The sequence below is a fragment of the Phalacrocorax carbo genome, chromosome 13 (assembly GCF_963921805.1).
Source record: "Phalacrocorax carbo chromosome 13, bPhaCar2.1, whole genome shotgun sequence".
Classification (NCBI taxonomy): domain Eukaryota; kingdom Metazoa; phylum Chordata; class Aves; order Suliformes; family Phalacrocoracidae; genus Phalacrocorax; species Phalacrocorax carbo.
This window is the reverse complement of record NC_087525.1, coordinates 9,746,107-9,890,285: the sequence shown is the minus strand read 5'-3', so window position 1 is coordinate 9,890,285 and position 144,179 is coordinate 9,746,107. Positions and strand designations below refer to the sequence as shown.

Below are 144,179 nucleotides of genomic sequence, written 5' to 3'. Positions count from 1 at the left end.
TTTTTAAAAGACACAATTACTGTGTCCCTAGAGCCTGGGTTTAAGTCTATGCCCTGCATTAATTTCCATTCTTTTCCATTTGAAATGTGTTTGGCTTTCCCAAGATGTAAGTTGGAGGTGTTTCCTAGTTATCCGAGACTTCATCATGAAGGAACTTGCAGTACATATTTCAGTGACATGTTTAAGTCCATCATTCCCACAACATTTGGCAGTAGCCAGCTTTCTGTGAGGCAGGCTTCTAACCCGCCCAAAATAAAGACCTTGTTTTCAGCATCTTAATTTACAGTTTGCAATATCAATGCATTTCACTTTGTCTCCAAAACTTTTCATTTGCAGGGTCATGTTGACAACCCTATGAATCTGTGGGCTGCAGGGCCTAAAGATGCTCCTGTGAACATCTAATCTTGTTTCCTATATAAGAATGTTATTAATTTCACCAAGTATCTACAAGTTCTTGTGTTCCTCAGAATATTTCTTGATTTCTGAACAGAAATGCAAACACGTATTTCAGCATGGAAACAGGTTTGAATCCAGCTACCTATACATTTTAACAAATGCAGGGGGAAATTAATGAGCTTTCATAGCCCTTTCACATTGCTCATGCAATGGAAGAAAGTGTTGAGTTTACGGGGGTGCTCTTGTTCTCAGGAATTGTACACCAAAAGGCAGGGAATGAGACGAGATGAAAAATCATCCAAAAACTATTAAAAATTAAAGAATGTAAATATCTATTTAACCACTGGCTAGAAAGCTTACAACGGGAAACAGTAGCTCCTGTCCAGATGTGCATGCAGCAACATCTGTGTGTCCAGTTCCTCTCTGCCCCGACGCAGCCTCGGTGCAGCCACCCGCTCAGCCACGACTGGCATGCTGTACCTCTGCTGCTCAACGCCCCGAAGGATGCTGAGTGAGGGGCGTGCACACTGTTTAACCTCAGGCATTCCCAGTTTGGTATCTCCCCTCCGTACACAGTTACTGAAGAGAGGCAGGTTCCTAAAATAGGTTCTCTGTGTCACCCTCCAGCAGCCTCATTTTCCTCCTGGGAGCCCAGGTTCTTAGGAACTACTCTAAAAACATCCTTTATTGTTTCACTTTTTCCGGCTTTTAGGTAGAATATGTAAAATTCTTTCACAGTGGATAATTTATTCAGGGGCATTTTCCAAGTCAGAGGAGCTACTCTCAGCCTCACTCACTCACTCACTCACTCACTCTCAGCCTCAGCTGAGCTTCTTGGTAAATTTGTCCTATGGAGAACAGCAAATACAAAGAGGACAAAGCTGAGAAGTGTTCAGCTGCAACAGCAGAGCACACTCTGGGGCTACACAAACTCCTCGGCCTCACTAGGACAAAATAAAGTTTAAATTTAGGGGAGAGGGAGTCTTTTCTAAATCTGGGAACAGATGGTTCCTGTGTGTACTGTACTTTCATCCATGATTTTCCCAAGGTCACAAAGGAGCCCAGACAGATGCTGATCTGGAGAAGTCCGGACCATTTCTGCCATTCATTAACAGGAACTGTGCTGAACGGGACAGCAACCACAGCTATGCTGTTTTCACCTCTGCTCACAGGGAAGGTGCACATAACACACCGAATGTAGATGCTGATGTATGGTCTACAGAAATAACAAGGTCATTCTCAGGAATCACTAGGAATCACGCTGGCAGTGTTACACACCTTCACAGCGAAAACTGCTTTGGGCCCAGGCAACACCACGGATCACAGCCAAGGGCAGCAGCGTTACGATACTTTCCCGTTTCCTACTCCAGTACACGGAAGTAACCAAAGTTTCTGAGAGACCTGCCCTTTCCAGGCGTTCTCAAGACACAACCAGAAATCAAAAATTTCCAGTTGCTGTTTAAGTCCTGGAGGTTAAACCTTGCTAGCGTATATCTGCATACTTCACTAAAAAGCTCCATTAAAGCTAAGTAAATTTATGTCAGATCAGCCTATGACACTGTTTCTTTCTTCCCCTTATGCATCCTTACCACAGACACTCCAAGCACTTTTTTGAGAAACTTGTGTTTTGCATAACAGTTATAAAGGCCATTACTAAAAAAGCAGTCTCCGTTATTCACAGAAGCCTAGATAAGTTACCAGGCTAGTCTCTCAGTTATCTAGTGTTATTTTCTGCAAAGGATATACAAGTTAATAAGACCTTTTACGGCATCTACCCTTAAGGTGCCTATAAACTATGATGGGATTACAAAATTTGAGGTTTGCTGGGGCAGATGAAACATTTCCTATTATAATCACCTGCAAAATACAGGGTATGCCCATGTATTCCCTCGAAAGTCTCATTCAGTGGCTTTCAGGTTCTTTTTCTCTCTGCTGATTTGCAAACCGTTAGCATTTCCCTTTGGATCCTCCAGCATCAGCATACTAGTAATATCCTTGCCTTCCTTAATGACCTTTCTCAGATCTCTCAGAAGCAGCTAATAGACCTCCAGGGACCCATAGGGCATAATCTGAAAATGATGAGTTAATAACCTTGTAAGGACAGACCCTTAAGTGATTGCCCTTCAAAGAAGGGCATACTTTAATAACATTGGATATATATTATATACTAGTTGCCTATTCTTCTATCACGCATAACAAATAACAACCGCAAGCTCCGTAATCCTTTGAAACTACATTTGTTTAAACTGTCACAAAACCTGCCCAAAGCACATTGGGGAAGTCAGGGTCAGCAGAATGGTGAATCCCAGGCTCCGTAATTACACACGGCTACAGTATGCAAAATATACCCGAGAGTAACATTTATTTTTACATGGCTTCCTCCACGAGGAGGGTTACAAAGTGCTTCATGCAGAGCCAATCATTCATAGTTCAAGCAACCAGGGAAGGTGCTGAATGAAACCTCATTTCCAAAGGAAAGTAATATAGGTTTTAGTACTGGAAGTTTTAATGGTAATGCACACTAGAGAGAAATAGCACTTAGAAAAATGTACTAATGATACTGTCGTTTCAATAGAGACATCAGAACAGTGATTTCTATGGCACTTTTGATCCCGGACTCTGAAGGTGAAATTTCCTGTCCAGGAGCTGATGCATAAGTTTTTACGAGGCTGTCATTAGCCTTAGCTTGAAACTTTCAGCGGTGCACACGCTTTTGCTAGACACTACGTAGAAGTAAATTTGAGCCACATGAAGTTTATCAAACAACAACAAAAAACTACAAAACCAACTCATCTACTCAGGAGTTTTTTTGTCTCAACTTTTGTTTGATGACTCACAACTGTTCTCAAACACAAAGGTACACTCACCTGGAACATCATCGTGTGGAAGATGTTGCAGATACACACAACTCCAGTTTGTAAAATCAAGTGTAGGCAACAGACTTGGCCAACAGGCAAATCCAGGGTAGCTTTCTACACGCTGGGACACTGACTTGTGAGAAATTAAAAAAGAGAATTCAAGACCACTTCCTAAGACTGTGCATAGAAACAGATTTTCAGGTGTTAATCCTCAACACCAGGTGCTGAATTCACAAGGCAATGGCCTGGTTGTGACTTTAGCACCTCAGCCAGCAGGAAAAACAGTATTTGTATTCTTTTAAGTCTTAGTCCTGCTTGTGGAGGCTGAAATCTTTGAAAAACCTGTGCCTCGCTGACTAAACAAATAAACTGTGTAATGTTGGCTATAATTTCAGAGCAGCTGAAATGCGTGTCTAAATTATACACAGAACAAATTCAAATGCCATCTATGCTTCAAATGGTTTGCAAGAAGATATTTAAAGATTTCTGTGAACAATTTGCAAAGTGAAAAAATTCAAACCTGTTTCAAAAGTCCTTTGACACAGGCACCAGCTTGGTTTATACTAAGTTTTCATACCTTGTCATGATTTAATCCCAGCCAGCATCCGAGCCCCACACAGCCACTCGCTCACCCCCTGGTGGGATGGGGGACAGATTCAGAAGGGTAAAAGTGAAAAAACTTACAAGGTGAGATAAAGACAGTTTAACGGGTAAAGCAAAAGCCGAGCACACAAGCAAAGCAAAGTGAGAAATTCACTCACCCCTTCCCACGGGCAGGCGGGTGCTCAGCCTTCCCCAGGACAGCAAGGCTCCATCATGTGTTATGGTTACTTGGGAAGACAAACGCCATCACTCCAAACGTCCCCCCAATTCCTTCTTCTTCCTCCAGCTCTATGTGCTGAGCATGCCATCATACGGTGTGGGACATCCCTGGGGTCAGTTGGGGTCAGCTGTATTGGCTCTTTCCCCTCCCAGCCCCTCGCTGGTGGGGTGGGGTGAGAAGCAGGAAAGGCCTTGGCTCTGTGCAAGCCCTGCTCAGCAGGAATGAAAACATTCCTGTGTTACCGACACTGTTTTGGTCACAAATCCAAACCATAACCCCATACTAGCTACGATGGAAAATATTAACTCTACCCCAGCTAAAACCAGCACATACCTCCACACACAGAGATGGAGAGCAGATGGCCAGTGCAGCCAGAGTTTTCAGTAGGGGTGTCTCAGTCTCTCAGTCATAGGGTTATCTGAGCAGCATGTGCCACTCCCTGTTTTACAGAAACATCCTAAGCCCAAAGATCAGGATTGCTTAACAATTTCACACAAAAGATGAGGAAGAAACACAGACAATACAGGAGTGAACTGAATGATGCTGTTACTCGGCAAGAGCCATCTGTCAGCCTACCACTGGGATGCCTGCTGAGAGTAACGCAAAAACTGCACGTCAGCGGCTGGATCTAAATGACAGTAGGAGGAAGTTTGGGTTTAGTCCTCCGTCAAACAAACCCAAAGTATTTAGACTTTTAGCACATACTTTCAAACCACTCACTGGCTCTTTTCCTTCACAGCAGAGACTGTGTGGCAGTAATGACGTAGCTTGTGATGTTTGATCAGCAAAAGGCTACTACCACCAAGTGCTCTTCCTCTAAACCAGCACAGCGGCTTCCCTCTTCATCTGGAGTCATGCAGTTGCTCTAGTAAAGCTGCATTAGCACGGATGGTGAGAGCAGGAGATGGAGTGGAAGCACTTTCATAGTAACTTTCAGCGTTCACATCTGTGCTACTGCACCAGGGGTAGTTGAACAGGGGAATAATTTCAGAAAGCTGTGAGTCTAGGCAAGGCTGTAACGAAGGGACATTCACTGTAGATGTTTCATTATGCAAGAGGTAGTTTATAATGGGTTGGCAGCCATCACTGTCATGGTGACAGACAGGAACACAGGGGACCTCAGCTGTAATCTGTTTTCCCTTGCACTGAACAATACCAGGCAGAGTAAAGAAACACCAACCGTCCTCTGCTCGGAGATATCTGCCGTCTACCATTAATTCATAGCAATAATGTTTTCCAAAGACATTCGTGATTATTATACTTGCCTTCGCTTCCCGTCCATCAACTCGCATTTCTATTAAGCTTAAACAACAAGGAAGGTGGAAAAGGGATAATAAAAGAGGGGAAGGAGAAATTTTGAGCTTGAAGGCTGAGCCGTTTTCCCCCAAATGACAGTCTCCTTTCAGAACACTGAATGCCTCTGTGAACACAACACACAAACAGTGTGTACATGCCATTTTGTGGGTGGCACAAAAAAATATGCCAAAAGCTTCAGCTCCATAAACAGAGATTGATATTTAAGAAGAAAAAAAGAAAAAAGGAAGGTTCATCTGAGGAGTGTTTCCCAGCAGGAAATATTTCCAATGGCTTCTTGGGCTATTCAGACACCTGCAAAAGACCTGTTTTCACAGCCCGTCTGTTAAAACCTGAACACCATTTGCTCTGTGCTGCACATCATGTTAGAGAACTTCTACAGCTAAAAATAACACTTCTGCCTTTCAAATTTTTCAACTGGCTAAATTCTGACTTCCCAAGCATCGCTTCTCTTTGCAAGTTTAACTTGGTATAATGTAGATGAAAATAGCATAGAATGCTTCAAGCTGCCTGGCTCTGAAGGGAGAGAAAGATCTTAATCTTGGAGGTGGGAAAGGAAGGAAAAAGAAACGCTTTGTTGTAACACACTCCTCCCTGTTCAAAAGTCTGGGCAACAGCTCCAACTTTTGACAACACAGCTGCATTTATAGCTCCTTGCGATGAGGGTTCCCATCAGCTCAAACCTGGCATTATGCCTGACTGGTAATTCATTACTTACTATAACGTAGAAGCACTTTTTAAATCATAGTAGTTCCTTTTAAATGTTACCTTTCCCCTCTACCCTGAACGTGCCAACTAGCCGACGTGCCTAAGTGGAGATGTGCACACTACTGAGCGCCAGGGCTGCATCCCCAGCTGGTGAAAAGAAACAGCGCCTTTATTCCAGACAGGAACCTGAGACAGGTGCTCTAAATTGTACTCTGAAGCAGCCTGTCTCCCCATCCACTACAGAGATAGCCAAGATGCAGAAAATGAATAATGAAGGAACAGAAGTGTAACGTAGGGCTCCATTCAAGAATTAATGTGCTCCTTTTAACTCAACAAGCTCAATCTTCCCTATTTACAGCCTGAATTAACTCCTTTAACACTGAAACAACAGAGGGAGAACAGTCATTGCTTTCTTCATGGTAAGCAGACAGGTGCATGCTGCTTGCTGGAGGAAAAAATGTCTCCTAATCGGATAATATAGTTTGGATTATATTAGTTACGGAAAAATTGAGATCAGAAAGCCTCAAGGGCATAATTATGAGGAGACACGGGGTTGATTACTACAAAGTGCTGAGCATCTGCGGTTCCAGATGAAGTTATTGGGTGTTACATGTGCTTTATAATCTGACCCCTACTGTCCTTTAAAAAGTAATGGACAAAAGATAGATTTTCCTACAGCTACACATCAAAGTTTCCTTTACCGCATTTTTTTTTAAATGTACATTTAAAAAATATTCAGTTCACAATTCTAGCCATTTAAACCTCTGTGAGTGCACAGAACAACAACAGTACAATTATTTATAATCCATATATAGAAGGCAGAAATTGTATAGCTCTCCATGAACATGCACTGCTGCATATTCATACAAAGCAACAGTATTATGGAGACATTTCTTGAATGAAGATCAATTCCCTTGACCAATATAATGGAAAGAAAATTAGGGCTAATGAAAAGATCAATCAAACAATTTCAAAGACTTCCAGGAATTTATCAAATTAGAGATCAGAGGAAAAGCGCTTTTATGTCACTGGGATTTTCCAGTGTATCTAAGGGACCAGAACACTCTGTACAATTTAGCAGGACCAGGGCTATATTCTGCTAATGGGGTAAACAAAGGGTCATGCAGTACTGGCTGCACCTACCGGTGTGCTTGGAAGCCTGTACTATTATCCTATAGAGAAAATAAAATTACTGCAGTGTAAAGGAACAAGACAAACTGTGGTGATCGAGAGCATTCTTGAAAAGCCTTTGTACCTGCGCCAAGGGAACATCTCCGATGGCATCATCCTAGATAGGAGCCCAGAGCAAACAGGATGAAGGGCAAAAGGCAGAAGTTCTAGCAGAAAGTCCATCAACGACACTGACTCAAACTGTGAGCCAAGAAATGAATAAATTATAACATAATCAAAGACTGCACTCATACAGGTGACAGGCTGCTAAATTAATACTTATTTTATGTTGGGGGGACCTCATTATCTACAGAGATGTTTATGTGTTCTTTAGCAAAAAAATGCACTTTCTTTTTTTAAATTACTGTTATTGGCATTTCTACTGATGGGGAAAAATACAGAACCATGCAAAACTGCCAAAATCATAACGTAACACTTCAATGTGTCCATCAACTAATGCTAATCTATAATTGAACACTATGCAGGACTCAGGAAATCCATTAATCTATATAGATTGTTCCTTCAGGATCAGTGCTTCAGGTTACTTTACAGAATGAAAGGCATTCAAGGTCTAGGACACCATTAAAAAACCCATGGATTTTCAGAAATACTCGCTAGGTATTTCAAGACAAACGTCTGACCAGTAGGATACTTGATAACTTCAGAAAGACTACACTCTCTGAGGATGTCCACTGTATGAAATGGCAGCAAAGACCTAAAAGGACTTGACTGATTTTGAAAATCAGTCAAAACTTGTTCAAAATTGTGATCCCAAGGTTTAATTCTAGCCATTTATTTTCTTTACACAGATGGCCCTTCTGTTTGACTGTGAAACAAATTTGGCAAGGAAGGAAAATATATTAAAACTCAGTATATGTTTTAAAAGTTTTTATTGTTATTTGCTGTCTCCACTTACCAAAATGAAGTTGTAGGGTAATAAAATTGAGACAAAACCAAGAAAATCACAACTGAAAACAAAAAGATCCTGTATCTCCAGTAGAGAGGTATTACTTTTACTTCCTCTGGGTCAAAATGCTTTGAGGTGAAGACCTACAACTCCCATCCGTTCTTGAAACAAAACTCCTAGCGTTCCCTGATGATAAGCAAAATGGCAGAAGGGGTTCAATAGTGTGCCCGAATGACAAGCTCAGAGGAATAGGGCACCACTGGTACAATTCAGAACAGATGGAAATGCTCTGCAACACAGTAGTAGTCCTTAAATTTACCAGGAAACACGTTTCTTTGCAATACTAAGCTGTAAGGTAATTGTTCTCTTTCCCAAAGATTCCTAATTTCACAAGTGCTAGTTTCCTCCGCTGGCCCCAGCTGTTCGTGTGGATTTCCGCACATACAATGCTCTGATTTGCACTTCTCTGTTTTGTAAGAAGTTGGAGATGAAAAACCTTTTGAAATCTTTTCACTGCCAGAAGAGACTAACTGATAAGAGCATGATCTTGGCAACATACCAGAGGAGAAAAACCTTGTTTTGGGCCAGAGAGAATCACGTGCATGTGTGACAGCAATCCAACAGAGACTTTGTTAATGGCAACATACAGATTTCTGTTCTCAGCTGCACAGCCGTACACACATGCTAGTTGACAAGTCTTCCCTAGTACATCAGTCAGCACTCTGTGAATTGTAGGTTGCTTGTTATGACGGATGGTTCAGGCTCACTAAGATAAGCACACCGGGTGGCCAACCCTACCTGGAGATTATCTAAACAACTATTCCAAGTAATATGGATACCGTCACGGAAAAGAACTAAAGCAACTGAACTTCTGCTGCCTCTCTTGGGTTAAGAATTCAAGAAAACTTCAGGAAAACAGTTTTCCACTGTAAGCAAAAAGATGACACCAAGTCACTGCTGCCTCACAGATCTGCTGAGAACTTGGGGATGAGGACTGAGAAGCAGACCGAGTTTATTTTCCTTATTAGTAGAAAGGGTATATATCAGGCAAGTTGGAAAGGTTATATGTCTTAAAATGGAAACACACTTAGAATGCCTTGAGTACAGGATCCATGAGAGCACTCAGAACTGGCACTCTGAGCTAAAGGAAACTGAAGTCATTAGTCTGTTCTGAAAACTAAAACTGATGTGCTTTAGCCTAAAAAAGCAAAAACCACACAGTCTGCAGGACAAAGCTGAAGTGAATCAGCAAATCTTTTACCTTCCTTGCAACTCTTAAGCATTTTAAGATCTTAAAAATTAACTACTGATCCCATGCTTTATTTGAAGGAGACATGCCATTTCATGAGACCTGTGCATATTCCTATATATGTCTAACTAGTAGGAGATCTCTAGAAAGTACTATTAGTAATAGTTAGGAATGCTGGTGTGCATCTCTTCCTTGTTCCTCTTCTGCTTTTCAGCGTTTTCAATAACAGACTATATCTGAACTTGATTTCCTGCTTCCACTGGTCTCCTTGGTACTCAGAGAGCCAAAGTCACCACCAAAATCTTGGCAGAGGCCAAGCTTTAAGGTGGAGTAATTAATCAGTAATGCAACCCATTAGAATTGCAGACAACCTGCTGAAGTGCTGGATACGTTTATGCAAGTTGTATACAAGAATTTGTTGATTTATCCTTTGCAAACCAGTTAAACCCTCTGGATCAAAACATGGACTTTCAAAAAGCTACTGTCATTCCATTCAGCAACACAACACCTGTGAGTGCGAGTAAATGCTAATTTTGCAGGCATTCTTCCTTATCCTGAAGTGGAAAGGAATATGTATTATTAGTATGGACAATTTATACTATTTATTTTATTTAATTTCTTGACTTCACAAAAGCATTAATTCATTGAATTTTAAAGCCAAAACCGCGGATGAAAGGGTATCACCCTTTACAGTACAGTAAAGTGCTGCCTGCTGCCCTCCAAAGGCATTGCTCCAAATTAAAAGATGATTAGACTCTCTAAGGTGACTTTGTGAAACAGCAATAATGTGTTTACTTTCTCTGACTTCCAAATCAACCTTGCTCAATTTAGAAGTAAAGAAAAGATGTTCTTCCTAATTGCCAGCCCTGAAAACTCAAACAGTTTTCTGAGACTCCAGCTGAGTCTTTCAGGCTTGTTCATCAGCAACAACAATAAAGATAGGGAAATAGTTAATGTTTCTCAATTAAGATAGCAAATAGTTAATGATTCTGGGAGCTACCTGCAAGCAGAATAGACTCCAGCTCACCCATCCACAGCTGTGCTGAATCTGCAAGGCTGACAAATAAAAAGCAGTAAAAGTTTATTTCTGTCACCAAAACGATCAGACATAATTCACAACGCACAGATATTTCAGAGCTGCTCTGCAAGAAAGTGACTTATCTGCAGCTTAATTTCATACAGCAATAAACCAAAGGTTTTATCTACCTTTTTCCTCAAACAGCACCCATTATAGGAGATATATGTTAGCGTGGGCAGTGGCTCAAGAAATCCTCCGTGGGATGTGAGGCCAGTTGGTTTTATTTTAATGGAGTTCAATATGATCCCTAACAGTCAGCTTCAGTCATGGCCAATGCAATTGGCTTCCTATACTTGGGAAAATCTTAAGTTCCCCTCAAGAGCAAAGGACTCACCTGCCTTCCCAGCAGGCTTACAAAAGATTACCAAGAATCAGCATTGTTCCACCTGAGAAAACAGAGCTGGAGGAACAGGGCACTGAGTCACTAGTTAACCTTCCACTGAGACAGGAACAGAACTAGTAGTTGTCAAATCTGCTTTTCTACCGTTGAGGCTCAATGCTTTGGCCATCAAAAAACTGGCCCTAAGAGAACTTGGGCGAAACTGGAAAGCTGAAAGTGCAGCACTGATTGGCTTGCACTCCCTAATGCTGCTAGCACTCCCTGGGGACTCAGCACTCGCTGCACAATGGTAGCTGCCATTGTCCAGAATAAAACATCTCTAAATTACAGCCATTTTCCATCTACACATCAAAAGTCGCAGGAGTATCTTTTCCATGACATCACTTATCTACCTTTGTCCCATGCTGCTCCTAGCAGCAGGAGACATGCTTCCCTTCACGGTTTAGAGATAGCCACTGGAGAAGTGTGCTGCTGACTGGAAATTAAAACTGTATCAGCCATTAAGCTGGGAAAAATACATTAATTTTAAGAGATAAATATGACAATGTTTATTCCACCTTTTTCTACACAACACTTATTTAGGTAGGCCCAACAAGATGCATGTTTCCTGTTCACGCACGTACCCTTCCACATTCAAATATAGCCCCAGCCTGACTCCAAACTGGTGCTCGCATCAGTGGGCTGTGGTGTATTTTGAGACTGGTCTTCTGTAACCCAGCCTACTCAAGAGGCAATACACTCTACATTACCATGGGCTGCATAGGTGGAAAAAAGCATTTCCAACAGAAGAAAACTCTTCTTTTGCTTTTGTTGCCAATGTCTGAAACAAAAGGCCACATGGAATGCACCATGAGGAGCAATAAGGTAGCAAATAAGGTAGGTCAGCTTTATTTTTTCATTTTGGTAACCAGAACAAAATTCACACACACACACACATCAGTAACAGTCTGCTCAATTTTAGAAAAGGCTACCAAACCAAACTAACTATAACACCACTGATTACTTTCACATGGCATCCTCTTAAGCCCAGGTGCAAGGCAGAAGCAGACCTGGACATTAATTTTCTCTTTATTTTCAGGCAAGCAGGCCTGTCTGCCTAACTTTGTTCACCACCCTTGGGAGGTGTTCCTGCTGCCTCAGTTTTAGGAGGCCAAAAGGTAGCCTCTGTGAAGAGATTAATTTCCATGCAGAAAAAGGAAAGAAAGAAGTTCTCCTGGAGGGTAGTTCAGAGCAGGACCTGTAACTAGGCCCTCCGAGTACCGCTTCTGATAAAGCCCTTTCCCCCCACTGAGTAATCAGGGAGAGTAGAAAGGATAACTTCTTAAATTATGTCCCTTAATTTAGGAAGTTTCAGTATCTTCTTACAGCTGAAATAGAACATTTTGGTTTTGAAGCTTTTCCTGACTTTTTATCCTTGAATTCAATCAAAACCAATCTATTTGCATAAAAAGCCCATTTGAAAATAACTAGCTAGAAGTGCCAAATTGTCAGCCCTGGAGGTGAAGCGTTTTTGATGAGCAGTACGGAGTTCTCATGAGCAGAGGCATGACATACAACACTTTCAGTACGCTTCATACATGCCTGGCATGTAAAGACCACCTAAAGTGATGGGAGGGAAGGATTAATTTCAATACTCTGAAATTGTACCATCTCTGCTAAAAATGGTAAGATAGGTGTCAATACATATCAGCATGGACTGTCCTTCATTAGGAAGTAGGAAAAAAATTTTTTATTCATTTTCCATAAAATTTTAACTGAAGAGTGAAGAATAAATACAGTAACTTAATGGGAAAATATAACAGCCATTATGTACTTCACAATAGCTCATGTGAAGTTTCAGACTTGAGAATATCCTCATCCAGCAAAAGCAACTAAATACACACTATAAGCAATCCCCCTGGAATCAACTACATCTAAAAAGTCAGCAGTAACCATGAAGCAAAATGTTACTCCTCATTCTGAAAGAATATTTCTGTAACTGAATGTCCTAAATGAGGTGAAGGAAGAATTTCATTGTGAATTTCTCGTTGTTTAAATTATTTGCCTAATCTTTGAACTATTAGTTTAAGTGAAGTGTATGTGTATGTATCTATGTGAAAGAGGATGAAAAATGCTTTGCTTTCATCCTGGAACCCGTTCCCTTACATGTTGAAAACCCTAGAGTTTCTGGAATGTGAAGCATTGATTACAAGAGACCTCTGAATGACAATAAAATTAGTGGCAAGAAAAGTATGTTGCAATTATCTTTCTCAGGTAGATTCCTAATTCGGATTCTAGGTCACTGAAGCCCATGCGCCCACACCCTTGGCTTTTCCTCATAGATAAACTCTTGCGAGAAACAGTTGTTTTGTCGCACCCTATCCTGTTCCGCTGCGGTTTGGTACAACCACTGCCTCTCCTCATACCGCAGCCAAGATAAACACCATGCATCTCTTCTGATTTTCTGTGATAGAACTACTGGATGAAGAACTGGGGACGGAGTGTATGGATGTCTTATTTAAATAATGGATGAGGGAAGATCCCCATGATGGATGAGGTGCTCAGTGGACTAGCTTCCCTAATAACTCACTAAACCCAAACAGCTCATGATTTTTTTCCTCACAGAGCTCAGAAAACCATGCATAATTCTTTCTGTTGCTTTGAGAATGAACCACTGAGGGGGTTGACAGAGGGTGGTAAATTGACATTTCTCTGATAGGAGTTTTCTGATAATAGCAAGTGTAGAGAATACCCAGGATTGCAGAAAGGTTTCTAGTCTGGGCTGTATGAGATGATTACAGTCTGCATTTTTTTATGCACGGAACAGATCATTTACCCAGGCAGTAAGGTTTGGTGGGAACTGAGGGAATCAAAGACCATTCTTTTGGCTGCTGCTTAGACACAGCTGAGGTCAGGCCTATGGCACAATGTCCACTTTGACGGCATAGTAACAACATCTATGTCCTTGTAAAACACATACCTTCCTCCCTGGTGCATCTGGGCAGCCAATGTTGCTGTCTGTAACCCGGTGACAGCAGGGAACAGGGTCAGCACCACCAGCAGCCTGAAACAAAGGACAACTTTGTCATTATTCAGATACTATATTTACAACAGAAAACTGAGAATCAGACTTGCATAGATTCTAATGAGTCATAAATCAGGTCCAGAGTGTCACAGTCAGGTGCGACCACGGTGGCTTGACCTTGCAGGTGGGCATAGCAAGTTTATGACCCTTGCTGCCTTCCCTATCTGTCCAGGCAACTGAAAACTCCTCTTTGAAAGAGGTGACACCTGTCTGATAAACTAGCTTAGGATTTTGAGTTACTAGGAATCACACATACTAAAAACAAAAAAGACACAGGGCAGCCACCTTAGACAAGGGTGCTTGGAGTTAAAGCCCCTCACATATGCCAGACCTGTTGTCCCGCTCCTGCTACAGCAGCACATGTCTGGGGCTTTCCCCCCTCCTCCCTTTATCATATTTTAAAAGGTACTGAGTCTGTTAGTGTCAAAGAAACCATGCAAACTAGCTGAAAGCAGCTTTTCTGCCACTGATCACCAACAAGCCATTAGGCCTGACATTTTTTTCAGCACAGTATTCCTTTGATTAATGCAGCTGCACAACTATTTTTTTCAAAATTTGTATAATACTCTCCCGTGACAGGAATTGGTTTATAAATATAGGGCACAGATTAAGAAGAGATGGACTTTCAGTACAGGGGAAAAGAGGTATAATGAGGTTCACAGTCACAGTTAGGGAGGCAGTTATATTGGCTGTGAATCTTGGAGAGTTTATTACTAAGGTAACAGCAAAGCTCGCTTAAAAGGCAGAGAAGGGTCAGCAGCACTTCCCTGCAATGGGGGCCTGTTGTTAAAAATGCTCAGAGAACAGAACAAACATTTCACTTGTGGCAAACCACACGCAGCAATTCTTCTTATCAACTGGACTATGAGAAATGGTAACTGGTATGGCAGATCTCTTGTGGGACTAAGACAGTGGGAAGGCAACAGGCAGTGCCGCACAGAATGCCTCAGGCTCACAACCTGATATTCACCTAATGCATCTTGAATCCCTCTCCCCTCCTGTGTGCTGCCATGTGTCTTTTCTCCCATCATTTTTTCTCCCACCCAAGCAAATGCTAGGGTCCTGTAGAGCAGAGCTCCCTCTTTTTCTGATAGTGAAAACAGGTCTTCAAAAATAGCCACAGCGCTCTCTAAAGCAAACTTCACATGATCCCTTAGAGCACTGCCACGCAAACCATGTCTTTATGAGCCATATATTCACAACCCATTTTGCCCTACTGCTGCTCTTCCAATGGCAAAGTAGGAGGAAAACAACTGCCCTACCCACTGCAGTCACGCTACAACTCACACCGCCATCGGGATTCTGCCTGCTTTCCCTCCCTGATGGAGTTCTTTTCTCTTTTTCTTTTGTCTGTCTGACTCAGGCTCAGAATGAAAAGGTGTACAAAGGCTGCCTCCTTGACTGATTCCTTGACCAATCTCCCAGCTCTCTCTCATGTGAGACCACCAACACTTCTTCAAAGGACTTCCAAAAAAATAAAGCTCTTCTTCAGAGTTTCAATCTGAATTATTGAAAATAAGTTGCTATTTTTTATTTATCTTGCTGTTCTCTGCCGAGTCAAGCTGCCTCCAGCTGTCTATCCCAAAGCTCAATGTATGCTCCAGCCTCCTTTAAACAAAACAGATTTTCTTGTCTTCATGCTTATATACATGAAGTGTAACAGAAACTTCACCGTTATTCTGCACTTCATATTTTTCAAGTCTGAATGAATTTGCCATATGAAACATATAACCACAGGGGTTTGGTCTGGATTTTTATTTTCAGCTTTTCTTTGGCAAAAAGCCACCACCCTCTCTCCATGTAAACATGATCCCTTGTCCAAAATCATCAACTGAAGATGTTGGGCTGAAAAGCAGAACATGTGGTTTGTTGCTGTCTCCAAGGTTTCCTGTATGGGTCATGGGTAAAAGCAAAACCCTCTGGTGACTCTGCCTGCGGTTCTTGAGGAAATATATCATACATGGCCTTACAGTATGTTTGTGTCCATCTATCCTTCGGCTCTTGTTCTTTTCTTTCCTCAAAGTGTATTTTAATCCATTAAGAAGTTTGACAGCGAAGCAGTTTCAAAAACTTGTATAAAAAAGGTGGCCACATAGAAGAGTCTCCTTAGTTGTAAAGTCTTAGACCCCAATAAATTGTTTTCTTCCCTACATACTGAAGACATGCAAGCTATAGAATCACTACTTAACACACAGAAAATCCAATCCACACCAAGGATCGATCATGGGACCCAATTTTAGAAGACCAAAACACTTCACTAGACCCACTGTTGACTGAGCCATCTGTCTGAGAATGGACACACTATGTCTGACAGGTGGGTGTGTCAAGCAACATCCTACATCTACGGACAGGGATATTCCCTTGAGAGACAGCTTCAAATTCATTTTCACTTCAGTCCTAAAAGTGAAACCTAGGTCTTCCCTGTCCACCAGGTACCCTTGCCACCAGGCATCTGGATACACTTTTGATACAGCATCTGTCATTTTTGTTTGCTTCTGGATCTGCGTAATTTCCTGGACACTAATGAATTTCCATGAAAGGTTTCAGTTTCAGTGAATCAGCCTTGTCTGATGAAAAATGACACTGACAGAAATTTCTCTGCCAGCTCTCACATTGGGTAACCTTCAGCAACTCAGTTCACCTCCTTGTTTCTCCAGCTTGAGACAGGGTAATAATACTGACCTCTTTCTTATAACCCTCTCTGAGATCTATGCACAAAAGCATTGTGTAAGAGCAAAGTATCGTTATTATTTATTATTCTAAGCGTCACAGAGATGATAAAGGAAAAGCAAAACACTATGATATTCACCAAGGTAACAAAATAAAGCCATTCCTCTGGTAACACTTTCTAACTGTTACAGCTCAGACTTCCTCCCCTTTGAGTAGCTAGATATCTAAAGGGTTGGTATAATTCCCCAATATAAAAAACTGAAATAAATACTTTATCCCTTAAAGTTGACAAAACAAACAGAAAAACCCCCAATTATTTTGTAAGCATACAAACAGCCACTGATACTTTTATCTCACAGCAAGATTTTTTGTTTCCAGCATTTTTCTGAGCACACAAAGAATCAGTCATGAAGAATACCTCCATGCTGCAAGCATCATATCCAGAATTTTACACTTTAGAGGTAAAATGCCTTGGTATCTCAGAATAAAACTTAAATTCTAGTCACAAAAGCAAATTAAGCACTCAGCATCCTGCCACTCATATGATCAGCAAAAAAATCCACCCGGAACAACGTTTTACGGAATAAATTTCCATATCAATAAACTATCTATGTATTTAAATATCATTCAGCAGAAATTACCCCCCAAAGTTATTTCTCCCCATAATTCAGTGAGATTGCAAAATTTTACAAGGCACAGAAATGTTCAGGACACAAAAAATATTCCACTCCCTTCTGCAGATAGCTCTGGAGGTATAAAAATGCTACCTAGGCTAGTAGTGACGGCACTTTCTAAATGCCAGTCCCGTCAGGCTAAAGGGCCTGTAGTCCCAGAAGATTGAGAGCTTCTCTGTAGCACCACTCTATAAATAAAGGGTTAAATGTCTTCATTACTTAAAAGGAAGTATTTTTCTAGTAATTTTTCATCTACTGTATTAAATCGTTTGGAAGATGAGCTCCGGCAAATGTTGTTGCAGTGGTTTAAGGGGGTCCCTCTTCTCGCTAAATGCACTCGTCCTCACAACCTGTGCTGGGACTGTAGTGTGACCCCAGAGATGCTCCTGTGTGAGAAACCTCAGCACCAGCCCCGGCTGCTCCACTTGAAATCCGAACTGTCACCTGAAATCACCAAGAAGGGCAGCTTTCGGTTCAACACCGAGCCTGTGAGGCCGGGCGGAGAAGGGGCACGTGCACGTCCCATCCTAGCCAACTTGGCTATAGGAACTGGGACCTCTGGAAGAAAGGCAGTAGCGAAGTCACAAGAGTGGGGCGACATCTGAAGCCCCCGCTGTTTGCTGACATCAAGATAGATCAAGTAGCTACGAATGAGGCTGAGTGCCGACAAGTCCGTCAGTTTGAGATACAAAAGAAAGCACATATCACCAAATCTCAAGAGAAAAAGCCTACTTTACTTGAGGCAACCCTGACTTCCTCTGGAAAAGGACAGAGGCTCCACCTTACATTACTACTTTATGTCATATTTCCTTGGTGTTTCATAATGATCAGGACTTAAATGCATGAATTCTTTCTTGTTATAAAACCTCCGCACACAGATGGTGCCAAAAAAAGGCACCAAGTTCCTGCAAAAAGACTAGGGAGCTACATGCATCAAAATACAGTTTGTAAGCACAAAGCTCCAGCTTAGATGCCAGTATAAACACAGAAAGCAAGAACACCTAGCAAGTAAGGAAAGAACAGTGTTATATCCACTTACAGCCAGGCTGCTGCAGTAGGTTTTGTCCTGATCATCATCTTCCCCACAGTTTCACTGTCTTCCAAGTACCAAAGTATAAAACCCCTTCTAGAATCAAGGGAAATAGGACAAATTATGCCTCCTTTGCTACCTACATCTTCCTTTGCTACATCTTCCATTTCCAGGGTCTTTTTCAATTAAGAGGCAATATAGCATGACCATAAAAATTATCACAAACTCCTAAAAGATCCACTTGGCTTTGGAAAGAGCCTTTAAAATGTTCAATAATTTCTGTCAGGGTGTTCAAAAGTCATTTAAAACCTTTGGAAAAGATTCAAACTCTGCCTGAGAGAGAATTATTTCTGTAATTGAAAGAAGAACAGCAAAACACAAGTTCTGTAATAGCACACGGACTCTTGGGAGATTAAATGATGAGCTACCTTGACAACTCAAAACATAAATTTGAGCTGCTTTTTCTGCATATGTTGGTTTCAAGGTGATAACTTATTATTTAATAAAATGCAACTAGAGCACTTTGCGTAGGAAGTTGCGGATGCCTAAAATACTGTGTGGACAACCTGGTTAATCTTCACACAGAGGTTAATTCATAGAGAGGGGAAAAAGCCTTCCTCCAGCCTGTAAGTAGTTTCAAACTATCTACAAAATAAATGCATCTACTTGTGCTATGCTGTGAGTTACTTGCATACCTCAGGCACAGAGCAGCTCATTTAAAGAGACTTATTTCTAGCTAGCTGTCCTTTCTCCCTAACACTGTAACGCAGCTGCTTCGTAGAGTAAAAAGCTTCGCAAAGGAAAAAAGGTATCTAAATGCAATGATCCTCGTAGGAAAAGACGTCAGTCACAGTAACAGAATAGGTCTCTGATGAGCGGCAGCGTTAAGATGACATTATTGGGGCATCTATTTGGTCTTTCAATACCTGCGAATACTTTACTGAATTTCATTTGGCAGAAAAGCCCTTTGCTTTCCAGCTCTCAAACACAAGTAACAACTATTTCCTTCTCTCAAGTGGGTTAGTGTGTTTCATCACCTGCATTCCACTCTGGGCAGCTAAATAAATGACAAATGAGAAACGGAACTTTTTCAAAGTTCAGAAATAATTCAGGGTCAGTTTCTATGCATTATAGGCACAGGACAGGGTTGTTCGTTTCCTTGTTTTATTGGGTTTTTTGGTGTGGTGTTTGTTGTTGGGCTTTTGTTTGGGTTTTTGTTGTTGTTTTGTTTGGGTGATTGTTGGGGGGGGGGATTGTTTGTTTGTTTTAAAATCTTGTTTGTTTATCCAGCCCTAAACAAATCACAAAGTTTGGTCTGTCTTTTCTGGGTGTCTTCCTAGTGAATGTTCTCACTTTCCTTGGTGACTTACTGCAGCCGTCAGTCTCTAATGAGGCATGCAATCTGTGGTTTTGCATGTATAAACAGTTTCCACTGCCATTAACTGGAGCCATATTTGCAGAATCAAAGATGAAATGCAACCATTAGTGGCTTGTCCGGTTTTGCTGGTTACGCTCATTCACTGCTCATTGTGTGCAAGGCTGCTCCTCAATGAGAGTGCTGATTCAAGGGATCAAAGCACTGCTTTTTTTTTTTTTTTTAATTCAAAGCTTGTCGAGTGTTCTTGCTCTATACAGCTTTTTATCGTGCAATATATCCGTGCAAGACAGACGCACAAATATTAGGAGGGTGTATAGAGCTGTATATGATTATACTTGTGTAACCAAATTCAGTGGGCTGTGAAGTTTGGTGCCTTTTCTTCATTAACCAGCAAAAATAGGGAGAGATTAGTTAGTACAAAGAGACAAGCACAGCAGAAGTAATTAAAACAAAGTGCCTCATGTTGAATTAAAGCTTATAGAAGTACAGAGGACAAAATTATAGCACAGTAAGTATAAACTACCACAAAGCTGTGAGAACCAGATACAGGGAAAAAAAAATCATGATCCAGACTTGCTTCTACCACAGGGATATGTACTTGAGGGAGCTCCTTAAAAGAGTGCTGCTGTCAACTACAGACACACTGACTTGCCTACATGTCTTTTATCATCACTTTCTGCATGGTGTTCTGTTTTTTCTCTCTTCCAAACTGGCAAGAAAAACTATTCAAAGCTAACCACTATTTTTTGGGGGTGGAGGGGAGTTCCACCACAGTTATGCTTTTAGGCATGTATAAACAGCATCTTCTCAACAGTTCTAAAGAGTGAAGTGACAGGATGTTCTCAGCCCTCACCTTACATTAAATCACAGACCCAGAGAATATTAAAAGGACTAACTCCATGGCCACAAAGTCACTACGAAAATGCAACTGTATTTCTGTTATAACCAGAAGACCCTGAAAGTCATTGTTTCTTCTGAACTCTGCACTGATTTGCTACCATTAAAATTCAAACACAGGTAGTTTCAGGTGCTTTATTTTTGTAGCCACCCAAGCACTCTCTGGCTGGTTTACTGTCCTCCCACAGGCTTCCCAACCTAATTTCACTTACATAAAAGCTCCATATCATCAGTATCCACCATTGCTCCATAACAGCAAGGCCTAGTGCCTCTCTTCATACTGTGGAAACGAACTGCACTTGTCAGGCTATCTGGATAGATGGGTTTCATATACCCAAATGCCTTGAGGGGGGTAAAAGAAGACTCGCTCTACCTCCCTCATTCCTACAGTGCAATGAACAAGTGCAAAGGTGATGAATAAGGAGAGATAAAAAGATGCCAGTGGTATACAGTCTCAAAAAGCAATCATGGAGCCACCTAATTTTTCCAAATATCAGAAGACATCCCAAGAAAGATGTATAGACCCATTGCCAGACAGTCTTAAATTATATACATATATGTACACATGTACATGTACACGTAATTTTCCCTACAAATTTGCCATCGTTTTATCCTTTGCCCACCATAGCTATTTTTACAGAAAATATAATCTAAATTTGTTGTTTCAAGATTGCATAATGTAAAAATAAGAAAAGAAGGCCAAACTGAAAAGCAATATCTACTCTGTACACATGAAACACCCCAGTTCCCAGGATACTTAGCATCTCTAACCCTTTGACGATCTCTCAAAACTTCAAGGACACTACGCAGTGTTGTAGGCAAATTTCAGGAAAGCTGAGAATCCCTCTCCTTAATCTACTCAAAGAACTCAAGTGAAATACCATAACAAGGCCCCAAACCATGTCCAAACACTATGCAACCCACTCTAAACTCCTACTGAAATAACCAAACCGCAGCCTCAGACACAGCTAATACGACTACTGCCACTCTGCCTGGGACTGACACTTGCCAGAATGAGAATCTCAATAATCTGTCATTTGGCTTTGAAGAATCTAGCTGATGGTTGTTGTAGCCTTGATAACCTGAAAATATAAAGGAGAAGCAGCACAGATAGAGCATCCTTTATTAACGAAATTGGCAGAGTGGTAGTGGCTGTGTTAGCTTCAGAATGCTTAATCGTTTACCTTGTCCTAGGGCTTTACAACATATATGACTCACAACACAGCGCTCGCAGAGCTGGTTCAGAATACTCAGGTCTCACGAGTGTGTTTTTAGTTATGTTACTGCTTTATGACAGTAATTCTCCGGACATTAACTTTTCTGGAAATGGCAATGTTCAGCTGCACTACTATAGTTGTCTTTCTCCAGCACTGATGGCCACTAAGATCCCAACCTCTGACAAGAGTTGTGAGGAGGGGTGGGGCGGGGAAAGGGGGCGGGGGGGGTAGGGGTGGAAATATCCACCAACATTTACAAGTGCTGCTTAGAGTAGCCTTTTGCCTTTGAGAAAAGAAACCACACCTTTGAGAGCACCGAGTGAACAGTGCTGTATTTTGAGATGCTCCCTATTACATAGAATAGGTTTTAAGGTTGCTTTGAAAAGAAAGGAAGGGGTCTAAAATGAAAAGGTAATATGAGAAGAATAAAAGGCATAACAGAAAACTAGATAGTGTCTAATAGGAGTACTAGAAATAGAAAATAGATAAATTAGAAATCTAATAATTAAACAAGAAAAGACCCTAAAGAGGAAGGAAAAGAGGAATACAGCAAAGGAAAGTAAGCTAAGAGACGGGCAGCTTAGGGTTAATAATATATTCAGAAAGGGTTCATTTTTATCATCAGGAAATGATGAGGAAATGCAAAGGAGGAAAAATAGAGAAATGATGGTAAACACATATGCAAGGTCCTGTCTTGTAAAATGCATACTGTTACGTAGCAGAAGCTGAGAGTGATGTAGCTCTTGCTCAACAAGTCCATGAACTACCCTACCTCTGTGTTACACCAGTACATTATATTTTAATCTGCTGCAGCCCAGGTAGAAACCTGCTACAAAGAAACCGTCCTGTTGGAATATTTTAGCAGTGAAATACGAGCCTTTGGGGGGCTTTTCACAGCATTCACATTCAAATCTTATTTTCAAATTTATTCTGGCTTTGATTCCAGTGCAGTGCCAGAGCACTTGCAAAACTATCACACATTAGCAACAGCACGGCTTCTGCCTACCAAAATCTCTGAGGGGGGAAGAATATTTATTTAATGGAATAAACCACAGGCTCCCCACAACCCCCTCTCATACTTAATTCTTCATGTGCAGGTGAAAGAAGGTGAGGCAGAGGATTATAAGGCCTGCTTTATCAGGAACATTTCTTTTGATTCCCTTCCTCAAAATTCTTACTGTAATAAATTATCTCAGTGAGATCCTGGCAAATTTTTTTTCCTCCTTCTTTGCAGAGACGTATGTGGTACACAGCTACAGGACCTGCATGTGTACATCAGCATCTGCCTGCTCTCTTTCTGTCTCTATGATATATGTGGTTGCACTGCTGTGGATGGTGACAGACCCCATGGCAAATGCCAAGTACTAGTCTCCAGAGCAGGAACAGTTACACCGATAGGCAGGACCTGGAGCTTCTTGAGCCCTTTTCTCTCTCACATGGCTCTGGTCTTCATCTTTCCAGGCACAAACAGCCTGGCTCCATCTTCTTTACAGCTTGCCTTCAGGTATTTGCACATATTTATGAGATCCCCTAAGCCTTCTCTTCTCCAGGCTGAACAGTCCCAGCTCCCTCAGCATTTCCTCGTCGGAGAGGTGCTCCAGTCCCTTCGCCATCTTCGCCTCCCGTTGCTGCCACTCTCTCCAGTAGGTCCGTGTCTGTCTCGCACTGCGGAGCCCAGAACTGGACACAGCACTCCAGGTATGGCCTCACCAGTGCCGAGCAGAGGGGAAGGATCACCTCCCTCCACCTGCCGACAGCACTCCTCCTAATGCAGCCCTGGACACCGTTAGCCGCCTTTGCCACGGGGCCTGTTCCTTGTTTGTGTTCAGCTTGTCCCACCGGGACCCCAGGGCCTTTTCTGCCAAGCTGCTTTCCAGCTGCCCACCCCCCAGCACATACTGGAACTGAAAGTATCACTTCCTGGGATTTGCCTTGTTGTTATTATTACTGTTTGACATTCAAGCCAATTTTCAGTGCTGAGTATTAGATCTAACAGGGAAGGTTTAATATTTTCAAAGCTTTTCTGTGCAAACCGAGTTTTCCATGTAAAACCAAGACCTTTTGTAGAGTGTCATAACGAGAGGAGCATGTGTACTGTAGAAGAGTTAGTAAGAACAGACTGTATGATTTAGGATGCACACGGAAGTCTCTCCAGTCCTTACCACAGACTTTCAACCTTTTGGATTTCTTACCGTCCACGTGAAAGCCCTGACCACAGGAGTCCTGATTGTTCGCCCTGACCTTTTCCCCCAACACAAGCACACACTTTCTCACAAACTATACCAAACACAAGGAACCCACTCAAAGGTACCTAAAACCCAACGCGTTCTTGTGGAAGCTCTCCTAACCCACTCTAATGAGCATCACCAAAGATCTTGTCTGACAGATAATCAGCATTATATTATTTACCATAACTATGCAGTGTAAATGACCCAATGAAGGGAAAAGAATCCCCAATTACAAATCACATTAAAACACAAAATCCCCTGTCAAAGTCATTATCTGAACCACTGATGCACTCAAGTGCAAGATGCATCTGATCTGTAACAGGAATTTGTTTATCCAGCAGGATTTCAAGCCTACAGGAAAACAGCATCAGCAGAAAAAGTCTCACAATTTAAATCCCAATGCAGAAGAATCTCGGATCCCAAGTAAACATTTTGCCAACGATTATTTAGATTCAAAGAGGCAGGAATACTTATTGTATAGAACTCTAACCATTTTTCTGCCTTTTAATAGCACAGAAGACTTTTCAAAGAATTTTTTCATTGCACTAAATTCGATCAAGTAATTTAATAGTTTAATTTTTGACAGGCCCCATAAATGTAGCTGTCATGAACGTACGGTTCCCATTCTCTCCTTTGCCATTCAAAGCACTGCCAGACTTCACTGGAGAGCTTTATGAAGCACTAAGATGTACAGAGGAAAATATACTCAGCTTAAAAAGATAAATGCTTGTCAAAAGGAACTGCGTTTCCTGACCATTGTTCCCATCTATTTATTAAGCTTTCCTCTCATTTTATCAAAATAGAAATTCTGTCACCGCAAACATAGTCCTAATGTCTACAGTTGCCAGACATGAAAATTTGTATTGTCAATATATTAAACCTGTGTGTACACAATGCATTAAGAAACCTCAGCCAAGCCACCAGGCTTTGTATTTCTTTACTTATTCTTTCTCTGCAAAAATGCGCTCTAGGAAATTAAAGTGTAAATAAGGACGTGCAACTACCAGCACCATTAGTGATTTACAATAAATAGCAAAAACAAGAGGTTCTCTCCACATTTGCATCCAGCAGACTTGACCACATAAGAAGAAATCCGTTGTGCTCCTAACAGATCAAGTGCGATCAGCTTTGCTTACAGGGTTCTTGCATCATAAAATTATAAAAAAATCCACTGAAAAGTACCTGGGTTTGGGGGTTTGATTAAAATGCAATGGAAAGCATCTTTCTAAGTAACTTTCCATTTTTAAATTAGGATCCCATACTCCTGCACCAAAGATGGGTGAATTTTCCAGAAGTCTGTGTTGCTTTCCGGGTAATCACTTATTTACCAGTACCAGAAGCATAGACAATATTGCATACATCTCCATGAAACCAATCATGGAAGTCTCTCCATTGGCTTCAGTTAACTAGGGCTTAAAACATAAACAACGTTAGATGCATTTCTGTGGAGAGCACAGGATTCCCTGCCTCTCTTGAAGCCCTGAAGATGAGCGTTTCAGCATCAGTTTTGCATGCTTTCCAATCCAGGGCTGCTGAAGCAAGCTAATACACTCACTTGGAAACTTTCAAAATAATTTTCAGCTTCAGATCGAAATATCTTGGTCTCATTTTTTTCAGCTAAAAATAATAATGGAAAGGTATTTGCCCAAGTGGTTCCTTTGCTCAGGGGGACAGAAATGGGAAATTATCTGCGCGGCAAGTTAAGAGGGGCGATGTTAGCACAGTTACGTGGAGGCCTGTGATTTGGCCAGGTTTCAGGCAAGGCTGTAAGTCAGGAAAGTCGACACAGCACCTGCCCCTTACAACAGAGTCATCTCCAGCGGCAGATGTGGTACCTCACTCTTCCAAGTTATAGCTTCACCCACACATTTTTCAAAGTGAGTAAACCCAAGTATTTTATTGATGTAATACATGAGATAATGGTCTGAGAAATCCAATATGCTATTGAAAGATGACTATTATTGAAGATCCCCACAGTTCAACTAGACACTTTTCAGAAATGAATCCTGAAACTGCTCGTTCCCTGTCCCTTTATTCTTTAAGTGCCCATTGATCAAGATCATGATGTGTATCCTCAAGCACAAAGGGTTAATTACCGTGTACCACTACTACTTAAAATAATTCAGTCGAAAAGGCAGCTGTGTACTTACTTTCAAGAAGTCTGAGCACATTTTCTTTAGAAACCATAGCAATTTTAATGTTCCTGGCAAACAAAGAAATAATTACCCCTGCAGTCATTGGAATCAATGATGTGCACACAATGAAGAAAACACTAGAAAAAAGATGTATCCATTTCAGCCTACTTAGATGGCAACAAATTCCCCAAACTTAAGGTATAGTCAATTTTAGCAACAAAACTTGACAATCCTTTCTCTTGCGCCCTCTCTTCCTTCCATTTTTTTAATTCTTTGGTAAAATAAGGCTAAAATTTCTGTGAAAAGGCAAAGCCTTTTAAGTATATACAGGCATTTTAAAAGCTACTTCTCCATATATTCTATGAATCAGAGACAGGTAAAGGAAAACACAAAAGGAAGCTAGAAAGCAGAGAAAATAGAGTAAAACTTAAAGAGTGAAATCTTCTGAAATAAGCCTCTCCACAGCACTTCCTATAAAGCTGTTCACTGTGGGTAGCTTGGAAAGCATTCCTGCTTGGTCACAGAACAAGAAACCCCTTAAACACGGGATTAATTCTGAGGAAATTCACAGATCCCACTAAGCAGTTCAGAGAAGACAGGGGCAGGCTGCCCCTGTGGTAGGACAAGTGTTTGCAGTCTGGAAAGCAATGGTAATAATAATAATAATAAATAATAATCATTCCCAGGTTTTATTCTCTTGCTGTGCAAATCTAAAAATGCTGGAGGAAACGAATGTTTAGCTCTTCATTAATTCATTTGCAGTGATTCCTCCAGCCAAATCACAAAATATAAAGTGAGGAGGTAGAGAATATAGTTGTCTCCCATAGAAATGCCAACAGCACAGAGCTATGAGCTCAGAGAGAACTTGATATGTACTACTGAAATTTAATGGAAAACTAGGCTTCTACCACTGCAAATCTTCTGCTGAGCCAATGCCTCTCTCTGATGAGTATTTTCCCCAGTTTTACCTCAGATGACCTTCTTTGCTGAGCATAAAGAGCAACAATTCTGCCATGTTAGCAAAAAGCACCCTGCTTGATAACGGTATGCAATAAGAAATAGCTCCTTGGCCCCGACAGGATCAGATGGCAGTGAGGGTCAAATATGCTTTGCTCATATACAAGGTCAGTGGTCAAGCAGACTGTTACCTCTGAAGTCACCGGTAAATTCAAATCCAACACATACACAAAGCTTTTTATACAAAGGAGAAATGGGTTTCAAGAAGTGAATGCCAGTAAGAATAGGAATAATTTCTTTTCTTGGGCAAAGCAATTGTGTGTAAATTATCTCCCTTTTACAACTAAACTTTTTTTAGCATGCAAATTCAAAAAAATGGACAACCTAACAAAACGGTTAGCAGAGGCAATAGGAAATAATACAGCTTATTGTATTTCAGATTAGTTATGCTTTCACAAAAAGACTGCTCCAGCATGCTGACCAGAGCACCAATCCCTTGTGGGTTAGATAGGAGAAATTACCTTTTCAGGTTTTGATTTTAAATGTGAATTTATGAAACACTAATCCACGCTCTATTAAAGATAGCATTTGCCAGTGGAGCCAGCAAAGCAGGAATGCTCACGAGCTTTCAGAAGTGTATTTTTTTAAAGGAGAAAAAAACCCAACCATTGGAGTCAGCCTTTTCCATTGTTCACATATTTCTCCATTTAGCAACACTCCACGAAGGAACTGGCATAAGAAACTGTACAATCTGCTCTCCTTAAATCAGCCACAGGTTTTTGGTTTTTTTTTCATGTTCTTCAGTACATAGGGACTTTTCACAAGGGGAAGGGACAAAGTAGAAGTCAGAGCACTTTGTTTCTTTTCCTTTTTTTTCCCCCTCCCTTTTTTTTATATATACACGTCCCGGTGTAACCATAGATCAGACCAAAGACTGACCATGTCCAGTAGCCTGGCCCAAGCTGGTTGATAGCAGAGCACATCACAGAAGAACAACACTACATTTGTCCTGCCTGTGCAGTTATTTACCAAAAATAGCCTTTCAATCCCCAGCAAATTGAAGGTCAGAGATTTCTAGAGCCAGAAGCATTGCCTTGATATTTACAAGTCCTTAGTGGATTTGCCCCATTGTTTTGCTGAACTTATGGAAACTTTAAGCATTCAGAACATTCGGCATATTGTGTGATCAGCTACTTTTTATCAGTGCTGAACTGACCACCTGCTGATTTCATTTGATATCCCTCAATTCTTGTATTGGAGGAGAACAAAAGTGAACAACCTGTTCCCTGTTTCTCCATCTCCATCGTATTCTTTCTCACCCACCTCTTTGCTAACCTGAAGAACCTTCCTCTGTACCATTGATTGCGCAGAAGTTTCAGGACCTCCTTAACACCCTCTTATGTATCTTTTCCAGGTATACCCGGAAGCCTATTTCAGTGTTGAGGAGAGAGAACCAGGAATAGGCACAGTATTCTGGATGAATATTTCTTCCATAATATACCTAGCATATTATTTGCTTTTTAGGGTAGTACTGAAAAATGAGCTAATATTTTCACCACACCATCCATCGGGATGCTAAAATCTGATTCCTAGTTGGAAACAGACAGCTCAGAAGACATCATTTTATATGTACAGATAGGATTATTTTTTTTCTTATGTGCATCGCTTTACATTCATCTACAGTTTCATCTGCCATTTCTTTCACTCAGTGACTTCAGTTCATAAGCTTTCTCTGCAATTCTTTGCAGTTGGCCTTTGTCATTAATATCGCGACATTCTTAGGGCTGTCAATAAACTACCACCTGTTTCATTCACTCTGTTTACAAGATTATTTTGACCATGATCCTTTTCAAGATTATGTGTTGATCAGCACTAACTCAAATACAAACTTCTCTCTAACAGCAGCAATACTTCTCCACTTTGAAAACAGATCATCCATTTCTATGCTCTTTCCATTTTTTAACCAATTATTTATCCATGCAAGGACAAGGATATGCCACTTATCCCAACTCAGAGGGCACCTTCATTCCTTGAAGCCCCTCTAGTGAAGGGTAACTGTGAGGCACCTTTTCAATATTAAGGTAATCTGCATCATTGGCATGCATTACTTGCTTTCTGGCTAGTAAAAAAACATTGATAAATTTGTGATGCATAACTTCCCTTCACAAAAATTATGCTAATTCTTTCTCCTTTTGAACCCATTTCTGCACAGTGATCTCCTTTAGAGCCTTGTCAGAGCTTCTCCTGGTCACAGGGTCGACGGTTGATGTGCACTGATACAGGTTCAGTTTGCTCTTGAGACCCCAACTAAAGAGCCACAAAACCAGAGAAAGGAAAACACTGTGAGCACTTAAAGGGAAAAAACAAACAACAGTCTTCCAAATGAGACACAAGGGAGGGAAAAAGTAGTAAATTAAATCAATAGTGCTTTCTCTTTCACTATAGCTTAAACCCAGCTCCGCTTGTGTACTACACATTAATTAGTCGTGGCAAGTCTTTGATCTTAACTAATAGATGAAAGCATAGAATAGCAGAGTATTTAATGGATCCAGCTGGCTTCTCTGTAGTGGAGGTGATGACATAGAAACTGAGTCCACAATAATAGTACTTGCAAATAATATCTCACCCAAATACACGGTATGCTATCAACAATCAATATTTACAGTATATCTGACAATGGCCATCATGCTGGACAATTTCACAGGAACAAGAGGTTGGAGAAATTTATTCTTCTGAGATTGATATGTTAATAAGCACAAAATTACATATTTATCTGCAAATGTGTGTTTCTCAAACATGTCTAGAAATTCTATATTTTGGCAGCATGATGAAGTAGCCTCAGTTTGCTGGTACTTGCTCACAAGTCTTTGATGAACAGCTGTTCAAACAATGTTTAAAGAGGTTATTCTTCTCTTAACTGTTGTAGTGGCATGGAATTGGAACTGTGTAAGTAGTTAATTTTATTTATTTTGCCATTAGTTTTAAATTATTTAACTGGTTAAGGATGATGCACCTTATTGTCTCCCCCAAGCAATACAAGCTCAGTTAAGGATTACATAAAAGGGGAATAAAGATGCAACAGAGAATGCACAGAACAGATTGTTTGTGTCTCCATTTAATTACTGCTTAGATTTTTACCTCAATACATAACTGGAAATATTCATGCCTGCATATCAAATTCAGATAATTAGGCAGTCCCAGACAAGATATATGGTTTTTGGGTTTTTTTCCTAGGATACAACAGCAGCCAGATAAGGAACTCCTTGAAAAATTGATTGTTGTTCGTTCTTCCAAATACCAGAGAGAACATCTGACGTCCCAGTAGTTTTCCAATGTCCTTTAAATGTTGTCTCTCTCACTCTTTCCCCACTTCTGAATAATTCCCTCAATGTTTAAACTGCATCACTCATCTTTTTAATAGCACCAACTGAAAGATTCATTTGAACTGTTGCAGAAGAGTCTTTGTAAAATAGATGCTGGAGAGCAAGTGAGCCACTGATAATGGTCTTATCTCAATGGCTTGGAGCTTAGGCTGAGGTTTCAGCAGAGCTTACCAGGTTAGTCAAATCACCCCATCTTACAGCCTGGGCTGCGGGACTGATGTGGCTGCAAGGCACTTATCTTGTCTGTAGCAGGATAGGAATGGTAGCCTTTGGCAACTGCACAACACAGGCATTCGCTATACAAACATATGGCTGAGCTACGATCATTAGTAAAAGTATGTCTCTAGCTTAACTTAACTCGCTTTGGAAGTGAATTGAGACAAACTCAATTAAAGTTCAGTTATAATTATGTGTGAGAGTCTCTACAAAAGGATTAATGTGAAGCAAGTATTCCACTTCAGAAGATAATTCAGATTATTCCCATTTGCCTGTGTCCTCCCCACATGAAGAAGCTGTTTATAAATTAACCACCCTATCCCCAACTCAGCTGGACTTCTAAGAATACATGGTTTAGAAACACAAAATTCCATCAACCTCAATAACGCCACCTATATGCTTAAAGGTGCGCACCTCTAAATAACATTAAGCCTTATGCTTATTTTGCATACATTTCTTTTCCCCTTGGCAGCAGGAACTTCTACATTAGTATTCAAAGAAATCAGAGTAAGATAGCTGTGTATTTAAGTGTTCCATTCTAGGGAACACTAGTCACATCTCGTAATATTACCAGCATGCTCAAAAACCTGCCCTTTTAAGACAAATGCCCTACTCAAAACAGACATTATGGTTTCATGCAGAGATTACTAGGAGATATCCTTTGGCCCCTGCTGGGAGGCAGTCTGATCAGACTCTTGGGGCCTTCCCTTCCATCCTCAAACCTCCAGGAAATCACAGGAAAGCAGTTGTTGTTTTAATCACAAATTTCCATTTAAATAACCAGCAGCTAAACTAATGGCAGCTGCTGTCCTGTAAGGATATAGCCTTCCTTAAACTCCTCCGTTAATAAATTCTGTTAGAAACCAGAGGAAGCAAGCATGTACGTTTTGTGCAACATTAAATTAGAAGTATCAAAATGTCTTCAGCTCGTTTTGGTTTTGCAAAGCTGGAGAGAAAAGTTCATCAAATATTCATACCTTTTAAAATGTATCTACTGAACGAGGAGTGTGAACCCAGAAAAATTTCTAAATGTCAAACATTTAGTTTTTTAACGAAAGAGAAATCAACCTGTCCAAACCCAACTGGCAGACACCATTTTTAACAGTGCTGTGGCACATGGTAGTACTCTAATGGATCTTCCAGTTGCCCGCTTGTCCAGTCAGCCTGACTTCCAAAGCTTTTAATCATCTGTCCCCCTGACTGGGTCAGTGCTCATCCTACACTGAGCCCTCACACTCCCCTGGAGCCTGAGTGTCTGAAGGCAGAGGCTGATGTTGCAGCTGTAACACTGGTACACTGTGAAACCATCTGTGCCGTCTCACAGCAACTGTTCATCTAAATGCCTCCAAAATGCAATACTGATGACTCTTCATTTCTGCTCAGTAGGTGATAAGAGAGCATTTTACCCCAAGCTGTGGCCCAGATGTATTGGACACTAAATGCATTACTTTCATTTTTATTTCATTTTAGAATGAATTTAGAATTTCATTTTAGGGTGACAATTAATGAAAGCTACCCTTTGCAATGGATGGGCTCAGTCGTCTGTTAGCTGCCATGGCATTTGCTGTGTAGCAACTTTTAGTTACTCCCTGACACTGAGCTCCTACAGGGTCATTCATAAACCTCCAGGGAATCTTCAGGCCACAGGTCACTTGGCTTATTTTAAAAGTGAATTTTCTGTCTGCAGTGGAAAATGCCTGTACTGTTCCCTGCCACCTCCTCTTCCTGCTCTCTCTGTCCCTCCCAGCTTCCAAAGCTGACCTTGTAATGTGCTATCTGGAAAAAAGAAAGCTTTCATAGGAAGTCTCTGTTTCACTAGCTGACATCCCTGTTCTCTCCTGATATTGCCTGAACAATTTTATTCTCATGTACATACTTATCTTTCTATTGCATGTAATTGTGTGTCTAAGTGGTTAATGCAAGTGTAATGATGCCAATTTCCAGCCTGTCAAAGTTACTCCAGCGACACAGGTCAGTGGCTTTCCTATTCCTCCTCCTCACTGAGCTGATTGTTATAAACTCACCCGAGAGACTGCTAAGCTGGAGGGAAGCAAAGGTAAACCAGGCAGCAACTAAACCAGAAACTATGGAGAGTAAAGAGAGCTGGGAAGGCTGGCAAAGCAGTTCACATCATCACAAGCAGGTGATTCATTGCACAGTGAGACTCCATTTTATGAAATATTTTATTCATTCATTTTCACGCCTCTTAGTGTTCCTACTTACTCTAAGCCTCAGGGTTTGCTCTGCTTCTTTGGTTTTCCTTTTAAGTGTGGAGTAGAAGGTGAGAAAACAGTACCAACGTTTGTGCCACTACAGACAAATGGGTTCTACTGTTCTACCTGAACACTAGAAATTTGCAGTTTAAGTGCCAGCGAAAAGATTTTAAGTCTAGTTTCAGACTTCCTTCTTTATCTAGAAAGGGAGTAGAGGAGTATTTTGCAGGAGTTGGGCAGTACGAATAAGAAAATCGGGCTACAGGGGCATGAGGAATAGCAAGTTTGTAGAGTTGAGTGGCATGTGGAAAACTTCCAGGGAGTATTTATCTCATTTACTTGATGTTTAACAACACCTTGTGGAGCTTAGAAACAGCCAGTGTCATGGATCCACAACTGAGGTAATTTTCAGCGCAGAGAGGAACAACCATACACCAGTGCCCAGACTGAAAGGTAGATACACAAGGTAAGAGCTCAGACTGAGCACTGGCAGCCATGGAGAACTCCAACTACTGCCTAGTACTCACCCGTGAACAGGTTAATGGCAACTACCTGTTCCAGATAAGAACAACCCTTCCAGCTAGCTGAACAAACATCTCTAAATAGGCAACCGACCTGTTAGACAGGCCTTCCTGCACTCCCCTGCCACAGGCGGATGAAGAGGGCTGAGCATTACAGCTTTCCTTTTTTTTTTTTTTCCCCCTTCCCCTCGACAGTCGAAGGAGTCTTTCTTTCTAAGGATTCCAAAGAATTCCCTCTGTAGATGAAACCCAGTGTTTTCTGGCAAAAATCAGGCAATACCTTGCCTTTCACTGGAGATGACAGACACAAGAATTTCCTGCACTCAAAAGCAAACAAAGACGACAGGAGGTAAAAATAGAACATCATTACAAAAACAAATTTGTAATGAAAATCTCCAAACACTAGTCTTAAACACCTCTGCTCTCCTGTGGATACAAGAAGTCACACCAGGAGGAGAAATAAATACCATTCTTCCTCAGCAAGGCAGTTCCAAACACTTCCCCATACCCTCCCTATTCACTTTTCCATCTGAAGACAACCTGTAACAGTGAAAGGCTAAAAATCCATACAAGGATCCATTTCTGATAACCACATAATCAGAGTTGCAAAAGGAGCACCAGAGCTTACAGTACACTCCACTGGTCCTCACTTTCTGTTCAGATGACCTGTTTATTAATACTCGGAGCTAATTTCTTATCAGGGCTAAAGGTTTCAGCTAAAAGCAAAGCCTATTTCTGCTCAATAATGTGAAAATACCTAGAAAGATGTGCCAGCCAAGCATAATACCCCTCAGCAGGAATTGTTCACTCAATCAGAAAGGTTAAAGTATGCCAGCTACTGTACAAGCCAGGTGGTATGCAAGGGAGCAGAATGGCTGTCGTTCATATCTGGTCACCTTTAGCTGCTCAGGCCATATAGAATAATAGAACATTTTGGCTTGGAAGGGACCTTTAGAGCCCATCTAGTCCAATCCCCCCACAGTGAGCAGGGACATCTTCAGCTAGATCAGGTTGCTCAGAGCCTTGTCCAGCCTGACCCTGAATGTTTCCAGGGATGGGGCATCTCCCACCTCTCTGGGCAACCTGGGCCAGGGCTTCACCACCCTCATTGTAAAAAAATTTTTCTTTGTATCTAGCCCAAATCTACCTTCTTTTAGTTTAATATCATTACCCCTTGTCCTATTGCACAGGCCCTACTAAGAAGTTTATCCCATCTTCCTTCTAAACCCCCTTTAAGTACTGAAAGGCTGCAATGAGGTGTCCCCAGAGCCTTCTCTTCTGCAAGCTGAACAACCCCAACTCTCTCAGCTCCCCTGCATAGGAGAGATGTTCCATCCCACTGACCATTTTTGTGGCCCTCCTCTAGACCCACTCCAGCAAGTCCATGTCTGTCCCGTGCCGAGAACCCCAGAGCTGGACGCAGCACTGCAGAAGGGGCTCACCAGAGCAGAGGGGCAGAATCACCTCACTCAACCTGCTGGCCACACTGCTTCTTATGCAGCCCAGGGTACGGTTGGCTTTCTGGGCTGCAAGCACACTTTGTCACTCTATGTAACTAGCAGCTGTTCACAGGCATGAAATCGCTTAATGTTGGGGTAACTTACCTGAATGCTTCTTTCATGCTCCAAACTTTTTGATAAATTAAGTAGTCAAGACAAAAAAAATATTATCCTCACTATAGCAATAAGGGCCAGGCGAAGGGATGTAATATATCACCATCACATCACTCAGAGTCCATCAGAGACGTGGAAACTGATTGCAGATTTCTGGGGACTCCAATCCAGCGCCCCACAGCACAAGGGCCCCTTTTCCCTCACAAGCTTTGGTGTGTGACTTGCAGCAAGTCACTGCAATTCCACATAAGGGGCAGAGTATGTGTAACTGATTTATCAGAAACATCATTAGGTTTTTGGAAGTCACTTGGAACAAAACTCAAGACTATATAAACAATGCAGACGCAGATAATTTCCTTTAACCTAATAAATCTTTTCCACAAGAGAGAGCACAAATGTGTACAGTGAATCAGAATGTGCCAAGTAAATTGCATTTGTTTTCCTCAGACTAAGACAGCAGATGAATATTTAGAGCCGATTGTAGACCCTGGAGTAACCGGATGCCTGGGTGCACCGGTTTATTGGCCAAGCCGCTTTGGTTCTCCTGGGTACTAGAAGACCTTTGAGTCTACTCCCTTTCTAATCAAGAATATCTAGAAAAGGCATCATTATGTCATTTCACAATTCATGCGAAGAAATGTGTTTTCCTCCTCTTGTAATCTTGCAAGGTCCAAACAATCAATTTTACCTGATGTCAGATTTAACCACAGGTGTGACAAAAACAGCTGGTCTCAAAGGCAAAAACACTTTAAGATGACAATCTGTTTCCAATTCCCGTTGAGATTTAACGCGCACACGTTTTCCATTCCCTCACGTGGAGAAGATGCCACAGGGGAAAAAAAGTGTGTCTCATACCCTATTTGAATTTAGGAATTGGAAGTTTGCAACATTTTCATTTGCACTAAGAGATGTAACAGCAAGACAACATCTAGCATGTCCGAGAAATTTTGGAAGATGCCGCTGGTAAGGAGATCTTTTGACTTTGGTCAGACATGTGAGTCTGGAAGCACAAGCAATGATCGTTTTTTGAAGCTGACGGTTTTGACTTTCAGTCCCTACTGTTGGTAAGATACTGCTTTGTGACAGACGTGTTAGAAAAGGCAACTCTTAGATACCCGTAGGGACTACAGGGACACAGAGAGTAGCATGATCAGGTCAAGCGTAAGAAGTTGTCTCCCTTTCTGGAGTGATGAATGGGTTCACAGTCCTTGTTTTGGGATAGGCTCAAGGTTCTAAGGTCCATGTCCAAAAGTTACCACAATTCAGTGTGAGAAAAAGTTCAGAGACGTCCCTCAGGTGCTCATACCCTAGCCCGAAAGACAAAGCAGACCAACGCAGTTCCTTTGTCTGCTGCTACCACTTCTTTGCAAGAAAAGAACAAGCCCCATCTGTGTTCACTTACAGAAACAACAGAAGTCACTATGGATGACAATGACAAGGTGTCCCAAACTACCAAGGAAAATAGGTACGCAAATAAGTAAACCCTAATGCCCCCTACCTAACACCCACCTTTTCTCACAACGCACATTGCCATACTTCTTCCAAGCTTGAGCCTCATTCAAGACGCTGACTGGGAGAACACAGAAAAACACCTAAACTAATAGCATCCTTCAAAACCAAAAATCCTATTAACACTCATGTAAAATGGCAAATAGACAACCAAACTCCGAGGGCAGGAGCTATATCATGTACTTTCTTGGATAAGCCTGTAAGGGAGAGGGCAACATTACAGACAACAGCACAACTAAGTGATAGGTTACGGTCTACTGGGAAACAATTAGGTTAAGTTTTATGGAGGACTGCCCCAGGGCGAAGCCTCTCCTGCCCCAAGAACAGAGACAGAGAATATACAACAGCTACACTAACTCTGGGGAAAGCGACATTGTGCTGATGGGCTTTGCTGAATTCAAATGAAACGGCAGGATAAATCTGCTGAAAGTAAGTTATTCTACTCTGCGCTGATAAGGGCTTAGTGATTTAAATGCTCATCAGAAGGACAACCACCGAGGTCTTGAATTGCCTGTTTAGAAATAAGCTGAGGAAGCTGCAATTTACAGAGATCCCAAAACTTGCATGTTTGGGGTTTGTTTTTATTTATTTTGGTGGTTTGTTATTTTGGGTTGGGGTTTTTTTGTTTGGGTTTTGGTTTATTTGTTTTAAAGCTAGTAGGAATTTACGTTTATTAGTTATGATAAAATAATGTTTGGGTTGTTTGGTTTGTTTTTTTTTAAATCTGTTACTATGTCACCAGGGTTTTTTGTTTGTTTATTACTTTGATTGTGTTGTCTCTTGCCTCCAAAACCACAGCCATACCTTATACTTAACATAGCCTTATCTTGCAACCTAATGTTTATAGCATTTACTTCCTAACCTTTTATTCGAGCAACTGTTCAGCTATCTCTCTACCCTTTACTTGACTGTATTACACGCAGTAAGAACAGGGTGGATCCCAGAGGTATCATACGCTCACTGAAGAAAAATAATCACAGCCTTTTTATTTGTCATGGGTCTCATTTCACATCTCATGTCACATGCAATGATTTGTGCATTTCTTATGTTTTGATTCAAAACTGCCTGAAGTCAATCCACCGACATTCCTCCCCACCACCAGATAATTATAGTCTAATGGGTCTGATACTCAGAGCGTATCTGCTCAGCATATTGGAGTTCTTCACAGGGAAAAATGGTATCCTTGAGGTTAGTTTTCTGCCAGTTTAGCTCTTGGAACCAAGCACTACTGCACATGTAGGACAGGATATCACCGGGGGGAAGGGGGGAAGAAGCAGATAGCTATTCATTAGACCAGGTGTGTCATCTATCTGCATCTCTCACAACAGCTTTACCAGAGACATGTGGTGGGTTGACCCTGTTTGGGTGCCAAGTGCCCACCAAAGCCACTCTTACTTTCCCTCCTCAGCTAGACAGGGAAGAGAAAATATAACGAAAGGCTCGTGGGTCAAGACAAGGACAGGGAGATCACTCAGCAGCTGCCATCTTGGGCAAAAGAGACTCGACTTGGGGAAATCAGTCTAATTTATTACCAACCAAATCAGAGTAGGATAATGAGAAACAAAACCATTAAACACCTTCACCCCTCCCTTCTTCCCAGATTCAACCTCACTGATTTTCTTTTACCTCCTCCTGCCGAGCAGCACAGGGAGACAGAGACAGGGGTTCTGGTCAGTCCATCACACCTTGTCTCTGCCCCTCCTTCCTCATCAAGGGGACGATGCCTCACACTCTTCCCCTGCTCCAGTGTGGGGTTCCTTACACTGGAGACAGTTCTTCACAAACTGCTCCAGCGTGAGTCCCTTCCCTGGGGTGCAGCCCTTCAGGAACAGGCTGCTCCAGCTTGGGTCCCCCATGTGGTCACAACTCCTGCCAGCAAACCTGCTCCAGTGTGGGCTCTTCTCTCCATGGGGCCACAGGTCCTGCCAGGAGCCTGCTCCAGCACAGGCTTCCCATGGGGTCTCAGCCTCCTTTGGGCACCCACCTGCTCTGGCATGGGGTTCTCCATGGGCTGCAGGTGGGTATCTGCCCCACCGTTAACATCCATGGGCTGCAGGTGGGTATCTGCCCCACCGTTAACATCCATGGGCTGCAGGTGGGTATCTGCCCCACCGTTAACATCCATGGGCTGCAGGGGCACAGCCTGCCTCACCATGGTCTTCACCAAAGGCTGCAGGGGAGTCTCTGCTCCAGCACCTGGAGCACCTCCTCCCCCCCCTTCTCCACTGACCTTGGTGTCTGCAGGGTTGTTCTCTCACATATTCTCACTCCTGTCTCTGGCTGAAGTTGCCCTTTTGCACATTCTCTACCCCCACCTCACCCCCCTTCTTAAATACGTTATCCCAGAGGTGCTACCACCATCACTGATGGGCTCAGCCTTGGCCAGCAGCAGGTCCATCTTACAGCCAGCTGGCACTAGCTCTATTGGACATGGGGGAAGCTTCTGGCAGCTTCTGACAGAAGTCACCTCTGTAGCTCCCCCCACTGCCAAGATCTTGCCATGCAAACCTAAGACAAGACACAAGGTTTTGGGAAGTCTCCACTGCACCTCCTGAAGGGACCTGGTCAGTGAAACTTCAGCTTTGCACTGTTGCGGATCAGAACACCACCTTCCTTCTGTTTGATGTGTCACAGTCAGCACAGGGAAGACAGCAAAGCAGCCAAAGAGACGCTTTGAAAAGTACAAATACTTTATTGGACCTTGTGTATCAGTAGTGTTTACTAGAAAGACTGTAACTGCCTGCCTCCAAGTGCTACTTGTACTAGCGGAAGTGGGAAATAAATGGGATCTGTCATGTAAGATTGCATTTGCACATGAGGCTTGGCATGAGAGAACTTCTTTCTAAACTGCATATGAACTTTGATTAAGCAAATGAAAATCTTAAATCTAAGCTTCTTTAAGAGCAAACTGGGAAATGGTTGACACGAGGAGCCACCAAGAGTCACTGCTGCTAATGCATTAGCAGACAAAGCACCAGTGACAGAGGGTGTCATCATAAAACATTTCTGAAAGCCATTTGCCCAGTGAAAGCACTAGATAGTGTTTTATGGAGTTTGGCTTTCTCCCTGCTCTCATGAATCACTGAATGGCTGCCACTTCAGGAAACCATTCCAAAATGGTTTACTCTTCTGAGTAAAGCCAGGCCACCACCAGGGCAATGTTCTTCCTTCTGTATTTCTGTTTTATTCTCTTCTTCCTTCTCACTCATTGCTTTACTTCCTGTTATATGAAAGTCACATTTTATGTTTTATTATTATAGAAGTTACCTTGGAAAACTGCTAGATGGTGCTAGAATATATACATATGCAATACTATGCTAATACAGTGGTTTAGGTTACAATCCTTGTCCCTAGATTTAGTCTTCTGACACAATTGCCTGGTGATTGTTTGTTGTGTATAAGCTAGAAACCCGCGTCCAGGATAGCAGAGTCTTATTTCCTCATACTCTGGGGCAGGCGGGGGGGAAAGTACACACAAAGACTCAGCTGTAATCATATCAGGGCCCAGGTCAAGGAGATGAACTGACCCGTATGCCACTCAGTGAGAGCGTGCAGGTCACGGCTCTACACACACATAAAGCAAACATGCAACTGTATAAATTCTGTATTCCCAAGTGCAAGCCATCCTGCATAGAAAGAGAACACAACGGTGTCTGGAAGATGCTTTCTCAATGCAAATATTCTCGGGAGAAGAAAAAAGAGGGAAGGAAGCAGGAGAAGGGGAAAAACCCAAACAAAAAATAAAACAAAACAGAAAGAAATATCTTCCAAAGAAGGTCTAAAGCAAGAGATAATTTTGTCATCAGATACCCAACTTGTCTGCAACCCACGTTACCACTCTTACCGATGTTAGTGACTTTGGAGTGGTTTGTGTAGGGAAGTTTAAACATGATACATCATAAATATGTGTGATTATAAATGAGAGATGCAGTTAAAAAGAAATACCATAGCACACAGAGTCACTCTGGAGCAACTGGGGTTACACAGTACGGACTTTGTCCATAATGTACTGGAACTTTTATAGGAAACAAAATAGACATTTAAAAACAGTATTAATATACTTGATTCTGAACACTAATGGGTAAGCATGTGGACACTGAGGGAAAAGAAAGCCCCAAGCAGACTAAGCCCAGCTTTAATTACTGTTAATCTGCAGAGACATTCACATCAGAAATATCACCCTGGCATTTTCCTGTTTACCAGCTGCAGATCAAGCCCTGTAACATTTAATCCTTGTAAGTACTTGCCCTTTGAAAACCTTGCTTTCTCTCATTTTATTCTCAACAAATCACCTCCTCTGCTCATACTGCACAGCAATTTCTGCCAGCCTCTCCCTGACTAGGCTCCCACAAAGAGAGCTGGGGAGCTCTCCTTCCTAACCCCTCTCCCTCCTTTGCAGTTTTTCCTTCCTGGGGTCCCACACCAGTGTTAGGGATATCAGCTTTGCCCTGATGAGTGAGAACCCTGGGAGGCCAGGGCAGACACGGGCACGCTCCTAGGGGTGGGCACAGTGTCTGGAAAAACAACAGGAATTTGCCCAGCAGAATTCTCTAACTGTCATTAACGACAAAGTAAAGAGCCCAAAGAGCTGTTGAGATCAAACCCACATGCGGACCAGCACACGAGCCACTTCAGGAGATCTAGAGCTACTTCGTTCCTAGATAAAGGCAAAGTTTGTACCGCTTCACTTTAATAAGCCTGCACTTAGCCAGATGGCAAGCACCAGTGACAACACTGGGACAACGTTTATTCTTTAGGCTAGCAATATCTGAGATGGCTAATACCGCTTCACATTCAACTTTGCCAACCTACTGTATCAAATAAATTTTAGGACAAATTGATCTGTTTTCAGCTTCTTATGTACGGGAGAATCACACAAACTATAACAGAGAGAGAGTTGTTCAACAGATAATTTCAGAGCATGAGGTGCCCTAAAATCTTTGAGTAAAAAGTAAAATAAGAACAAAAGTGATAAAGCTAATTCCCATCTAATTAACCAGTCTTGGTTAATTGCACAAGATTAAACCCTTTTCTCCAGGAAACTAAGCCTGTCATCATATACATCCTCTCTCTCATGCTTTTTCAGACCCATAGGTAACTGGACCTGTCTCCAGAATAGTGCTAGAAGTTTCAGTTATGCTTCAGGCTTTCCAAGACCAAAATTACATGGAACAATTTTCCCTTGACCTCTCCTTTCCCAATACACCGTTTCTACATTTTTGAAGAAAATGTGTATAATCATGATAAAAACATCTATTAATACCTATTTCTATAGGTATTTCAACTTGAGATTTTTAGTAAGGCTGCGTGACATTTCCAAGGAAGCAAATCACTGGCATTGGATTTATCAATTTCTTTTTGTACACTGTACATGGAGTGTAAGAGATTTTAATTTCCTGGGGAAAAAAAGAAAGAAAAACATTGTTGCCCTGTTGCTACTTAGACTGAGGCGAGCTTTTGTTCTTCACACTAAACAAAAAAAAAAAGAATGGGGAGAAAAACCCCATAAGATTAGCACATTTTATCAAAATACATAATTGCCAACATTGATCAAAAAAACCTCAGGAGTATAACACCCTTATTAGCTTTATTGACACTGTGACATTATCATCTGCAAAACACCGGTTAAGATAGATTTTAATTATTTTTCCTCTGTAAAAAGAATAAAATCCATTTGTTCAAACAAGTCAAACTGAGGATTTGAGTTGTCATTTAGCAAAGCATTCAAGCACATTTCCAGCTACTGCTCTTTACCTATAACAGGTTTTGCAGTAATGCTGTATCAGCCCATATCAGACAATCCCTATTTCCCATAGTTACTTTTTAGATAAATGGCTGCACCCCAAGAAAGAAGCTTCTTTTAAATACAGCACACAGTACTTAAGTACAAATAAAACATCCAAATTCAGAGAACTACAGCCTCTGGATGATCAGCAGAACTTCCCAGAGACTATGAATCCCCAGGTCATGCAGCTAATGAAATCAGCACTTCATTATCTGCTTTTCCAAATCAACAAACAAATAGCAGAGGAAGTTCAGCCGGCAGCTAGTACAAGAAAATCAAGCTCATCTGACACTCATCAACTGAAGGCTCCATTATTCCCAAAACAGTCTTCATATCAGGTTAATTCAGCATTAATGTCAACACATTCATATTTCACTCATTTCAGCCAATTCTGCCTGATATATATCATTACCTCCACATCAGCTAAGCACAACCTCTCTCGCTCCCACACATCTGCATGCCCTGTGGCTATGCTTTCTTCCAGGTGATTGAAAATAAAGTAAAAAATTCACTGTTCCCACAGCTGTGTCTCTGTCCAGGTCCCGTCTATTCCTCCTTGCAGTTTCTCTTAGTAAAAGTGGATTAAACAGCAGTACTATGCTGTAAACAGCATGCTCTGCTAGGCCCTACTGCTCAGAAGGTTACTGCCTTATAGAAGACAGGGTGCTTGCTTCATTTCGCAAAGGAGCGCTCTCCACAAAGCTCTCTAGAACCCCGCAGAGCTGGGAGATGCTGACTTGCAGGGAGCAGAGAACTGGCTGTCTCGTGTGGCACCAGGAGTCAGCACTTAAATGGAGCTGCCTTATCAAGAATGCTTCTCCCAGGAGCTCAGAGGCTGGCATGGCCCTGGGCAAAGCAGTAGTTTCCCTGTCTGAACAAACACATCAGGAATCCTGCTGAGTTTGAACCCTCCTTGTCTCCCATCCCATTTTTAACACCAGCTTCCCACTCTCTTTTCCAGATGATCCAAAGGAACTTGTTTTCTCAGGTCACCTCTCTCTAAACCCTACCTCTCCACCCCCCACCCCCAGCAGACTCACTAGTAAGAATTACTTATCGCTGGGCACTAGGTAACCACGGGTCTTTTCAAGTATCTGACAAAAGCTGAAATATCCAAACATGAAATTTGGATCTTTTGTTTTCCTGTGTGGAAACAGCATGTATTTTTCCCCACTGACAATAGTAAAGAGACTAGGCAAGAAAGAATGTCCTGTATTTTAAGTAAAATTGCCTTACTCTGGTGCTCTAGCCACAAAGGTGCTTACTGCCTTATCTCTAAACACTACCTTGCTGACAAGAGTTTCCGTAAAAGCCATAGGATACACAATGGGAAGAATATGCTCTGAACGACAGCAGTTCCGTAAGGGTTACTAAGAGGCCAAATCATCTCCTTCAAGTACTGGCTTGGAAATAAAAGCCTGAACTGAAGAAGGAATGCTGAACAGGTGGAGAAGCTCTGGGAGTGTCCAAGGCTGGGAGCACATGCGGAGAAGTAACAGGGATACAGATACCAAGATGAAGCGAAGGCTGAAACCTGCTCACAGTGACAAGGAATAATCTTCCCTGCACGGGAGAGAGATCCCACGGGGGCTCTGGGCTACCCCAAGGGGACAGGCCTGAATTACTCTAGATCTCCTTAGTCTCAAAAGGATGAAAATTAGTTAAAAAGGATGAAAATTAGTTAAAACTTACTAGCGTGATTTAGAAATTTAAAGGCGGTGTAAAAGAGAAATATTACGTCCTACGAGCATTCGTCAAATAGCAACACAATAGAGGGTAAGTGGATGCTCCATAACCAAATGGAAAACAAAGTGCGTCAGTGTCAGAATGATTCCCCATATATATCAACCGTGTCATTCAGCAATTCCTGAGGGCGAGAATTAGGACGCAACACATGATGCTCAGACCTGAATTGTATTCTCTCTGCTTCACTTGGAAGGGCAACCTGTGGAGACCCCCCGTGTGTCTGGAGGCACACAGGCAGTAACCAGGATCGCTGCAGGCTGGAGAGGGGGCCCAATCCAGACGTATGCAGCCCTCTGGCCCTGTGCAGCTCGAGCACTTTAGTTCTCAGGCAGGGAGGTATCACACAGTACTGCATTGGCTTAGGTCAGACGTGTCACATCTGGGTTACCAAAGAAAAGCACTAACTTACCATAACGATCCCCTGCCACACACACACCTAGTCCCTCTCACTTGGGAAAGGTAAGAGAACTCATCAATATGGAAATTAATTTGACAGTAACCTTGAGAGAGTTAAGGAAATTCTTCTGCTTGCCTAATGACTACAGAGGGACTTTTTGCCCTGGGATTTCACGTAATCTAACTGTTTGCTATTTAAACAAAAAATAATCTTATAGAGCCTGCAACTACCTCAGACTGAGTCCCCTTGCAATTTCAGAAGTGATTGTGTTTGAATAGCTGGCTTTCTCCTTCACCGCTCTGCTTCTCTGGTAACTTCTACAGGGAAATCATCTTTTGGACATCACAGTTAGCTGCTCCAGGAGTTATTGGATTGTCAGAAACTCAGGATCTCAGCCTTACAACTAGTACTAGTAAGGGCAGGAGAGAAATGGGCTGTTGCAAAGAAGGGCATTTGTTTAGATACCTTTGAGAGCCCTTATGTACACTGGAAAAGTCTCCTTCTATCAGCACTCATAACTAGGAGTCACTTAACCTTTGACTGTTTCATGCAAATTCCATGATTTATTGGGTTGCCACTGTAGAAATAATTAAGGAAGACAGTGGAAATAATAATTTACACTGGCATGCCTGCCATCCCAAGTTCTCAACATGTTCTACAACAGTTAATGAAAAATACACAAAAGACAATGGGTTATGTGTTTAAATATGATTAATGTTACAGTCCTTCCCAGTACAGAAATGTCATGGAGGGAAGATGACACCATCAAAACTGAACAGAGAAGGGTAGAATGCCTGGGGTAACGGAATGCACTTCTCTTGCTTTACAGGTGCTACTTGCTTAGTCTCACTTTAAACCGAAGCAAAAGGTATGAGGCTGTTATAATTTCATGCAAGCTTGCAAAGCTGAGTGTCCTTATAAAAAGAGCAATTATACACACACTTTAAGCACAAAGCAGCACAATAATTAAATGAGTAATTACCTCCCCACTTTTAAGCTGTCATGCAATTAAACTTAATTAAACATTCTCTATACTTCACTAATCTTATACAAACAGAAGAAGGTAAGAAGGGTGTGGTAAAGAAAGGGCATTTGGCAGAAGGTTGAGCCTATTATTCTGCCTATAACAAAAAATAACACTGGACATTCAGCACTAGATTCTCATGTAATTGCCTTGTTCCTAGTCAGAATATAGCCTGGCCTGAGCTGCAAGACAAACAATAGACAGAGACAATACAATAGCATTTAATTTTATGTAGCGTTCTTATAACATTGCATAATGCTCTTCAGAAGAGACAATTTCAAGGCAAGGAAAATGCTGGTATTTTAGAGCAGAGGGAGTAAAGAATTCCATACAGAAATGCCAGTGTAAATGTAACACAAAGCCTTTAATGTAAACACAAGTCCAAGGTTTCTCTTTTGAGCAGAGGAACATTTGCAAAGACACAACAGAGGAACGGCCAAAATAAGACACGGAAATTTTTCTGGCAGGGAGACAATCATAGAATCATTAAGGTTAGAAAGGACCTCTAGGATTGCCAAGTCCAACCACCAACGCAACACCCCCAGGCCTCCTAAACCATGCCCTGAAGTGCCACATTTACATGTTTTTTGAACACTTCTAGAGACGGTGACTCCACCACCTCTCTGGGCAGCCTGTTCCAATGCCTGACCACTCGTTCAGTGAAGAAATTGTTCCTAATATCCAACCTAAACCTCCCCTGGTGCAGCTTGAGGCCATTTCCACTTGTCCTATCACCTGTCGCTTGGGAGAAGAGACCAACACCCACCTCACTACAACCTCCTTTCAGGTAGTTGTAGAGAGTGATAAGGTCTCCCCTCAGCCTCCTCTTCTCCAGGCTAAACCCCCCCAGCTCCCTCAGCCGCTCCCCATCAGACTTTTCTCCAGACCCTTCAAGAGGGTCTAATACCCAACAAGATGGCTATGGTGCAAGAACAATTGTGAACCTGCTCCTGTCCTGGTTTGAAATGCAAATGAGCTTTGTAAGGGCACAGCCCACATACTTCTGCTAATTATTTTTTCATTCACAGGTAGGCTGTGTCACATATACTGTCTCTAGCTGTACGTTATTCTTTCGTTAAGTGATAAAATTAAGACAAAAATAAACCCTCTCAAGTAAAAAGAATTCTGTCTTCCATCACCCCCTGAGGCAAAGGCCAACAAAGGTGCCAAATAGGTACACCTAGAAGTAAAGCCTGACCACACTCGCTCTGCAAATATGTTTATTAAATCCAGGTTTCCTCAGATTCTGGCCCACCTTCGTACCTACATGTATGCACACACCTTTTTCCTCTTTTTCTCTTCTACTGAGTCCTGGTTCTGAGGGCTACAGAAGCAATCTGAGCACCTATTAGCAAAATGTAGCTGGGAACATCAATTTTGCCATTTTTCACAACCCTCATTTCTTCCAGCATACAGAGCAGTTCCATGGAACTGAAACCTGTCATTAATATTAGCAGAGGGGACTTAACCACGGGTTGAGCCAATCAGCGCAAGGATGGGACAAAAGCAGAATGCTTGAAGATAATAAATGTGTTGTCAAACAATGTTAGGTGTCATTATGAAAGTGATGGGGGGAAAAACCAACCAACAACACTGATCAGCATTGCAAAACCCTGCACGTGACCGAGTACTGAGAAGCCTGAAAAATGGATTAAAAATACTGCGCTACACACCCACCCTCCTGCCCCATACAAAGATAACTTTTTATTTATTTGCCATTTCCTGATGATAAACTGCAAGTGTGATTAAGATGTATCAAGTAAAGTTTTAAATTATATTTTGTTCTCATTTCACCTCCCACAACAAATAAAAAAAATCATAGTTTGATAAAGCCTAAAAGACAAATTGTCATCCACATATTTGGACAAGAAAAGCTTAGGGAGAACACGAAGCAAATGCTACTACAGTGTGCTACCCCACATGAAAATCTAAATAAATACCCAAAAGTGAAAGATTTTCATCCATTTGTCTTAGTATTAACTTCAGCCTAAATCCCAAGTAAAGGTATTTGCAGGATATCTAACAGCCAGAGTCTGTTCGCAGCATCTCAGCACAGCACCAATACACAATACCACTAGTATTGCCTATGTTTCAAAGATCTCACACGGAAAAAGAGAACTACTAAACAAGGAAAGTTACGTTAGAGCAGCGGAGCCCAGAAAGTCTTCAACACAATTCCTAACCACACAGGACTTCATCTCATTCCATTTTCAAAGTACCAAATTATTGCCAAATAATAAAGAAAATCACACATTTAAAGCGACTGGTAGAGAAAGGTTTCTGATCTACCAAGCAATAAAGCCTTCTATGATGCATTTCTCTCTGGAAGCCAATACTGTTTGTTATGCACTGTAGGCCAAAATAAGTAAACTAGTACCCTGAAAAACATTGGAGGGGCAGCATTTAGGAAAAGACTGTTATGGCCAGTGTGTGTTTGCCTGCAAACAAGAACGACAGCCCAGGGAACGCTGCTTTTGGCTGCTCTGACCCTGCTGTCAGTCCTCTGCGCAATCAGAGGTAGGCAGTGCCACGCGGTCCCGGCCAGGCACGCGGCTGGCAGGGCCGGTCCTCCAGCTCCCTTGCTGCATGGCTTATTTAGAAGCTGAGGACTCCAGGTGCAGTCCCGGCTGCTGCACAACTGCAGGGAGCCTTCAGGAGCCCCCAGCCTCAGCTGTTTAACCCAACCTGGCAAGTTCCAAAGGATATTTTATTTCCTGTCTGGGACATCGTATCATTTTGTTAATGGACTGGAAGTCAACAGTCCTCTGTAGCTGACAACTGTTAAGTGCTGTGTGATCCAGAATCAGCAACATAGAAAGTGTATTGAAGTTATGGTTTCTGCCTCATGATCCGTTGCCCCACCCATACCACCATATCCAACAAGAAATCCCAGCAGAGCAGAACTCATCCACAACTAATACGTCCTTTGTTTTCTACGATTTAGGCTCTGGTTTGGAATTACTGGATTTTACTCCCCCCTGCCCCCAGGCCCGCTTGTTCTGTTTTCATGTTTTTGTTAGATTTGGTAATCTTACCTTAACTCCTCCTGCTGCTTTCTGACACAGATCCAGCACAGCTCCTTCCAGCCCCGGAAGCGTAACTATCATCTGCTGCTGAGGAGCTTTGTTCAGACAGACAGCCTCCACGTTACCTTATCTGCAGGAGCAAAGGAAATAGTCATATGACCCTAACCTGCACATAGGACCCCTCAAGGCAGTGCTATGGAACTAACCCACGCCATTCTGCACTGCTTCTCATACCATACCCAGCCCAACTCTTTTAAAGTTAGTTTTAGCATATCCAGAAAGGATGTGAGAGCAATTGTTTCCATGCCACAATTTCCTTTTTGCACGGTTTCCATGATGGTCCTGCCATATTTTACTGCATATCTGCAAATATCAGAAAAACCACCCTCCTTCTGGACTTCCAGTGTGAAACGAGATTGAGGCACAGGCAGCGCAGGGTTGTGTGGAATGCTGTGGGAGCTGCCGCAGGGATGTGTTTAACTCCCTTGGGGGTGGTTGCCTGTTGCCGGTAGGGGATGAAAGTATGGTGGGATTTGTTATTTGATGGGTTTCAAGGAGCACTTTGACTTATGTCAGCAAACTTTGCACCACCACTAAAATACACAATGAGCAGTAGGGGCCTGCTCACACCAGACTCAGCAGCAGGGCTCCCTCTCGGCAATAGCGGTTTCCTCAGGATTGCTCACAAGGCGTAAGCAGGCTTTGTTAAAGATACCAGGGTTTTTCGTCAATTGGGCTTTTCATACTCGTTCTCCAAATAGCACAGGAACTACCAATGTGTGGTTAGGTTGTATAGCACAATTGTGGGAAAGCTAGAAGCAAAAAATATAGTACAAGTTGTTTCGGGAGGAATCTAGAGCTCCTCTAGTGCAACCTCCCACTGAATGCAAGGTCCTCTAAGGTCAGGGCAATTAGCTGCTCTTCCTCTCAGGGTAACCTATTCTGATATTTCACCACCCTTATGATCACTTTTCCTTTCTTAATACCTAATGAGAATTTCCCATGTTGCAGTTTGTCTCTCATCTCTTTCCTACAGTCATTAAACACCTCCAGGAAGATGCCGGCTCTGTCTGTTGTGCACTCTCTGTCCCATTAGATTGCAATATCATCTCCCCATAGCCTTCTCTTCTTCAGGCTGGAAAACCCCAGCTCTCAGCCTCTCCTGCTCCAGCCACCAACCAGCTTGACAGGAACTGTGGGCAGACGCTACAGTTTACCTCTGAGGAGTACTGAATCCACGAAGGGAGCAGGATCTCCTTGAGGCTTTGCTCATTCTTTGCTGAGTGTATCTCAGAGCCTTTTCATCTGAAAACTTTTCTTAAGACTCTCCAGCTTTCAGATAACACAGCCTTCGCTTCTTATGGAAAAACACTGTGCTTCTGGGTTGAGTTCATAGCAAGACAGACAGTAAGTGAAACAACCCACCTTGCCACTTCCATCTTTAGGGTCTAACTACCATTCCACCACGGTCTTGCCTCTAATGCGTCTCTCTTGCATTGCACATGTACGCAAGCCCTTGCACTGTGCTGTCCTTGTGACAGCTCGACTGGCAACCTCAGCTCTAGTCACTAGCTAAAAAGCTACAATAATACATTGCCTACCTCACACTGGAAAACCACTGCGACTTCAGAATTAGTAACTGCACTAAACAGTAAATGAGAACATACACAGATATGGATATGCCCTGCTTAAAACAGTCTCCATGCCACACCAACCTGTAGAAAAATAGAGTAATAAAGAGCCCTTCTGGCTTCACTCTGATGGAGTGATATGAGTATAAGCTGTTCTCACTATCTTTGTTACTGCAATAATAAATACAAACCTGAAAATGAGAATGGGAAAAGAAAATCCACTCAGCTCAGAGACTACTCCTTGGCAATCAATACACTCTGAATAAACTGCAAGACTGGGGTATATAAGAGGGTAGCATGTCAAGTCCTAAGAGAATTCGATATTCCTAAGAGAATTTCACTTTGTATATTATTCTAATTCACAGTCAAAACAGTATCTTGCTTGATGCCCCTGCCAGTTTTTAATTTCAACATTCTTATGCCACTTCAAAAAAATCTTCTCTTTGTCTGATAATGCCATCCGCATATTTGTACGAGTTTACCCTTGACTCCTTCAGTGTCACATATGTATATGTATCTATCCCTTTGAGAATGCACACACGCACACACTTTAGGCTCCTGTCCCCTTAAATGTATTTAATCTGTATGTTTTCATGATGCAGATATAAAGTAGCTTCCCAGAAGTGTTTGCAGGACCCCGGCCCCATCCTTCAAGGCCTGCTCAACTTTATTTCAATTCTCTGAACACCTCCCAATTTGCTCACTCACTACAGTCTAACAGGGGAAAAGGGGACTTCAGCTCTCCTTCAGAGGTAGTTCTCTCGGAGCAGATACACTTAGCACAGTCGGTAGAAGAGGAAGGATAACATAATACTGCTATTGGCATTGGCCAGACTCTACAGAAAGGTAGCTATAGCACTGATTATGCAGCCCCCCTTATACTTGATTCTGAAGCTCCCCAAATATGTGCCAAGATGAGACCCTGGCAACAAGCTCCAGGAGGCAGCCAGTAATTTCATATTCTGCACAGGGATTGAAAAGTACAAGGCAAGCAAGACCTGAAATCTCAGTATTAAAGATGTGCTGAATTTTGTTCAGTGAGGCTAGCCGTGCAGTACCTCCACATCAGAGGAAAAAAAACCAAACATGTGGGATCACTTAACAGACTACACAGGCATCCAACTGCCGCAGCTCCCGAATTCTGAGTGCTCTGCATTGCAATCTTAACAATGAGGGGAAAAAGTTACTGGGTTTATTTTAATTGTTATTTTAGGAGGCTTTTCTCATTGCCAAAGAAATATATATGTATATTGAAATCAAGGATTCCCTCCCCTCCACAAGCGCATAGGTTCTTATATCACTAGAGTGGCAATCTCAGATACTTACAGGTAAAATGAAAGATCTAGGATCTTTCAACATACCTAATTAGTTCAGGTTTTTTACCCCTGGTTAGACAGGGAGAGTATGTTTAATACAGCTGCAAAGCCTCACTGGCTATTCATAGGTCATGTAAAGCTCTGACCTATGGAAGCTGTAAAAGGAAACTAGCTACTTTGCCTTGTGAATCTTCGCCATCAAAACAGAGCTCAAATTGACAGGTTCCAGTTGATTTCCCTCCCCAGTCTCCATTAATTACAAGGTCTTTTAATTACTACATGCACAGGAGGGGTGGAAACAACTGAGCTGCTCCTCCAAGGTTTAATTACCAAGCTCGTGCCGACAGTGACCCAGCTTGGCCCAGCGCAGCAGGAGCTGCTCACTCTCACAAAATTCTGTTCACTAACACAGCCGGTCTCTGACACCGCAGCATCTTCCTGCTGCACTCAACCCAGGAAAGCAATTACTGGTGCAAGTGGGGAGAGAATTTCCTACCTGCCTTTTCCTCTTCCCATTCAAGCAAGAGGTAGGCACAGCTGGTCACCCACACAACGAGAGCGCTGTTGATGGCAAGGAAAATCTTGGCAACTTTCTGGATGGGCAACATCCATATTGATGCTCTTTTACCCAGTTCTCAGATTCTCTCCTTACAACTCCCCCAAAAGGCAGGGTTCAGAAGACTCTCAGATGACTCATATAGAACCCTGACTTCCAACAGCATGCTTTCTCCTTTCTGAAAGACACCCATGGCTGGTGCCTAAAGTGGACTTGAGCAACAACAGAGACACTGATGGCAGCTCAGCACCCTGAAACCAGTTATACTTGGGAGGGTGGCACAGAGGAACCCATGCCATCTCCAGGCCAGCAGCCATTTTGCTATAGGTGATCAGGCCCAGAGCCCTGAAGTAGAATTAGTAGGCCTTGGTGGGTCCAGCTGCCCTGACTCAACACACAGCCCATAAAACTGCTAAATAGTGGAGGATAGGGACCAACTCAGTCCACACCAAATATATCAGTGCATCCAGGCACCAGAAACAATGCAAATAATTTCATTTTCATCTTTACAGCATACTCTTGCACACCCTGCACTGCTGGCTGGTCTTGCAGAGTAACAACCCCCAAAGAAAAGGCAGGGTATAATATGGATTGAAAAAGCAAGCCAACGCTGCTCAGCCCCTCTGAACAGTGCATCCAGTTCAACTGCAGTTCTGTTGAGAAAATAATGCTCTGCTAATGTTCAAAATGAGCTTCAGGTAGCAGCTTTATGGGTCTCACAATGAACAGCATGTACAGGAGCTACTACAGTCTATCAGGAAGGGTATTAAGACCTTCTGGTAAAGGAACTTCAGCAAACACTTAGTCAGCCTGAATTTAGAATCTGATCCTTCAGTTCTCTGCTCCAGAAGTGACTAGCCCTTGGCTTCCTCATACAAGCTGTGCTTGTTCCTAAGTATGGCATTTGGAAAAGACAGGAAGGAACTCAGCTAAGCACCAGCTCAAAACTTTCAGTTGCTGTTTTACTTACTGTTTTCTATTAATTCTTTAAAAAACAAAAACAACTCCCAGAAAACACATTAGCCTCCCACATAAGAAAGGCGAAGAACAAGCAATAAAGGCTGCTAAAAGAATAATTCGGAGCTGTGAAGAGACATCAATAAAAAAATAAATTGGAGATCAGTTCAGTCACCACCTCCCAGAGCTGAGGAGAATTAAAAACCAATTAAAAACCATGCATCTGTCTCCCAGTCATTCAAATGAGAAGTGAAGGACAATCATAGGGCAAAAGTTGTCAGGAGAAAGCAGATCTTCCTGGACCGCCTGTTATGGATGATCATATAGCAGTTAACTTACAAATAAAATAACCCAAAAGTCACTTTATTATAAACCATTGGTTCTGGTTTTACAAAGCAACAGTCCCCTCTCCTCATTGATCATCTCAGCACAGTTAGCCTTTGATTCATGAAGCTGTGTCTCAGGTTGCCAAGAACAGAGCTGCTCCTTAATTAATAATAATGAGCACAAGCTTAGGAGCCTCACACTTAGGAGACCCCAAAGGAGCACCAGCTGAAGCAGGAATCTCAGTGGGCAACTCTTCTTCAGCCAGAAGCAGCAGCACATAGAGATTAGTAAGAGATAGTGTTTACAAGAGGTGCAGTAATCTTCTTTGTTGTTCATCCGTAATATCACCAGCATTATAAAAAATAACACCTTTTTGGGTTTCAGCAAAGCATTTGGTACCACAGCCATTGAAACTACCTGAAAGCGATTGCATCCGTAAGTTTAACAGCCACAACTTGTTAATCAGCTATCAGATAGCAGTGAGTAAGTTCATTGAGCCAAGAAATAAAATGCATTTGTTTTTCTGTGGCAGAATCTTGTGGAAAGGAGGTAAAAATGAGGCTATTGCTTGAGCAAATAGTATGATGCAAAAACATTTACACACAAATACAGAGTGAAAGTCCACTGAGCGCTCACATTAGGCAGGAATCAATCTGCCTTCTGGTACAGGACACCCAACACCAGCTATATCGCATACACCAGATGACTTGTTTGCAGAATTAAATTCACTAAAGCACAGGGGGCTGATGCTGGGTCAGAATTTTGTCTCCAGCACCATCCCCAGAGATGCAGCAGCAAAAATTCCAAGCCTGCAACCGCGGCTGACAGTCAGCAGCCTGCTTGGCTCAAAGCGCTGGCACCCAAATGGGGAAAAGTAGCATCTTTTGATCAGGGCAGTCATGTTGGTAAGATCCTCAAGAGTCCACAAGGTCCTATTTAGCTGGTGGCGAAATAAATACAGGTGTCACTTGAATGACTGATGTTGTTAAAAGGAAACGGAACTGGCTTCCACAGAACATCTGAAGCACCAGGACAAGAAAACAAAAATAATTTTATTTTTCAGAACTGGACAACTTTTTTTTCATTCCCATTATTTAGAGAAGAAAAGTAACAGCCATCTGAAAGTGCCAAGAAACCTTTTGTACCTTTCAAACCCCACATGAGTCACACCCACATACACTAGCAGACACTGCTAATCCTTTCCAAGAATCTGGTTGTCCTAGCCTGGCTCAACACCAGGTGCTTCAGCTGTGTGATTTAGCTTAAAAACTCTGCACAATGCACGTGAAGACCATGGGCCTGCAGCAGCTCTTCCAGCATTCCCAGGACCACCAGCAGCCGTTTACACACAGCCCTTTCCCCAGTGCAGGTGGGTCCCCCCCACCTTCCCTCGAGAGCCCCGAGACATCTGACTCACCCGTAGAGGTGCCCCAGCCACCGCCCTGCGCTCTCAAAGGGCCGATGGCGCACACGCACCGTGGCCACAGGGGTGGCGGCCGTCCCTGACCCGTGGCAGAACCTGGCTCTTCCCGCTCCCGGCCGCCAGGCCCGGCCCAGCAGGAGAAGCACAAGCTCCGCTTAGCCGGGAGCGGCCATCCCGCCAGCCCCGCACAGGCAGCACAGAAGGTAAAACCCCTGGCTGGAGCATGGCTGGCTCTGCGCCGAGGGGGAGGTGGCTGGAGCCTGTTGCCCAGCGGCATAATGCCAACCGATGACAAATTCCCTTTCCAGAAATCTCCAGATGCATGGAAATTTGCACCAGAATGGTGTTGCCTTGATGTCACTCTGATGCACAGTTCCCTCCTGGTCTAACAAGGCATAACGTGCTCCCAGAGATCACAGGGGTTCAGGACTGCCCTAGGCAAAGCCACAGCCTCTGCGAAGCATCAGCCCGCAGAAAAGCATCACAGAAGCGTAAAATTAAGAGATACCCCTGGGTTGTGGGAGTGAGTTTCCTGTAATCCCTGGCACTGGTAGTGCTGGTCACGTTCAGCATCATGAGATTCATCAGGTCAGTTGTGACAGGTGGTCTTTGCAAGCGACAGAAAGCCAAAGCGCTAGCATGTATCCAACCTAAACTCAACTGCTGAAGAGCAGAGCTCACGCACGGCCGCAGGCTCAGCTGCAGCTAGTCAGGACACAGGCAAGTACCAAAGGTGTAATGAGAGATCATGTAAGTTTTAATGGAGCAAATTAAGGATTCCACCTCTGCTTTCTTCCTTTATCACAGCTGCAACTTTGAAGAGAGTTATAAATAGCTGACTTAAAATGAACTCAGGTAGCATTTGTTTCTTTTCTCCACAAAACAATCCAAACCCCAAAGTTGAGGAGAATTAGTTATTCCCATACCTTTGATGGCACAGAGGCTGACACTATGGCTTTAGTCAGCAAGGAAACATCTCTGAGGAGCAGACTCAGGACTGGAAAGCGATTTCCTTGGTTCCACTAGTACGAGGTTAATTCATTGTCAGTCAGCGCTCCGCTGTTGAAAGGCCCTTGTCTGTAGTTACATGATGAAAAGACAAACTCGGTAATGCCCACGGGTCACTGTGGAAGAGGAGAACAAGGAAGCAGTTACCAATAATCAAATAAATAAGTGCCAAGACCAGATATAAACTAGGACTGACAGGAAAAGCAGGTAAAATGATGTGGAGATCAAAAGCTGGGCTAAGTAAATTGTCTGTGGACAGCTTTAAGTAAGAGAGGAAGGGAAATGATTCAGAACACTAAGTTACTGGGCTGATACGCTTATATATAATTACAAATAAAAGGAATCCACATATGCAAACAATTAGGGGGACTATGGAGATGCACGGCAGGAGAGAGCCTATGTACATGTATGAAAAACAACCTAGGGGGAAAAAAAAGACAAAGGATAGAAGTGTTGTGGTCATGTCTGCAGAGCTGCAGAATCCCGGCTGTTTCATTCCTCTGTTCTCCCAACTTGGACAGGGCAGGTCGGGTCCATGGTGCAAGTGGAGATGTCAAAGCAGAAGTGACAACCTTCAGGCAGTGGGGCCAAAATACTTCATCAGACAGAACAGAATCTTTTCCTCCAGACCCTGCACCAGTAGCACTGGTGTGATAGAGCTGACAAGACAGAAAATATTAAAATGAATCTTCCACCACCCCATCCTCTTTTTTGTTAGAAATATATACCCATACAGTAATGTTCCAGCTTGGCTAGGCACAGTTTGCAGCTGTGTGCTTCCTTTACAAGTTCAGAAAGAACTGCTCTCGCAAGCTCTGCCCTGGTGTCTGTGATTGTTTCCCTCTTCTGCCCTTGCAAAATGAGAGAGAAACGTTTATTTGCGAGAGGCACACATACACTGCAACATGATGTGGTTAACAGGTGCCTGAATTAGCAACAAACTGAGCTGATTCTGTTTTTTTTAAGCTACCACACATTGTTATTTAGATAGGACAGGGATAGTTAACAACACAGTTGTTCTGCTGGTCTCAAAGTTACTGCAGTCTCAGGCAAGTCTGCACTGCATTCTGCTGCCCGGAAAGCATGCTGATTGTATGGCCACTCCTTCCTCCGGGAGATTTTACAAGATTTGATGTTACAGCTTCTGTAATGCAGCTTCCTTCCAGCCTGCAAGAGCTACTTACAAACCTTTTATCATGGCATAAGTTGGCACCACCTTCCTGTTCTTTACGCTTACGTGTTACGTAGCAACAATAACTCATGTTACAGCACCCATGGAACACAGGAGAAAGCGCCATCATTACTTTTAATGAAATACCAAAAAACTCCCTCTGCTGGATTCAGTCTGAAAAAATTAATCGTTTTTCAGTGATGGTGCAAAGCACTACTATCCTGAAAAGATACCACAGATCTAGCAATAGAAACCATGCTTGCCAAGTACCGTGTTGTATTTCTACAGAGCTTACACCCAAGGCATAAAGCACAGTGTTAAAATTAACATACATTGTTTTTTTAAGAGTGATTAGTTTGCTGTCAGGCAAAGTAAGAATACCAGGTTTTCAGAGAAGAGAGGCCAGGAAAAAAATTACTGAATAAGCACTAAAAAGCAGGAGTTGTGTGCAAATGTGGTGACAGGGTAACATGAACTCAATCTGCTTGAGGGTTCACAGGGAAAATTTCAAACAAGTTGCATTTTAGGAGTCATTAAGAGCCTTTTCCCTGTGCACTGGGACAGAACTGCTAGTAATAAAATAATTTATTGAGTCCAAGGTTTCCCTGAGCTACAAATCAAACAAACAAGCGAGTCACAACGTAAAGCCCCAGGTCTAATACATCACTAACTTAATTCCCTGAAAAATTGCTTGCTTGTTTCAATCCTAGTTTAGGGCAGTAACATGTAATTAATAAATTCTTTTAACCTCAATTCATACTCACAATAGTTGTAGAAATGTTGTCTTGAAATTAATATGATCACAACAGGCCTCATCTTTCATAAAAATAAAATCCACATAATTAAGTTTTTTCCCCAAGTTTGTTCCACATTAAATATTCCCTCAGGATTTCAGTGCATTCTCAGTGGTAAGCAAATTAAACCAAGTCCTCAAATGTGTTCATATGTAAAAAATTCCTCCTCCTCTGCAGCACGGAAGGCTTACTGCAGCGGGGCTGCTCACGGCTGTAACCTCCACGTATTGAAGTGCGAATCCTAACAAATCAACACACAACTGAGGCTGCTGGGAGGTGAAAAACGGTAGTATAAGCATGCAAGGCAAGTGACAGCTTCCATTGCTGAAGGTCTGACAAGGAAGCATTACCTAAGGTCCCTTGAATTGAGTATCCAGTAGGAATAATTTTTGTTTTAGTATGAACGAGCCTGATTTCTTGAGCAAAGAGCACTGAAAACTGAGGACCCAATAGCAATAGCGATTTCTGATTATTTAATCTATACAGTAAAGTTTATGCAGCATTAGGGAAGAACACACAGAGGTCTTTTCCAACCTTATCAGTTCTATGATTCTATATACGTTCTCCATGAGTAGCTTTCCAGAAGTGACCACAGCACAGCAAATTGAAGAGAACCCCTCTTCCCAGGCAGGAAGGATTTTCTCTGCAGGATACGTTTGTACACTGAAAGAGCAGCTACGGATTTCTCCAAGGGCTTGGAGTTGCAAACACATTTGCACATTTAGTCTTTATCTCCCATATCCCATGTGGATTTCCAACCCGAGCAGTCAGTGAGCTGAATGATAAATACAGCTGGCTGAAACAAGACAAACCTGTCAAAGAGAGCGAGCAGGGAAAACAACTAAATTATTCCAGTTCAAGTTATGCAGATGCTTCAGCTGAGGTTATCAATGTCTGTTGTACCTCCTCCACCTACAAACAGACGATCGCTTCTTTCAACTGAGCGTTGTTGTTCCTGCTCGCTGAAAATACATCGGTATTGCTTAGTTTGGGGCTGGCCCAAAGCAAGCGGGACAGGGTGACGAGACGAATGGTCTGCATCCTGCTCAAAAAATCATGGCCCCACCTATGCCTAGGAAGGTGTTTTGACATACAGAGAAATTACATATACAGAAATGCCATGGTTATAAACAGGCAGCCTTTCAGCTGCTTGCCTTGCACTGCCCTCTGCTGTTCACAGGAGCAAAGGCCAGCCTTCTGTCTGCCTTAAAATGAAGCTGAGGAAGGGCAAGAACAGTTTTCACTCTCACCACAGATAAAAGTATGAGTCCTCTTTTAAGCCGATCTGAAGAGGGAAGGGGGGTAGATGGAAATATTTTTCCACGGGATTTTTCCCAGACAAAGCATGTCATCTTGCTTGGTCTTATCCACCTGCTTTCTATGCATTTGCAATTGAAATAGCACCACATAATTCTTGCCCTTTTCTGTCAGTAGACCTCCAGGTGCTTTACCAAGAAAGCATATACTATTAGACCTCGTTATTTACCTTGCAGACACTGACTAAAAGACGTTTGCTAGGGCCTGGGCAATTGGTACTCTAGAGCAGTTCACACAATGTGAAGACCCATGCTCTTAACTTACAGTAACAGCTGAAAAGCTCTTCTGTAACATTTATCCTGCAATCATTAGTGTATTTCTAAAACCCCTCCTCAAATTTTTTAGTTTCATTTGTATCGACACTGGTCACATTCCAGGATAATGCTCTAGAAAACATACAAAATACAGGTGATGCTGTGTTCTGTGTCAGCGGTATGAGACATCATAGAATGGTTTAGGTTGGAAGGGACCTTTAGAGCCCATCTAGTCCAGCCCCCCTGCAGTGAGCAGGGACATCTTCAACTAGATCAGGTTGCTCAGAGCCCCGTCCAGCCTGACCTTGAATGTCTCCAGGGATGGGGCATCTCCCACCTCTCTGGGCAACCTGGGCCAGGGCTTCACCACCCTCATTGTAAAAAATTTCCTGCTTATATCCAGTCTAAATCTACCCTCCTTTAGTTTAGTTTTGCCCCCATCTTTCCTATAGCCCCCCTTTAAGTACTGATAGGCCGCAATAAGGTCTCCCCGCAGCCTTCTCTTCTCCAGGCTGAACAACCCCAACTCTCTAGCCTGGCCTCATAGGAGAGGTGCTCCAGTCCTCCAGATGTAATACTGCAGTGTGGAAGTAACCTCCATGACCATTTTTCTCCTTTAAAAGGAATACATTTGTTTGCAATCAGACAATATTATATAACCGAATAACTGTCAAAGATAATCTCTTGAGAAAATGAACACCCAGCTCAAAAATGTGTCATTAGAAGGAACTACATACTTTGCATGTATAAGTACAAAGTACAAATACACAGCATTTTTTAGCACCCTGCATGTCCCAGAAATGCTACACGCTGAGCTTTCAACAGCTGCTAATGCAACGCACAGACATAGACCTTAACTAACTCTTCTGAAGCAAGAAACTGAATGCTAGCATAAGATGCACAGGAGTATTATTAGCAGAGAGCTTGTGTATCATTAAGCTTCCCTGCATGGCAATACCAAATCTGCAACAGCTTATAAGCATATGGTTTGAACATCATAGACTTTCTAGAAACATAAGTTCAGATCCTGGCAGGATCAACTCAGCTTGACAACCTTCTGCTGCGCATCTTGGCAGTAGCTGCTTCACCACTACTGTTGGATACAGCATTTCCCACAAAGGGCCCTCACCTGTGACTGGGGGCTTCTAGGTCACTACTGTAGTACAAAAAAAATAACACAGCAACGACCCACAGAAGTTAGAGCAGAACTTGAGAGGCTTTATAAACCAGGACTGGGCTCAGAGTTGCCTGTAGCAGTCTGAATAGCCTCGAAGCTGGTTGCTCAAATCACTTTGCCAAAGGTAAGGGGAATTAAAAAAAAGAAGTATCGCACAAACTCAATGTGTTGTATAAACATAACATACACCTCCAGGATCCTCCAGGAAGGTGATGACATGGGCTCCTACTACCCCGTGATACTGTCACTGTACTGTTTGGACACACACTCCCATGAGAACTTCATCACAGGGCTTCAGAGAACTTGTCGCTGTGCTGCATACAACTCAGAGAAGCTTCCCTCTCACTGATGCTTAAGGAGCTCCTACAAATGACTGCTGCGGAAACCTAATAAGACGGAAACTTGCTGGATCTGGTAGCGATATAGTAGTACCAATAAGGTCTACAAAACTTGCCTTGCAAGGAATCACGGTAAAATTTTTTTTACCTTTATTTTATTTTAAAACTGAGGTTTGTATATAGCTCAGGCTTCTGAAGATTCCTGTCAGACATTTATTTCAACAGCTTTTTCAGATTTTGCTCTGCTTTGGAATAACCAAACTCAAAATCATTCTTAAAACAGATTTTCTGGTCTGTTATCCAAGGCAATTACTTCTGCCTTTAGCTTCATAGTGAGACTCCCACAATACTCAGTGAGGACTTTGAGCAAGCACGCAGACGTACCCTGTGTATTGTACCAGACCCGAGGACTCTGTTTTCTGCGAAACCACAAGCAACTAGAACTTCTAACAGAAAATCCCCCTTACCTTTCAGACCGACTGATTAGCGTTAAACACTTGAATAACTCATTTTGAGAGCTGTGGCATTTATGTTTAATGTCTTCTGCTAGAAGCCAATTCTCATTTGAAACAGCGGCCAATACTCAGCACCTCAGGAAAGCAGCAACCGCCTGAATCTGGCTGATGTTACACGTGCTTCAGTATTAACTGGTCTAACTAGCTCAGCTGCATCCGATCGTGCTCATAAAAATAAACCATTCCTGTACATGGGAAGGTGCCAAGGGTATTGATTCCGGGCTGCAAAATAAGGGAAGTGTCAGAACTTTCTCATCACCTAACGCTTCCTCCCTGCGTGTGATACTCTGCCCGATGACTGTACGGCGGATCTCTCCCGGTGTCAGGAGACCATTGCTGTCAGCCCCGTCATCGGAACGTGGCTCATCACTGCCCCATGGCCTTTGCCTCTGGACGGGAGAGGGCAGAGGAGAAGGGAAGCTGTGAATTACAGCTTTTAGTTACATAGCCATTGCATCAGCTGTTTAACATCTGATGATCACACCAAAAGGATTAGACGTTACTTGGTGGGCCAGACGGTGCAGTCACAAGGAGCACGCTTGCCCAGTAGAACTACAAGGCAGGAGGATCCACACTATGTGACTACCTTTTTGGGCCTCAGTCAAGGAAGATATCTAATATGTGTCTGAAACCCAATGCAGGAGCTCCTCCCACCCCCAAAACCTCTGGGAGTCCTCAAAGATCATCTTGAAGCTCCAAATAGAACCTTAGGTTAAGCACAGCAACTGCCTGTCAGCAGCATTTTTTAAACATTCTTACTTCAAACTACAGGGTTCTCCCTTTAGAAATTCCCACATTTTGATGCAAGTTTCAGACTTAAAATTCCATCTACTGAAACAGGTCAGATGAAGTTAGTGGGACAGATTTCCTTTTCTCTCAGGAATAATAAACACTGATATACAATTAGGAGCTTTTTATGAATGTTTACACGTATGCATACATTGTGTTGATTTAGACTCCGCTGGGGAAATATCGTAAGAAATTACTTTGAGAAAGTTAATAATTTTAACCAGTCAATTACGTAAAAACTCTATGAAATACTCTTCTCAACTGTGCATTAGAGGTGAAATAACATACCTTTAAAAGCTAGCCACATCAGTCCTTGTTCATCTGGGAACAATACATTAAAGTGTTTAGCTTTTCTATGTCTGTTTTTTTCTTTTCTTTTTTGCGTTAGTAAAAAATTCTCATGCTAGAAGTCTACAAGTCTGTTGGAGAAAGACAGTTCCGTGAAAAAAACTACTGTAAGCATAAACATAACCTCCCTCTCCCCCAAAATCTCCTGTTACAGCCCTATAATTCTGCACAGTCAAGGACTTAAAAAAGCATACATGAAGTAAACAGTCAGCAGAAGTAGATACTTATAATTATTTTATTTTTATTCACTAGAGCAACATTGAGGAAAGAATTTTTACATACAGGTTTTTAAATCAACTTTACAAGCAAATTCCAATATACAGTATTTACTCTGGCCTGGGTTAAAAAACAAAACAAAACCAACAAAGCAGATAGTAAGGGTACCTCTTGTTTTAGCTAGTATTGAATTTAAGAATTCACTGACACTGGAATTATATTGTATTTATTGTGGTGCTTTTACATTTAAGTAGGCAGTGAGCAGCTTTACCACAACAGTGACTGAATTTCCTTGATAGCGTAGCTGTAATATGACTATACTGAGACCTACCACCAGGATCATGTATTAAATCCACTCTGCTCAGAAAAAGCCACTAGGACGAGATAAGGAATAGCTACGGAAGCCCAATTCAGTAACGGATTTCCATTTGTATGGCAAGAAAAATGTCCATATTAAGAGGATTATGTGTTATGCAAGAACAGAAATACTTCCCCCCAACATGCAACCTACCCAAGTATGACACTTTAGAATGTGCATATGGTTGTGACATGCAAGCAAAGTAAATCACGCAAATGATATTCAGTCTTCTAGCATCGTTACAGCAAATCAGCATTTAGATCAGGGATGAAATGAATTTTACTGACCTATGATGCAGTCTAGTTGCTATATCTAGTCTCACTGCTATGACATTTAAGTGGAGGGACCCACTTTTTTTGGAATTCTATGAAAAATTCAGGGCTGTTTTGGATTTTCAGAGCCTTTGTGACTATTTTGAGAAAGTCTAACAGATAATATTGCACTTTTTTCCCAAAAAACTTACGCTGGCAACATTATTCTTTAGGGGCTATGCTAGTCCTAGGGAGACTTTGCCATCAGCCTTGACTGGCCATAGGAAGTACTGGCTTTAGGGAAGGGGAAGGTAATGATCTGGCTGCACCATTGGTGTTAAAATTCCACAGTTAAAGTCATTGCACAACAAAAACTCAGTACACTATATGAGTATTTTTAAACATGCTAGAGTGCATATCAGTTCTGTGAAAGTGATGTGAAGATGCCTTGGAAACAGCAACACTAGCAGGGAAATTAGTTTCAAACAAAAGCCACACACAGCAGGAGGCATCTAGATTATTTTAGGCACAACTCCAAGCAATAAAGCTCATTTAAAGTGCAATTCTGTTTTTTTCTTTTGTGTTTATTCACTTGTTAAAATGCGTAATTGCCTCTGTACACACATACTGAACAGCAGTTTAATACTTTTGTGAATATTGCACAAAAGAATGAGAAATCAAGAACAAGAAAAATGGCAATAAACCGGTTTTAGAAACCTTAAAAACAAACCCTGAAGATAACAAATCCTTTAATTTACTCATTTAGGATAATCTGCACCAGTACTGATGATATATCTGCACCTTCCAAAGCTAGATACGTTACCTGGAAATACTTAATCCCATTCGACAAGCTCTACACAGCACCCTCTTATCCGTCTCCCCCAACCTCCATCCTATGCTGAAGTGAAGCTCCACACTTCACCACTACTCTTCCAGTTGCCTGCCTAGTGACAGGCTTTGCTCATACTCTGGACTTACTAGACATGCAACAGAGCCTTCCCTGGTAAAGTCTGAAGAGCCAAAATACATAGTTGTCTTTAGAGGGATGCGAGGTTAGCTACTGAATACAGATACAACTCAGGCTAGCATCTGTCTCATCCGTGATTAAATCCGGCTGTCTCCAGCTCCATGTCTCACTAATCTGTCAGAACAAAATGGGGAAATGCTGTAATGAAGAATATAATCTATTTATGCGCCTTTAACACAGAAACCCCACAAAATAAATATATTTTTGTCCTTCTGGGGGAAAAATAATTCAGAACTATCTTTTTTTTTCCATGGAAACCCTGATCATCTCTTTGCTTCATTCCTTAATTTTCAGTAAAGGTGCAGATAGGTAGATATCTGTACTTTTAAATGTAAACATAAACATTTTAACATCACTAAAGCAGGCTGGTGATACCTCCAGAATAAGAAGCAAAAGAACTCATGGTGAAATATCTCTGGCAATAGCATTAAGTGAAAACCATCTTTTTACACAAAATCATATACAACTAAAAATAAAATCAGCTTCTCTTCAAGGAAAGTAAACATAAAAAACCATCTTCCATAGAAATCTATGTGGACCAGAAAACAAACCAGGAATCTGATCATTCCCTCAGCGGTTTTTAAACTCCTGAGAAACACAGTTAGCTGCCGGGAGCTAGTTTTGGGGAATATATAAAGTCAGCTTTATTTTCTTATCAAAAGTAAATGCTTACACTGAAGGCCATCTAATTCAATGCTTTTCAAGGAAAGGAAGAATTTTTCCTGGAGAATAATCGTTACAGCAATCTTGAATTGTAGTTATTTTGATCCTACATCAACTGCAACAATTAACATTACCTTTGTTATTTCTTGCTTACGTTGTCTTTGCCCCAGTTAAGAGGAAGTCCTGCAGGTCTCTCATTTCAGACTGATATAAGTAATTCTGAAATAGAACCTCCCCCCCTACCAATTTTTCCCCCAAGCTTCTCCTTTTTCTACTTCATTGTCATTTAAAAGAACTTACAGTGTGACAAATCCAAAAACTTTCTTAGATATTGTGTACTGAGAAATTCAGGTGAGATTATTATATTTTCTTCCTTCTCCCATCCAACAAAGGTAACCCATCAGGATACCCCTAGTTAAATGGCTTGTATTACAGAAGTTGATTATTGAATGTATTTAGGAAATGTCTATACCTACTTACTATAATTTTCTCAAGGAAAATACCGTAATACGCCAACGTCCTATAGCCAAAGCTTAGAACAAACTATTAACTGTGTTTCACTTTACTGACATTAGATGCTGTTCAAAACAGTTTTTGAGCGAAGTTACTGTAAGCCTTCTGCTGCTGATTTTAAACCCAATTCAAGAACAGGTGATAAAAAAAACCAACTCGGTAACACAAAAGAGACAGTGATGGGAAGGAAAGGAAGAGCTGGAGATGGGACATAACATTAAGTTTCTGGAAAGCTTAACTGAATATGCATATTTAACTCACAGCACATGTCCTGGCCCCATAGTTGCACCATGATGGACATAGATTTCCAGACCACTTTCAGAAAAAATACTTGTCCTAGAGAGCAGAAAAATGTTTTTGCTTTTCTTTTATTTCCCCAAAAAGCTCCTTCCCAGTTATCATGCACTTCTTTAGAAATTACAAAAAAAAAAAATTTACAAAAAAACCCAAAACCAAAATACACATCTCTGAAAAACTCTTAAGAGTACCAGCTCTGGATTAGGACATAATAGGATTGCTCAAAGCAAATAAGTGGAGATAATTAATTTTTTAAATAGTTGCTTTCTTAATACAAGTTTTGCTCTGTAAAATAGTTTCAAACCCTTAAATATATGGCAAAGTTTGTGCAAAATTTCAAGTCAGGTACTTTAGAGTCTTTCAATATTAAACAGAAATCAATAAATACAAGTAGTACAATAAAGTTAAAAAATATTAATTAAAATGCATGCTGTGCAACCTCGACACAGGTGTTACGGACCCCTCATTCCCAGAGGCTCCCTACTTACCAATTCATAAGAGCCTGTACTGGAAGGTTTTGCACAAGTAACCTTAGCACTGCGTTTCAAGGATCTACCCAGTAACGTGTCTATTCAACACAATAAAAACATACCACAATCTTTTAACAAATGATGATGTTTAAGAGAGAAGATTCATTTCACCCTGTGAAATCTGCTTTTTGTCTGTGAACAGTGAAAAATGGGATAAACAAAAAACAGAGCAACTTCAGATTACAGCAAAACAAAACAACACAACCCACCCCACCCATCAGATTAAATAACATTAAATATGTCAGTCTTGAGATAATGATAAAATACAAGGATTTTTGCATAGGCCTCTGGAATACAGAGTCAGAATTATGGCCAATAAAACATCTGCTAGTAAGTCTAATTTTCCACCACTCTAACCTAACGAGTACTCAGAACCAAGAAGTTAAACTGACTGGTAATTGCACTGTCTAATAACTCAAATCAACAGAGGTAAGAAATGGTTTCTGCCATCCTGAAAATGCATAGTGCAGAACTCTGGTATTTGTGGTCACCACAGACTTCAGTATTTGCTTCATTACCAAGATCACTGGGCAATTCAATCTTTAATACAGACCTACGATATAAGAAACCACTCTCAAGGGAAGCTGCACAGCTCGTAACACGAGCCTCAGAACATAACAGGATGGAGTATGCAAACACTAAAGAGAGAAGCTATTGTTAATATTCACTCTGGATTTGCAGGCTGTAGATAAAGCAGCCCAAAGGCAGTCAACACATAGGAAGTAGGGTTAATGTATGGCATCATTCAATGAGATGTAGGTACGTTCTCAATGCGTCTTTGGTTTAGGGAGGCGGGAATGCCGATTAGAGGGCAAACTATCCCCAGCATGCAAACCGGTACTGTGTGTTTGCACATTCTCCTTTCTCTGTACTGGTGGCTTTGGGATGTTAGTCTTCAAAGAGGTGTTTTGAGGCTCTGCAGAGAGTGGTGTGGATTTCTGACTGCTCATTTGCTTAGATTTAACAAAGGACATAGTTGGTGGGCGAAGTTTAGACACTTTCTGACTCTGTTTACCCTTTAGGTTATCCTGACCAGATGTTGGCTGTAGCTGAGTCAAACTACTTGATGGTAGAAGCTCAGGTTCCTCGGAAGCAGCGGAATGATTTGCAGATCGTGCGAGAACGGCCATTGTAGGAGGCACTAAAGCATTTGGGGGCTTTGCGATTCTTAAAGTCTTTGGCCGAGAAGCCTGGTTTGTGAACGAGGGTTGACCTTTCACAGCTAGTTCAGTCTGCACCTCTCTGGCATCAGCTCGTGTAGAGGTCTCAAAACAGGAACGAGACAGTAATGTACCTTCTTTATTACCAGCCACCTGTCCAGGGTCTTCAGTATTTTTATTTTTCAAATTTTCCAAGTATGATGCATTCTCATCTTTTATGTTTAACTGTATGCTCGTTGAAGTGTTTACATCTTTCAGGCTATTTGTTGGGGAGGCATTTGCAGCATTTTGATTCTGATGATTGCTATTTTCATGCAGACCATGTTTAGGATATTCACTGTGGGCCTCGATATGTGGCATTTTTATTAGTTTTCCCTGGGCGAGGTCTGTGGAACTGGGAAGGCTGCTGGAAGGCTGTAGTACTTGAGGCTGTTAAAGAGAAAAGAATACACAATAACATGTTAGGCAAAGAAAACACCAGATAACATTCTGAATCCAACGTGCGCTGACTGGATGCTTGATAAGGGCTGTATATCTGGGTTTTTTTAATCAAAACTTTGACTTTGGCAAAACAGGATGGTTCATGGGACATGTACAAATGTGGCTTGTAACTTAAGTGGAAAAAAATTATACTAGCACTGAAATACATAGCAACATAAAGACAAAAAAGAAATTGATTAGCTTAAAGGAACATGAAAAAGGCATGGCTGATGGTTTCACCTAAATCTGCAGGACAGCAAAAGAATGGTACACGAGTACTGATCAATTCTGATTCAAGTGCTCAATACATGAAGGCAATGGCTATCAGACTGTATTAATTTTTCTATTTCTCTTCACTGCACACTCAAGTTAGCTATCCCAAACCTTTTATCAGTGTTCTATGCTGGACAGGCAGGAAAGGAGTTTAATGGGCCACATGAATTTACAGTGCATTTTCCTTGCCTTACTGAGGTCAGAAAATTTGATACAGGTATCTAGCAATAGGCTACTCACCAGACTTAGGTAACTGTTTTATCTTGAAGGGATTTCAAAGGGGCTGATAAAGGAAATCGTCTTCAACAAAGCAGTACAACAGAGTACATGTGAAGCTAGAGACTGCATACTACTACACCGATAACCAAGAGATAAAGATAACTTCATGAAGATTTTACATTTTATCAGGAGATACAATCTGATCAGACATGTATCAGTCAAGAGAATTGCCGGTACCTCTTCTGGGTCATTTCTATTTTCTCTTTGCTCTTCCCTGTAAAAAGACTTTAAAGATTAATGTGTGTGCTAGCCTCACAAACACATCCTAGACCTGCGGAAAAGATTCCGCAATTCCTGGCAAAACCCCAAACCAATTGAAACTTAAACTACCATTTTAGCAAGTTGCTGGTTTGGATGGTTTTCTCATTTTCTTTATAAAGGAGGGGAACTGAACTACTACAAGCTAACTTATCCCTAAACTACTTGAATTCTTAACAATTGATAGATTGCATGTACATAGTAAACAGGCTTATAGTATTTGTTTACTAGAGAAATATAGTCAGTACAAAAGGAGCAATGTTTGCCTAAGAGATTTGACTAAAAACGTCACTTCAGTCACTCTCCTGCATTCTTCACAACTTCTAAATGAAACAGCCAATTATTTGTCTGGTCTTTTTAGCTCCTCTTAGAATCAGCAGGAAGAATGTAATGATAGCTGTGCATGCCAGAGTCCTGTTACATTTCCGGGACAATAGCACGTCTTTGGATTCTTTAAGCTTTTCATCTTTCCCCTGGCAGGATTCCTACTGAAAACTGAATCCTCAAAATTCCTCATCAAGAAAAAAATTTAATGGTAATGAGATATCAAGGTTTCTCAATCTAATTTTGATTTACTAGCCGTTTTTCCCTTTAGAATATACCAGTTCTACCTGTAAGCAAAGGCAGCGTCTAAGCTGGACTGGTGACATCTGGAAGTGATAGGTAAGTGCAAATATGTTGAGCAGTCTGAATGTTTTGGGAAGAGGGAGGAGGAGAATAAGAAAAGTGCTTTCAAAACGGTGTCAAATTAGTATCAAAACATTATTCCTTACATGACCAAAACTAGCTTAACTTTGAATCCTTCTTAACCAAGCAATCTTACAGGAAAGTACTACTAAACCCAATTAATAATTCAAAACATCAGGAGAGTTATAGCTTAAAAAATTGAATCCTCCAGATGTTTTTGTCATTTTTCAGTGTTTACGTAATAGGTTACAGAAGTCATCATCTCTCCAGATTAGGAGCTAAAAGACAGATGAGCCAAAAATGATTTATTGATTTGAGACCCCAGAACTGCTAAAATGAGTGCAGAAACCAAAGCGCTATATACCAGTATTCCCATACAAATACTTAAAATAATTCCAATTTTCTAATCCTACTTGAAGTCAACCATTAGTACATTTATAGTAAGCAGTATTGCGTTAAATTCCAATAGGTAAAAACAATTGTCAGAAAACTTTTTCCTCTCACCTAGAAAGGATTTCTAAATGCCAATCTTCAAAAATGCAGATAAATATCTAATCTGAGCATTACAAATATAACTTTATATCAAGTAATCCTAGTTATACTAACCAGCAAAATAAAAAAAAAATCTGTAAGTTACAGAAGATACAAAATTTGTATGGGAAGTTAAGTTAAACACAAAACCATCTGAAATGCAGCAAAGCAACAAACTTTTGATAATGCTATTTCAAGTTCTTCTAACAAAAACTAGGTATTATTTAAGCTTTTCCGTTTTGACAGTTTTGCATTTTTAGATATTAAAAATAGCCAAACACCAATTTTCTGCATTATCCTTCATAACCCAAAAAGGTCTAAGCAGCTTAATATCCAGAAAATTAGCAATTCAAAAGTTGAAAACTCATAGAAACATGCTCAGAATTATGAGGACACTAAAGCTATGGTATCATCTTCGCTAAGTTGTTTTAAATACTGTACTGTTTTCTAATTTTGTATTTCTACTTAGTCAAAGTCTGTCCCATTAACATGATTACGGATTTTAATCTTTTCAAATTGCTACAGGCATTAACATTCAAAATGACACTGAGAGCAGAAAAACACCACTTCCAAAATATGCGAGTAACAGTTCATAAGGTATCTAACACTGAAAGCTGCATTATCTTCCGCCACAGCTTACATCTTGGCCTTATACACAAGTCTTCCTTCTACTAGGGAAGTCTTACTAAATTATGACCATGTTGTTAGTCAAACGAACAGCCAGCAGAAGGACTAGTACTTGGTGAATTCCATCACAAGAAGGAGGGAGAACAGAAAGATAAAGTAGCATTCCACCTTCTAGGCATAGTATTTTATTTCATAGAAATCTGAAAAAAAAAGTTTGTAATCTGCACTGCTTTGAGTGCACTTCTGATAATATTTCAGGGTGGGACAGACCATGACTTGGTGCAGGCTGTCACGCTAACCAGACTTCTAATTTTGTCCCATGAAGAAAATATTCAGGTGGACAAACACCTGCTTTCCTTTGGGACACTCCTAAAATGTAAAGTTGGACTCAAACATTTCAGGCACCATGTAACTGAAGGAGATGAATTCTCCCCAAACTGAAAGCACATTAGACAAAATGTTTTGTGCACATGCTCCTTTTCACACAAAAGAAGCTGACTTCTCTGTACCAGCAAAAGCTTCAGACTTGCATGTGTTGATGCACCAAAGTGACTAAATCAGTCCCTACCACATGAACTTAAAAGGTTTTTCTCTTACTTCTCTCAAGTAAAACTGCCTGTTACATTATCCAGAGAAAAATTACAACATATCCACAAAGAATATTACCTTTACTACACAGTTATTGAACCACTGAGGTTGTGTCAGCTTTGTATTAGAAGACTGAGACAAGTATGTTATACTGATAAAGAAGTTAAATCAATGTGGTTATCATAATGATATTCATTGCTATGTCAGTACTTCAAAATTCCCTTCGGTTTTGCTTTGGTTAGTCTGTATCTCTTAACCTTAACCCCCATCTCGATTCCCTACATAATATCTCTGTAGAATGAAACAAAGGCATTTTCTCCCTGCAGTATTTTGAAACGAGGGAAGTGAAGCAATGAGAAAGCTGAGAATTGCATGCACATCTCCGATAGACATGCATCATGCACAGGGCAAAAAAAAAAGACCAGCAGTGAAAATGCGTGAGGAGGAGATGGGAAGAAATCTGAAGTTGTACTGTACCACGCTTTATCACAGAAGTAATGGACTAACTTCTCAACTCCTTGCCAATGGCATAATGGGAAAGCAGAGACAAGAAAGAGACAAGGACAATGATGTCAGAGGACCAAGACAAAACAATGAGCAATTTGCCATGACAGAACTGCAACTTTTCACCATTTAGATTGCATTTACCATGTGCCCCATTGGTTTTCAATCCACCTTCCAGAAACAAAGGTAGTAGTGTTTAATGCAGTACAAATAATTTTTACAGCAAGACCTGCATGGAACAGCTTCACTTTTGTAACTTGAAATCTTTTACACAGTTGTTCTGTTACACTTCAAATACTGTTTAGAGCTGTAACTAGAATTTGTGTGTATGAATACAACTGTATACATCAAAAATATTTGCATCTATGCACATACATGTTAGATATCTAACGATGAACAATGTCTTAATTTACACTGTATTACATATTTTGACCATGTTGCCCATACTGTTTTCATAACTCATCTTCCTAGCAACTCACTCACAAGGTTGAAGTGGCTCCAAACTATCTTTTGTTTTGTTTTTTTTTTTTCTTGAGAGGGCTGGGGGACAGACACACAAACCCTGCTACATCAGTGTTTCACTTTCTGATCAGTTCTGACATCCCTTATCTCACTGCCTTTGCACAGGAAAAGCTGTCATTTCACAAGCCTTCATTTGAAGACACAGCCTTACTGGAAGGCCAAACTGGACAACTTTCATTTTCTACCTTTGGAAAACATCAAGATTTCACACCTGAAATCTGTAGCATTTGCCAATTCCTTCATTTTAGATCGCCCCCCTTTTAGCTAGCTATATTATGCCCATATTTCAACATTGTAAAATAGGATTCCACAGTATGGAGTATGACTTCAAATAATGATACAAAGCAACTCTAATTTTTTTCTTTTTAAACCACCAATCACCATAGCATGGGGGTAGTAAAATAACTGGTAATATGGCATAGGATTCTCTTTTTCTGCATAGTCTGTATATAAACACCAACTTAAAAATACTCTCTTTCTCAAAGAAAAATTCCTGAAAGTAATGTATAGCTACATCAAGGCAGGCATTTCATCCAGAAATACATACATATGTGCAAACAGACAGATATGACCACACATAAAATTAAGTTTTGTTTGCAAGTACATACTTAGGTACAAAAGACATTTATCTTGTAGACCAATCTGCGACTATGCAACTTGGGAGAAGGCAGTTTTTCTTAAAAGACATTTCTTCATATAGCTGAAAACTCATCTCAGAGCAAAAATAAATACATATAAAGAACTGTAATGTAATGATTCCAGGACATTTTTGGTAATTTCCCACTGTCACAGAATATCCAAGATAATATTCTGAAGCACCTTTGCTCTGCTAACACCAACACTTCGTATATCCTACGAAGAACCTGAATCAGCCAATAAAAGTTTGGAAACTTTTCACAGTGTTAAGTAACATACCCTTGTTTAAAGAAAAGGTATGAAAAAGCAAAGCCTGGACCAGATGTATAGACGATGTGCATACACTACCTGTCTTGCTGGTGATGATAAACCATATGTCACCTGCTAGAATTTCCTACATGACCTTTAACTGTAATGCTTACACACAGAAAGTCTAAATAATTTTTCCATGAAGTGCACAGTAAGCAGAGATGTGAACAACTGCGATGCTGGTGTAAGAAAGCAGTTTTCACCTGCGTTTCTGTGTGGAGAAGCACTTGGGGCTAGAGGCCTAGAGAAACTGGTATAATATTCTTGTATTACAAGCAGAGTTTGTAACTGGTTCATTGACAATGTGTATTCTAAATACCGCATTTCTAGAGCTGCATCGTTAAAGCTCCAGAATACAAATGCAAAAGTTTTAGACTGTATTGGAGAAAGTTTGCTATGTCATCAAGTTATATCCTATAACCAAGAGAAAAATAGAGGACCGTTATGCAAGAGTTGAGTTCAAGACACATATGGGAGTTATAGGAATAAAACCATACAATTTTGTTCATAAAAATGTCAAAAATCAATGTATTATTATGAAAGTGTTTATGAAATCAAAATGCTGAACTGTTACCAAGGCTGTTGAAACAACGTGAAGTTAGTTAAAGAATTAAAAATGAATTCTCATTAGAAGTGCAAAACAACCCATTCTAAAGCATGTTAACAAAGTGCAGCAGTAGGGTAAGTTCATAGGGCGAGTGAAGCGGTAGGTATGCTAACACCGCAACTGGTGCCGAGAGAGAACAACTGTAAGCAAATGATAGTATCGTAGTATTATATCGCAGGGATATATTACCTATCCTGCACAGCAGTAGTAAAATTATATTACAGTACATAAACATCTAAATATCTAAATATGAACAGTTTAGAGATTTATACTCTCATAATCTACAGTGCTTGTGTGTGATCTATGCATCCATCAGCTATCAACAACACCATGAAGAAACCTCCAGCATTCACAAGCGCAGATGAAATTTTAGGTTCGGGATTGAGAAGTTGGAGAAGAAATGTTTCAATTCCAGGATCTCCAGACAGAGAAAACAGCCAAAACACACACCGAGAGCATTTCATGTTCCCACCACCTTCTCTATATTGTTGCAAAACAACACTAACATTAACTTTAAAGCTGTTTTCCTGTTTTTAGTGGTTATAACCCAGCTCACCACTTGCCTTGAAACCCCGCATTTGACATTCCACACCAGCTCAAAAACCAGCAAACCTAAAGCCACTGAAGCAAGGGAAGAGGTAATGTGGGGAAAGAAGGATGCTAGTGGTAATTCTGGTGATGCCCTACTTTTTGGGACTCTTCAGACAGCAATAAATCATTGGTTTTGCAAGAGTGACAGTAAAAACATCCAAGAAACCTCCTAACCTATACTGTATTTTTATTCTCAGTATTTATCTTTTGATCAAAGCTAAGACTTAAAGAAAAAGGCTAGGAACAATCAGTTATAGGAAGCATTTATTTTCCTAAGCAATAGGTTAATTATAGTTTAGGGTAATTAGTCAATGGCCAATTTTGATCTACTTTATTTCATTCACTAGCAATTAATAGAATTCAATGTATAAGATGGATACTAAAAAAATCCAACCTCTTTTCCGAATGGCAGTTCGCCATGGAATCCCTGAATAAAAAGCTGTTGCTGTTAGTGCAGGAATGAGGCGGGGGCTCTGAGGACAGGTAAGAGATCAGCAATGTTTTCTTCTTCAGCTGATCAGTCAATGAGAATGATGTGACACCAGAGGCACAGATCTGGCAGCTCAGGCCCACCCTTCCGTTCTGACTCTGATGAGTAAGCCCCAAAAACATGGCGTTTCTTTGCTCCTCAGGTCTAAACCTGATCTTTTTAAACTCAGACTCTCTACCGACAGGACACCAAAACAGCCAGGCTGTGCTACTGCTGGCCCTTTCTCTACCCAGAAACAGATGTGATGATGCGCTTTAGGGGCTCTCTGTTACACACACATCAAACTCCACAGGAAAATAAAGCACATCCCTCCATTGCATAGAGAAAAGCCTATGAAACAGGCTGTGCATTCCTCATGAGTTGTTTAAATGAACTTTGTCACAGAAACATCAAGAGAGTATTTGAAACAATTTACAAAGTACTTGACAATATTTTTTTTTCTTGTAATTGAGATAAATTAGGATTATTGCGACCTGTAATATATGCAAGCTTAGTTTTCCAAGGTGCAGCTTCCGCTTCAGATCTCCATTGGCCCTGGAAATCATATTTTGTTTCCATAATTTTACTTTTTCCTTAATTTCTTGTCCAAATACACTCTTGGGCTTTGCTAGGCAAACACACTGTAATTCTCAAATTACAGTACATTTTAAAAATATAACTGTAGCTTTATGAACTAGTTATATTTCTTTGAACAGTTATCTGTTTTTAATGCAATACCAAAGCACAAAATAAGACTTACCATTTCTCTATGTCTACGTAAGCATACAGTTTTAAAACCAGCAATTGTCTTTTGTTTTGCAGATCCAAGCCAAGAGAACAAACGCATCTTATATCAGCCCACATTGTAGCTAGCACTTAAGGAATGTTAATAAATCATGCAAGTTTTGCAACAGCCACTTCAATGTATTAGAAGCTTTTTTTACAACAAATACCGAGGGGTGGGGGGGGAAATTAAGTTTCAGGGAAGCCGTTCTGAAAAGTTAAGAAAACTTCTCACAAGAGGCAATGAAAACAACACTTTCTCACCAACATTTTTACATACATCCACAATGTATTTATGTAAATAATCCACATATGCATGCGTGTGGACTTATGAGCAAACAGAACACATACACAAACAGGATAGTATATTACAGCCATGAAAAAGAAAGGGAAAATGCAGCAGGCAAGATTTATGTTAAGACAAGACTAGAAACAAGGGCCTACTCAGGGTTGCCTGGAGAACTGCTGAAGTAAATCAGCGTTTAACTGTTATAAAGCTGCTTTATGCACCGGCTGAAGGAAGCATTTTGGTTAGCCACAGCCTATTGTGTGTGCCTGTAAATCTGCCTGAGAAAGGAGGATGCTACGAGATGAACAGTGCGTGCAAAGGGGAAGCTTCTACTGGAACACGGTGAGGGAGATGAGTGAGAGGTACAGACTCACTCTGTCTGCGGTGCGGTGGAACAGTCCGAGGGATGCCCTGGAATGAGCCCTGCCAGGGAGAGAAGGAGGGAGCAGAATACCCACCCTGTGCAGAGAGAGAGAGGGGGAGAAGTATAATAAAAAAAGAGAACAGGGAAAAACAAGACACCAAAAAGCCACACCATTCTTTTTCCCCCAGAAAGGTATCATTTTATTTCCCAGTTGTTCTACTTCGTAGAAGCAAATGCTATACACTACTAAAGCCCAGAGGAAAAATGACATTATGATGCCTTAATCAGAAATCTTACAAAATACCTCAATTTTTACTCAATGTATATGCACACTTTTCTGTTAAAGATGTGTTTAAGGGAAAAGTATGGGAGCTGAGCTTTTCATGTGTAAAATAAATGCTCAAAATTGTATTTTTTACAGCTTTCAAAAATGTTTTAAAAATGCATCACCAAGCAGTAAGTTGCTTAATACTGATCTGCTGGAAAACCAGTCAGCTTTAGTTTGCAACAAAACCTGTCTAATGCATAGAAACAGATTTTCTAGCAAATCCTGGTACTTTAGAGTCCACTTCACTCATATTTTGATAGTAGTATTAAATGTGAAAGAGGCGACATGTAACTGTTATCCTTGCACTTTGCTCTTGAAGCTTGAGCCTTCCAAGACCAGAGAACTGTGCCCCTCAATGCCACGCAGGGTTTGCCTGTCAGGTGTTTCCGATCACCACAGAAGCGACACATTGCGGTTGCTGGATTCTCAAAACAGGAAACCAATTTTATGCAGTCCGTCGTTTTCTCCATGCCCTTACCTTTCAAAGAAATCTATCCAAGCTGGAACCTCCCTCTTAAATCACATAATCTTGATTTCCTATTTCAGCAAGACAGGTTTCAGCCTTTACAACCCCTTCACCATTTAGCAGCTGAAAACTTCTGCTTTTACGACTTCTGGAATATTAGTGCTAAGATCAGTGACTGCCATTGCCTCCCGGCTACAGTAGTCAGCAGATACCAACAGCAAGCAGTTGTATCTACTCTTTCAGACAGCAGGCATAAGATATCTGAAAGAACGTGTGTACGAAAGAAAGCAGGAACACAGTCTGTTCCTCCTCTCTAGTTCCTCTGCTGGCATATCTGCTGCAGATCATACCGCCAGGGCTGGGCAAACAATAAAGTAGTATTTTATTTTCATGTCTCTTTGAAAAGAATGTTAAGCATCACAATAATTCTATAAAGAAACATTCTGCTTTTATTTATCCTAGCAGAATTTTAAACCCTTTCCTGGCCTTCCAGTTATCCTAATCTAGTTAGATTTTATCCACCACTATTCCAAGTTTCAGTACTGCTAAAATGTAACTTAGTTATGCATGCACTTAGTCTAGTCTTAGAATTTGCTAGCCAGAACATTTTTAAAGTAGAGAAGGAAATAAAGAAAAGAAATCTGACAAGGCTTCTTTATTCTTCTTCAGTAGCTGAGATAAAACAATTACTGGAACAAAATTCAAGGAAAAAAACTGAAAGAAGTTCTTTAATCTGATTATCTCTAGATGGAGATATTGATTACCTAACATGTTCTTACAGTCCTCCATCAGCAGTCATGAACATCAACACAATTTGTAGACTGCTGCATGAAACAACAACAGTACTAGCTTCAGTCAAGCAATACGACAGAATAATGTAATATGTGGCATCAGCTGAGTAGGTATTAAATTGAGAAATATTCCTGGGAACAAGATTAATCAATGATTCATGAGACATTAATAAGAGCTGGTCCAGGGTGGTGGAACAACAACGACAAAAAATTCTTTCCATTTTCTAAACATAAGTGAATCTCCAGATCGTAAAAAGCACAGTATTATCAGGCACATATCATCTTGTAGAGACTTGTTTGAGTTGGCAATGGGCTTTTCCAGAGTTCTTTGAAATTTGTAACATACTAAATTAAGAAGGGAGGTGAAGGTTTTATATCCTCTCCCTTCCTCTCTCTAAAAAGAGAGATTAAGACAAGTATGAGCCAGCCGAGCTACATACAGTTATGATACTATTGTAAAAGCAAAGAAATATTTAGATGTCTTGATACATTCCAGTAATTTTTAAGCATCGCTATTAGCACTTCAAAGCACAGCGCTAAGTACAGTCTTCTCAATAATTCTTCATGGTATTTATTCATTACTCTGGCTGGGGAAGCAAATGAAGAAAGTGCAAGTAACTTCCTTCAGTGCTTTCCCTGCTGAACCGAACTGCTCCCCAGGCACGGTTCAGCCCCCTGCTCCCAGATGCTGGGGAACATTCTATCATCTGAGAAGCAGAACAACTAGCTCTTCCTCTGGCAGCAGTCTTGAGAGTTAACACTGGTCCACACAGGCCTATGTCAAATAATTGTCAGATTTCTTATTTATAAAAAAACAAAATCATAAGAAGCTTTGTTGGACTATACAACAAATAAGGTAATTAAAACAAACATCAATTGAACCAAGTAAGGACCAGGAAATATAGCACTGGGAATTTATTAAGATAGGTATTATAAATTACACTGATTTTACAAATGATAAAGTTATCCTGTAGATATAGCACATTAAGAGATAAGTGTCTGCAAGTAAGCCTGGCTTATGAAAAGATGACTTTTAATACTATTTTATAAGACTCCAGCAAATTGACAAAGCTTTCTCCTTTAAATAGCAGTTCACGTCCATCTCCTTCTATTTGTCAAGTGGGTGCTGAAGTTCCCAAGAAATCCAAAGATCGGGAAAAAAAGAAACAAATGCTAATATGCACGTCTCCTCAGATTATGGTACATATTCAAAATATCAAAAATGTGGCAGTTTCCCACTACATGTAGGGAAGAAGAAAAACCTGAATCACAATGTATTTTAAGCTTGACTATTAAGAAGTCTATAAAACTCTTAAGCAAGCAATACCAGAAATTAAAGATGAGAACATGACTTACCTCAGCTCCTACAAAAAAAAATTTGATGGGATTCTTCTGGGTTCTGAAGCCTAGTCTGATGCAAGTCTTTCCACTTGCACAGTCAGAACTGTTCCTCCCCCAACCTGTTATGTGCATTCAGCCACTCAACTTAAATCCCATTCCTCTCATTTCCCAGATACTGGAATTGTGAAATAGCAAAAGCATCCCAAAAGAGATGTGATTCAGAATTTTAAATACAAGGCAAAATAGGAGACTCAGGAGTGGGAAAATAAGAGCAGCTGAAATAGTGCAGCTTACAAACGAGAACAAAATTATGAATGCTCTTCAGAGATCCTGATGAACTGTACAATTGCTGCTAAATGCTTTATGAAGTTCTTACCTTAACTGCACTGCAAAACCCATTGGTGGGTTGGGTTTTTTTTTATTTTTTTAAAAAAGGCTACTATGAGGATATTAAGGCCAGAGTTTTCCATTGCTCTGAAGAGAGCTCAACCTTAGAATGAACAATCACATGAACAAAACCAATTGCTTCTGCCAGAAAAGAGAAATATTTTTAAGCTACTGCTGCACAGTAATTTTAGGCCAAGAGCCAAATGTTCCAGCTCTTTTCCCAAGGATACACCAATACCCAAAACTGCTTCTGCTTTAAAAAGTCTTTTCTGCTGCAGAAACACAAGTACAAGAAAGATCCATTTTTCTCCATACAGCAGGAGCATACGAGCGCTTCCAAGATGATTTTTGCTGTGTCTCACCTACACTCTCACTCAAACTCCACATCGTGAGCAAACCGAGAATGACATACTTCAAGTATCAATGAAAAACAGTATGTTTTTGCAGCAGGCTTCTCTTGCTAGCCTAGCACCCAGAATGAGATTGTGAATGAGCAGTTCTGACATGCAATAATCTTTTAAAAAGTATTCAGATCTAAAAAAAGAAAAACCATGAAAAAACCCAACCAACCACAAACCAACAAACCCCAAACCCCAGTCTTATGCGCTGGTTTACCCTAAACCGACAAGAATTTCCTGTGAAAGGTTTGAAGGACCTCTCTTCTGTGCATGTGCCTACATGCTATGCACCGTTAACAGCAACTGAGCAAGAAACGTGCGCAACATGACTACATAGTCCAGTCGTGGTACTTTCTCACCAAGAACATATGTTATAATGGATCAGCAAGTGAACAGCAGAGCACTGGATGACAAGAGAAACCTGGGCTGAATGTGAAGATAAACACTAACACAGCAACTAGGCTTCAAAACCTGGAAGATTAAATTCATAGTTGCAGAGACAAAGAATACAGAAACTTTAAGGCTCACGTGGAAGGACATACTCAAAAAACAACAGTACACAAAGACAGCCAAAGTATTATGAAGGTTCATCAAAAACAATTGATGTCAAAGGCTTTGGAATGACAAATTGGAACAATACTCACATGGAAGGCAAAAAATAGCTCAGCTCAGGAGGAGAGGAGATGTAGCAAAGAACAAGTATATGCATGCTCCCAGGCAAACTGAATTTTTTGTTGTCATTTTACCAGACAAGAATGAATTTGTACACACATTTAGGAAGCAAAGTGTATTCTCATCAGTGTTGCACTATTCCAAGACCAGGGAGAAAAATCAGCTTTTACTGTATACTACCTACTGTTGCAGAGCATGGAAGAGCACCCATGAACTAGGAGTTGTGTTATGCTAAGGAGCTGGACCTCAGGGACCAGAATCCTTTACAGATATCTTCATCCGTATTCAGACTTTGTAGATGCTGACAAGTAAAAGATAAGGAGGCAAACTACAAACAACCTTTCCAGTTCAAGAAGCCAAATAATTTGTCAACACTGGTTCAAGAAGCCAAATTTGTCAACGTAAACTTGACATCTAACCCCTCTACCCTCAAAGTCTTATAAAAGATGTCAGTGTTTGGTATTGCAGAAACAACGCTGCAAAGCCTGCGAGACAATTGTGGCAATGGATGCTTGCATTTTTCTTCTTTGTGAGCTTTGTCCATCAACATTAATTTCTTCAGGTAATTTTATGTTCAATACCTTCTTCCAGGTTTTGATCTTGTTGCAGTTTTTTTCCATGACAGTTAAATGATAGGCATAAATTAACTGGAAGTGAATTCAGTATAAGAGATGTATGAGAAATCCTTCTAGAAATGTCATGGTCTGCCCTGTCAGGGAATTCTTGTACAGCTAACCAGAAGTGTTGCCCTCTAAGTTACCATTGTCTATACGAACAGTCAGCAATTACATCATTTAGTTTTGAGCATACTGTCAGGACACTGCTTACAAGCAGCACCACATAGCAGACAGTGGCTAGGCAATAGGTTAATTCTTAATTTGCCCAGTTTTCAAGACATTTATTTTCAGCCACTAGGTTTATTACATGGAGTACTAAGTTCCAAGGACTAACCTAAAGTTACATAGCTTCCATTTATGTATATATTTTCCTTTAAATAGGGAGAAAAACCCCTATGCGGTCCCTAGAGAGAATAACCCCAGAAAAGTTTACAATCACAACAGGATGGGTCATTTTTTAGACAATTCTGGTAATAAAGAAAGCACAGATAAGAACATGACTTTCTAAAGAGAATGTTTAATGATATTCACTTGCCAATTTACTGGGAGAACGATGAAGAGATCAGAAGTGCTAGCTATTTCAAATGGACAGTAGAACTGCAATAAATTACTGCAATTCATATGGTCTTAAATTCCTAACAGATCTTTTAATAGCTAATTTCCACTGTCACTATTTCCTAGTTTATTTGAGCTTCTATTCTTTATGAAACACTACATTAACAATGTTTGTTAAGCACGTTTCTGGAAGCAACTTACTATTTGTTCCTAGACTGTTATTTATGCTTCGGGAATCAACACATAGTATCAGTTCTGCTAGAATTTGTAACTGTCAGAATAATCTTGAAAGTTATGATAATCTAACTAAACTTCCTGATATTCACCATCATTTAAAGTGACTGACAAGTCAACACCTACAGGGGAAAAAAATGAAACAGTCAAATATTCATCAACTTTGATAACTATTAACAGGCTTAAAGAAGGAAAAAAATTATGTGTCTCAAAGGAGTTGTACTCTCGCTGCCAACATTTCAATTATAATTTGGTTTTAAAGAGTGTCTATGTAAGAATGTCATAATTTCATGACCATAATTTCATGATTCATACCATGTTTAGGACCAATAAATCCTATTTCTCACAGCCTGCGCTCTCAGTTCAAGACCATTATATTAAACTGAACAGGAATGTTAACAAATCAAAAGAATTATTCTTTTTAAGACTCTTTTTGTGAGAATACATTTTACTCATTTGTCTCCGGCTATTTCTGTTTATTGTGCTCCTGCCTCAAGACAACAAAGCTGGTTGTCTCCCCTTCCTACTGCAAGTGACATTTTATGTCACTGAGTTCCAGATCAACAGTGATTTCATGCCAAGGCTTTTTCTACACTTATACTTCTATTAAGCCATGCAATGCAGCATACAAATGCATGTTAGCAGGGGAACTACTAAACGAAGATGATGAGGTCTGATCATCAGAACTGGAACTCTGCTCCAACAGCAAGACTGTTGTGCCCCTTTAAGAAATCCCACATTAATGAGCTCATACCAATCTGTTTGCTTACACTAATTTAAGTGCCTGAAAAGCAATGTACTTTGCAAATTGGTCAATACTTCATGAATTTTCCTAATTCCTTTCAATTCCTTTAGTGATTTTCATGAGAAACTTTACACGTGAAGATAAAAATACTGAGATGCTTATTATGCACACCTAATGAGCATATGCCTACACACAGATGTATGTGTATCATATACATACGTATACATCTATACACACACACCCAAACATGAGACAGCACAGGTTGTTTTTTTAAATGATATTCTTTCTCCCTTAACTCAAATTCCTTTGTGACAAAAGAGTGCCTTTTTTTAACAAAACTACTGAATACCTTAGAAGACACATATATCAGCCTGAGCCAGCCAGACCATTGGGCTAAATGACTCTTTACCTGAGGCATCAACTTGCATTCCCCATCTTCTCCAATATCTTTGTCTTATTGATTAATACCACAGGTTGATTAAACTAAAGCTTCTGCAATTAGCAGCTAGCTGTCAATAGTTAATCTGTTTCTGAATTTAAGCAGAAAATGATAGGAAAAAAATGACACTGAAAGAACAGCCACTAACCTGGTCATCAACATCAAGTGAACTTCACAGATAGGAAATTAAAACTTGGGAAACAAACAATACAAGAGCTCAAAAGCTACAAAGTACCAGCAAAAGAGAAACAAACAGGATAAACATCAAAGACATAACACACACTTTCCGGAACAGAGGGGTCGGAGCAAGCTACAAGCTACTTAAGGTTCTATTCAGAGAGAAGACAGTTGGAAAGCATGGTCTCAACAGGATAAAGCTGTTTGCTAGCAACTGGGGAACATACAGCGTGATGGCATTTCCATCCTAGCACTATATATTCAAAAGAGTAATTTTAGAAGGATAGCAGGGGTGATTTATCTTTACTACAACCTTACATCAAGTAACTCAAGACAGGGTAAAAACAAAGAAAAAATCTAACCCATTTTTAATCGTTTAAAGAAATTCTCTAAGGATTCTCTAAGTAGAGCAGCAGCTTCAAGATCCAAAGACTATTTGCTGATGACTGAGAAAAGCCTTGTTCGAAGATAATTCCTTATTATTAAATAATATCAAATATCTTGTCCCTCCCCCATCCTCAGTATTCAACTAGCATTCCATGAAGAATATAACTTTTATATAATGGAAGCAAATGGGATGCACGCAACAACATATGGGAATGAAAATGTCCTTCGTCAAAGTGATTTTCACCCAATAATTTTTGAATGAGTCAAGTTCTTCAAACAAATGATTAATAAAAATACCTTTCGTTTTTGCACTTATGGACTGAAACTTAGTTGCTTTTCCTCAACAGAGGTGAGCACAGCAACAATGAAACTTTAATCAGGAAAACAAACAAATACAGACACCTGTGACTTTAAAGGCAGGATATAGTAAAATATCTTACATATGATTAGATATACAGCTTGGGCTGACTGTAACTTAAATAGTGCAGAAGGTGATTATTTTAAAGAAGAGACTTCTCAAGTGTAATTACTTATTTTAAAAGAAATGTTTGTAATAAATTTTTAAATAAGAGGGCTGCAAAGAATGCAAGGGATGCACAGCAGGAAGGATACCACTCTCCCATACAGCACAGAATCTCTTAAACAATGCCAACCTGTACGACAGCAAATATAGAACTGGGGAGTGAAATGCAGGAAGTCATACCCAAGAAGGAATGGCACATTTTACTCACAGAACTCCTCCTCCAGGAGGTTTGCGTAAATTTGTCAGCATACACGCCCGCTGCCCCTGCAGGTTTTTGACTGTCTTTCTGGCAGTTACATCTAGTGGCCTTAATCACCCCCAAAAAGAGAAGGAGAAAGGAGAATTTGTTAGAAAGTAACTAAGATACTTGAAAAGCACAGTCAAGGCCCAGTGTTCAAACATCAAGCATTACTTGGCAGTATAGCACACTATGATTAAACTGCAGAAACTAGTATTTAGTGCCACACAACTGCTTCTTTTCCCAAAGAAATAATTTAGAATAAATGTTGACTTTTGCAAAGGGTTTTTGATTCACTTAAATTTCTGAAGCACCATATTAAGTCACCTTGCAATTACAAATATAAGTTCTACCCATCTTTACAGCAGAGTTCCTTGGCTGCAACAAAGTGTTCAGTCACTACAGTAATTAGGCACACGGCCTACCAGGAAGGCAAGATTTCCTTGAAGAAATCTTTGAAGGCTGATAGTACGAGTGAGACTAAGCGCACTGAAAAAAAAAATCAACACTTAATGCAAAATACTAGTAGACAAGACAATTCGTTTTGGTATCCTGTGATCTAGAATACTGTTGTTTAGGCAGAGCAGAAAGCCAAATCTTAACCTTTCATTTTTGTTTTAGAGGGAACAATCATGTGCCAGACAGGGAGAGGGTGAAGATCACAGGTGAGTATCAGTGATATGTATAAAAAGCACATGCTAAATGTTTCAGTAGAGATTACAGTCACAGAAGACCACCTCCAGCCATGATGAATAAATACGGCATGCACCTCTTGGCATCTCATCTACCCCACTTTTAAGATCCTGCCTTGGCTTGAAGTGCCTTTAAAACATGGTGCTGTTTTACAAGAATTGTCACACTAGGTGAGTTTACCAGAACCAAATGCAAAGGCACACATGGCAAAATCCAAAGTTAAGTCAGAACAAGAGGGAAAAAGCATAATGTTACTTTTGCCTGAGGACTTGTGTCCACCTGAACCATGATAAAAGTGCCCCCACAACTTTTTTTTTTTGGCCAATTTAATCTTACTATTCAACATGATTTGTTTTGTTTTAAAAAAGAATCAACTTTGAATACTACCCTGCTCAGCTTTAAATTTTCTGGTGGAATTCTTTATTAAACTAATGGACAGTAGGGGAAAGGAGAGGGAGAAAAAAACAGCAAGAAAACCTTCAGATACAATGATAGGCCTGATACCTGTTAATCTTTAAAGTACTTTAAGCATGAAGTGCCTTATCTTTGCTCATTGTTATTTCTGAAGAGCTTCTAGATTTTTATGTTCAAAGTGTTTGTTTTGGAAATGAAATACATTTAACAATTGTATAAACATCCTTGCTTAGTGCCACGCATACAAATCACGCCTGGCCTAGAGAATTACAGAGCCCAGGTGTACAGTTGCCAACACACTAGAACATGTAGAATGGGTCGGCTAACTGAACCATTACAGACCCATGAGTCAGGTGGGTCTAAAACAGAACCCAAATCTACCTTTGTTATAATAAAAGTGTAGGAAAAATTAGACGTCTAGCCCTCTTAAAACCTTCCTAAGAATTATATATTGAAATTATACTCTGTAGCGCATGCTTCAGATACTGTTAAACATTTAGCATTATACTTACAAGTTGATTCTCTAATTGGTTGATTGTTTCATCCTTTTTCTTCAGTTCATCTTTAAGCTGCCTGATCTCATTCAGCAGATCGTCCATCTGCAATAGAACAGTGGGTGATACAGGGTTTTCTAAGGGCTACACAGTCTGAATCAACACCTCTACGGGGCGTATTCTAGCAGATGTTCATGGAAGACCGGCAGTAACATTAGCGCATGCTTTCCTCCTCTTACTCACACGGTGAGATGGGCTGTAGGCATACAACCTAAAGAGCGCAGAAACTTGACTAGAAGCATCTTTAAAAAAGTTGAGCCGACCCACTAAATTTTCAAGTAATGTAAGTAAATCAGCTGCATTTCTGATGCAATAACTTATCTGTTGCACAAGCGACTGGCATCATGGAGATGAACATCCCTAGCAACAAATATTACCTTTACTCCTCTTTATACAACAAAAAATACTGAAGCATAAATGCTAAGTCAACTTATCGTTAACATAAAATGATAGAAACAAGAAAAAATCATTTTAGAAACCTTAGCATAACTATGTTTACTTAATGCAAACAGCACAACTGATTTGAACATGTCCTATGAAAAACTGAATACCTGAAAAAATGTTGTAAAGTTCAAAGACTAAAAATAGGTAAATACGCAATAAGGAGGTTTTTTAAAAATAATTTTTCATCACAAGGTAATTTTAATGTATTTTTTAAATGTGCCATTATGACTAGGCCATAAATTAAGGGTCATACTTCCATTTAGTAGCATATGTCTTCTATTTCAGTTTCACTGAGGATGTTATTAGTTACTGCTTTAGGACAACACCCAGACAGATTTGTTGTGCAGTTTTTCAAACCACATGACACTATCAGGTAAAGAAGTGAATTCAAAATGTCAGTTAAATCTATCTCTTTTTTTTGTTATGAAGTTAAAAAGCAATACTTTTTCCTCTGGGAATTAAGACTAAGATTTTGAGGGCGGTGATTGTAGGACAACCACAACAAACACATCAGACAGCAAAAAGAAGGTCTAAATGTTAAGAATGTAGAAACCAGCACTGCTGAAGAATGATGCATATGGATCTACAGCTTTGGCAAACCTCTTAAACCCTGAAACCAGGATTTGGACAGGTGACCTTCAAACAGGACTAAGACTGTAAGTCTTCTTCCCTTTCAAGAAGTATTTCTAATTTTGTTGTATCTTCAGTGAGCATTTTCCCCCTACTTTAAGTGCAGGATTAGTGATCTTTCTGTATTGATTTTACAATAAGTGCCTCAAGCAATGCTATAAAACCTTAGTGCTGTAGAAAGCGCAACATTACAAGTCTGCGACCATAAAAGATGATCCTTTTTGGAATATCCATTGCAATTGCTTCTTCTGTTAATAACTCTTCTAGAACAATAAACACATCTGACTTTGTGGAGTTCACGTTGTTTTTAAGTTGCATCTGCAGTACCTGCATTATCTCAGGGAAAACTGACTCAAGTCAACAATAAATGTAATGAAAGTGCAAGTAACTGAACACATGTGGTATGATTACACTTGAAAGCAAAAATTGTCTTCGACTTCTAACACTTATCAAGCAGGCAGCAAATTTTTTGAAAGAAGTTACTCTACAGCCATTCATTCCCACATGACTGCCACAAATAAAATAACTTTGCCTTTTGTAATTATTTAAACTGTGCTAGCATTTGTAAGTATGTATTTTAAAAAGCTAAACAAACGCTTCCATTTTAACAAAACTGAAGAATGAAGCATATAAACATTTGCTAGGTTTACATTTAAATAGCTGAAAGAAGCAAGCAGCACTTATTCACAGGGACACAGAAGTCTCTCTTTGTGTTTTTAAAAACACAAAACAGGCTTCCATCTCATTCTGTAGAGCAAAGCAGTGACATTTACCTTATAAGTTGACTCCGGCTCTCGTGGTTCTGGACTTGATGGAACTGAGAGCGAGATGTCCTGGAGTGACACATTTTCATCATTCTATCAGAGAACAAAAAGAAGAACAAAAGCTCAAACTACTTGCTGAAACAACTCCCTTGCAAACTTGCTTTCAAGGACGGAGACACATCATGTCTCTGCAGAACCTGTTACAATGTCCGACCTTTCTCACTGTGAATTTTCCTTTTTTTGCCCTGGTAGGAAAGCGTCCCTTGCTGCAGCATGTGTACAGTACCCAAATAAGGGCCATGAACAGGCTCCCTCTCCTCACAAAGCTGAAGGAACAGCTGCAGCTATATCAAAGTGTGTTGATTTTGCACAAAAAAATTGTTAAAAACTGGCTGTTGTATTCAAATGTGTTATATCAGGAAGGAATGGTGATGTTACATGATTTTAAAAGCTTCATCTCCTTCGGTATCTGTTCAAATAGTATGTCTGAGCAATATCAAAATATACAGCCAAAATATTTCAGCTAGGAATTCTTAACCAAAAAAAGCAACATTTGCTACCGGGCAGGGTAATAGAAAATTAATTCAGAGCCATCAAAACTAAATATCAATTATAGAAACTGGAACCACACAGAAGTATTCCTCCCCCTGCCATGACAGCCATAGATTCTGAAATTAAGCACAGTGAATAGAAACAGAAATAACCATCAGGGATACTAAAAGATGATTGCCTGGGTATGTCCTGGAGCACTTACACTCTCATGACAAAACCACAGGCAGACGTTAGTGCAGTATTCCACACCTGTGGTGCTCATCCCTGAAAAAGTTCGGTCCAGTTACAGTCGAGTCACAGACTGAACAACTGGCCCTGTATTCTCATGAGACGCTCTCAGGTTTGTACCACAATGTTGTGTCCAATCTTAGAGTGACACAAAACTACAGTTATTTTATGGTCATGGAAGATCATAACCACCACGTCCCTTGGTGGTTTCCCCCACCTCCCTTTCTGTCCATCTCCTCCATCTGCTACCTTCTTAAATGAAAAATAAATCAATCTTCTACCTCACAGTATTCTCCTTTATTTTTCAGGGTTCTTGGAGGGGGTTTCTCTGTGCAGGGACCTCACTGCCTGAGGCTCAATTTGTAGAATCTAAGAGCAAAGTGTCTCAAAGCCTGTCTGAAACCACTCTGAGGCTGAGCCAGCAACTCCCCAGAACCACAGGAGTAAAACTGCAGCTCGAATGCTAAAATCAACTGAGGGAAAAACCCACAATAGACCTATTTATATTCTTTATGTCTGTGAAGCATCTTTTTTGCTTTTTAATCCGTAAGAAAAATTTCTTACAAATTTTTAACTGCAAAGAAACATCAACAAGATTGTCCAGATGCAAAAAAGCAAAAAATTAAAATAGATTAATTTTTAACAACTGAATTTTTACTTTTTCTTATAGTCGCCAATTACTTGCAGCCAAAGTATGCACAACCATCAGCAGGCAAAACACCCTTAAGAACCATCATACAATTCCAAAACGCTTTTTCTGTACTACAGACAGATAAATGTCATTTCCATCAGTTAGATGTAATTTTATGGTGGTGTCTTGTTGTTTGGGTTTTTGGTTTGGTTTTTTTTTATGTTTGGTTGGGGGTTGGGGGGGGATGTTGGTTTGGGGTTTTTTTGTTTGTTTTTTGGGGGGGCGATTTTGTGTGTGGGTTTTTTTTTAGATTCATAGGCTTTTTTAGGAAAAAAAAAGACTAATTATGAAAGCAGTCAGATTTCAAACCTTCTGACTCCTTAACATAGTAAATATTTCAGCTTGCACTGTCCAACACACAGTTGTATTCAATTCACAAGTAGCTGCTTGTGCCTTCTGGGCAGATCACCAGCAGTGACAGGCTGATGAAGCAGCAGTTCAGAGTCCATGTTATGAACAAGTTCTAATAGAGTGTTTTGAAATAATTTGCACAATAATATCATAAAGCAGCAAACACAATGTTATCAAAAACGTTCCTAAAATGCTAGAGGACATGAGCAGCAGTTAGAATCATAAATCATTTACAGATTAACAGAGTATATTTTATATTCTATTTTTTATCTGATATTCTACAATTAACAGCTTTCATCCACATTTGTTATTTTAAACAACTATTCAAATACATGCATTCAGAAGAAAAGCTACATCAGACCGTCACAGTTATAACTGTGAAGGAATAATCATGGAAATGGAGAACAAAACAAGCGAAACTATTTCAAGCAAAAGTATCTTGCATGGCTTTTAAAAGCTCTGTCACTGATACCTCTGGTTTGCCTTTTATTCCCATTAAAATGCATATAAGTGGAGCAATAAAACATTCCACAACAGCAGATTAATACCTAATTGCAAAGCAAGTTAGTATGTCACATACTCTCTGGTGATTTAAATCAAGTACTCCAGCCCTGTGCTATACCTGGCTAATATCCACCAGCAAAGCACGAACTAAGTTCATTTCCATCAGTTGCCTTGCTGTTGTCTCAATTACCTTAATACATATAACGAACACAGGGCAACTGAGAAAAAAATTCAGTTCTAATACTGTTAGTGGGAACTTAAGCATCCCATTGTGAACATATGCTAGAATAAATCTATGAAGCTTTTCTTGTTTTGCTTTTTCTTTCTTGCTCATTATGTTGCTAAAATGAGATTGGGGAAGGGGAAATCAGCAGAATAAGGCTATCCATGTACAAAAAGAGATTAGAATTTGCAAAAAGACAGCAGAATCAGCAAAATAAATGCACATGCTATTTTTGGTAGCCTAGAAGTTACATGCTAAGATATCAAACTTCAGAAACTTGGAGACAACATATACTTTTAATCTTTAGGTAAAATTACCATAAATTTTGTAAAGTTATCATCATATTGCAATAGGCAATATTAAAAGCTGTTACCTCTTGGTTTTTTACTTAACATTTTACAACAGTAGAATACATTATTTACTATAGTATAACCACATCTTTAGAGCAGTTGCACTAGCCTCAATTTGTGCCAAATGTAGAAGATGCTTGAAAAAAACAAGAACTCAGGATAGTTGTTAGCCATACCAAACCAAATGTATCGAAAAATAAGTTCTACTTATAAACATAACAAGCAGCAAAACATTTTAATCTAATTTCTTTAGCAGAAGATTGCTTTTGAAAAATAGCAGCATTAGAAGGAAAAAATAGTTGTTAATATTTGTAACTATTTCCTAAGCTTAGAACATGGCAACAAACAACAAACCTCATACATTCTGGCAATCCTGGTAGTTATTTTTAAACAGTAGTGGCAGTTTAGGCATGAAAATAACCTGCAGTATGTACACTGACAGAGGACTAATGCTGCAGACAGTCACATTTAATTACTTATGTAAGGATAATCATCGCTTATAGATTATTTTAACCTGATATAAATTCAAATATATATATTTGCATGCAGAGTTTAATCAAGAGTATGCTCATTTAAGAAACAGTCAAGTAATATGGCAGTGACCGACCATTTCACAGTCCTTTCCCTGTTGCTATGAGTATCAGCAATCCATTGAATCACTACCTGTCTACGGTGATTTTCAACTCCACCACATTTACCAGAAAGTTTTTGCTGGCCTTAAGCCAACAGCACACAGGTCAGCTTTTGGCCAGTTTTGGGTGGTCCCTACATAATAAACTGAGGTAATCACATGCCTCAAATTATGTTGTAAAGTCCTTATAAAATGACAGCAAACCTGGAGTCAGAAGCCATCACAAAATACTCCAGCAACACTTAGAAAGTCATCCTAAATTTACCAATAGCTACATAAAGGTAACAGGTGGTTGTGGTGGAAAAAAACCAATCCACACACAACTTCCCTTCAAATACCTGGAATACTCAAAGACTAAAAGGCTGCTCTTACAAAAACCTTTATGCTAACTTCTCAAAGACAAGTGTGAAGAGATATAATACACCACCTAACAATGTTCTAGTATTTATCAACATAGTGCCTACACAACAAATCCAGAGGAATGGCTAAAGCTTTACAACCATGACTATCAAAGTAGCCCGATTTCATGCTGAATATTATCTCAGGTTCATATTCCTTTGCAAAGGGCATCTGCTGAGAAAATTAATACCATCTTAGTTTTTGACAAACCCATTGATTTTATTATTTTAGGACAAACTCAGTGAGAGGTACAGATACATATTTTACCTACATGTACACTTAAAAATTGTAACAACCCTCTCTTCCCCAAGCGTTAACTCTGTTACGCACATTATTTCTCTGGGCAATTAATTTTCTACCTGCCAAGCATTCTTACATACGTACTCCCAAATGTTAGAGCCTAACTGAAGCACTTGATTATGTTCTCAAGTCTGCATCTGTCTTTTTTAATCCATCTCAGGAACATGACCTAAAGATTATAGGAATAACCCTCAATCACGGCTGTCACAGGTACACCACTACTCACCCAAATACAAAGAGCCACAAATTGAAACTCACACTTTTGAGTGGCTGTATTTAACTCGCTCTCACGCCAACGTTTTACAACCGTGAAATCTTTAGTATGAACGACACGCAAATCCCTGTGCTTGCTTCACCTTACAAATTCCCAAAGAACTGACCTACTGCTTTTGGTAAACAGGATGCTAAACATTATTTTTTATTTAGTGACAGACTTACGTAGAAGTGTATCAGATGCAAGTATTTAGTCAAGAACAGACTAATAAAAAGCCTCACTACCTTTCTAACCTACTGTGCTACACAGCAGCAGTTTACCTATGACAGACTGTTGGCCTCTGAGCAGTGCAGTATTTCTGTTGATAAACAGTTCGGCAGCTCAAAAACGCCACATTTGCTTGTGTTTTCTTCTGTCCTCTCAGCAGTTCCATGTTCTCATTTTATGTGCCTCTATTTTAAAGAGAGTTGTCTCTCAGAAGAGGTCTCCCATATTGCCTCGGAGGAAGATACAAAGCTCAAAGCTAAAAGGCAATAGCTGCTTTCACTAAAAGAACATATTTTAAATTCTTCTATTACAAAAATCAAGCCATAGAAGCAAATGCATTTTCAGCAATTACCTTGTGGCTCCCTAACAGCATAGGCTTCCTTTTAACATTCAGGACTAAAAGAATATACTACTAATAGTATACTAATGACTTCATCTTGAGACTTCTTTCAACATTCCAGCATCTACAGTTCATGAAGTTGAAAAAAATACTAAACAAACATTACTAAAGTTTGTCAAGGTTTATTAAAGTTTTATCAAGGTCTAGCCTTTGATTCCCAATTCAAAGTTTTCGTCGTCACCAATTACTCCTTTGAATGGCCTCCTTTGCTAACAGCATTTTATAAAGATGCAAACAGAAAATTCATTAAGTGTCCATCAGGTAGAGGGTGCTGTTCACCTGCTGACTGCTTGGCATTTTGAGTGCAGTTTCATTCAACTATCACTACAAACAAGTGCCATATGGTTTCTGATGCCCACCATCAAGCACCATCATAGTGGTAGTCCAACAGCTAACCAGCTGTTTAAACTTAAAATCTGCCAATTTTGTTTGCTATTGTTTGTTTATTTCTTTGGTTGTTTCTTTCAGGCATGGTTAAGTCACTGAGGTGAACTATTTTCTGGCTAAAAAAAGTAACAACTCTAGGTGCAATTTATACAACTTAATACTGACACGAAGAAACCTTTGCATCTCATTAATTAAATCTGTCTGTTCCTTGTCTTCAGGCTCCTTGTAACAAAGAAATCTCTGAGAGATCTCACCAGATGCAAAAAGAAAAGAATACAATGATTATGTACTTTAAAGGTACTCAAGTGACTTACTAATCTAAAGCCTCAGCAAAAATATATTGGTGCATTTAACAATTTCACACTGCAGACTTCATTTTTCCATTCATACCTTTTCATACAAATGGGCTAGTCGTACCTGGTAAGTTACAATGAAGATTTGTGCTTGAAAAATATAATTTATTTTCCATTCATGAATTGTAAGTTGAAAAAAACCTTTTTTAGTAAAACTTGCCTCCCCCAGAAAAAAAGCGCTTCACATCTCACAGTTCTGTGAACTGCTTCATATTTCAATTCTCCTTATAAATACCAGTAAGTTCTTATCTGAGATAAGACAGGGTGGTTGCACATCATTGCTGCCAGTCTTGAGAGGAAGTTACTACAGAGGATGGTCAATCCTTCCATAGATCAGAAATAGTATAATCCTTAAATAAGGCTGTTTTAACACACTAGCTCCGTAGCCTCAGCCTAGAGCTGCCAGTTTTAGAAATTAATTGAGGAGAAGAATGAGGAAGAAGGAAGATATTTAAGATCACAAGAAAACTTATTTACTGTTAGGCATGTAAATGAAGTACCTTAATCAATGTTTCAGAGGCATTAATATTTAGATGTCAATTATTAGAGTTAGACTTCCAAGGCATTTTCTTTTTACAGGATAAAATTAATGCTCCAGTTAAGCATTAAATGAGAACATACACCAGTAGTTCAGTATCTCCCTATAAATAAATACAACTGCATTTAGTGCAAGAAGGAAGTATGTTTTTCACTCCATGTCAGCTAGTATAACATTAATGCAAAATCAGAGAAGCATATACTTACTGCAGTGAGAACTTGAAAAAACTCTGCATGAGATACACTCCTATTCCCAATTTCAGTGTTTGAAGACACAAAATGACGGCAGCACGTGAGGAGCAAGCAGGCAGCATGTGTGCTGCTGGCATTGTTAACCTGGTCACACGGAGTTCAGAAGAGGCTACACTACTCAAATAACTATGTTATTTTTCCAAGCAGAGCTGGGAACACACCACCAAACCCATGCTGTTGCAGCTCTGTTGCTAGTAATATTCAAGATAATTTTTATAGGGTTATGTGAGTTGCAGTCACAGCAATGAATCCAGTATAGCACATCAAGTCTCCCTAGGAATCTGTTAGGTGTACTGTAGCATAGCACGTAGTGAATCTAAGTCACACTGGTGTTGATTAGATAATTGTATAAAATTGAATGTAATTACTATATCTTACTATCTTACTACAACTGTTCCTGTGAGCCCTCATGCCCAAGACCTGACTACAGCTCTATTTCTACCTATCCAAATTAGATAATACTGCTAGAAGTCATAACTGGAAAAAGGTAACACACATTTGAATGTCTAATACAGGTGAAGCAAAGATAAGAACTTCTGCTTTCTTTACTGAAGCCAGTGTTTGAAAGAAGCTGACTTTGTATCCTGCTTTGAGACACTTTTTAAGAGGCCTGTCATATGACCCAGACTGAGATCAAGTTCTAGTTCAGTGTTCTGACTGCTGAAGTTCATGTAATTGTTTTCAAAGTTACATTTCTGTTCTTTACAATAAGAAAAGAGATTTGCAATATTTTTACTCATTTCTGTTAGTATAAAGCTCAATATTTTCAGGAAAGGTTTAACGCTTAAGAATAATAAAAAAAATGTTTCATACAAGTTTTACTCTAATTGTTTAGTAAATAAAGGGAGTAAAGGTCTAAAGTCTTCCCTTCTGTAACAGGTTAATTTACTTTACATTACTATTCATATTGTTTGATTAAAAAGCTGGATAATACATGGGAGAGTAGAATAAGCATTCAGAAGTCCAGTGATGCATTTTGGAAGCACTGAGTTAAAATGGGGCTGTTAGGTCAGGAAAATACAGAGAAGTTTGAAGGGAGGAATAATAGCAAGCTGTGTAATAGCAGATGTTACGGGGGGGAAGGGGGAGAAGATCAAGCTTTTGGCAAGAGAAGCAGCAGATTTTGAAGAACGTAGATATTAGGAGTAACTGTTTCTTCTGTGACTTTAAAAAAAAAAATCTTACTCTGAGCTACTTGAGGCAAGGCTTGTGTCCTGTAACCTTTTAGAAAGGTCTGGCTATTATAAACCAGATCAAGATTTAAAATACAACTTTCTGCAGGGCCACACACTGTTTGGCTATAACATGCATGCCTTTACACAATGTACTACACATACGCAGATCACCGGTCTAGCTATTTAATTGTCCTTGTGTTAAAGGCATTGAAAGATCTGGATAAAAATTTCCCTGCTATCTCATGTACTAATTGCACGCTCGAGGCTGTTGGGAGGCAGTTTATGCAGCCCACTGCTCAGGCATTAGGCTCTAGGAGCACATCTTCCCTTTCCGACACTACATTATTTTTGTTACAACTGTGTTTCTGATTTTGTCAGTGGAAAAACATCTCTAGTATTCTCGGTTACCCCTGGAAGCAAATGGTCACATTTCTAAAAGGCACAGTCATACACTTCCATTAGCCTCAAGGTTGATTTGCTTTTTGTTTTGCTGTGTTTTGGTTTAGTGTTTTACTTTTAGGGCACAAACTTACTTCTATTACACTGCCCTGTTAGATAAGAATAGCAGTGAATCTAGTATTAAAGAGAACATCAAACAGATGCTTTTCAATGCCAATTTGTACATGCCTCCAAAGAAAGTCTCATGGACTTCTAAGGCAGCAAAGGAATTTTTTTAGCTGAAATGCCATACTTCTGCTGAGTCATCTAGCAGTTTGCCAACTCTCACAAATTATTAAGTTTTGAGGTGATATGAAAAAGCTCCTTAAAAGCTTATGACAATTCAGTGATTTCATACACTAAAAAGGTTAAGTTTGAACACTTCCAATAAAGATGGCCCAGTAGGATTTGTGAAGCTTCTTGTCAAAACACACAGAAAAGATGAAAAGAACGAGGAAAACAAAGCCTTATGAAAAACCTATTACCATTGACTTGCTGAATTGATCAATGCAATCAGTTTTCATATTTTTAAATTTATTTTACTTCACTCCCAGCTTTTTAGGACCTTATTTAATAAGAGCTTGTCTTCACATCCACTCTTTTTTTTTTAATTTAGCATTATTTCCTCAGAGAAGCAGAATAACAATATTAAATATTTTTTGCAGTCACTGAAGTGCTGAAAAAGCAGAAGCAGTACTACTTTAAATAGCAATAAAAAGTGCACACTCTCTAGAACACTAATTCAATGTATAAAGGAAATAACAATAACCCAATAAGGGCAAACAGAACACTAGGCCATCTAGGCTCACTCTCCGATATACCTGACTGCTTTTGTTCCATTTAAACAGCTCACCTGGTGCAGTATTCTCTTCAGTTTCAACAACTGCGTTTTTACAGCTGTGCAGTCTTGGACCATGTGCCGAAGCGTCATTTCATCAAGCATCACAGTATTTTCCGGTAAGCCCCCCAGCTGCCTAGGAGCCTGGTAAAAATTTGGTGTTCCATAGCTTTCAAAGTGACCAATAGGAGATTCTAGGTAGTTTGATCCCCTAACAATAAAAAATAAATACATAAATAGACAGTGATGACAAACTGGAGCTGGAGAGCATTTAGTAGAAAAGAAAGTGTTATGTAACATGGGCTGTATTCGCATACTGTGGCAAACAGGAAAAAAAAATCAGTCAGAAAACATCAATCCTATTTCACTTAAACACTGGACTTTCCTTCCCAGTTGCATAAATCTCTCACAGACTAACAACTACAGTGCCCTGAAAACAGCTTGCTCATCAGAATTTCTATAAACTGTAGAACTATAAGAACTATAGCATTACATTTAATTTAAAAAACAAATTACTAAGTAAAACCTGTCCAAGCTTACAAAATGCAAGTAGTAAGACACACTGTTTTTCTATGGAATACATATGGTAATTTAATCAAGCACTTATATAGTATCATAAACACAAGTAACACATTTTTATATGAAAACTGTGATAGAAACAAAAGGTTGAAAAGAAATCATCATAAATCGCAGGGATGCTCCCTCTCAGACATGCTATTTCTAGGCATACAACTATTCTGAGAATGTCTTGTACTCAGTATCACTTGAGACCCTTTAATGCAAAAAGATTTCTCATCACAGTATTTTAATTGTTTGTGAGAAACAAAGACAAGCCGTTTACCTGTTCAGTTCATTTTTACCATGGATATAGTGATCAGTATGGCCAAGATGATAGTGATCCTGTGTATTCCATCGCTGTTGTGGTGCTCTCTTCCAGAATCCTTCCTGAGGTTGCCTAGTATTTCTGTCTTGTCTATCATAATGGTTCATATTTTCACATTCCTCTACAGAGAGTAAAAAGTTAAAAAAAATTATAAAATTTGTTCCTAAGACCTTGTGAATAAAATATTTACTATGTACTAGTAACAGATGTAGTGTAAAGTCTGTGAGATTGTTTTAAACTGATACAAAAAGAGTATGCACCTTTGGACTGTCAAGCAGACTTCTGTAATGATGTCACATTTTCACTAGCATATAAAACATGTTACAAGAATAGAAGTAATCTGTAGCAGAAACTACAAAATTCAATCTTAACAGTATGTTGGGTGTAAGTAGAAAATAATTTGGAGGAGGCAGGGCTATGGGTAAGAAAAAAACATCCATAAATAACATCTTCCTGTCAGGAAACAGTAAACATCTTACTGGCAGGATCTTCAGGCCTTCAAAAAGTTCAAACACACAAACACAGAAGGACAATATTTTAGGAAAAGGCCAGAACTTCGTTCCAAAAAACAACAGTTTCATTACCAAACAAACATATATATATATATATCATCCTATGCATCTTCTTTATTTTTCAACTTGAGAAACATTTAATCTGTGTTTACCTTGACAACAGACGTGATTTAAAACAAGCAAACAAAACGATCTCTTTCAAACACTAACTTCTGCAAAGCAAAGCAGATTCCGCAAACTTCTTAAGGGAACAAAAGCTATATTTGGCAACAGCTTGTAAACCACTAGAAACAAAGCCAAAACAACTGCTATGCCTGCAGTCAGACCCAGCAAAACAAAGTCAAACTGCTCTTCTGCCATCGCACTTTCTCCTTCACTTACCCAAGGATTTTTTCCTCGCATTGTCAGTCCTTTGCTAGAAGAATAACTCTACACAAGAGAACATTGTTCTATTCGGCTGCCTACTCAGACGTAGCTGCGCATGAGACGCTCATGAACAGGCCTGCCTTCCTGCTTAGTTCCCAGCCTGCGTGCTGTTGGGAAGTGAGCCCAGTTTTACCCTGTGATTAAAACTGCCATCCTCACTCACTGCATACTTGTTGAGCTAGAACTGTTTCTATAAATAGTGTCCAAGCGGCATCCCAGACTCCAAAGTGAAACAAGGAGAGTTTCTGTAGACCTGGAAAGTCTTAAGAGGCTGATGTCAGTGAAGTCACACATAATAACAAAAAAGTGTTGGCAAAAAGCGCTGTTAAATATTATTGTAACAAATACTCATATCTACAATTCATTTTTTATCACCTAGTTCAATAACAAAAAAATTGTGTAAGAAAATAAACTTGTTCACCTACAGTAATAGGATTTATTTTCCTTTAGAAGCATCCTTCTATATATACATGAAAATTCCAGTGGGTCTATTCAAAATAAGCCCTTAATAAGTTTATAAGTAATTTTATTATGATGACTTTCAGCTTTGGAAAATGACAAACACTGAGTAAAGACACATGGATATTAACAAAAAACAAATTTCACTGTCATGTTTACTTAAGGGAAAGCCTGGAGGTGGGCTTTTGAATTCTTCTTTTCAGATCCTCTTTGCAAAAAACTCAGTGACTTCAAGATCAGAAGCAATTATAGCAGAGAGACCCAGTTTATGCCACATGAATTTTGTACAGAAAACCAAATTTAATAAATGCTGAAAATAATAGTAATTAGCTAATATTGATCTCCTACAGTAACGTTCTCCTCCTGAATTGGCATTGTACACGGATTGTCATAGTCAGAAATCATATTCCAGACCCACAAATGTTATTGATACTTGGCTGTAGATGTGGGATCAGATTTAAGTTTACTACATTGATGCAATTAAGAAAGGAATGAATTAAAAATCATATTTTCATGTCTAGATTAAATGGCAAACATTAAAACATTAACTTTTTACGTTTTTGTGGTAAGCATTCACCTGTAAAATGCATGTATCTTTAACAGTCTTTAATAATTTGAAATGGGATTACTCATGCAGATGCAGTGCATGTTTTATAAACAAGGAAACTTACGAGAAATTGATCTACCCTCTAAAATTGTTTCTTAGCTTTTTCCCCAACAGAATTAGAATGAGCCTTATTGAAAGAATATCTCCTAGGCTTGGGTTGTTATCCATTCTGGAAAATTAAAAAAGTGAAAAAATGTAAATTGTGCACCTATCTAGGCTGAAAAGTTGAATACGAGCACTATTGCCAGTAAGTTCCTTTCACACAAGTACTTTGGAAAATTTATTCTGAAATGTAAAAGATTAAGCACAGCACTTCCTACATGCACGCTGTTAAAACATGATGTGCCACCATTGAGGTAGAAGGAAGACTACATATTTATTTGCTGTTAATTTCACTTCACATCTAACACACACAGAGGAATCTTTACTCAAAAAACTCAAAGGTATACTCAAAAAAACCTGAATTTCCCCAAACTTCAGCAGGCAGCTAAACAGTACATAAAATAAGGAAAGCCTTTTCTCTTTCACTGCCTGTCTGTACGGGGTAGGGCGTCACCGTGCTCCACGTTCAATGCAAGATATATTAGGCTCCACTGAACTTGGAGGCAAAGCTAATACCAATACTCACGTGACTAACAATTCTTATGAGTAGGTCAGGACTGACCAGAAGCAAATGTCTCACGCTTTTCCAGGCCAGGAATTGAGAAAGTGTGGCAATGATTTGCCTTACCTAGTTTATGCTAGGCTGGATTTGTATTATTTTAGTGGCACCTAGGTACCACTATCCTCCCTGTGAAAAATTTGCCAGCATCCTCACTGACAACAAGAATGCATAAAAGACATCTTGCCTTAAGGCTTCTGTTAACCTGAATTGTATAAAATATACTGGGAGATATTGTCGTTTTGTAGAAGAAAACAATTATCTCAAAAAAAATTACATTGTCATTCACCAAAGCTGAAAAAAAATGCTGTTCTAACATTTTCAAAAATAGCTGAAGCAGGAAACTGAAGGACTAGCTTAAAAGTTTGGCATTTATTCTACTAAAATAATTTTAAGAAAAACAGTGTGCAACAAGGCAGCATTTCCATAAAAGCCAGCAAATTTCTGCTTTAGAATTCTTCAAATTCAAGAGTTGTATTTAGAGGAATGGAAATATCACACTTCCTACATTTCAGAAACGAAAGAGCTGTTAAAGAAAAGACAAATTCGAAGACTGCTTTAGCTTATTAAAGCACAAGTCAGAACAATGCAACTCAAAAATCTCTTTAATCCCATAATGCAGTTTCACAATAAGATCGCTTGACTGATTTACTAACCTTTGTCATGAGGTGGATCCTCAGGGAGGTCCACATCAAGCATGAGATCATCATCTTCAAGATCACATGAATCAAGATTGTTTAAGATATCCTGCAAGAAAGAAAATGCTTACATTTCATATGCTTTCATGATATTTCATTTACCCTAGCGTCATAAAAAGTTTATTCCAAAGCTCTGTTTCATTTGTATCACATGCACACCCAACGTTATCAGCAGCCTCCTCTCTTTAGAGGCCAGGATCAACCTTACTTGAGAACACTTATACAAACAATGATCATCGCACCTCTAGTGATACAATACAGTAACAGCGCTAGATGAAACTAATATAGGTTAAAACACTTTTGTGCCTGATGCCTGTGGAATACTTGAAAGATTTTCCTATTCAATAATATCCTTGCCTTCTCCCCAGTTGGGAGCATTTTAAAACTAAATTATTTTGCTCACTTAGAATTCAAAAACAGCTTTGTGAGGGGAAGGTGTTAAATCACCTTACTTCGGCTCTCATAGCATACTGTTGTAATATCAGTGATAGGAAGAGGTGGGGAAACCTATGTTATCTTGACTTTTTGGGCCAACAAAACTTAAAATATGCTATTATCCACATTAAGCTCTGCTGCCTTTTGTCTTTAAGATTGTGGTTCATATAAAGCTGTTTCTAAAGGGACTAATATACTGTCACGTTGCATGGGTATGCTAATGGTAGAAGAAAATTACAATACAGTGTTAGCACTATATGGAATTACACATATTATATACAGTCAGTCGGGTATTTAAAGAAAAATTACTGTAGCGTGGGCAAGTCAAGCCAGTGTTAAAAAGACAGAAACTGGTCCCTCTTCCTTTAAACTCAAAGGCCAAGGCTGTAAAACATTCAGCTCATAGAGCTGTCGGACACTGCTAGCGCCACACATCAGGCAAAGCGTAGTACTTGATCAGAGAACCCAGACTCCTTTTAACTCTGTTATTCAAAGAAAGCTAGACTGATTAATACCAAGTGATTATAACACAAAGTAGGTCTAAGGAAACCGTTAATGGTTATGCAGCTCTAACTCTTGAGCTCTGTCTTCCCTTATCCCACAAGTAAAAGACAGCTTTAAGGCCCAAGATCAGACTCAGGCACTCCACATCTGCCTCTTTTCTAAGAGCAGAAATGCAGATTTTTCCTAGGTTTAACAGCTACACCTAAAGACGATTCATGGGACCAATATTGAAAAAATTGCCAAAGTAAAATAACTGTTTTACTAATTATTTCTCACTGGATAATACAGTGATGATTAAATACTTAACTGAATACTTGCATGCAGATCACGATACACAGCAAAACAATATTCACTTGGAAAGCTCTCTCTTTGCTGGTTACCATTTATTAGATTGTCTTTGTCAGAGATGTATAGGCGAAAAGGGAAAACATTAATAGGCATATGTCTAAACTGTTGTTCCAACTGTTCTTCAGCAGTCTTCCTATACTGTTCACAAAGGGCTACTCTATTTTATTACCAATGGCGGAAAGAGCTAAGTATATTTTATTTTTTTGGTGACACAGAACCTTGGATTCTACATTTCTGCAAGGGAAGTTAGTTATTGACTTAGGAGGGAGAGTATGAGATGAAAATAGTTAATAAGCACTTTAAAACACTAACAAAGGAAAGATGGGATACTTGAAACAGAACCACCTGTTTTTGTTATATTTCAAAGTCCTACCTGAATTATTTTGTTTACGTGTAATACACTAAGTATTTACAGGACAAAAACAGAAAAACAAACATATGAAGGCATTGTGAATAACAACAAAACTACAGAAAAGCTTCACAGAGAAATGGAAGCAATTTAAAGGAAACATGGACTTAACATTTGGGAGAACAAACTGCCTGCATATGTTTACTACTTTGTTTCCATTATTTTTCCACAAACTAGAAGATTTTTACTAACGTGTATTTTTTTAAGCAATTCTGTAAAATGTAGGTGCTTTTGAGAGGCAGCTTTGGTTTGTTAGTTGATAAATTGTTCCTATGCCATGCTTTGATCTTCCAAATTAGTATGAACAAGCATTATTTTCTTCTACTGCAGGAACCTTAATGAGCATCACAAACAGATTACAAGCAGTGGCCACAAATATGTAAGGAAGTTGAAAACATTTGCCATTCCTGTGCAAAAGCATTTAAAAAGCACAATATAAAGACGTAATATGTCAGAGTGTTAACTAATAAACCTAGATAAGCCACTTAACTATCTTTGTATCAGAACTTCAGAAGTCTAAAGACGTCCGAGAAGGTCAGCACTGGAGATGCCAAACATACTTCTCTGTCAACAGCACATTTCATTATGCTTCCTTAATTATACATTCCTGCACCACACTGAGGCAACTCCATGCTAGAAAACCCAACTGTGAATACGAAGTCTTTGTAATGGCTGGGCCATGTGTGAATTCACTTTGGTTATTTCCCAACGCTGTCTACTTGGGAAACAAATATAAAAAGATGTCAGGAACATCATCTTGAGATAGCTATAAGAAAGTGCAGGTTTCATCAACACGGTTGTACATACAAAACCTGTATTTACAGACTTCCATTGTTATTCTTACTACTGTATAGTGAACTGAAGTTAACTACATGGCAGTAACACTTAATAATATGCACCTAACAGAGTATCATCATGAAATGATTCTGGGCAATGAGCTCAACCAAACAGGAAATAAAAAATTCTTCAAACGTGCATCAGCTCCAACCCTACAGAATACTACATGTTTTGGCAATATTGAAAGTTACAGCAAGAGAAGAATCCTATTTGTATAGTTGAAAAGAGTAATACATATTAAGAGTGGCATGTAACTTCAGAAGCCTGATTTAGCACTAGATTTCGAGATGGCACAACCTAGAAAGAGATTAAGTTTGGGCCTGCAAACTCCCAAGTCAAACTACAACCCTGTCCCCAAGCTCTCCCTCCAGAAAGGTTTTCAGGTGAACACAGGCAGCAGTGCTTTGTTCTCTACTGCAGCAGAGCAGCACTCTAGGTGAGAAACAGATGATCTATGACTACTGGTATAAGAACTGAGTAAGCTGAGAGCCCCGAGAGGAGGAAACACTCCTATTGCATAAAGAGATGGGAAAAGGCTAAATAGAGAGACAAGGGAAAGGCTGGCAAACACTTACACCACATTTAGTAAGTTTACTTCAATGTTCTGCAAATCCTTTCAGCAGCAATTGCCCTCAGGTGCTACACCTTACCAAAGGTTAATCAAGCACTCACCAACAGCTCACCTACAACCTCTTGGGGTTTTTGCCTAATTCGTTGGATGCATAGAGATCAGAACCTCTTTCTCGAGAGCCATAACAATATTAAGTTCAAGACCAATGCTTTGAAGATTGGGGTACTGCAGAGCAGCTACTTTTGCTGAAGCTGAAGAAGTTAAAAGTTCAACATAAATTCCTGTCCATCATAATCAATTGCAGCAGCAAAATTTTCTTTTTAAGAAGTTCTTTATAAAAATTCCTCATGCTACATATCTCATAAGCTCTCTTCCACTTTTGGTGTATTTTTCAGTACACCAACTTCAGTTCAATTTAGCTTAACAGTTAGACCTAGGAAAGAGGCCTGATTCTCAGCTTTCCCATTTTTTGAGCCAATATAACAGTAATACAATTTTGAGTATATAATGCAACTAAAAATAAATTGCAGTGTGCCCAGATAGAAGGATAGCTGTCTATATTTCCTCCCTATTAAACATAAAAGATATGGACCAGTGAAAGCTTATGACACAATGTGTATTACACTGGAATAAATTAAAAGAAATGAAGAAGTTGGGCATCAGGGTTAGTGCAAAAATACAAAGCACTTCCAGATAAGCAACACAAGTAATTTCAGAGTGTTCACAGAATTAAGAAAAGCCTGAGCATAAAATACGAATTCAGTACCCTTCTTCCCATGCCAAGATATGCTATCTTGCTTGAAAAGCAATTGCACTGAGGTAGTCATGAACTGTTGGTGAATATTAGAAACAATGTTTTACCTTTTTCCACAATTCAAGATCTCAGACCTCGTTCATTTGTCCTACCTTTAGAAAGTAGGTTGTCAAAGGAAAATAATTTTTTTTAGTACTGATTTAGTGAGTTAGGTCTTGCTTCCAATAATCACATACTTCTGGAGTCAGTGGAAAATGAAAGTAAAAAGCTCACACGCAATTTAAGTATTCCATAGCGATTACTTAAATTGAATACATGCAAATGTCTTCAGTTTGATTTGCTCTACATCCTGATTTTTTTAGGCCCATATGCGCAATTTCTTTGATCTTTTATTTTCTTCCTCAAAAAAGACCATACAATCAACGCACATAGATCATTTAATACAGAAGACTACAACTCCTTAAAAACTTCAATCAGCAAAAATATTGAAGGATAGCTATCACCACTTTGGGGAGAAAAATGAAACAATAGGAAGCACATCTACATGCTCAAAATTTGGCAGCAAAAGATCATCTGTCCCCTACAGCGTCTGTATATCAATACCTTTCTGGCATGCCTAGTTTTGATATTAGCATTCACATAACGCTTTCCCGGGTTACTGTCAATGCATTTATAGAAGCTTTATCCACATTAAGGTAATCTAATTCATTGAAACTTTACTGTTATATCTGGTTGGATATTATGAAAGGTAAACATGCTAGGCTATTTCCAGTATGTATTTTCAAAGTTGTTTGCTCTAAGAACACAGCAGTAATTGCAGGTCACTTTGTTGAATCACAGCCCATTATAGAACATTCAATTTATTTCGTTATACTTCAGTCTTTTTGTACAAACAAATCATCACTAGGTTAGAACCAGACTTCAGAATTAGTTATACTTATGGTACTATCCTGTATTCCTTTTGATGAAACTGTATTATAGTAATTATCAGTAACGACCACTATAAAATCAACGTTATTTTATCACTTCCAGTAGTTAAAAGGTGCTTCACTTATTTTGAATGTTGTTAGTCTTTAGAAAAATTGAGCCTAAAATTTGGCCATACATATACCTCAAGCTGATTTACAGTGTTCAGTCAGAGAGCAACGAGTTTCTCAGAAACTGTTTAAAGATGAAGCAAAATTGGGATCTCAGTTTGGGCTAAATCTGAGCATGGATAACAAACTTAGAAGCTACTGGAAAACTAATTAATGTACCAGAGCAATTTAAGCAATGGCTTAAAGAATGATAGTTAAATCATCAAAAAAAAAATATGCATAAATAAAAAGCCCTCTGATAGAATCTATCAGAACCTCCAAAATAACTTTTGTAGATCTTTTGGATAATTGCTACATGAAAAACATTTTAAAAATATAATTTTACATGAAAAACACCAAGTCTTAGGAGAACTAGCATCTCTGTATTACAGCATGCTTCTCTGTAAAATAAAAAAGCAGTTGTTAAAGTCACTAAATTATTTAAAGCAGACACATGTCCTTGTGACACTCCATCAAAAAAAAAAGGAAAAAAGTCAAACATCCTGTTCAGATGTCACCTTCATTCTTTTTCTACCACCAAAGAGACCCTATTTAAAGAAAACGTTTGGTGTCTACGTTAACACGACAATGAGGCCATGATACTGTGTTTAACATGAGTCTGATGCTATGGCTATGAATATATTACTACAATTTTAGCAATATTGATTCCGCCTGATACCACACATGAAATAAGAGTAATCATAAAGTAAGCTCTCCTATGAAAAAAAAAGCAAGCTACTTGAAACAGAGGACATAGGGGTTGACACCGGGATAGAAAGCTCAATTTCAAGTCCAATGGTAAAGGCTCTAAGCAGCACCTTATCATTTCAAGCCAGTTATTATTCTGTTGGTTCACCCAGCAGTGGGCGTCTTCACACTTGGAGCATCAAAAGGACAGAACAATCCCTGTAGGGAGGGACATTCAACACACCCTTTTAATGTGCACAGGACCCTTTAGAACAGGACTGTGGTAGTGCATTGGTTTTTGGGGTGGTTTTTTTTTTGCAACAAAATCAGTTCTAGAAATTCCCCATCCTATCACTTAGCAACAAAAAAAGCTCTTCTTAAGACCATGTTATTCACAAAAATATTGATAAGGTAGCTGATATTGATAAGGTAGCCGAACAGACATTGTGCCTTTTGCTAAAAGTTTCCTCAACTCCAACAGTCTTAAGAATCACAGAGTAAGCAAAGCTTCATCTACTCTATTATTTCTGAAGTTAAGAAAAACGTCACAATACAGCCTTGATACACATCTCGGCAGCCCAACCACATAGTGAAGCCCTATCACTATATGAAGCAGCGAAGATGGAGCTGAGTAGGAGGCCAACTACACGATCCCTAGCTTCCAGGATGTACTGGGAGAAACTATTAAAAAGATCATGAAGATTACAAAAATTTCAAATAGAAATTGATTCATAGGATGCTAGTTCTGACAACAGAAAAACACCACAAAATAACAGACAGCTTTTAAACTAGTTTTGTGAAGAGAAACGTGGTCATGTCTGCTTGAACATCAAAAAATACCTACTCTCAAACTGAACCTGCCTTATACACCTTTGTTTTGTCTAAACTGGAGGCTTTAGCTGCAATGCATCAGAAGAGCAAGTACTTAAAAAACCTGAGAAGATCTAAAGCCTTTGCAATCATTCCTCCACAGTTTGAATTCTTGTTGACAAAAAGCATCACTGGAAAATGTGAAAAGTTCTCTTTTCTGCATATATAAAAATATACAATAGACTTAGTTACAATACAATAGCTTTTCTTAGGTTACATTTTCATTACATACAGCAAAGTATCTAAATATTTTTATTTTAAAAAAATCCATTAATAATCCTGCCAGTATGGCTGAAATATGCACAAAAGTCATCTTATGTGAACATAAACCTTTATATTAGTTGTTCATATTGATTCTCTTTTATGATCTGCAACTAACATGAAAAAGAGTATTAAGGCATTAGAATACCCCAGATGACTACTAATGAAAAAGTAGTAGTACGACTCATGTCTCTGCAGTTGTTAAGATCTCCCAGCTGGATGTTTCCCCTATGATATTTGAACACTACAATCAACATGTGGTTGTACTTTTAAAAGAGAATGCCTTTTACTGGCTACAAGAATTCATTCACCTGACAGAGTAGGGATCATTGTGGTGAGTTAGCATAATTTTGGAAGAACAACAAATATACACTCTGTTTATATGATTCTCTGCTTTACTATTTGAGAAGAGAAGCCATTGTACTATTTTGCATCTGAAAGTGATTCATGTCTCCATAGTGGCAAAGTGTATTACAAGCCTTATACTATCCTAAAAGGGCGGCACTGGTTCTTATTTCAAACAATCTTTTGCAAATAAAACCTAGATGTGATTTATGCTCAGAAAAACCAGCAGCTTTAGATGCATGAAATTCCACAGGCATTTTTACACTTGTTTTCTGGCAGTTGCATATGCTGCATCTCTTCTGGCAAGATGCTAAAAATTAAAGGTTTTGAATTTTCCATAAAAAGATATTGAAGAAGAAAAAAAATGATAAAAACGACCACAGAAAAAAAGTTTGACAAGCAGAAGATAAGCATGAGTAAAGGGAGAGAACTACAGAAGAATCTGTCCAAAAACCTGAAGGCAAGTAAATAGTTTGAGAGAAGTACAGAAACTAACAAAGTAGCATTTCAGGTATTTGAGGAATGAAAAAAAAGGAAGCAGCTTTTTAAAAAAAAAAACCAAACACTAAACAGACTGGGTAAATGAGTCATCTCGAGGGCAGCTAAAGGATAACTGCGGAAGTCAAATACGATTCAAGGCTGACAGCAAAGAAAAGGGAGACTCCCAGGGTCATCTTCAATATTTTCAGCATTTTACAACAGCCCAGACTGTGATAGAAAAAGATTTAAAAAGCAATAGGAATTCAATACAAGCCTCCAAAAAGGCAATGTTAAATGAGAGCTGAACAGAACTGTTAAGTGAAGGCAGAAAACAGTGATAGAAGATAAAGAGACAGGAAGGCACATAACTTACTCTAGGGCTGAAGAGAAAAACCTACAGAAAACAGAGTCATAAGAACACAGGAAACCACACAGGGAAGAAAAAGGACAGAACTCTGCAGGATACCAAAAATAGGATGGGGAGTTATTTTAAATACTGTACATTGCAAGTCACATTAAAGATAATTAAGCCCAACATCCAAACAAGTATTTCATCATTTTGTTCATGCTTCGTAATGGAAGGTTGCCATGACAACACACACAATGAGAACTTTGTTCTGAAAACCCATGACATTTTCTGTTTAACTACTAGATAACAGTATAAAGATTTTTTAAAACTTCTTTTAGTTACAAAATCAGATGTCAGACTGTGTAAGAAATCTAAAATTTAATAGCACGATGAAGGGAGAGAAAGAAGAAAGCTGGAAATATTAACCATTCCGTTGAGACTTCACCAATTCATACGCAACAGCACTTTCCAAACACACAGCGCAAGTTAAATCCCACAGCCACAAAAAGCATTCCTTGCCTGCCATCTAGCCTCCGGTAATGAACCTACAGAAAAGAAACTGAATGGGGGGAAGCATTTTGACCATCTAATTACAGCAAAATTTAATAACATTTTCTATTTTTTTAATAGACAGATGGTTTTAAGTAGAAAGTTTCCATTTTACTGTCGAGCACAATAATAGAAAGCTGTCAGCAGTAAGGTACTGTTTGTAGTAACAGAGAAGTAGCAGAGGCTGAGGAAAAGCGGTCCTTTCTACTCACTGCTTCTAGTCTGCTTTCAGATAACTACTGATATCAGAAGTTCAGCATTACTTTTACAGCTTACCTACAAATAATGAAGCATTTCACACTGCAAAGCAATATGTAATCGCTACAGATACTCTTAACTAGTGTAAATAATTGCGAATGATTCTCACTCACTGACCTGCACTTGTATTAATAGTGTGAGGTTCAGCTTAAAGGAAAACAGGGAGGCTTCAGGTAACTCCCAGCTGAGAAAGCAACCGAACTGTAACTTCAAAATAGAGAGGAACAGTATGGGCAGGGCTGTGACCAAGAGATCGATTAAGTTTCCTCCGTGTAATAAGTTTTATATATACGCTAGTTAGATTTTTGGGGCAATCTGAATATGACGTGTTACATAGCATTAACGTGTTCTGTTCTTATACAGTCAGCTTAATATACATGTTTCTGATTAAAAACAAATTAATCCTCAAATACCTCCCAACTATTTTGAGTAATTCTATTTTCAGCACTCCCTGAATGAACTGCTACCAACACAGAAGCGTCCTGTCACTTACTTGCACTGTTGCAAAAGTATATTCTCATGACATGATCCTCATACATTTCAACACTGTGAACCAAGAACACAAGAACAGTGAAATACTCTTTACTCTGAACCACCTCATATGCGGAAAACTGGTGCTCTGTTAAATTTCCAGTCTCAAGGAGGATGACAATTAGAGTTTTAAGGTGATACAGACTGCAGTTAGTATCACATGGCCTGAATGCAGTGTTAAGTGTTCTTGAAAAGAAGTTAAAGTGCATCCCGTATTTAGAACCGTGGGGACAGTAAGACTGCAGCTGGGTGCACATAGCTTTGGACCCTCTGGGTGAAGTGTGTGTACTACAAAAACAACTGACCCTAACATGTATAAGGCAATGCCCCTTCCTTAAATTTCTGATGCTTCACAACGGAACATAATTCGGGAAAAGATTCAACACCAATGTTCCTATAACTTATTGCAGCACATTTTTAGGTAAAAAGGAAAAGGGAACTGTGTGCCAATCAAGGTGTGTTTAATGAAGTTATCTGTAAAGCGTTCAGAAACACAGTTAGAGGGGTTAGATGCATGTTTCAATTTGTTTTCAATTTTTTTTTTTATAAATGCTTTTGTTTATATTGATAATGTGACAATACTCCAAGTTTAAGAGCACTATTCTCTTTGGGTGCACATTTACCTGCTCACTGTGGTTTGAAGATTTCCTAGGAGTAAGGAAAACAACATAAGACTTAAAAATTCAGCAGTATAGTTAGATGAAGTACACTAGAGTAATTCTGAAGTCCTTCTGTTATTGAAAAGTGATGCTGCTTGGTAGAATAAAGAAAAAAATTGAAAAGGGAATAGCTATAAACTCACATTAAAATATAACACTGCATATGCAGCTACCAACTCATATAGGAAACGTCACTCACAAGCTTATGAAATAAAAGAAGTGCTAATTTCTACCAGTATTTATTCTCACATTTCACACACCACATCAGCTGCTGCTCTCTCTCCCTCTCTCTACCACGCAATTTCAAAGCTGTCCTTAACGGCTACCAGAAATGAAACACAGGAGTACAAGTAAAGCTGCCTTACTTGATTTTACCAACCAAAACAGCATGAGAAGATTTACTGTGTCAGCTCTGAATCAAGCAGCTCTCAAAGGCATATATGCTTTCCCATCCCAAAGGAAAAAAGATAATTTGCCATAAAAGCTTGTTCACAAAATGTCACACCTCTCAAACCAACATAACAAGAGGTTTGTGCGCTGTAATGTAGTCATAACACCTCTTAATAATATTTGACAACAGGGACACATCACACAAGACAGACAGAATCGCCATCTCATTAAGTAATTCAGTTTCTCACTACCTCCCACCGCTGTAATAGTTAAGCTCCAAAGTTGAAGACTACAGCAGCAGTGAGAGGGTAGATATTTTTACTCTGAAGGCAGTATTTCTGACATCACAGTCTTCTTTCAGGACGCTTCCTTCCTTTGCCATGAGCAGAAAACCATCTGACAGCAAACTGCCGAAAAAATGGTTGAGGAACCTGGCTAACAGAACATACCGAGACAAGTTTGTAGTCTTAGTTCTCTATTAAGTAATAATACAGAGGAAGTTTTACATAGCAGTTGCACAGTTTTCTACTAAAAGCTTAACTGCGGACATGTTAATCAAGGATGCTCTCTCACTATTTTAGTATGTCCACAAATATTACCTGTTCATAATGGAGACTAAATGCAAAAAGCTGACATTGACTTTTGAGGCTTTACAATCAGAAACACGCAGTCTAATGGTTTCACAAATAAATTTTTAGGTACAACTGAAAGTTTTTTAGAAACTGAGGATACAAAAAACAATGCCAGAGATTGCTATACTTGTAATATTGGAAAAATGAAAGCAATTATATTGACCTAATGAAAGCTACGGAGTTAGAACAGTACAATTCAAGTGAGTCGGCATCATTTTTGACAGAAACGTGGCATGAAGATGTCAGGACAAGAGAGCATGGAACTTGGACAGGACCTTATGAGCTTAAACAGAGATTACACCAGCTGATAAATGGCACACAGATGCATGCCAATCAAAACACCTTCCAAGGCTGACATCTGTATTAGATTCCAATCCCAGAATCACTGTATTTCTGAGCAGGAAGTTTGAACCACTTTATAAATTTTAGAAAACACAGTAAGACAAAGCTCTTTCACACAGACACCCTAAGCAGAAATGGCTGCTTACCAAGATAATGTATTTACAATAAATCCTTTTATAATTACAATTAAAATTCGGACATGGTGTTTGCCACTGTCCAGAATGCATCTGTGAGATTTTAGCTGTTACTGAAGACTGTCTATGCTACTCTGATGTCTCTTCCCAAGAAAAATATTGGCCTACAAACCCAGAAGTCAGGCCTTCAGGTAAAGGAGTGTCAAGGACCAATGAATTATTCAATCTGTCCTGCAGGACAGGATTTCTTTGGTGGTAAATGCAACAAATGAAAATTCTCTGAGCAGAAGCAGAAAATATGCAACTCCACGCTGCCACTCCACATCAGTGATGCTATGTGCTATACAGCTCTATCCATAAAAATGGTCTCCAGTATGCTGGGCACAGAGGGAAACATAGAAGGAGGTACAATACAAATTGCAGAGTATCTGACACCCTCTGGGTTTGCTCTTATCACTTCCCAGGAGGTTCACAGATACATTTTTCTACAGCATGTCCACATCTGATTAGACAGATATACCACTGAGAATTTCAGTTATTGCCCATACAGATCTACACTTCTGCATCAGATGATTTCTGAAGTATCTTTACCATTGGTTTGTCTGAATACTTTCTAGGTAACAGGGAGATATAACTACCTCTCCCTACACTGGTACTACATTCTCACAGTCTCATTGCTCTGACATACTAATGAATTCTAATATGAATTCACATACCTATAGGGAGAGATTGCTCAGTTCCCTCCTCTGTAGTCCAGTTCATCCACAATGGTGCCAGATAAACTTGGCAGCAGCAAGGAAGACTAAAATGCCTGGGGTCTCACAGGCTTGCAAGGCAGCATCTTCAGGTGCCAGGAAAGGACAAGCTACTTCAAAACCCAAATTACTCTAATATAGCTATGACTAGCTTCCCCAAGACTAGAGCCATTATAATTAATTGAATTTTGTTATACCACAAGAATAATGCCTTCTCCTTCCTTTCAACCTCATTCCCTCACTAAAGCACTGGGCATCTAGTCACCTAATTAGTCATCACTATACCAAACTCTCTAGCAAAGAAATAAATTTTTAAAAAAAATCTAACCACAAATGAAATTACAAGTATGTATTTATTAATGTCGTAATGAACTGAAGTCAGAATGGCACTGACTGACCTGAAGCCGTCCTTTGCTTTGAGGCACAGAACAAATTCAGACCCTTCTTAAGGAAGCGCCTATTTGAAGTACACAAACTACTTGAAGGAAGCACCATAGTAGCTCACAATGCAATTAATTCTCTGTATTAGCTTAACGTTTCATTAGCCAAAATACACGTGTTCTAATAAATGAGGAAATGCAATTAGTCACGGTTCATCTCCGTACAGACTGCCAAAAAACCACAAGTGTCTTTTTTCAATGATGTCCTCTGCTTTGAGAAAGATCTTGCTTGTTCTTTCCTGAACCACAAATATATCAATAGTGTAATCCACACTGATGATAACACCAAGTATTACTACTCTTTATTTCATCTATCATTCTGAAAACAGACAAATAAGACAGACTCCATAAGACTCACTCAAGGTCACAAAGTGTGGCAGATCAGCGATTGGGACATCTTTACTCATAGATCATTGAGCTATTTTTATACTAATAGCAAGTACAGTCAATCTGTCAGCGAACAAAAATATTCGGTTGATTCTGTCTGTTATTGGGGAAAAAGAAGAAAGAGCTGAATGGCATGCGAGTCCTTCCTGACTGGAACATACTCACTAATGGAGGATTTAAGTATCAACTTGCAGACAGAAAAGCTAATACAAGGATGGGGAGAAAAAACATCCTTAGATATTGGAAATCCAGGAGGTTCAGTAATGACTTACATAAATTTAGATTTTTGATATCTTTAAGAATCTGTTTTAATAATAAAATTATATATATATTCTTTCATATGAAAATGCAGATTTTACCTAAAAGCAGTTTTACCTTTTCTTTTACATTTACCTTCAGCACCTTAAAATCTTAAGACACTTTACTTGCAACATGAAAGCAGCAAAAAGAATCAAATTTCAACTAGCTCATTCAATGGAAACTGTTTTTCACGTGTGCTTCTTACAACTAGCTTGTATCTGAAGGGCCCATTTCAAGGCTGCTCCTTTGCGAAAGTTATAGCAAAAAAAATGTCTGCATTGAGAAATAAATACATCGTTTCACTACACCCTGTTAAAAGGACCTTCTAAATATTCTGTACTGAATGCCTCAATAAATCAACCACTGCTTCTTATGAAAAACTTCATAAGAACACAACTAACTTAAACACAATTTAAGTAGTATACTGTAAGTTCGTAAACATGGCTTTTCATTCAGAAATATTTTGTGCTGACAATGCTTCCAATAGCTGTTACGTGGTGCTGCTACCACAGTAAGGACAACTCAATATTTACCTGTTTGGAATCATCATTGTCCTGTTTCCAAAATAATTTCAGCACTTCTGTCATAGTATTACACAGTTCCATCGAAAAAAACACACTGGGCAAGAGATACCTTGTCTTAAGTGGCAACCTCTAAGGGATTCACGCTTCATAAAAGTCTCCCAAATACTACTTTACCAACAGACCTTATGTATCTCAATAGCTGTTTTATTCCATACTCTTACATTATCTTAAGCTTGCTTCCACTTGTATTTTTATTACAGCTGTAACAAAACAGTCCAAAATTTAGAAAGCCCACCTTCTCATAGAACAAGGACTATGGCTTTGGCATTAGCCTCCTGAAGAATGTACAACTAAAGAAAGGAAGATGGGTAGAAGACGACAATACCTAGAACACTTCAAACTACAGAAGTAAATGTAACAGAAATACACAGAAGTCTGAATTCACACGACTCATTTCAGAAATCTAACTGGCAATTTAAAGCTTACTATAAAGTCATTTTGAGAATTTATTTGAAAAATAAGGTAATTAACATGCAATTAATTGTAAATAACTAAATTACTATAAGAAATTAGTGATTGAACTAAAGCCTGCTATTTTTGCAAGCTTATTTTCTCTAAGAAGTGGAGCACATTTCAGCATATTTCATTATGAATACCTATGCCTCTCGAACCAGAAAGCATTCTGCCCAGTCTCAAAAAATAATACAGAATTAATTGCCCTTTCCCAAGTTCCAATCACAAAGGGAAAAAATATAACAAAGCAAAAAAAGAAATCTTATGAGATTTCAAAAATTACCTAGGAAGAAGAGAAAAATGCAACTATTTCACACTCCAGCTAAAATTCTGGCCACACGTCAATAAGTGACAGAATAGATTCATTCCAATGAGATCCAGATTTCATCCCAAGAGCAATTAAATTCTCAGTAAAGCAGCTAAAACCCATCTCTCTCTTCAGGCCTGATTTCAGTTATTATTCCATAATCCTATATCCTTATAATTACACTGATGAGCACTCTGTATATACCCAAACCACTGACTTTATTTCAATAAAAATTAACAGCACAAACACTCATATTGTTACTAAAGCATACAGTAAAAAGGGGTCAGAGGACTCGATCTCTTTTGTCTTTTTCTAAGATAGGGTCTTGCTATAGCCTGATAAAACAGAGAACACTCAAAAGTTTCCTGTCTAAACCTATTTGCCCAAAGGAAATTGCTCTAAAAAGAAAAAACACACCACCACCACAACTTGTTCTCTAAAGAGTATTAGAGAGAGAAGCCAAAGCTAGTGGAATATTTTCAGTTTGAATTTTTACTTCTTGCAGATTATTATGCACTAGAGTATTGGAGTAATGTAAATGTAACTTTAAATGTAGTAAGTAAATGTAGCTTTAAAAAAGCACATACCTCAGAACAAATAACTGTATTATCTGTCCTATTCTTAATGTAAATAAGAACTTTGACTTTCCAAAAATATTCAGAGCTTCATTCTGAACAAACACATTAAAGCTTATGTTTCTCCTGTGCCTACTTAATACAATGGACATGAGAAAAAACAGTTTAAACCTCGCTACAGCAAGAGAGCGCTTGATTATCAGTTAAGCAAAGGAGCAATGAGGCTCCAGTTAGGATGCATGTTTTAGGCTACATGACTTATATGTATGCTAGACAGTATTTCCAGACAAAAATTAATGAAAGCAAAAGTGTGTCAAGGCTGATATACTGTAGTCCAAGATCTCATTCCAAGAAATAGGAAAAAAAACCAACCCACATTTATGTTTTCTGCACTCTGAAGTAAAACAAGTTCAGTCCTAAGCAGCTATTTCAAAGCTCATTGTAGAAATCAGGCATTCAGTCCTTCAGACTATCTCCCCCTCCAGTGAAACAGAACTCACCTATAGGAACTGAGAACGCTTGGTTTCAGCTTAGCTCTGTAAAGTTTTTTTTCTTTAATCAAGTTACATGACAGTCATGAGTACAAATCAAACCTAAAGACACAGCAAATGTTTAGATCCACATTAAGGTTTGTTATTTGGTTTTAGGGGTGTGGGCTTTTTTTTTTTCCTCCTTTTCATAATTTAACTCTTCATTTTGTTTGCAAGGCTTTTTTTGGTTTTAAATAACTGTAATTTAAGATTCATTTATAACTACTCACTCAGTGGCAGTGGAATGAAAAGACATTTTAATTATGTCCTTTAAATTGGTCCTAAAGCTAGCTAACAGAATTCATTTAAACCTGTATTAAAAAAAAAAACAACAAAAACCAAACCAAACAAAAACCCACAAAGATGACACAGCACAAGTTGTACCTCACATTGTTGAGCAGCTTTCTGCCATGAAACATTAAAGCAGCTAAGTGTTAAAGTAGGTAGCTCAAACACACGACATGAGCAAACAGTACAGCTAAACATTAAATGAGGGTACATATTGACAGATACTGCCTGTGTTGCTCATTTACAGAGCCATCACAACTGCTCTGATAAGCAGCAGTCTTCTCACACAGAATTGACCCAGAAATAGCATCAGTGATTTGGTGCTTAGCAGCAAAGATCAGTTGTTGAAAGGAGTATAAGTAATACCAGTGAAATGAATGAAATTCATACCAATGAAATGAGTTCAATGCTTCGAATGTTAACCACTTGATTTGTTGCCTTCAAAACTGGGTATGAAACAAAAGCAGGGATAGTGAATTACACAATTAGAGAACAAAAACATTTTCATCCTGACAAGGCCTCAAAGAAAATGCATGTCCTGCTTAGCTGTAAGCCCCTGGGCATTGTTTTATGAGGTTATTTAGAGTTGCATGAGTTTTAAACCTCCAACACTGCATCACATATTTCCTCCATAGCTGTTGCCTCAGTGAGGAACAGACAGTTTGTCCTAAAGGAGGCCAGATTTATTCCCCCCACCCCCTCCATGTCCTTAAAACCAAGTTCTACTGAGACTAGCAAAGCTATCTGCTTTTCTTCTCCCCAAAAAATTAACAAAAAGATTGAGTAGCCAGCAAGCTTCTTCCATTGCCTTCCTATTCTGGTTGCCATTCGAGAAGCCTAGTCAAAATCCCCTCTGCAAAAGCTGCCCTTTTCAAAGATTGTCAAAACACTTCTAAGATTAGCCAATAAGAGCTGCAGTGCCATCTATAGAAAAGTTTAGGAAAAGCATTTAATATTTATCAATACTAAGGATGCTACAGCTTAAAAGAGTAACAATATAACTGCATGATGAAATTTTACAAAAAGGTGAATTTTACACTAAACACTACCAATTACTCACCATCATATTACCTGAACTGTTATTCAGCTACATTGCTTCTACTCACCCCAGGCTGATGCCACAGGAACTCCAGAAGCAGTTATGTGCTTTGGAGTTTTACCTGGAAATATTAATCCCAAAGGGCAGTCAGGCTGACATTAGCTGAAGCACTAAAAATTCTTAGATCTGACTCTTACCCATCGGACTCTGACACACAGATACTAACTGCTTTTACCCGCACCACACTAGAGAATAGAAACTGCATAATTTGATCACACACCTCCCAGCAATCAAAACATCTGATGTGCTGACTAACCACAGTAATTATTCTCAACAACTTCAGCTCTATTTTTTTAAACCTGTCTTTATTCTCATTGCCTGCAAAGGAAAGGAAAAACATGGAACAAAAGCTTACATTAACCTACCCAAGAATATAATTCTTCAGAAATAATGAAAAACTGTATCAGAAATTGTTTTGCATCTTCAGATTAAAAACGATCAGTGTTTAATCTTTAAGCTAAAGAAATCAAATACGCCATGCTTTCTACCACAAACAACAAGCACACGGAAAACAAAAAACAAAAACACACCACTAAAAGGAAACTCAAACATTTCAGAGCTACAATTTCCCCTCAAAAATCAGGCTGACTGAAAATACATCTTTTATTTTTACAAGGCAGAAATGTATTATTGATGTTTCCTCATGTAAGATAAAAATTCACAGTACAGTAAACACTAATTCTGGAACAGCCCTATGAATGAAAATCAAAGTGGGTGGAGCACACGCATGGCTTTCTCGATTTCAACAGTAAGTCTTACTTCCAACCTCCTCTTTCCTCCACTCCCTCAAACCTAGGAAGTTCAATCTTCCATTTTTAAGCCCTCGCTAAAAGCTATTTACTTTCAGTAAAGGAAGAAATAAACCGAAATAGTGAACAAAGATATCAAGAGCTTCTAATGTACCTCTGCTGCACAAGGCTTACAGCAGCTTCTGCCAATCAGAACACTAATTATCAACTCATACACATGCACAAATTAATGCATAGAGGTCACATGTATCAAAAACCTAGGTGCATAGTCCAAAAGCGTGGGAAGATAGTGTCTTTCATTTGTTTGATGAATTACACTGTATATATCATAGATATATATTTCAAATTTATGAAGGACAAAGTTCAAAAACTTCCTTTTTTTCCTGGCGTGTGCATGCATGTTTCTGGGAAAAGGATGTTTGTTTTTGCAGTGGCCTACATTGAGCTTTTTTGTCCCCTATAAACACCAATAAAGCTACGAAGCTCATACTGGAAAAGTCTCAGACTGCTGTTCCAAGCTGGCCATAATTACCATGAAAAGTTAATATGCATTTCTGAACTCTTCTAAGCACTACATCCCAACATCACGATTTAAGACAGAACGCAAACAAAACCACAAGCAGTGGAAAATATAATCAGGAATTTGTATGTAGTTACACACATGAATATAATTACATAGGTACGCCCAATTTTCAGGAGAAATCTCTGCTGTTCCTCTCCTCTTGGGCTAGAGTAGACAATCGTAATAAAATTACACATCAAAGCCTGAGTGGGTGCTGCAAACCCTCTCCAAGCCTGAAACTGGTATGGATATTACCAAATGGGCAGTGGTGACACAGTATCTAACACACCTGAAACGCATGAAGCATGACACACCGACTATGCCAAATTCTTTGTTGGAAGTTCTGCTTGTTAGTATCATGTTAATAAAATGGGAGTTGCTTAATTCATCAAAAGACTGTTTGATAAACGAACATGAAATGAAAAGGGACGAAGGACAGGCAGACAATATTTTCCTCAAGCCCACTGCAATCCCAGGGTTGGCTCCGTGACCTCAGCTGGAGGGTCACAGCACTGCAACAACTCTCCATCCATTCTTTAGATTAAATGACGTTTCTTGCAGATCAGTTATAAGTTTAGCAATAAGAAAAAGGTTGTTATGCAGCTTGTGTATCGCATTTGAGACACACAAAGAGTCCTGCTACAGCGAGCTACAGTCAGGCACCTGCCTTGAAGATTCTATGCTTGCACAAACCTAGAAACCAAAATAACCTTCAGTTCAAAAGTGTCCTATACATATACAGTATAGAAACAAGACAATAGAAGTCAGAGGCAATAGCTATTTTCTTGCTTTTTCACTCCCAGGGTTAGAGATTGGTAGGAGATGCTTCACCTATCATTTCCAGAAATTCATTCCTTCATGCTTTGTGAGTGATACCATGAGATTGCTTAAGGAAGGACCTGTTCTGTCCTAACTTGAGAATAAGGGGAAAAGAAAAAAAATTGTATCTAAACAGCCTAATGAAGGTCATCTGTCCAGAAACAGGAGTTCCTAAACAAGAAGTTTCAAAAAGCTATCAACTACAGAGGAAAGAAGAAACAATTATCATGTAAAAAACACATTAATTCTGTTTTTAAAATATACTTAATAAGCAATAAACTCAAAACACTATAATTATGCAAGTTATGCATATAAATACATACTATGCTGTTCATTTCTGAAGATTCGTAGCTTCCACATGGATGGACGCTTCCAATAGGTTCCAACCCTTCTTCATCCCACATATATGTGCCATCAGAGCTGTCAGATGGAGAAAGCTCAAAAGAGGACCCAGCCCTCTCCATCTCTGGAGAAATCACATTCTCGGCAGTATGCTTTGTGCTTTCACTGTTGTCATCCACTGCTTAAAGAAAACAGGAATAGTCAGGACTCCAAAAACAATCCAACATGCCAAAACTAAAAATGTGTATTATTGGGGCTTCACCTTTTCTGAAATTGTACTGTAACAGATTCCACATTCTACAGTACCGTTCACTCATCCTGGACAGGGAAAAAAGCTCAAGCTGGTTTGGTAGCTACAACTAAGTATCCTTCCAACCTACATCTTTGCTAGCCTTTTACACTGCATTAATTCACTCGTCATGAAAGCTACTTTATGAAGGTCTACACCTTTTTAAAATTAGAAGTTGGGTCCAAAATTAGATCCTTTGGATCTAGTCTTTCAACTGTAACTTCTCTCAAAACAAGCATGTACTATGAGAAGCCCCTCAGTCTTGAAAACATGGCTTTTAAAAACATTCTCTGTCTCTTCCACTAATTTTTAAAGAATTATTATAGAATGCCTCTTGAAAAATAAAAACAAAACAAAAACCACCCAGTGACATTCATAGTTGTAATTTAACTGATATAATTAGACACCCTACACTTAGTCTCACTGCTTAGGAGTGGTTACAGCTGTTGTCTGCCTACAGAGGTGGGGCAGGGGTTGCAGCGCAGTGAAAGAAATTTTCTGAAAAGATGACCAGTCCAGAGAAATGAATGTCAAAGCAAGGATACGATGAATCCCACAACCGTACCACAAGCGTGGTTAAATGAGGTATAATTCATTCCTATCCTGAAGAAAAAGAATTCTTCAACGTCATCCCTGGGAAAAAGCACTGTAAGAAAATAAATGGGCCAGCACAGAGCCAAGTTTCATTCTGAAATAGTTCGCAAGCAATGAGTAATTATACAAAACAACTTATTTACAGTCACAGAGTTTTGATTTAGTACCTAAAATTTCAAGCAAAAAGTATTTACCGGACACATTTATATCAAGCCAGTCATCAGCATTACAGCAAGATCCTCCACTTTCCTTGAGAGAGGTGAACAGCTTGATGGACGTTAAGCTCCTGTGCTCTAACTCTGGAAGGCAGCTCTCCTTTTGCTTTACTGGTATAGTTCTGTTTGGGTCTTCTATATCTATGAAATCATCACTGAAGTCTTCACTGAAATCATTTTTTTCAGAGGATGACAAAGAAGAGATAGATATTTCATCTCCATCATCGCTCATACACGTGATTTTTGACCCATTTTTTCCCACACTTTCATGCAGACCCTCGTCAGATTCTGTTCTTTGAGCATTGCTCTCTATAATACTGTTTTTCTCAATCGCTCTGTTAATATTGGTTGAAATTTCAGAGTTCTCCACAATGCATGTGTCAGGAGTTGTACTTCTGCTGCCATCCACAATATTTCCAGCAAATCGTTGCCTCGTAGGCTTCAGCAGAGAAGGCCGACTTAATCTGTATCCAAAAGAAGGTGCTGACCCAGATCCATTTGACAGCGGGGGCTTCTTTGAACAAGGAGCCGACATACCGGAGTAGGGCCTGGTAAACCCATACTTCGCAGGTTCATTTCCATTGGGTACATCCAACTGACGTGCATTCCTTGACAACAAAGTCGACCTCTGAGACGTCCTGGCAGCTAGATTTTGACTATGATAAGGCCTTGTAAGATCCACAGCTTTATTAAAGGAATGTGACCTGGTTAAAGATGCAGTGGGAAGGAAGGAATTCTGAATGGAATGTGAAAAACTTTGCGATCTTACCATTTTTTCACAGGAAAAAGCCTTGCTATTGTCTGTAGATTGTGCCAGGCTTTCTCCTGAGCTTGTCCTTGTGGAACTGGAATTAGCTCTAGGTCTCTGCAAACCTACCACCGACCTATTTCCATAAAATCCATTTAAATGTGATTTTGGAGCACTGAGTCCAGAATATGAGGTCCTTCCTGACAGGGTACCTTTGGCGAATTTTGCTGAACTAGAGAGTCCAGGCAAAGACTTTGGGTTTAATTCCTCAGTAGAAGATACAAACATACTGGTTTGCTTTGCTGGTTTTGATGCAACCGAAGCAGTACTGTTCAAACCCACCCTGAGCACATCATTACCCAATGCTCCTTGAGATTGAGAATACTTCGCAGAATCGATTACTTTTTCGTTACAGTTACGTTCAGAGTTGGTGTCTCTCCCATTTTGATCATGAAGTTGATATTTATTTGATTTTTTCCAGTTGAAAGAAAAGGAAGACATGCGAACAGCGCCATTGTGCTTGCCGAAATTTTTGCCACCATTATTCCCTGCTAAACTAACAGCCGTCCCATTTGGCATAGGTTGCAAGACGCTGCCTAAAGTTTTCGTTCCATATTTCGGTAGCCTGGAAACCACAGATGTCCTGGTTTGATTTTTTTCTTCCATGAGCTATTGGGTACATTGGTCCTTACAGGGTGCTTGAATCTAAAGGAAAAGAGAGAACGTATTAGATCTGAATCAACCGCACATTAATCAACATAATTTTGACATACGTTTGCATCTATGTTCACTACATTCCTGTGTCTAACTATACCATGATAATTTAAGTAACACAAATTTTGTGAACTCCAGAGAAATACCTGTCACCAGCAGTTATTTGGCAGTAATACATTATTCAGGTCACACCTCCGTGCCTCCTTCCCCTTTCATTCTGTAGATAAACTGCCTTTTTTTTTGCCCCCCCTTCCTTTTGAAATCTATAAAATAAGCTTATAAGAGGATTGTTGGGGTTTTTTTTTCCATTTATCTATTTTCAGCAGCAAACTGAATTTTTCAACTGTATTACAATTAAGTTACATACTTAAGACTTTGTATTTTAAAAATCCTACAAATTGAACATAACACAAACTTGTGGTCAGCAATGTAAAACTGCAAAAACCATAATGTAAAACCTGACTAAAAGCTGATTTTTTTCTTCCCCCCTGTTTCCCCAATGTCTATCTTATGAGATAGAAAATAATCACTCCTCATCCACCTTTACCACAGGATTTTTTTTCCAGACCTTCCTGATATCCCCAATTCAAGATGAAAACTCCTAGCCATTTTTTTTTCCTCTTTGTATGGCAACTGTAGTCTATTATCTTCACCATCTTATTCATGTAAAAGACTTAAGGTACAGGGCAACAAGTTGCCTAAGGTCAGCGTTAGTAAGTGAATTCAAAGTTTTACTTCCGTGCAGTGATATGGGAACACAATCCTAGCTACAGAAGTACAAGACAGAAAGATAATTATAGCATTCATCCATTCCCTTGTACCTTGAATTTCAGTCCCATCCACCTGACTTGCAATACAGGGAACTCCACTGCAGTCTTTAATAAAGATTTGTTGCATCTCAACCTCTAGTCATGTCATATTGGTCTATTTTATCACACTTATTTTATAAAGCCATATCTGCTTTACAGATATATCTTTCCTTCAGAAAATTTTGCCTTGAGAATTCCGATCTCCTTGCTTTGATATACTGCTTTTTGTTGCTTCCACACTCATCCACATACCCACCCTACTATTTGGACAACTATGTCTGTACCACCCTTTTGCATCAGCATTTAGTCGGTTGTTTTTCCCGGCTATACAATATGAACAACCTGTATAAATGCTATTATTAAAGACTTGCAGTTCAGACAATGAGGCCTCAAGAAGTCTCCAAGTTTCAACACTGCATCTCAAGACAAAGTTCACTCTAGCATTAAATGCTGTATTTGCAAGACCAGGTTTTTCCAAGACAATTGTAAAAGGATATCTTGCTTTTGCTAGTGTGGTTTTTATGTTTTTGTCACTTCCACCCACTGGCCTTACAATGGTGTCAAGACACAGAATTTCAATTGTTCATATGTTATTCCTTGAAACTATCATCCATGTTTCTTGTCACAGACCTACACACAGCCGGCAGGACTGAAAAAACCCATGAAAATATTTAAACCATGGCAATCATAATGAGAACCAACACACAGCAAATAACACTATACTTACTCAAGGTACAGGAAATCTTGTGTAATCACAGCAAGCATTACCATAAAGCCAGTCACTCCCCAAGTTACAAGACTTCACTAAGAGACACTTAAGATAAAATCAAAGTGGCATTAAATTCATGCAAACTGAAGTACCCTTATTACTTTGTATTTTAATAGGATGCCCCAGAGCTGTACTTCTGGAGTAGATCTACATTAAAAAGATACAAAGAGAAACACACTCCAAGACATGGCTTTTCAGGGGCTCCTAACCTAGTGAAAATACCAGAACCCACATCCTACAACTGGTAGAGTGCACTTCTCTTTAGAGACACACTAATCCAGAGTTTTCAAATACTAAATGAATCCTTGCACACCAGAGACATAACCCTCACCTAGGCCTGCAGAGACACACACAAGTATTTCCTCCCAGCAAGAGCAAAACATTTAACCCCATGCATAACATGTGCCTGCATGTGGATTTAGGTGTCTAATGTTAGACTTCTCTCAAAAACACTAAGAAAAGCATTCACAGCATCTCACTTGTGTATCTGTAGCCATAAAAATCACTATACTTTAAGGTCAAATGTCAACCTCAAACATACCTAATGTCAAATATATACAGTAAAGGCAAAAAAAGTACTTTTTCTTTTAAAAATGGCCTTTAACATCATGATGCATTCATTGACAGCAAGCATCATACTGCAGATCCATCAAAAGATATCCCAATTTTAACAAGAACGCTCAAGTCTTGTAAAGAAATCTTCCAAATTAAAAAGTTAAATTAGAAAGCTGCTAATTTAACTTTCATGCTTTGTGGACAATTCCCTTTTCACATATGTCTACCATCTCTTAGGTGGCTGCAAAATTTAAATGAGGCCATTTAATGAGATTTCTTTAATCCTCTACCAAGTGCTGCAAATTAAAGTTGAAAAGACCTTTCAGTTCTCTAGGAAGGATGCTTGCTCATTTATCCTTGATTAGGGAAAAACAAAATATTATCTTTACAGAACCTGTACAGATTGCTTAAAACACTTCAGATAATTAAATTAAAAGACTGCCTACAAGCAGTACTTGCCTGTGTTTTGTTAGCTACATAACTAACTACTATGTTACCTTTTCAATTTTAGGTTGCATTTGTTTGGTTGAAACAATGCTGTCAAAAAAACCACCAAGCAAACCAAAAAATACTTAACAGTATCATGTTTGGCAGATGTTACTTTTCCCAGAAAATGGAAAACTTTCTCATTAAGTTCTCTTAAACATCCTCGGTCTTGACACATATTTACAACTAGAAATTGCATTACCCTAAAAACGAGATTCCCTTACCAAGAAGCATAGTACCTGCAAGTTATAGTACAATTTCTGCATCCCTTGAAACTCATGTTCAATATAATTTAAGTCGCATTCTGCTGTATTACATAGTAATTCAAAATATTTTTAGACTTCTGCAATCTATGAATTTTTTTTTTAAACAGGCATTTGGGCAAACTAGCCTTAATGTATTTCCCAAGGCAAAGCACGTATCTAGTGCGCACAAGCCTAATCAGGGATTAAACTAATTATAAAGAGCCTAGTCTTACATAATGATCCAGGGAAAAGGATTTAAAACTTACAAACCCTCTCTGAAGTATAATCTGAACTAACTGAGAAGCTGCTACATCCTTACCTTCAAGGATATTCAAGACCCTGGTGATAAGCAAAAGGATATTCATTCTTGCTCTGTTGTGCTTTCTGTATAGGATTATTTACACCTCGACAAGACCCTCTGATGTTACTTTCAACTAGCAGACACAACATTCACTTTTATTTCATTTCTAGTCTGTTTCAGTAACATCAGGAAAACAGTTGCCTATATACATGCTTCTCAGCAAAGTTTGGTTTTGCATCTAACACTCTGCCCTACATGTTGTTGAATTATTACTACAGCAGGTTCATACATTCCAATGTTTGGGCACCTTTAAAATATTGCAATCCCTGTGATCCATGCCATCATGCCAGCTAACAGCATTTTCACGTTCCAAACAGATTACTTTGAGTGGGACCAAATTCTGCTCCTACAGTCATACTGTGTAGAATAAACAGCTGCCAGATGAAACGTATCTGACAGACTGGTGACAGACAAGAGCAATTCTGCAGAACTATTGCTATGCCAACAGTTTCAAATGTATGTTTCGTTATTCTTCTCAATTTTAAGACCACCTAAATAAGAAATAGAAATACTGAGTAGCTAACTTAAGATGCTTTTCCTAAGAGGAACTTCCTTCCCAGTGTGAAGAATTGTTTTCTTGAGGCAGAGGTAAACATAGGTTTGTGTATCAGGATTGTGCTGGAAAACTGAGATAGTCAACACCACCTCGCTGCTTCTGGATAACAAAAATCGTGTTTTCCTGTAAGTGTGTAAGAAGCTGGCCGCCACAGCAGCACACAAGCCTCCTTACCTACCCAGAAACATTATGTCCGTCAGTATTCATATACCAGCAAACACCAACTATTAATCTGTCAATTGTTTTTGGCATTTGGTGTGGACAGACTGACAGAACAACTGCTGCAAAGCTCTGAATAAATGAATTATTCGTATTTCTGCCATCATGTGCTGGATGTTACTGAAGCCAATGAAGTTTAATGACCACGTTTGCCAAGCCAGACCTTATCTCCTATTATTTGCCTTCTGCAGAAGGCCTAAGTATTACGATACTATCTAATTCTACCTGTTTGGCTCAGTGACAGGTGATGTGAAGCAGCAGTTTACCAACATTCAGGCATATTTATCTTGCCAAATTTATGGTGCTAGAGTTTCCAGGGACCTTCATTATGTACCATAGAAAACCAAAGCAGATTTCTAGTATACAAACAGCAGACGTGAAGGTGAGAATGACCCTCCTATGGTAACCTAAATTATCTCCTCTAGTGAAAAGTTTACTTGGCCACAGCATTGCATTAGGGCAGAGAAAACAACTAGTAACTACTGCCCAAGCAGTGCTGAAAATGAGTGAAGCACACCCTTCGGGACTGAACGACTAATGGCAGGTGCGAGGGGATGGCCTGAGGCAGGCACAATCTACTACCTTAACTAACAATTATATCCTGTTTTCTACACCACACTTCTAACAGGAGAGCCCTGCTGAAATCCGAGACACAAGACCAGCTCTTCAAGGTGCTATGGACATGCTTCAAGACAGCAGTTCCTAACTTCCCACTGACATTCACCAAAACTAAGATACCCTCCACACACGCGCGCACACACACACACACACACACACAGAAAAGATACAAACTAGCCAATTTAAAAAAGACAGTAGTTTACTTCTAATTATTATCTGGAGAATCTAGATATACTACCTGGCCTTTGTGAATTTAAGTGCACATGTATTTCAACTCTGTCCACTGCATGTGGCTCATAAAAACAACCTCTGTGCACCGCTGGGTTTTAACACAACAGCCTCTATTTATTTTTCTGTTCAGGACACACAGAAGGCAGATCTTTTCATCACTGATACATGGTGAAACTTAAGCATAACTTAAGAACTATTTTTCTTAAAAATGCATTAGGGCAGTTATGTGAAAATACCTTATTTCTAGCAGCGTAGGGAGGTGCTGAATAACAAGCAAAAAATCAGGGAGGCCCCTGCAACAGCCACAGCAAACGGCTTCTTTAGCAAGTACTTCGGAACTCTGCAGGATGGGGAGCATGGCTGCAAGTCACTTTGCAGCTTTAAGACGACCATGGGAGCTTAACAGAATGGGAGGGACTGGCAGGAGATCTAGCTGGCAAACACCTGCTCTGAGCGGGACAAGCCCTGAGGAATCAAAGGTGATGAATGCTGAAGAAATCATGCATGTTCTACAAATTAAATTGAGTCAGAATACAACTAGAAATTCTGATGGCTCCGAGACTGAACTCCTGAGTATTTACAACTGTCTCATATCCTTTTGTGGTTTTTTCAGCCTGCACAGACTGGCTCCGGCTCAAACAAAAAAGACTTCTCTCAACTCCAAGATACAATAAGATTTGTCGTATCTGCAGTAAAATCCTCCAAGCCTGCCTGCCTTCTCCTATCCTCAGTGTCTCCAAAACAACTCTGTTCTTGAATCAAGTCCCAATGCTTCATGAAGGTATCCATGAATTTTAGTGTCTCTCCCTTGACCATGTCCAAACTGCACAGCAATTAATACTAGCATCCCTGAGGGTCTGCCTTTTGACTGTACCATAGTCTTATAGTAAGAAATTCCAAGACACTTAATGCTTATTTTTATGTTTCTCTGAAATAATTTTGTTATTCTGTGTTCAAAGTTGTCAGATTCTGTTCTCAGATCTCAGAGAGCTTAGAGATATGTCCTTTTCTATTCTTCCTCCCTCATACTTAGGTATGCTGGCATTCCATCCACTTGTAAAGTTTGGTCTATCAAACACCAAGCAAACCAGTTATCCAAGCTGCTGTTGTGCTGAATTTTATTTACTGTCCGTCAGAACACACTAGGTCAAGGAGTATAAGCAGAGCGTGATAACAAAGAGAGATAAAAGGAGGAGAGCGCAAAAAAGACATCCTGAAGAGATTGGGGCTTCCGTATTTCTAACATTGAAGGGTATCTTTAGTCAATACAACAAAAAGACATTGCTTTCCTTGCATTCTTTAAAAGCACTGTAGTTATCCATCAGAATATGGTTTCCTAATGCTTTGTAAGGGTAGAGAACCCAAGCACTTACTGGAGAAAAACAAACAGGGAAATGCAGCTCTATTTTGTAGAAGAAAGCTACCAGAACACTTTCAGAACCAAAAACTCCATTCACGTGCCTTACGGCCACACTCTCAATTCATTCTACCATTAATGCTATTTACATTGAATATTGGGCACCTCAAGGAAGAAAAAGGGCTAAGTGCTATCTGCCCAGAAATATATGCTTTGTAATAGTTTGCCCACTTGTGCTTCGCATATTAGTACAACAGAGACTATACATTTTAAAACCCAAATTTTTACGTCAAACTGAAAGGTTGAAACAAAACAGGATTTGAGTTATCATAAAACCCTTAAGATTTTTTGGGGGGAGGGGGGGAAAGTCACTCAAATTTTAACTTAAAATAATGCCTTTGCTAAGGTTTCTCAAATATGTAAATTTTCCCTGATTTTTGGCATTCTTACAACATGTCTAATAAGGCAGAGGGCAGTCAAAGTCCAGTTGCTTAGCCAGCTGCAGCAAGGGAGCAGCTTCAGGACAAAGAAAATAAGATAGAAGATACTTGGGGGTAGGGATATATTACTCCCAATAAAAGGGCCTGCAAAAAGGAAGAAATAGACTTGAAACAGTGTACTTTCACATGCCCCTTAAATGTTAATACAGGTTATCACAGCTCATTCATAAACGAGACATGAAATGCACCGACACTTCCCTGCTGATGCCTAGCTGTTCACAGGGATGGGGTCAGCCAGCAAGCTGAATAAAGCATTGCAAAGGCACAACTCCTCTCTGAATCTGCTAATCATCTGATGCATCCTCTTGGAGGAAGTCATCAATTTCCTTCTTCAAAAGATCTACTCTTCTTGCCACAGCAGAGATAAAACATAGGTCTATTCTGACTTTGTCAAAGCTCTGGAAAATGCCTTTAGTAAGAACTGAAGGTGGCTCAGACACCAACGGACATTAGGTTTTCCTTCAGTTTACTTTTGTGCACCCTTCCAATCACTCATCCAAACATAGCAGTCGTACCTTGTTAAACCTGAACTAGCAATGCCAGCACTGTACCTGCAGATATAAACACCGTGCACTTTCTGCATAACCAACTCTTCCAAACACAAGATCCAGAACATAGCAAGGCTTTCACTGGAAATCCAGAGAACACAAGGCACAGCTGATAAAAAACACTACATTAAGTGTGCTGACCCCAAGAATAGCTGTAATAAATCTGAAGCAGAAAAAATTGACATAATCATGGCTGATATACCTAGATCCAATGCATTAACACTCCTGCTAGAAGGAATTAAATATTGTGGATTACTTCATTTGCTACGTTGCACATGGAACAGCCTTCTGTGACCAGAACAAATTCAACAGATTCAACCTCCGTGAGCGAGTCACACAGACCAAGCTGCTTCAGCCAGGTAGCTTAACAGCTCTTAAGTTGCAAAAGATGTATTGTTCTCAAAATCTTGGTTGGTTAAGAGATACAAAGAGTCCTTATTTGCTTCAATTCTTTGATGACATTATTCAGTTTAAATTGTTACCAAATTTGCAAAGATGATAAACAGAAAGGAGAAAACCAAACTAGGAAGAGACATACACTATCTGTCTGCCTTACAGATCGAATGCTCTGCAACCTAAAGAAAGTCATATGGCTAGAGAGAAGAAAAGAACTGAACTATTTTATTACTTGAGCATTATTTCCCCACACACACCGAAGTACTGCAATTATACAGCGCATCTATATCTAGGTTACTCTCTCACGCTGCCAAATACAAGCAAGTGTTAAGACAAGGTTTCTGTCTTGGAACATAATCCATAATTGTGTATATGTGCATGTACACACATATTGGAAAAACTCTGATCTTTCCTATTTAACGTAAATAGCTGTCTTTCAGAAAAGTTTTAAAGCTGACATCACTGTTTATGGCAAATTGAAGTTTATGCTGTAGTTAAGAATTACTGAATAACCCCAAACATCAGTCTAAAAATCAAGCTTTCTAGAAATGAAATGGTGGATCTCAATCTCTCCTTTTGAAGATTTTGTGATTATGTCAGCATCGATGCAACTGACAGCAGAAACAGGCAACTGCTTTTGCTGATGGTATTCCTTCAGCAACAGCATTTCCTGTTGGTTATTTCAATTTTTCTGAACTTATTCTTACAAGACAGATTAATCCATCTCCAAGTTCAGACATAAAAGCAATGTCATTCTGCAAACAAGTAGGAATTACCTGCTATTGTCTGGCAAACACTTCACTTAAAAAAAAGGAAGCCTCCCTTTTCCCTCAGAACTATCCACTGTCACCAAATGATTCAAACACGCCACTCCTGTCTGTAACTCTAGTAGGAGATACTTAGTTCACCACTGCTTCAGTAACAAACTAGAGAGTCGGCTTCTAGCTACCAGTTTCTGCAACTTCAGTAATGCATGCTACCTGGAGCAGGATTTTCTTGCTGATAAGAACAGGCAGGCTGGAAACCAAGTGAAACTTTGAATGCAACTGATTATAAATGGACCTATCCCTTTTAGACTGCCACCTTGTCCATCTTACCCCTCTAGATTGTCTATTCATCCAATGTGCCTTCTCCATATAAGAACACTGAGCTGCCTTGAGATAAAACCACTTATGGTGGTACAAACAGATAATGTTCAGTATGGTTTTGTATCGATTATATAATGACTAATGACAGAAGTGATACTAACCACCTGAACCACCACTGAACAGTTTATCTATGTAGGTATCTTAACAATTCCTGTTAGTTTAAATCGGCAACAAGGCTCTGCTTACCACCAACACAAGATTTTTTTCTCCCCGCTCCAGTCACACACGCTCATTCTTTCTACTGCTGCCTGAATAAGGATTCTAGTTGTAGGTCAAGCTGAATGACAAGCAGAGATGATTGAAGGAGACTGCATGTAATTCATAGACTCACTGGTACTGAGATATCCTCAGTAAGCCTGAAGAGGTTCACCGGTGATAACTGAGCGAGACTAGACAAGATGAAGCAGTAGGAAGACAGAAGAAAATAGTTCTGGGAATTTCTCTTCTACATCTTGCCAATGCTATTTTAACATAGTTTAGTTTCTGTCAGAAGATCATGGCCTTGAGACAAGAACACATCAAGCCATTGCTATTTTTTTTTTTTTAAATCATATAATTAAGCCAGCCACTGCTGGATTAAAAAAAAACACCACACTAGAAAAAGGACTGACAAAGAAAATCTTTAAAACTTCTCTTAGGAAAGAGAGCAAGTGAACCTTGGATAAGCTTGTAATATTATATAAATCATCCTATTTCTCTGGGTTTGGATCATGGCAATTCAACTGTCCAGATTGAATTCTCCAGCTCAGCCATACAGTTCCAGCAGTCAATCTTATTTTAAAGGAAATGAATAAGAAGTTATGTTGTCTCCTGTGGTAGCCTTAAAAAACAAACAAACACCATGCAGCAGGAAGAGGATGAACAGGGCAAGCACAGAATGTGACTACCTCAACCTTCAACTGCTTTCAGTTCATAGGATTTCTTGAATTTGATGTAGTTTGTTTAGGAACCCTCCACAGATCTCTCTTCCACAATCTTGTCCAATCTATCCCTGAGCCCCCAAACTTTCTCCATCCACGACTGCCTTAAGCAAGGAGTTCTAGAGCCCTCCTATTAATTCTTTAAAAGATTATTTCATTGCCTTGCACGGATTCCCAAGGAAAACTACTTGTAAACACTGCAAGAACTGGCCACTAATTTCTGTTCTCCTTGCTACCTAATGGTATGTTTGGTCGATCAGTTTGTTTTCTATGTGCTTTCAAGAAGGTACTGGGTTACTTGTATTCTTTGAAGTTTGACTTCTCTTCAACATCCACCCTTAACCAAAAATACTGCAGCCATACACTGGCATATTAGAGCTTTCAGCTGAAATTTGCTTCTGCTTGAACCACATCTTAAAAGTGCCACTTCCCTGCTACTGAATTTCATCTCACTAGTGCCAGACACTTACAGCTTCTGTCTGTGATTCGATGGCTATAAATCAGTTCCCAATCTCAAAACTAAACTCTCTAAAAATATTCCAGTACCGAACAACTTAGGAAGTTTGCCACAGCATAACAGATATCATTATGTTTTTAACCACAGACTGGCAGCCTTCTCAAAGTATTTTAAAAGTTTGCTTTATATTTTCTTACTGATTTTCTGATACCTAAACATAAATAGTTACATCTGAAAACACCTATCAATGTCATTTTTTTAACAACCTAAAAGACAGACAGCTGTTATATTCTCATATGCTTGCAATTAAAAAAAAGGACTCTAAGAAACTGACATATGTAACTTCAGTTACTAGCGACAGTTTGTCCACAGGATCAGTTTCTCCCACATTAGCTTACAGAATTACACAGACAGTCATCTATACTCACATTTTACTTGAATTTAAAGGAAGCTGATAGGTATCATTTGTTTTGTTTAATCAAGACTTTGAATTTAGTCATGGTAAAGTGTTATTTTTATAAACTACCATTTCAGAGAGCTTTCGTGACTGAAAAATTTACACAGAGAGGGATTAGGATTTATTTTTTTTTTTAAGTCTGCTTACTGATGGACCAGGCTATGCAAGATGAAAGATTCTGCTCATTTCCTCAAGTCTCCTGCTACTAACAGCAGCAGCTTCAGCTTTGTCAAGTTTCCACCTATACAAGTGTCCCTTACTGAGATGAAGGTTAGATAAAAGCTTCCCCCAAATTGTCAAAAATACTGATCAACAAGTCTATGTAATAATTTCATCGTACAAAACCAGAAAAGCGCATGTAAGTAAAACCTATCTTTAATATGACTCACAGAAAGAATGCGAGTTGTAGTACCATACGAACTGACATTGCAGTGAGAATCTCTACATCTCTCTAACAGAGACCCTCGAGTCTCCATCTCAAAGTACACTTGATATTACTGAGTCAAGAGAACCCAGGATATTCAGTTCTCCCATGACATGCCACTTAACTTGTGCTGTGTGTCACAAGCCATCTGGGCTAATTAGGCTAAAAGCATAAGAGTTCTTTTGCTTCAGGGAATAAATTCAGAAATTGTTTGCAATTTAAGGGTTATTCCAGACCTATGACTTGTCCAACCACCACATAAAAGTAAAGCCTTATCGGCTATTTTCCTCTGGCTAAGAAACCAAGACTTCTTGCAGTGAGAACCTTGCCAATATTAACCATACTTCTGCTTCTGTCAAAGCCATTAAAATGCACTCTGCAGAAGACTACCTCAAGTCATCACGGACTAAGTGCTCCAGCAATCTCTAGTGAAAAAGGCATTTTACCGAGAACTTGTGACACCAGTTCCCCATGTGATGATGGAAAAGCATCTCGCACCCTGAGAAGACTTTCTTGTCCACCTATTTTAGGATATTATCAGCAGCTGAATCCTCCCTTTAGAAGAGATAGAGGATAGCTAGCAAAGTCCAGATCTCTACAAATCACGCTACTATTGATCAAGGAGGAAACAAGATTCTCAGAATGTCTTCCAAAATGCACCTATTTGATAGAAGTTTAAGAGTTGAGCTGGAGTATGTGTCCCAGAGGTACAAAGACATGCAAAAACCCAGCTGACTAGCTAAACTTCATCTTTGGAATAATTATTTTAATGCTGTTGAGATTTTATTGTAATATATATGTGTTCAGGTACCCAGAGATTTACATAAGCTTTTATTTATTGCTCCAATGGAAACACAATACAGGGTTTTAAACCTAATTATCGAAAGCACCATTAGTATTTTGATCTTCTTAGCATCCCTGTTGGCAAGGAATTTAACCCTGCCTGAATTAATTCTAATTAAGAAGATGGTGCTGTTGTTTACACTTCCAAACAGTGGCTAAAAGAGCGCCACAGCCGCAACTGGCTACTTTTTGTTCCTTCATCTCTCTCTCATCTTCAGAGATCCGTACTTCCTAACAATTTTAGGCAAGCAATGTTCATCTGAAGACTGATGGTACGATGGCTTTTTATCTAGAGAGCTGGTGCCAACACATCTTTGTAACTGGTTTATTCCAAATAACCAACCCCTCTTAAAGGATGATCAGGTCCAGAAGTAATAGGTTTTACTCCAGCAAGCTTTTACACGAACAGTTCCATTAAACAGGATTACTCATCAATGTAACAATACATTAAATGAGATCATTATGTGAATTGAGGTCATTAATATTCATTTTTTCTATCACTTCAGTTCAAAAACACAAGGTGTTATAGTGGTCAAAAATATCAAATATAGAAGTCTTCCAAGCTGGAAGCATTTCTACTGTTTAAGGAACTCTACAATTAGAAGACACAACTCAGCAGCTTTTGAAGCCCAAATGTGGAGGTTTCTATAATGAAGAGTACTAACTGTGAGGAGACATTAAACTTTGACTTCACAATCATTTTTTCTTCTGCCAAGTATATATTCATGTAGATCCCTGGTTAACATTTAGGCAACTGGTTATTGCTAATGTTTCAATTGTTCAGCATTTATGTCTTTAGCTTGGAGGCACTAAATTCAAAATGGGCCCACACAATTGAGAGTTATGTGATCATTATATACATGAGAAAATATCCACCAAATTTCACTCAGTATCACCACAAAATGTTAAGTATTTACTGCCTCATACAAATATGATGAAGAGTTTTGCTTTTGACTACTCCAAAAGAGATATTTTTAAAGTTTCAGAGAACACTTAGAGTGGTTATAAGAGCATAATGAGACTTTAGATCCAACTTCATTTAGCTTTTAATAACTTAATAACAAATATTTCTATTCTGCATCACATCAAGGCTCAAATCCCACAACACCAGGAACAAACCTGCTACTAATACGAAGCACCAATCCTACAAGTTAAACCAATTCCCCTGAAAACTGGCAAACACCTTTATCTGACGTACCAGAGGGAGTACCACACCTACAGCCCTTACCTTAATTTGTTGTCTGGCCTGGGCACTAATGCTCCGCTACAGCATAAAGGTCCCATTCACATTTGCTTTCTTTAACTGAAGATAAACATCTCTATTTCCTCCACGCAAAGTTAAAGGCCGAAGTTGCCTCTGTTTCATTGTGTGTCAAAGTACATTTGACAGAACGCTATGTCGCAGAGGACTCTGGATGACGAGAGCAAACTCTTAGTGCTATTAAAGCAAAATCATCATTACGCACATAACGTTCCCTTGTTGTTACAAGCAAAATCTGAACAGATTACAGCTAAAGCAGATATTCCACCTATTTTTTCAAATCGCTGTCTCTGAACAACCACAGACCGGGTACTTTTGCTTCTTCCCCTTTTTGGGGCTATAAAGAGAGCCCTGCGACCGGGGCTTTCGGCAGCCGTTTCCTCCCACACGCACAGGTACGTCTCAGCAAACGAGGAATTAAGAAGCGCATAAGGCACCGCAAAGCGGGGCCGGAGGGCGGCAGCCAGCGCCGGGCCCGCCGCCCCAGCCCGCCTTCCACCCGCGGCGCGGCGCGGCTGGCCCCGCCGCCGGCCCCGAGCCCCGCCGCCGGGGGAGGCCGCACCTGCGGCCGGGCCCGCAGCCAGCGGCCCTGCGGGAGCCGCGGCCGGCGCTCGGGCCGCCCCAGGGGTGATGGCTGGGGCCGAGCGGGGCGCGCAGGAGGCCGCCCCGCGCCCGCCCTGCCCCAGCCGCCCGTCGCACCGCGGCATCCCCCGCCCGAGGCGCCGGCCCCGGCGGGAGGACGGCGAAGGGAAGGGCAAGGCCCCTAACCACCGAGAAGGGGAGAGGAGGAGAGCCCCGGGAGCGCGGCCCGCCGCCAGGGGAAGCGGGGAGCGAGGGGCCGCCGCACTCACCGGCGGGCCGGGCCGATGCCCGTCAGTCCGGCGCTGTCCCCGCGGCGGGCAGGGCCCCGCCGCTCTGCGCCCTCAGGTGCCGCCAGCCCCGCCCGGCCCCGCCCTGCCCGGCCCCGCCGCGCATGCGCCGGGCTTCCCCCGCCTCCGCCCGGCTGTGGTGTGGGGGAGCGGGGCGGTCATGGCGGCGTCCCGGCGGTGCCCCCGCCTCATGTGGGCAGGGACGTGAGCTCCCAGCCCAAACCCACACGGCCCCCGCCTTCCTCGGGGCCGCCAACCGCGCGGAGCCTCTGCCGGCCCGGCCGGCCGCGGGGCTGCCGGGGCGCTCCCTCATGGCGGGCTCCCGAGGCTGTGGGGCCTGCGGGCCTGCTGGGCACATCTTCCAGCCCGCCCTAGCAATGGGCGAGCCCCCTGGCCCGTGCAAATAAAAATTGAGTTGTTAATAGTGTTCCAGAAATAGGCCTGCGAGCGTCCTGGCTCAGGGACATAGAGAGCACTCAGGGAATCATTAAGGTTGGAGAGGACCTCTAAGATCATCAAGTCCAACCATCAACGCAACACCCCCAGGACTCCTAAACCATGCCCTGAAGTGCCACATCTACACGTTTTTTGAACACCTCCAGGGACAGTGACTCCACCACCTCTCTGGGCAGCCTGTGCCAGGGCCTGGCCGCTCTGGCAGTGAAGAAATTGTTCCTAATATCCAATCTAAACCTCCCCTGACGCAGTTTGAGGCCGTTTCCTCATGCCCTATTGCTTATTAATTGGGAGAAGAGACCAACCCGACCTCACCACTCACAAATGTCCCAGCTACGTGAAAAGCCTGAAGGGACTTTTGCAGTAAACAGCATGATGCAAATCCACAGGAGACCAGGCTTTCCCCATGCTGGTACTCAGAGAAGGACTTGGGAGTTTCCTCAAATTCTCTGCCTGTGCCAGGAATCAGAAGGCACTGACACCACCAAAAACTTCTGCAAAGTGCAGGAATTTGCCCGTGGTTATGTGAGATGGTTCAGGACCATGTCACTGCCAATTTACCCCATTACCCCAATGCTTTTTCCTAAATGCCTGCGTGCTTGTTTGGGGCCTGCATTTCTGCATCTCCCCACATTTCTTCCTCGTGTATGTGTTGTCTGTACTGCTGTGCTTCAACTTCCGACTTTCAAAGTTTATATTTTCTCAGAAGTTTTGACTACTGATACTTCTAAATTTTTCACCTGCCTGCTTCACCAGGCCTGCCCGAGGAAGAAAGCCACGCAGTAGCTTCAAGCTATGTTCATGTAGGAAAACAACGCTCTGTAATTGATAAGCATCATTTACCACAGCCTCTTGACTAGCAGTTGGGCATGCTGCCAGGGTGTAAGACCTGCTTACAGATGTCAGCCCAGGCACTGCAAGCACCTCCTCACCTTTCTAGATGCAGGGCATGAAGACTCCAGTACATTTGCCTTACAGATAGCAGAAAGGGCTTTTTTCAAAAATAAAGAACAACAACTGAAGCTTTTGTATGTCTTTGTGCCTGAACTTAAATGTACCAGCTACATTAATGCATTTATTCTTAGAACAATTTGAAGCATAATTACTCCCTTGTGGTATAGGAAGGGAAAAAAAAAAAAAAAAAGAAAAAGCAAGCAGAGAGAGATTAGATCTCTTGCGCAAAGCTAAAGAGATAGGAAAGCCAGGAAATGAACTCAGATTTCCTGAGTCAGGCATCATTGCTTTAACCGCACAGCCAGTCATGCATTCTTTCAGTCATTTTCAGCTTCCGAGTATTAATGTAAACATCAACTGCATTAGCATAGGTTTGATTTTTCCCTACTTTGTTCATCAGAACAACTTAACTGTTCCCACTGAAATTTCCTCCAACTAACTTTCTCTTCCATTTCCTTTCCAAAAGCAAAAGAAATTATATTACAGACTCACTGGGAGAGTCTTAAATTTCCCACTGCCTTTCTGCAGACACTAGCAGGTATTTCTTCAACCCCAACATGAAGCAACCGTGGCGCTTCCATGGTGGATCTCCTGGGCGGATACCCAAACACACAGAGAACAAGATCAAGGAACAAATGGTTGCCTGTCGTCATACTTGTCAGCTAGATCAGAGGACTAGGAATGCTTGTAACCAACACAAAGGAGGTACATAAGCTGTGTGTACTGACCTGGAAGTGGTGGCATAACCACCTTAACTCCAGCTCATACTTGTATTATCTGAAAATTATTATGAAACGAAACTCAAAAAGAAAGCTACATATATAAAAGAAGAAAACAACCTAGAGATATTTTAGGACAGATTTGAGAGCCTCCTGTATCTGTTTAGACATTTAACAGATTTCCACAATGCTTATATAGCCTCAAGATTAAGGTCCAGTCTTTAAGCAGAATTCACAGTTTTTGAAAAATAACTTCAAAACAGGGAAGCATTACATACACAGCTCCGCTTCTGACTACTTAACCCAAAAGATAGTCTTTACAATCCTACTGACAGACTACAGACTAAGATTTAGCTATGATCACGTGCAGTATCTTTTCTTATCAATTTAATATTTTATATGTATTCAGTTTGAGGACTTTTCATTCCAATGTTTTTATACTAAATTGATTTAAATGGGCATTGTATTACACTGGGAGATGGACTAGAAGCTTGTTTTATCCACTTTATCCTGGCATTGTGCTGCTTCCAAAAACCAGAGACACAGCAGTGGGTAACGCCGACCACCCAGAGAAGAGCAGAAGAGCTGGCTGAGCAGACATTCACACAGATATCCTCCCAGCCCCCAGCGGTTTGCAGGCCAGGGACTTCATGATCTGCCCCAAACTGGGTGAAGTACGAGCAGGTTCAGCATGGGAGTGCTTTCCTGCTAACAGCTGAACAGGTATTTTGAGAATATCCAGCTGCAACCTTGCTGCCTTCCTTAGTCTCAGCTGACTTGCTGATGGTTAATCATAATGAGATAGGTGTGACCAGCCGGCCATACAGTGTGAACCTTGTTGATTATTTTAAGTAAGAATATTTTCCAGTCAGTATCTGTGTCGTAGACCAGCTTGAAGGGAAACGCTGTTCATTCTTTTAACTTTGGATTGTTTTCCATTTCATGTATGTTTGCAAACTGGAAGTGCATGTATTTCCCTAACTCTAGTGGAAAATGAAAGAAGGTTTGTTCAAATTTGTCCTTGTAACACAGTTCCACTCTCTTTACAAAATCTGAACTTGATGTTTCCCACACCCTGAATTACAGTGAAGCTGAGCTGAACTGACTGATGTGGACAACTTGTATTTTTGCTGGTTTTGTTATTTAATAACATTTCAAATACTAAAATCCTTAAAATGTTCAACAAAGATTAAATGAAACCTTTTTTGTTTGTATAGCTAGTGTCCTCCATTTTACAGTATCATTATAGTTTTTAGTCCTGAGATTTGCAGAAGTAAAAATCTACATATAATCAGCACACAAGGCAGTGGATAATGTGACAAAAGAGCTATATGTATTAAGAAACAAAATTTAAAGGGAAAGAAAGCATATAGGAGAAGAATAAACACAGCAAGAGCATCACATTTATGTGTTTGTATTCATTTGACTGTGCAAAGCACAGCGTTCACATTAATGTTCGCCCACAGGGAAGACTGTCAGCATCCCTCAGCAGTTGGAAGCAAAGAACTGAACATGATCCTATTGAGTCTTGTTCAAAAAATAATTAGAAATGACAGAAGACACCTGCATGCCGTGGTGACCAAAGATTGCTGCATGCTTTTAGCATGCAAATAAATGCAATATACAGAACACAGTTGTTCATTTATGCCCCCACAGATGAGCCTGTACCTTGAACTGACAAGACAGCTGAGACACACCAGTTTGATTCTAGGCAAACTCAGCATTACCCTCTCTGCTAGGATGGCCAGTAATTTACCAGTCCTGATAATGGATTGATTATATGGTGGTGTTCCACCAAAACTCTTAAAAGTCCTATGTTACCTCCTCACCTTTTCATTGTATCATGTATTATTTGGCTTTAGAGGGTTTAAGGAGTGTACAAAATAACCTTTTTGAGCTAATAATTTTGTTGCTTTAGATACTGGTTTTACCAAGGACAGATGCTCTGTAATATGGTGACAAACTAAGAAACCTAAGACAGACAGAATTATACATTAATCTCACCTTCTTTCTTAGGGAAAGTTCACATTAATGAGGGAATTACATGAAAAAAATATATAATAACTGAAAGTATTAAAAGAGATGTTTGTGCACACTATGAGGAGGCATTAATGATTAAAATATGTCCTCTGATCAATTTAATTGTGTGCTTAGCAGTGCAGATGGATAACAGGTCACAGAAAAGAAGACAAAGAGATCCTGTCCTGTAGCTGAACTTGGCAGAGATTTTGGCCGCAGCAACCTGAAATGGTGAGGCTATAAATGCTTCTGGAGAGGTGGAAGAGCAGCTCAGACTGTCTCCTGATAGGTGCAGACCAGATTGTACCTCCCCGAGTGCGGTTCATCTCTCAGCCCCGTCAGACGTCCCTGCTGGCTGTGCTCCGCAGGACAGCCTGTGGCTGAAGAGCTGCACGTTGTGCAGGATTCCAGCTTACCGGAAGCCAGCACAGCGGATACTTCCCACTCGCTCAGGTGAAATGTTAATTCACCCACATTTGTCTCATCCCAGAGAGGATTCTTTTAAGAGAAATTGTGCATTTTCTCAGTCTTGATTCATAGCTGAAGCAGACTTCAGAAGGGAATTAATTCAAATACAGGGATATTGTTTCCATGAATACTACTTCAATCATATTGGGTTTTATATGCAAATAATTAGTTTCAATTAACTTAGAGACTTAAAGAAAACTACAAGCAGACAGCTCCAGCAGCAAACAGCACTTTCAAAATACAGGTCAGGACCTGAAAAATAGTTTTACTCCATGTATGTTTTTGACCCTAATCTTTCTTGTCTGAACATGTGAAAGCATGAAAAGATAAAAATGAAAGCTGAAATTCAATTTTTGGGGGATTAGATTACATTTCCATTTTAAATGGTAATGAAAAACAAAGAGCTCAAAGATGCAGATTAAAAGATGCAATTGCTTTTCCTCTTTTTGTCCACATGGCAGTAACATGTGCACTGACAAGAGGGTTGACCTTATCCAAAATTATGGATGTGACCAGTGTAACCAGTATAGCTCCATAATTAACCAAATGTTTCAGAGCTCCCCAGAAACATCAAGGACAGTAACACTCTGTGCTCAAAAGCAGGAACTTGGAAAAATCATGACATATTTTATCAGGAAATGTTCGTATCGTAGAAGGATGTTTTTCTCTTTTATACTTACTCCTTCCCCCGTTTCTTTTATTAGCTCTAGTTACTCTGAAAAGCTGTGCTTTTATACGCATGTACATATAAACGAAAACATATATATATAAAATGTAACTTCTACACATACCCTGATATACATGCGTGTGTGTATATATATGTGTGTGTTTGTGTATAAACAAAGTTGTTCTAGGCAGTGGAAATCGTCTCGAGAATGTAGGTGGATAATTAGCTTATTCCTAAATAGCAGCCCTGGGCTGCTGGAGATGAAACGTGTACAGGTCGCTAGCGATTGCTCCTCCGAGTGGGGATGGCTAGCCCATCTCAACAGAGGCCGGAGGATAAGCTGTCACTGTCTCTCCAAGGCCCTTCCTCAACACCGAACCTTGCTGGAACTGTTTTCAAAGACAAACATTGTTCAGTTACAATGAGCGTTAAGTACTTGCTTTCCTGTCAAGTAAGAAAGCTGAATTCTCACAAAGGCAAAATAGAAATGTTATTCTCATAAGCCAGTGCCTGCCCCTGATTCATGGGCTTCTGAAGACATTACCCCAAGAGATTCTGACAGTTTCCTGAGACACTGGCGCCAGAGATTCAATCACTGCTCTACCTAGTAAGGCACTTAGCAAGGTTCCGCTGTACTTTTAAAGCAGGAGATGTTGAAGGTGCTTTTTTCTGAGTTAATAATTACTAGCTGTAGATAGCAGCAAGTTTGAGACTGAACAATTTGAGAAATGCATGCAGTAAATAATAATGGCTGTGCTTTAGATGGTTGTCACAAGGCTCAAGGACAAATTCTAAACATCATGACTCTGGCATTTTAATGGCTGAAAACATGTTGTCAGTCTACATGGGAAATAGAAAGTGCTGTCAGGGAAAAAGTTATATGCAAAATTATTGTGAGTAAAACTGCTGCTCTTTCAGTCTCACTATAAGGATAGCTGTGAAAAGTATTTTGTGCTCTAGATCCTTCGAAATCAAGGAACTCCTGGTGCTCTGCAAACATAAGTGTATCCTCAGAGTATGTTCTAATAGAGTTAAGGCTACTTCTAAGTCATTTCAAATAAACTGAGGTACAGAAAGGTGCCAGGATCAAACTGGCAAGCTTGTGGCAGAGACAAAGCTGGAATCCACCACGCCTCATTGCCAGATCTGTATGTGTAGGACTGAACCATGCGATACCCTGTATGAAACTCTGTCCCGTGGCAAACGGGTGTAGAGAAAGAACATGAAATTCAATACACTGAGTGTAAGAAAGCTTTAACAGTAATAACTGCAAGTAAATTAAGACATACTTGTGGATACTCACC

General features: G+C 39.9%; 1 protein-coding gene across 11 annotated transcripts; it reads right to left on the bottom strand.

Moving 5' to 3' along the window:
- Nucleotides 1–62,664: 62,664 nt before the first annotated feature.
- Nucleotides 62,665–137,682, bottom strand: CCSER2 (coiled-coil serine rich protein 2). Of its 11 annotated transcripts, XR_010375087.1 has the most exons (13): nucleotides 137,575–137,682; nucleotides 122,081–123,554; nucleotides 120,985–121,184; nucleotides 101,351–101,441; nucleotides 97,988–98,150; nucleotides 97,162–97,357; nucleotides 88,066–88,149; nucleotides 86,177–86,263; nucleotides 84,528–84,626; nucleotides 67,318–67,891; nucleotides 66,261–66,340; nucleotides 65,737–65,811; nucleotides 64,323–64,413 (listed from the first exon to the last, which is right to left on the bottom strand). XR_010375087.1 is itself a non-coding variant. In XM_064464789.1 (12 exons), exons 2-11 carry the CDS (start codon nucleotides 123,513–123,515, stop codon nucleotides 66,391–66,393), a joined length of 2,973 nt encoding a protein of 990 aa, XP_064320859.1. In that variant the 5' UTR covers nucleotides 123,516–123,554; nucleotides 137,575–137,682; the 3' UTR covers nucleotides 62,665–65,811; nucleotides 66,365–66,390. The 11 variants fall into 11 exon arrangements, 10 of the variants coding, with proteins under 10 accessions (XP_064320859.1, XP_064320857.1, XP_064320856.1 ...); XM_064464789.1 differs by lacking the exon at nucleotides 66,261–66,340 and adding an exon at nucleotides 66,365–66,434 and having other exon boundaries at nucleotides 62,665–65,811; XM_064464787.1 differs by having other exon boundaries at nucleotides 62,665–65,811.
- Nucleotides 137,683–144,179: the final 6,497 nt, after the last annotated feature.

Coding starts and splice junctions, on each gene's coding strand:
- CCSER2 (XM_064464784.1), bottom strand. CDS start 123,515: ATGGAAGAAAAAAATCAAACCAGGACATCTGTGGTTTCCAGGCTACCG. Junction 121,185..122,080: donor GCTTGATATAAATGTGTCCG/GTAAATACTTTT, acceptor GTTTTCTTTAAG/CAGTGGATGACAACAGTGAA. Junction 86,264..88,065: donor AGCCGGAGTCAACTTATAAG/GTAAATGTCACT, acceptor GTTCTATTGCAG/ATGGACGATCTGCTGAATGA.